Source organism: Hypanus sabinus, unplaced genomic scaffold (assembly GCF_030144855.1).
Source record: "Hypanus sabinus isolate sHypSab1 unplaced genomic scaffold, sHypSab1.hap1 scaffold_1272, whole genome shotgun sequence".
Taxonomy (NCBI): Eukaryota; Metazoa; Chordata; class Chondrichthyes; order Myliobatiformes; family Dasyatidae; genus Hypanus; species Hypanus sabinus.
The window spans coordinates 1-117598 of record NW_026779338.1 but is presented as its reverse complement, the minus strand read 5'-3'; the positions used below and the strand labels follow the sequence as shown (position 1 = coordinate 117598).

General features: G+C 45.7%; 2 protein-coding genes across 2 annotated transcripts; both read left to right on the top strand.

The window, feature by feature from the left end:
* Positions 1-22640: 22640 nt before the first annotated feature.
* Positions 22641-32148, top strand: LOC132386723 (sialic acid-binding Ig-like lectin 8). The gene is made up of 3 exons (XM_059959073.1): positions 22641-22712; positions 25433-25801; positions 31014-32148. The coding sequence occupies exons 1-3, from the start codon at positions 22673-22675 to the stop codon at positions 31055-31057; spliced, it is 453 nt and encodes a 150-aa protein (XP_059815056.1). The 5' UTR covers positions 22641-22672; the 3' UTR covers positions 31058-32148.
* A 9468-nt stretch (positions 32149-41616) lies between these two features.
* On the top strand, positions 41617-108853 carry LOC132386722 (sialic acid-binding Ig-like lectin 12; the record flags this gene model as incomplete). Its single annotated transcript, XM_059959072.1, has 8 exons — positions 41617-41756; positions 45344-45425; positions 47855-48223; positions 62690-63031; positions 63645-63986; positions 103059-103415; positions 103749-104042; positions 108736-108853. Coding segments are annotated over exons 2-8 (1862 nt in total), but the record flags the coding sequence as incomplete, so codon positions are not given.
* Between the last annotated feature and the right edge of the window lie 8745 nt (positions 108854-117598).

Below are 117598 nucleotides of genomic sequence, written 5' to 3'. Positions count from 1 at the left end.
TAGGCACATGGAATCAGGGCCCAGTGTGTATAGGCACACGGGAATCAGGGCCCAGTGTGTTAATAGGGACACGGGAATCAGGGCCCAGTGTGTTATAGGCACATGGGAATCAGGGCCCAGTGTGTTATAGGCACACGGGAATCAGGGCCCAGTGTGTTATAGGGACACGGGAATCAGGGCCAGTGTGTTATAGGGACACGGGAATCAGGGCCCAGTGTGTTATCGGCACACGGGAATCAGGGCCCAGTGTGGTTATCGGCACAAGGGAATCAGGGCCCAGTCTGTTATAGGCACACGGGAATCAGGGCCCAGTGTGTTATCGGCACACGGGAATCAGGGCCCAGTGTGTTATAGGGACACGGGAATCAGGGCCCAGTGTGTTATAGGCACACGGGAATCAGGGCCCAGTGTGTTATAGGGACACGGGAATCAGGGCCAAGTGTTTTATAGACACATGGGAATCAGGGCCCAGTGTGTTATAGGCACACGGGAATCAGGGCCCAGTGTGTTATAGGGACACGGGAATCAAGGCCCAGTGTGTTATAGGCACACGGGAATCAGGGTCCAGTGTGTTATAGGGACACGGGAATCAGGGCCCAGTGTGTTATAGGGACACGGGAATCAAGGCCCAGTGTTGATTATAGGGACACGGGAATCAGGGCCCAGTGTGTTATAGGGCACGGGAATCAGGCCCAGTGTGTTATAGGGACAACGGGAATCAAGGCCCCAGTGTGTTATAGGGACACGGGAATCAGGGCCCAGTGTGTTATAGGCACACGGGAATCAGGGCCCAGTGTGTTATAGGCACACGGGAATCAGGGCCCAGTGTGTAATCGGCACACGGGAATCATGGCCCAGTGTGTTATAGGCACACGGGAATCAGGGCCCAGTGTGTTATAGGGACAACGGGAATCAGGGCCCAGTGTGTTATAGGCACACGGGAATCAGGGCCCAGTGTGTTATCGGCACACGGGAATCAGGGCCCAGTGTGTTATAGTCACACGGGAATCAGGGCCCAGTGTGTTAAAGGCACACGGGAATCAGGGCCCAGAATGTTATAGGCACACGGGAATCAGTGCCCAGTGTGTTATAGGGACACCGGGAATCAGGGCCCAGTGTGTTATCGGCACACGGGAATCAGGGCCCAGTGTGTTATCGGCACACGGGAATCAGGCCCAGTGTGTTATAGGCACACGGGAATCAGGGCCCAGTGTGTTATCGGCACACGGGAATCAGGGCCCAGTGTGTTATAGGCACACGGGAATCAGGGCCCAGTGTGTTATAGGCACATGGGAATCAGGGCCCAGTGTGTTATAGGCATACGGGAATCAGGGCCCAGTGTGTTATAGGGGACATGGGAATCAGGGCCCAGTGTGTTATAGGGACACGGGAATCAGGGCCCAGTCTGTTATATGGATCACGTGAGCAAGGACCATTTGTTATCGGGGCTCAGGAAACAGGGACCAGTGTGCTATAGGGAACACAACAATCAGGGTCCAGTCTGTTATAGGGACATGGAAATCAGGTCCAGCCTGTTATAGGCACATGGGAATCAGGGCCCAGCGTGTTGTTGGGACCACAGGAGTCAGGGCCCAGTGTGTTATAGGGAACACGGGAAACAGGGCCCAGTGTGTTATAGGGACACGGGAATCAGGGCCCAGTGTGTTATAGGGACACGGGAATCCGGGCCCAGTGTGTTATAGGGACACGGGAATCCGGGCCCAGTGTGTTATAGGCACACGGGAATCAGGGCCCAGTGTGTTATAAGGACACGGGAATCAGGTCCAGCCTGTTATAGGCACATGGGAATCAGGGCCCAGTGTGTTGTTGGGACCAGAAGAGTCAGGGCCCAGTGTGTTGTTGGGACCACAAGAGTCAGGGCCCAGTGTGTTGTTGGGACCACAAGAGTCAGGGCCCAGTGTGTTATAGGCACACGGGAATCAGGGTCCAGAGTATTATTTAAGATGGCGCCGGTAACTGGCGACTCTGCGTGTGCTCTGCCGAGCAAACTGCCCTCTACACTGTCCTATACCCCAGAAACCCTTCTAAACCTCCAATTTGCTACATCTGGCAAGATCAACAACACCCTGGCGAAGTTACTGACCCAGCTGGAGATCATGGACGCGCCAGAATTGCTTCAACTCCAGACCGTACCTGGACCGATCGTGGAGGCCTGGTCCGAGGTCCACCACGTTCCCGGAGACCCGCGGCCTGCTACCGTGTCGGAGCACCTGGACATGCGCTGCAAAAGCTCATTTCAGGGAGGTAGCACCCCCGCACCCCCCCGCCCCCGCAACCCCGTATCCGCCACCGTGTTCTCATGTCTTGAAAACTCCTGATTCCGTAAAGTGTGCTGCTGTTACACCCTTTACCATTACCAGACCTTCAGCAGGTTTTTGAAATTGACTGCAGGAACCTCTTCAAAAGCAATCAGTGGCATGTCTGTAAACACAGAACTGTGTTTCATCTTTTCAGACCTGATGGAAATAGAGGAAAGCCAGAAGACAAATCTGAAGTGGTGTTTGTGAGAGACCGGCTGAAGATGGAGGAACATTATTACAGCAACTGTGAACAGCCGGAACTGACCCAGGTAACAAATGTCTTCCCGAGTGATGTTTTATCCATATTATTCCTTGTTGGCAGAGCATGAGACTCTTGTGTTCAGATTAGGCAAGAGATTGTACCACACCCCCTCTCTCTCCCTTATGATTTCATTACCATCCCTTCACCTCCTGATGACAGCATAAAACCCTGCCAAGCCCTGGGACAGCTTTCCTGACGTTCAGTCACCATTGCAGGAAACACAGTGCCAGTTTGCACACAGCGGAGTCTGTGGTAAGCAGTCTGACAATGACCCAGGTCACCTGCTGAGAGAGCTGCCAGCTGAGGAATCAATTTTGGCCCAAAGACACGAGGATGATTCACCTCTCTTTTTCCCCAACAGAAGCGGGTGAGAATTTTTCTAGTCCTGGGGTGGGTGGGTTAGGGATTCAGTGTAATGACTTGCTAAGAGTTGGGAATAGCTTTGTGTAGCACCCACTTGGTACTGTTGATTGTACCCTTGATCAGTTGTGTTACACTCATAGAAACACTGAAAACCTACAGCATAATACAGGCCCTTCAGCCCACAAAGCTGTGCTAAAGCTGTGCTGAACCTGTCCTTACCTGAGACATTACCGAGGGTTAACCATAGCCCTCTATTTTTCTCAGCTCCATGTACCTGTTCAGGAGTCACTCAAAAGACCCTATCCTATCTGCCTCCACCACCATTGCCTGCAGCTCATTCCACACACTTACCATGCTCTGCATAAAAAACTTATCCCTGACATCTCCTCTGTACCTTCTTCCAAGCACCTTAAAATGGTGCCCTCTCGTGCAGCCATTTCAGCCCTGGAAAAAGCCTCTGACGATCACATAATCAATGCCTCTCATCATCTTACGCACATCTATCAGGTCACCTCTCATTCTCCGTCGCTCCAAGGAGAAAAGGCCGAGTTTACTCAACCTGTTCTCATAAGGCATGCTCCCCAATCCAGGCAACATCCTTGTAAATCTCCTCTTCACCCTTTCTTTGGTTCCCACATCCTTCCTGTAGTGAGGCAACCAGAACTGAGCACAGTACTCCAAGTGGGGTCAGACCAGGGTCCTGTGTAGCTGCAACATTACCTCTCAGCTCCTAAACTCAATCCCACGATTGATGAAGGCCAATGCACCGTATGCCTTCTTAACCACAGAGTCAAACTGTGCAGCAGCTTTGAGTGTCCTATGGACTCGGACTCCAAGATCCCACTGATCTACCAAGACTCTTACCATTAATGCTATATTCTGTCATCATATTTGACCTACCAAAATAAGCCACCTCACACTTACCTGGGTTGGACTCCATCTGCCACTTCTCATCCCATTTTTGAATCCTATCTATGTCCCACTGTAACCTCTGGCAGCTCTGTACACTAACCACGACACCTCCAACCTTTGTGTCATCAGCAAATTTACTAACCCATCCCTCCACTTCCTCATCCAGGTCATTTATAAAAATCACAAACAGTACGGGTCCCCGAACAAATCCCTGAGGCACTCCACTGGTGACCGACCTCCATGCAGAATATGATCCATCTACAACCACTCTTTGCCTTCTGTGGGCAAGCCAGTTCTGGATCCACAAAGCAATGTCCCCTTGGATCCCATGCCTCCTTACTTTCTCAATAAACCTTGCATGGGGTACCTTATCAAATGCCTTGCTGAAATCCATATACGCTACATCCACTGCTTTACCATCATCAGTGTGCTCAGTCACATCCTGAAAGAATTCAATCAGGCTCGTAAGGCACGACCTGCCTTTGCCAAAGCCATACTGACTACTCCTAATCATATTATGCCACTCAATCACAGGAGGCAATTCAGCCCATTGATTTTGTGGTTCCACTTCCAGCACCCGCAGCTTCAAAATCGAATTCTTCGTCAGATACACAAGTCTATGTCTGCACGTGTGCAATGCAAAATGTGCCTTCAGCAGCACCAGAGACACACTGCATCATTCACAAGCACACATCCCACTACTGTGTAAGTCCTGTGCCCAGTTTACTAATCAATGGCATCATTTGCAGCGCAGTGTTCTGTCAGGAACTCTTATATAATTGTGTCTGGTCGCCTGACCGGGGCTGCAAAGGAATTTTTATCTGGCCTATCCCTTGTTTTGGGCAGCCAGTTTTTTTACCTTTGCATAAACAGTTCACTAGCGCTAGCGGTAATAGAGACAGTTAGCGTGTTTTTCAAAGAAAAAGCGAGCCCATAAATAGAATAGTGACAACGTTGTTATAGGCCTAACAAGGTGGATCTAATGTGATGTGAGTTGTCAGTAGGCCACCAAATGATAACATTACAGTGGCACGGGCAATAAACCGAGAAATATCTGAGGCGTGTCAAAATGGAACGACAGTTATCGTTACTATGGAGGACTTTAACTTGCACACAGATTGGGTGATTCAAGTTGGTCAAGGCAGTCTTGAGGAGGACTTCATAGAATGGGTCCGTGATGGCTTTCTGGTACAGCGTGTTACTGAACCTGCAAGGGAACGTGTTATCTTAGATCCAGTCCTGTGCAATGAGACAAGTAAAATTAGCAACTTATAGTTAGGGATCCTCTTGGAAAGAGTGATCACAGTTTCTCATACATATGGAGGGTGCAATAGTTTGATCTAAAACCAGGGTGACTACAATGGGATGAGGGAGAAGTTGGACAGGGTAGACTGGGAGCACAAGCTGTAAGGTGGGAAGATTGAGAAACAGTGGAAGACTTTCAAAGAGAATTTTCAGAGTGCTCTACAGAAGTACATTCCAGTTAAAAGCAAGGACAGTATGGTGGGGAAAGCCAGCCTTGGATAACTAAGGAAATAAAGGAAGGCATCAAACTAAAAGCTCATCTCTACAAAGTTGCCAAGAGTAGTGGGAAACTGGAAGATTGGGAAAACTTTATAAAGCAACGAAGAACCACAAAGCAAGCAATAAAGAAAGGGAGGATAGATTATGGAAATAAACGAGAAGGGGGAATTGATATGAGATGGATGCAATGGGAGCTGGGGACCTGGATACTATAGTTATCACTAAAGCGGTAGTGCTGAGCAATCTTGTGGGCATAAAGATAGACAAGTCCCTTGGCCCTGATGGAATGAATCCCAGGGCACTGAAGGAAGTAGGGCCTTTGACAAGGTCCTGCATGGGAGGTTAGTTAGGAAGATTCAGTCACTAGGTATACATGGTGAGGTAGTAAACTGGATTAGACATTGGCTCAATGGGAGACGTCAGAGAGTGGTAGTGGAGGATTGTTTCTCTGAGTGGAGGCCTGTGACTAGCGGTGTGCCACAGGGATCAGTGCTGGGTCCATTGTTATTTGTCATCTATATCAATGATCTGGATGATAATGTTGCAAATTGGATGAGCAGATTTGCTGATGATACAAAGATTGGAGGTGTAGTGGACAGTGAGGAAGGTTTTCAAAGCTTGCAGAGGGATTTGGTCCAGCTGGAGGAATGAGGTGAAAAATAGCAGATAGAGTTTAATGCGGACAAGTGTGAGGTATTGCACTTCGGAAGGTCAAACCAAGGTAGAACATACAAGGTAAATGGTAGGACACTGAAAAGTGCAGTAGAACAGAGGGATCTGGGAGTACAGATACATAATTCCCTAAAAATGGCGTCACAAGTAGATAGGATTGTAAAGAGAGCTTTTGGTACATTGGCCTTTATAAATCAAAGTATTGAGTATAAGAGTTGGAATGCAATGGTGAGGTGGTATAAAACATTGGTGAGACTGAATTTGGAGTATTGTGTGCAGTTTTGGTCACCTAATTACAGGAAGGATATTAATAAGGTTGAAAGAGTGCAGAGAAGGTTTACAAGGACGTTGCCCGGACTTGAGAAACTGAGTTACAGAGAAAGGTTGAATAGGTTAAGAATTTATTCCCTGGAGCGTAGAAGAATGAGGGGTGATTTGATAGAGGTGTATAAAATTATGATGGGTGTAGATAGAGTTTCAATGAGGCAGGGAAGTTATGGTAGGGCACAGGAACAGTGGTGTACAAAGGCTGTAGTAAATCTAGCCAAGAAGAAAAGAAAAGCTTACGAAAGCTTCCGAGACCTATGTAATGTTAGAGATCTGGAAGATTATAAGTCAAACAGGAAGGAGCTTAAGAAGGAAATTAGGAGGACCAGAAGGGGCCATGAGATGGCCTTGGAGGGCAGGATTAAGGAAAACCCCAAAGCATTCTACAAATATGTGAAAAGCAAGAGGATAAGATGTGAAAGAATAGGACCTATCAAGTGTGACAGTGGGAAAGTGTGTATGGAACTGGAGGAAATAGCAGAGGTATTTAAATAATACTTTAGTATTCATTATGGAAAAGGTTGGTGATTGTAGTGATGACTTGCAGCAGACTGAAAAGCCTGAGAATATGGATATTAAGAAAGAGGATGTGCTGGAGCTTTTGGAAAGCATCAAGTTGGATAAGTCGCCGAGACCGGATGAGATGTACCCCAGTCTACTGTGGGAGGTGAGGGAGGAGATTGCTGAGCCTCTGGCGATGATCTTTGCATCTTCAATGGGGACGGGAGAGGTTCCAGAGGATTGGTGAGTTGCGGATGTTGTTCCTTTCTTCAAGTAAGGGAGTAGAGATAGCCCAGGAAATTATAGAAAAGTGAGTCTTACTTCAGTGGTTGTTAAGTTGATGGAAAAGATCCTGAGAGGCAGGATTCATGAATATTTGGAGAGGAATAATATGATTAGGAATAGTCAGCATGGCTTTGTCAAAGGCAGGTCATGCCTTACCAGCCTAATTGAATTATTTGAGGATGTGACTAAACACACTGATGAAGGAAGAGTAGTAGATGTAGTGTATATAGATTTCAGAAAGGCATTTGATAAGGTATCCCATGCAAGGCTTATTGAGAAAGTAAGGAGGCATGGGATCCAAGGGGACATTGCTTTGTGGATCCAGAACTGGCTTGACCACAGAAGGGAAAGAGTGGTTGTCGACGGGTCATATTCTGCATGGAGGCCGGTGGCCAGAGGAGTGCCTCAGGGATCTGTTCTGGGACCCTTACTCTTCGTGATTTTTATAAATGACCTGGGTAAGGAAGTGGAGGGATGGGTTAGTAAGTTTGCTGATGACACAAAGGTTGGAGGTGTTGTGGATAGTGTGGAGGGCTGTCAGAGGTTACAGTGGGACATTGATAGGATGCAAAAATGGGCAGAGAAGTGGCAGATGGAGTTCAACCCAGATAAGTGTGAAGTGGCTCATTTTAATAGGTCAAATATGATGGCAGAATATAGTATTAATGGTAAGACTCTTGGTAGTGTGGAGGATCAGAGGGATCTTGGGGTTTGAGTCCATAGGACTCTCAAAGCAGCTGTGCAGGTTAACTTTGTGGTTTAGAAGGCATACGGTGTATTGGCCTTCAAATGTGGAATTGAATTTAGTAGCCGAGAGGTAATGTTGCAGCTATATAGGACTCTGGTCAGACCCCACTTGGAGTACTGTGCTCAGTTCAGGTCACCTCACTGCAGGAAGGACATGGAAAGAATAAAAAGGATGCAGAGGAGATTTACAAGGATGTCACCTGGATTGGGGAGCATGCCTCATGAAAACAGGTTGAGTGAACTCGGCCTTTCCTCCTTGGAGCATTGGAGGATATGAGGTGACCTGATAGAGATGAGAGGCATAGATCGTGTGGATAGTCAGAGGCTTTATCCCAGGGCTGAAATGGCTGCCACAAGAGGGCACAGGTTTAAGGTGCTTGGGAGTAGGTACACAGGAGATGTCAGGGATAAGTTTTTTATGTAGAGAGTGGTGAGTGCGTGGAATGGGCTGCCGGCAACGGTGGTGGTGGCGGATACGATAGGGGGTCTTTGAAGAGACTTTTGGATTGGCGAATGGAGCTTCGAAAAATAGAGTTCTATGTGTAACCCTAGTAATTTCTAAGGTAGGGACATGTTCAGCCAACTTTGTGGGCCAAAGAGCGCGTATTGTGCTGTAGGTTTTCTGTGTTTCTATGTTTCTATAAACGATATAAGATTGCAGCATGCTGCTGTGCAGAAGGACTTGGTGTGAAGGCTTGTACATGAATCACAAAATGTTGGTTTACAGGTGCAGCAGGCTATCAAGAAAGCAAATGGAATGTGGGCTTTCACTGCTGGAGGGATTGAATTTAAGAGCTGGGAGGTTGTGCTGGAACTGGTGAGGCCGCACTTGGAGAACTGTGTGCAGTTCTGGTCTCATAGACTGGCTTTGGAGGTGGTGCGGAGGAGATTCACCAGGTTGATTCCAGAGATGAGGGGTTCGACTATAAGGAGAGATTGAGTCACCTGGGACTGTACTCACTGGAATTCAGAAGAATAAGAGGAGAACTTATATAAAACATATCAAATTATGAGAGGGGTAGATCAGATGCAGGTTGGAGAACTGTTTATACTGGTAGATGAGACTAGAACTCGGGGGCATAGCCTCAAGATATGGAGGAGTAAATTTAGGATGGAGGTGAGGAAGATCTGCTTTTCCCAGAGTGGTGACTCTATGGAATTCTCTGCCCAAGGAAGCGTTGCAGGCTACCTTAGTAACTATATTTAAGACAAGGTTGGACAGAGTTTTGCGTTGTAGGGCTTTAAGGGTTGTGGGGAAAAGGCAAGTAGGTGGGGATGAGTCCATGGTCAGATCAGCCGTGATCTTATTGAATGGCAGAGCAGGCTCGATGTGCCAGGTGGCCAATTTCTGCTCCTATTTCTTATGTTCTGATGTTATGTTGACTCAAAGCACCCAAGCCCTAGTCTTGCTAATTGTTACCCAACTCCTCTCTTCTGTTCCAGGGGAAGGCACAGAAAGATCCAGAATACAAACTGAACTGGAATGAGAATGAAGATCACAATGTGTATGAAAATTTCCACTGTGATGTGGATTCCATATATGCGAACATGTAATTGTATCAAGAACAGGAAATGCACTGGAGAGGACCAATTGAAATCCCACTTCTCCTTCTAAGAATCCACAAGAATTCATCTTTAAAAAATACTCCCAATCACACTGGAAAAGATGTTTTGGAGCAATGATATAATGGACATCATTCTTACTGCTTTTAATTCTTTCCTTCCTTTTCAGCCAAAAACATCGACTGTTAATTTCTTTCTATAAATGCTGCTTGACCTGCTGAGTTCCTCCAACATTTTGTGTGTGTTGTTCTTTAATTCCACAAGAACTGCTTCAGGACAGTCCCTCTCCAGTGGGACAATCATTAATGTTCATCTATGTTCAATCCCTGGTGTGGGAGGGGCTTGAGTTAATTTCATTTTGTAATTCCAGTATGTGAACGTTTAAGATTATGGGCTCCATTGTCCAGACATCAGGGCTGGGGAGTAGATAAGTAGATGGTGGTTGGGGGATGACTGTGAAGGGATGGGGGAGAAGACAATTAGACCTGGACAAGTTAACATAATTTCCTCACTGTTTGAAAGTCATGTGGTAATCTGCTTGTCTTCATGCAATACTCTAATTTTATTTTGTCATTTATAATAAGAAAAATATGAAGTGGGAAACAAGGGAACGAGGTGGGTTTTTGGAGTTTCTTTACGGACTGTGCTGAAGTGCTGGAGATGGATCTGACAGCGTTACTGTTCAATGATGGGAGCCATTACAGAAACGTTCACATACTGTAGGCATTTTCTTTTGTACATATGGATGGAGGACTCTGGGGTATTGAGGTCAAGCTTATTGCACTAATCCATGTGTGCACAGATACAGTGAAAAACTCGCTTGCTGTAGTATCACAGGCAAATCGCATAATGGACAGTGCCTATAAAAAGTATTCACCACCTCCCCCCGGATGTTTTCATGTTTTATTGTGTCACAGTATTGAATCATAGTGGACTTAATTTGGCTTTTATTGACACTGAACAACAGAAAAGGACTCTTTCATGTCAAAGTGAAAACGAACTTTACAAAGTGATCTACATTAATTTCAAATACAAAACTCATAATAATTGATTGCGTAAGTATTCACTCCCTTCAAGTCAGTATTTAGTAGATGCACCTTAGACAGCAATTACAGTCTTGAGCCTGTGTGGATAGGTCTCCACCAGCTTTGCACATCTGGGCACTGCAATTTTTGCCTATTCTTCTATACAAAACTCCTCAAGCTCTCTCAGATTGCATGGGGATCATGAGTGAACAGACCTTTTCAAGTCTAGGGAGAAATTTTCATTTGGTTGAGGTCTGGACTCTGATTTGCCCACTCCAGGCCATGAACTTGTCTTTAAGCCATTCCTGTCTAGCTTTGCCTTTATGCTTGGGGTCATTCTCTTGCCGGAAAGCAAATCTTCTCCCAAGTCACAGTTCTCTTGCAGACTGCATCAGGTTTTCCTCCAGGATTTCCCTGTATTTTGCTGCATTTATTTTATCCTCTGTCTTCACAAGCCTTCCGGGGCCTGCTGCAGTGAAACATCCTCACAGCACGATGCAGACACCACCATGCGTCATGGTAGGGATGGTTTGTTTTTGATGATGTGCAGTGTTTGGGTTAAACCAAACCGAGCATTTAGTCTGACGGCCAAAAATACTCAATACTGGTTCCAGCCGACTTCAGTCTTCCATGTGCCTTCCTTGGCCAACGTCTCATGTGAACTTTTTTCAACAGTGGCTTTCGCTTTGCCACTCTCCCATACAGCTGGGACTGGTGAAGCAGCTGGGCAGCTGTTGTTGTATGTGCACTCTCTCCCATCTCAGCCACTGATGCTTGTAACTCCTCCAGAGTTGGCATAGGTCTCTTGGTGGCCTCTCTCACTCGCCCACTTCTCGCACGGTCACTCAGTTTTTGAGGATGTCCTGCTCTGGGCAGATTTACAGCTGAGCCATATTCTTCCCATTTGTTGATTATTGAATACACTGTACTTCAGGGGATATTCAGTGACTTGGACATTTTCCCGTATCCATCTCCTGACTTGAGCTTTTCAATAAACTTTCAGTGGAGTTGCTTGGAGTGTTTTTGTCTTCATATAAGCCTATCCACGTCAACTCTACCTATCTATCTATCACCCTCATAATTTTAAATACCTCTATCAAGTGCCCCCTCAGCCTTCTACGCTCCAAAGAATAAAGGCCTAACTTGTTCAACCTACCCCTGTAACCTGGGTGCGGAAACTCAGGTAACATTCTAGTAAATCTTCTCTGCACTCTCTCTATTTTGTTGATATTTTTCCTATGATTCAGTGACCAGAACTGTACACAATTCTCCAGTTTCTGCCTTACCAATGCCTTGTACAACTTTAACATTACATCCCAACTCCTATACTCAATGTTCTGATTTATAAAGGCCAGCATACCAAAAGCTTTCTTCACCACCCTATCTACATGAGATTCCACTTTCAGAGAACTATTCCTAGATCACTCTGTTCTACTGTGTTCTTCAATGCCCTACCATTTACCATGTACGTCCTATTTGGATTATTTTTATTATTATTTCATGCTGTAGTTTTACTAGGATACCGACTCACTAGCAATTGGACATTCCAGATACAAGTGTATTTTTACTACAATCAGTTGAAACACCGTGACTGCACATGGGTCTCCAAACACACATCTCCATTTAACTAAATATGACAACTTGGCTGCACCAGTGATGGTTTAATGTGTCTCTGACAGTCTGACACACTCAATACTCTCCCTCTGAGAGTCTGACACTCTCAGTACTGTCCCTCTGAGAGTCTGACACTTTCTCTGTACTGCACTTCTGACAGTCTGACACTCTCTCAATACTGTCCCTCTGACAGTCTGACACTCTCTCAGAACTGTCCCACTGACAGTCTGACACTCTCTCAATACTGTCCCACTGACAGTCTGACACTCTCTCAATACTGTCCCTCTGACAGTCTGACACTCTCTTCGTACTGTCCTTCTGACAGTCTGACACGTTCTCAGAACTGTCCCACTGACAGTCTGACACTCTCTCAATACTGTCCCACTGACAGTCCGACACTCTCTTAGTACTGTCCCTCTGAGCACCAACATCATTTGTGTCGTTATTTACACGTCCCTTTTTCCTGTGTAGCTATTGTCGGTCAAATAATGAGTTGAATATTTGGTAACAGTTTTTAAAAACCACAATGGGGAAATAAAAGAAGGAAGTAGCACTTACAGTATATAGCCTTGTGCTTGAATTGGGATAACCATCTGGCAGAAGATTCTATCAATAGCCTAAAAGTAATGTCCACACAATTTCTCTCACTTTGTCAGCAAAATAGTTCACCCACTTCCAGAAATGACATAATTTCTGCTCAAGTGGTGGGAGTGATTTAGTATGGTGAAGATTTTGAGTAGATTGAAGTGACGGCTGGTGATAAGCTGCTGAGGATGTGATGACAGCATGAGGATAGACTGTCATTTTCCCCATGTTTCTATCCTGTGAAAAAGCACTGGACGCTTGGCTGGACATAATTTGTACAGATACTGGTTCAGGGATGAGTTGAACTAAAACCACGTATCAAGTATAGTTTAGTGTCTCTGATTATTAAATTACTAAATAAGAGTGAAGAGACTATTTACCAGGATGCTGCCTGAACCAGAGAGCATGTCTTGTGAGGAAAGGCTGAGGGAGCTTGGGCTTCTCTCTTTGGAATGAAGGAGGATGAGAGGTGACGTGAAAGAGGTGTCTAAAATGTTCAGTGGCATAGATAGAGTGGCCATCGTTTTCCCAGGGCAAAAAGTGACTAATTCAAGGGAACATCATTTTAAGGTGATTGGAGGAAAGTATCGGGATGAGTTGTGGGTGCATAGGGATGCACAGCCTGGAATCGTGGTAGAGGAGATACATTAGGGACATTTCAGAGACTCTTAGACATGCATATGAATGAAATAAAACATGAGAAGGAATGGTTAGATTGATCTTAGAGTAGTTAGAAGGTCAGCATAGCTGAAGAGCCCTAACTGTGGCTACTTTTATTTTTTTCCAAGCTGAGACATAACATTACTTGAGAAAACTATTCAATTAATGTAGGGGAAGATATATCTTTCCATTTTAATAAAAATAGCCCTTCTTGCCAACAATGTAACAAATGCAATTACATGTTGATCTGAAGATGAAATACCCGGAATATGATGCAGAACTATTCCAAATAGGACAGTTAGTCTATTAGGTTGTAAATTAATTTTCAAAGCTTTAGAGATTGTAGAAAATAAAGATTTCCAAGACAGTTTTAATGAAGAACATGACCAGAACATATGTGACAAAGTAGCGACTTCAGTTTTACACCTATCACAGTAATTATCTACACTAGGAAATATTTTTGATAGTCTCTCCTTTGTTAAATAATAACGATGGACAATTTTTGAATTAAACAGTGATTGGCACATATAGAAGAAGAACTTAACGTTTTTCAAAATTCGAACCCAATCTTCATTCACATAGGTCATATTAAGTTCTCTCTCCCAATCTTGTTTAATCTTTAGTGATAGGTTCTCTTTTTGTAACAAAAATAAATTATAAATTCTGCTAATGGAACCTTTCACTAAGTGATTCAATTTCAAAATGGAATCCAACAAATCAGATTCTTGTAAATATGGAAACTTAGGTAAATATTTTTGTAAAAAATTTCTAACTTGAAAATATTGCAAACAATGTGTATGAGCGAGAGAGTATTTGTTAATTAAATCTTCAAAAGTCATCAATTGACCATCACAGAATAAATCTGTAAAAAAACAGATCCCTTTATTTTTCTATAGGAGAAAAATGGGGTTGATTACTGAAAATTTAAGTGAAAAGTTTTGATATAAAAAATGAGACAACTTAAATTGTTTAAAATTTTAAAAATTACGAAACTGAATCTAATCCATAAAGATTGTTTAATAACCGGGTAAAATTTTAAATTTGGAATATTAGAGAGATGTAAATGTAGTAGAGCTCCTAATATTGAAGTTTAATGAAATTATTTAACAGCTTTTAATTCCAAATTCTCCCAAACTGGTTTTTGGCTCTTATTAAGCCAGTATAGCCAAAAACATAAGTGTCTACTATTCACAGCCCAATAATACAGTCTTAAATTAGGAAGTGTAAGTCCACCATCTTTTTTGGGTTTTTGTAAATGGTCCTTGTTAATTCTTAGTCTATTATTGTTCCAAATAAAGGAAGAAATAAGAGAGTCAATTTGATCAAAAACATTTTTAGCTGAAAAGATAGGTATATTTTGGAATATATATAAAAATCTAGGTAGAATCATCATTTTAACACCATGGATACGACCTATTAAAGAAAGAGTAAGTGGATCCCATCTAGAAAATAGCAATTTCATGGAGTCTACTAGAGGAACTATATTAACTTTATAAAGATCTTTATATTTTTTAGTAATTATAATACCTAAATACCTAAATGTATTAACAATTCTGAAAGGAATATCATTATATATATTAACAGGAGCATTTAATGGAAACAATTCACTTTTATTCAAATTAAGTTTATATCCTGAAAAATTTTCAAAATCTTTAAGTGTTTCCAAAAGATTAGGAATTGGTTCCTCAAGATTCAAAATAAAAATCAAACGATCATCTGCATAAAGAGAAATCTTATGTATGGTTCCATTTTTAGAAATACCATGAATGTTTTTGGCCTCCCATAATGTTATAGCTAAAGGTTCCAATACCAGATTAAGTAATAAAGGGCTTAATGGACATCGCTGTCTAGTACCATGAGAAAGTGAAAAGAAAGAAGGCCCGTAATTGTTAGTAATGACCGTGGGAATAAGGTTCTTATAGATCATTTGAATCCATCTATTAAAATTATTACCAAAACCAAATTTTTCTAATACTTTGAACAAGTATGGCCACTTAACTCTATCGAATGCCTTTTCTGCAACAAGAGAGATAAATTAGATCTGCGGTTATCTGAGGTTGCTTAGATAATGGTGAGTAAATATCATTCATCAATCTCTGAACATTAGAGAAAGAGTAATGGCCTTTAGTAAAGCCCGATTGGTCCAGAGATGATTTTAATTAACTACATTTTCAAGTGGTTAGCCGTTATTTTAGAAAGAATTTTTGCATCCACATTTAATAGTAAAATAGATCTATATGATGAGCATTCAACGGGGTCTTTATCTTTTTAAGAATTAAGGAAATAGATGCTTCATAAAAAGAAGAAGGTAAATTACCCTTCTCAGAGGATTCATGAAATATTTCCAAAAGATACGGAGCAAGTAATCTTTCAAATTTTTTGAAAAATCCTACCGAATAACCATTAGGTCCTGGAGCATTACCGGATTGCATTGATGAAATAGTTTTCTGAATGTCATGCTCAGTAATTAGAGCATCAAGCCTCTGTTGATCTTCGTCAGAAATTTGTGGAAATTTAATCTTATGTAAAAATGCTTCCATTTAGGAGGAATCGGCAGGAAATTGAGATCTATAAAGGCCAGAATAAAAATCTTGAAAAGTGTTATTAATATCCTCATAGTTACTTACTATATCTCCATTGTTTGTATGGATCTTTAAAATTTGTCTTTTAGCTCTGACTGCTCTTCGTTGGAAAGCTAAGAGCTTATTATTTTTATCCCCAGAAATATAAAATTGACTTTTCAATTTAAGTAAATATCCTTCAATAGGATATGGTAGTAATGAGTTATACTGTGATTGTAGTTCTACTCTTCTTTTAAATGAAACAACATTTGGAGAGATTGCATTAATGTTATCTAATTCTTTAATTTGTTTAGTGTTACGTACCCGTGACACGTGACAGTGGTACCCTTGTCATGTGACAGGGGTTGAAGCTATACCGGACTTGAGGTAATGGTCTTGTGATGGTGGAGTGACGTCATTTTCCTGCCAGTAGAGGTCATGTGACAGGTTTTTTTTACAGGGTATAAAAGGAGGACCCCTCCCTGTGAGGAGGGGCAGTTCGTGGCTGGATTTGCCATGTTGACTTCATGCCAGTGCGTGATTTAACGTTATGATGCAGTTTAGTTGAAAGATGAAGTTTTATCGAATGTCTAAAGTTTAAAAGGTCATTGCTGTCAGTTTCTTTATAATACTGCTAGTTGAGCATCATTGGAGAGTGAAGATCGGAGTTCGGGAGTTAAAAGATCGAGGAGAATCGATTTCGACGGAGCAACAGGTTCGACCTTGTTTGACCCTTATTCGGAAGGAATTTGGTGACTGTACTCGTGTTAATCCCTGTGAATAGCAGAAAGGTTTGAGTACAGTGTTGTAAAGGAAAGGTCAGTGTCTTTAAGCCGCTTCATTCTTCATCTTCCTAAATTCTTCGTGGGAAAAGTGTGGTTCGACGGGGAACTGCAACAACACAATGTGAAAGAGAATTTAAATCATCTTAGACGCTCTGTCCTTTAAATGGGCTGTGAGCATTTTGAACTTTTGCAGCACTACTTTGAATACTCTGTTTTTGCAACATCGCTTTAAGAACTGCTTAAGCTTCATTGCTTTAAGAGCTACAAACCTCTGTCTAACTGGATTTAAATGACAGTCCTGGGGAATATTTCGTAAGTAGAGCAGAAATGCTTTCATTCCGACCAGGAATGGAGAAAATGAGGTGCTCGAGAAATGTGAAAAGAATGTAAAAAGAATCTTAAGAAAGAAATTAGAAAAGCTAAAAGAAGATACAAGGTTGCTTTGGCAAGTAAGGTGAAAATAAATCCAAAGAGTTTCTACAGTAAAATAATAGTAAAATTAATAGCAAAAGGATAGTGAGGGATAAAATTGGGACCTTAGAGAATCAAAGTGGACAGCGATGTTTGGAGCTGAAAGAGATGGGGGAGATTTTGAACAATTTCTTTTCTTCTGTATTCACTAAGGAGAAGGATATTGAATTGTGTAAGGTAAGGGAAACAAGAAAGGATGTCATGGAAACTATGACGATTAAAGAGGAGGAAGTACTGGCACTTTTATGGAATATAAAAGTGGATAAATCTCTGGATCCTGAAAGGATATTCTCTTGGACCTTGAGGGAGGTTAGTGTAGAAATAGCAGGGGCTCTGACAGAAATATTTCAAATGCCATTAGAAACAGGGATGGTGTTGGAGGATTGGCATATTGCTCATGTGGTTCCATTGTTTAAAAAGGGTTCTAAGAATAAACCTAGCAATTATAGGCCTGTCAGTTTGAAGTCAGTGGTGGGTAAATTAATGGAACGTATTCTTAGAGATGGTATATATAATTATCTGGATAGACAGGGTCTGATTAGGATCAGTCAACATGGATTTGTGCGTGGAAGGTCATGTTTGACAAATCATATTGAATTATTTGAAGAGGTTACGAGGAAAGTTGACGAGGGTAAAGTAGTGGATGTTGTCTATATGGACTTCAGTAAGGCCTTTGACAAGGTTCCACACAGAACGTTACTTAGGAAGGTTCAATTGTTAGGTGTTAATATTGAAATAGTAAAATGGCTGGCTGGGAGATGCCAGAGAGTAGTGGTGGATAACTGTTTGTCTGGTTGGAGGCTGGTGACTAGTGGTGTGCCTCAGGGATCTGTACTAGGTCCAATGTTATTTGTCATATACATTAATGATCTGGATGATGGGGTGGTAAATTGGATTAGTAAGTATGCAGACGATACTAAGATAGTTTGGTGGTATGGATAATGAAGTAGGTTTTCAAAGATTGCAGAGAGATTTAGGCCAATTAGAAGAGTGGGCTGAAAGATGGCAGACAGAGTTTAATGCTGATAAGTGTGAGGTGCTACATTTTGGTAGGAATAATCCAAATAGGACATTCATGGTAAATGGTCAGCCATTGAAGAATGCAGTGGAACAGAGTGATCTAGGAATATTGGTGTATAGTTCCCTGAAGGTGGAATCTCATGTGGATAGAGTTGTGAAGAAAGCTTTTGGTATGTTGGCCTTTATAAATCAGAGCATTGAGTATAGGAGTTGAGATGTAATGTTAAAATTGTACAAGGCATTGGTGAGGCCAAATTTTGGATTATTGTGTACAGTTCTGGTTACAGAATTAAAGGAAAGATGTCAACAAAATAGAGAGAGTACAGAGAAGATTTAGCAGAATGTTACCTGGGTTTCAGCACCTAAGTTACAGAGAAAGGTTGAACAAGTTAGGTCTTTATTCTTTGGAGCATAGAAGGTTGAGGGGGGACTTTATAGAGGTATTTAAAATTATGAGGGGAATAGATAGAGTAAACGTTGTTAGGCTTTTGAGAGTTAAAGGGGCAAGTTGAGTTGAGAGTTGGGGGCAAAAGTTTAGGGATAACATGAGGGGGTATTTCTTTACTCAGAGAGTGGTAGCTGTGTGGAACGAGCTTTCAGTTGAAGTTGTAGTGGCAGGTTCGATATTGTCATTTAAAGTAAAACTGGATAGGTATATGGACAGGAAAGGAAGCAGGGCTAGCGATATGGAGGGAATAATGTGCTGCAGTGAGAGGGACAGACCTGTGGAGTAGTTGTACAAATAGGAGAACAGTCGTGATTTGCTTTATTGCATTTACTATTATTATTACTGATAATAGCAATAATTATTTTTCTCTCCTTTTATTTGCAGTTTGTTGCTTTCTTTCTGCACGTTGGTTGTTTGTCCATCGTGTTGTGTGTAGGTTTCCATTGATTCGATTGTGTTTCTTGTATTTACGGTGATTGCCAGCAAGAAAACAAATCTCAACGATGTGTATAGTGACATATGTATACTTCCCCTGATAATAAATTTACTTTGAACTTTCAATCTGCCTTGAGCGTTGGCAGAGAGACATTACTGAGGGGCAATTGCACTGTCAGCAAGACAGAGGTAAGGGAGAAACTACAGAGGGCTGTGCTTTAGGAAGGACCGTGCTGAGGAAGCTCTCCACTGTCCAGCAGGCCATCTTTGAATGAATATTGAACCAAGGGCTTAACTGCCGTCCCTGAGAGAGGTGAAACATCCAGGGGAATCACAGGCAAAGAGCAGTGAGGAGTTCCATCCGATAACCCAGTTTTCTTCACATCTCTTGCAGAATTGCTGCTCTGGAACACTATCTCACTTCTGTTTATGGCAACACGAGTGAATCTGCAGATGCCGGAAATAAATAAACACACAAAGTGCTGGCAGAACTCAGCAGGCCAAACAGCATCTATGGGAGGAGGTAGTGACGATGTTTCTGCTGAGTTCTGCCAGCATTTTGTGTTTTTATCTGTTTATGGGAACTTCTGTGCAACATTAAGATCATAAGACACAAGAGCAGAACTAAGCCATTTGGCCTATTGAGTCTTCTCAGTCATTTGATCATGGCTGGTTTATTTTCCTTCTTAACCCCAGTCTCCTGCCTTTCCCCCATAACTTTTGCTGCCCTGGTTAATCATGTACCTCTCAGCCTCTGCTTTAAACCACGTAAGCTTCAGTTACCGTGGTGACTGCACTTCACTGGCTGCAGAGAGTTTTGGGGTGTCCAGAAAGTGACGTGAAAGATGTCTTATGAATGAAATGTGTTCTTGAGCACTGGAACATTGCCTGGACAAGTAAGGATAGCCGGGACTGGAAGGAACAATGGTCAGTATGAGTGGCCCAGGTGTCGCTGAGCCGAGACATCGATGAGCACGTTGCAGGGGAAGCAGGTATACCGATGTCAGTGTATGAGAAGCTGAGCTTGGGTGAAGTAGGATTCTAAACAACAGAAACGTGGTGGGATATATTGTTGAGCCTGGGAAGTTTGAATCGCAGAGCACAGAGACACGAATAGTGTGCATGGTCGGGTTGTTGGGTTGTGAGATGAAGCAGTGAGATCAATCTGCAGTAGCCACTTAGGCAGCGAGTTATCCAATATTTCAGGTCCTAATGTGAGCTGCAAAGCTTTGTCCAGCGAGTTCTTTATCAGTATCGCGGCTTAGCTATACAACGCCCAGCATCAGGATGTTGGGGAGGTGAGATGCAGCAGCTGCACTTGTGTGAAATTTGCACAGGAAGTCAGACAGCTTATAGATCAGGGTTTGGTGTCCACTACTGATGGGCATTTCATCAGCCAATTCTCTCGGCTCATCGCACGTGGAATCCTCATCCCTACCTTTCCATTCACGAGGATTCCTAATTCCCAAGGCTGGGCTCTCATCAGCACCTCATTGTAAGCTCGTCTGTGTGTGAGAGAGAGAGGGAAAGAGTGTGGTTCTGCTGACACTATTCAGTCTCAGCACCTGTAAACTCTAGCCACGGGTGAGGTCCCAGACGAATGGCGAGTGGCGATTGTTGTACCTCTATTTAAGACCATAGATACAGGAGCAGAATCAGGTCATTGGGCCCGTCCAGTCTGCTGCACCACTTCATCTTCGCTGACCCAATCCTCCGCTCGGCCCCAATGTCCTGCCTTCTCCCCGTATCCCTTCATGCCCCGGCCAATCAAGAATTTATCAGCCTCTGCCTTAGATATACATGAAGACTTGGTCTCCACAGCTGCCTGTGGCAAAGAATTCCACGGATTCACCACCATCTGGCTGAAGAAATTCCTCCTCATCTCCGTTCTAAAAGGACACGCCTCTAGCCTGAGGCTGTGTCCTCTGGTCTTAGACTCCCACCATAGGAACACCATCTCCACATCCACTCTATCAAGGCATTTCATCTTTTGATAGGGGTCAATGAGGTCACCCCTCATTCTTCTGAAATCAAGTGAATAAAGGCCCAGAGTCAACAAATGCTCTTCACATAACCATATAGACATATAACAATTACAGCATTGAAACAGGCCATCTCGGCCCTTCTAGTCCGTGCTGAACGCTTACTCTCACCTAGTCCCACTGACCCGCACTCAGCCCATAACCCTCCATTCCTTTCCTGTCCATATACCTATCCAATTTTACTTTAAATGACAGTATCAAACCTGCCATTCAATCCTGGAATCATTTTCATGAACTTTCTTTGAACCCTCTCCAGTTTCAGCATGACCTTTCTAAGATAATTGGCCCAAAACTGCTCTCAATACTCCAAGTGAGGACTCACCAGTGCTTTATAAAGTTTCAGCTTTACATCCTTGCTTTTACATTCTAGTCTTGAAATGAAAGCTAGCAATGCATTTGCCTTCCTCACCGCAGTCTCAACCTGCAAATTAACCCTTAGGGAACCATGTACATGGCTGATCATTCACTATCAATACCCAGTCCCTGCCTTGTCCCCATATCCCTTGATTCCCCTATCCATCAGATATCTATCTAGCTCCTTCTTGAAAGCATCCAGGGAATTGGTCTCCACCATCTTCCGAGGCAGTGCATTCCACACCTCCACATCTCTCTGGGAGAAGAAGCTCTTCCTCAACTCTGTTTTAAATAACTGACCTCTTATTCTCAATCCATACCCTTCTGTAAACCTCTACTTCTTCGAAACTACCTGCCCCTCTGCCTATCTTCATATTGTCTGAAAACTTTGCAACAAAACCATCAATTTCACCATCCAAATCATAGACATATAATGTAAAAAGCATCGGTCCCACACAGACCCCTGTAGAGCACCACTAGTCACCGGCAGCTTGTCAGGGATTAAGGCAACCAATGAGTCTCGTGTCAGCGTGGGGAAATTAATGGAGAAAGTTCTAAAGGATAGGATATACAGTATGAGCGTTTGGAAACCCACAACCTAATGAGGGAGAACAGGGAGAGAGAGAGTAATGAGGAGAGAGGCTTTGTGCAAGGCAGGACAGTGTCTTACCAACTTCCAATAAGTACATTTAATGTCAGATAAAAATATACAATATGCATCCTGAAATCCTTTTTCTTCACAAACATCCACAGAAACAGAGAAGTGCCCCAAAGAATGAATGACAGTTCAATGTTAGAACCCCAAAGTTCCCCCCAGCCCTGGCTTCTCACGCATCAGCAGCAGCAAAGCAAAGACCCCCCTTCCCCAATGAGCATGATCCTCCATGGTTTTGCTGAAAGTGTCAACATAAATTGTGCAGGTAGTCTGCTGCCTTTCAAACAGATAGTAGTGAGTGACAAAGAACAGTGTGAATATCGCTGGATTTCTCAAGAGTTGGCAGAATGCTTCTCTCCTTCTCAACCTCACAGCAGAGAATCACCCTTCACACAGTTGATTAAAGTGAACCACAAAGATTTTGTCCTCAAGTAGTTTTAACCCCTGCCAAAGCCGCCAGGCAGGAGAAGGGCTCTCATTAACTCTGTTCTCTTTCAGACCCTGAGAGCAGGAAACGGACAGAATATCTGGGATTGCACGATGATCGGAAAGCGGTATTTCCTCCTCTCAGTTCTGCAAGGTACCAGCAACAGCAGCTCAGCTGATCAACTGCCAATGAGTTGGGGTGGCAACTAATTTTGATAGAGATTACTGCTCCCTTAAAGCTCCTTTAGTACTCCAAAATTGCAGACATTCTGATTAGTACTCCTTTAAAGCTCCTTTAGTACTCCCACATTGCAGACATTCTGATTAGTACTCCTTTGATGATCCTTTAGTACTCCCACATTGCAGACATTCTGATTAGTACTCCTTTAATGCTCCTTTAGTACTCCCACATTGCAGAAATTCTGATTAGAGCTCCCTTAAAGCTCCTTTAGTACTCCCACATTGCAGACTTTCTCATTAGTACTCCTTTAATGCTCCTTTAGTACTCCCACATTGTGGACATTCTGATTAGTGCTCCTTTAAAGCTCCTTTAGTACTCCCACATTGCAGACTTTCTCATTAGTACTCCTTTAATGCTCCTTTAGTACTCCCACATTGTGGACATTCTGATTAGTGCTCCTTTAATGCTCCTTTAGTACTCCCACATTGTGGACATTCTGATTAGTGCTCCTTTAATGCTCCTTTAGTACTCCCACATTGCAGAAATTCTGATTAGTGCTCCTTTAATGCTCCTTTAGTACTCCCACATTGCAGACATTCTGATTAGTGCTCCTTTAATGCTCCATTAGTACTCCCACATTGTGGACATTCTGATTAGTGCTCCTTTAATGCTCCTTTAGTACTCCCACACTGCAGACATTCTGATTAGTGCTCCTTTAATGCTCCTTTAGTACTCCCACATTGCAGAAATTCTGATTAGTGCTCCTTTAATGCTCCTTTAGTACTCCCACATTGCAGAAATTCTGATTAGTGCTCCTTTAATGCTCCTTTAGTACTCCCACATTGTGGACATTCTGATTAGTGCTCCTTTAATGCTCCTTTAGTACTCCCACATTGCAGACATTCTGATTAGTGCTCCCTTAATGCTCCTTAAGATACTCCCACCTTGCGGAAGTTCTGGTTAGTGCTCCTTTACAGACACACAGACAGACATACTTTATTGATCCAGAGGGAAATTGGGTTTTGTTCAAGCTGCACCAACCAAGAATAGTGAAGAAATATAGCAATATAAAACCATAAATTATAAAATAATAATTAGTTAGTCATGCTAAGTGGAAATAAATCCAGGACCAGCCTATTGGCTCAGGGTGTCTGACACTCCAAGGGAGGGGTTGTAAAGTTTGATGGCTACAGGTAGGAATGACTTCCTATGACGCTCAGTTTTACATCTCGGTGGAATGAGTCTCTGGCTGAAAGTACTCCTGTGCCTAACCAGTGCATTATGGAGTGGATGGGAGTCATTGTCCAAGATGGCATGCAACTTGGACAGCATCCTCTTTTCAGACACCACCGTCAGAGAGTCCAGTTCCACCCACACAACATCACAGGCCTTATGAATAAGTTTGTTGATTCTGTTGCTGTCTGCTACCCTCAACATGCTGCCCCAATACACCTTGGGAGCACCTTAATGCTCCTCTAGTACTCCCACATTGTGGACCTTCTCATTAGTGCCCCTTTAATGCTCCTTTAGTACTCCCACATTGCGGACATTCTGATTAGTCCTCCTTTGATGATCTTTTAGTACTCCCACATAGCAGACATTCTGATTAGTGCTCCTTTGATGATCTTTTAGTACTCACACATTGTAGGCATTCTGATTAGTGCTCCCTTAAAGCTCCATTAGTACTCCCATTTTGAAGACATTCTGATTAGTGCTACCTTAAAGCTCCTTTAGTACTCCCACATTGTGGACATTTTGATTAGTGCTCCCTTAAAGCTCCATTAGTACTCCCACTTTGTAGACATTCTGATTAGTGCTCCCTTAAAGCTCCTTTAGTACTCCCACATTGTGGACATTTTGATTAGTGCTCCCTTAAAGCTCCATTAGTACTCCCATTTTGAAGACATTCTGATTAGTGCTCCCTTAAAGCTTCTTTAGTACTCCCACATTGTGGACATTTTGATTAGTGCTCCCTTAAAGCTCCATTAGTACTCCCACTTTGTAGACATTCTGATTAGTGTTCCCTTAAAGCTCCTTTAGTACTTCCACATTGCGGACGTTCTGATTAGTGCCCCATTAAACCACTTTAAGATGCTCCCACATTACGGACGTTCTGCTTAGTGTTCCTTTAATGCTCCTTCAATACTCCCACATTGCAGACATACTGATTGTACAGAAATCCAATGGTACTTGGACCTACAGTTGTCCAGTGGACAGCTGTTAAGATGCAGTGCAGAATAGTCCCTCCTAGCCCTTTGAGCCATGCCACCCAGCAATCCCACAATTTAATCTTGTCTAATCAAGGGACAATTTACAATGATCTATGAACCAGTATGTCTTTGGACAGTGGGAGGACGTGGTCACGGGGCGAATGTATAAACTTCTTACAGGCAGCAGCATGAATTGAACCCGGCTGGCTTGTACTGTAAAGCATCTTGTTGACCAATACACTATCGTGCTGCCTTATGTCGGGTCTCCAGATTTGCAGTGCTGATAGTAGAGTGTTGCTGGCATTGTCCTTGTGTCTGCGTAACACTTCTTCAGTATAACCACCATGACTGGCCAGCTCTCCATCATTACAGCATAGTGCTCACCAAGAACTCTGCGGTACACGCCAACAGCAATGTAACTGTCAACACTGAGGATCTCCTTCAATACTGTCTTGTTGCTTAATATTCATACTCTCTCCTCAGCTGTCGTGTCAGAGGAATGGACAGCCAACATTCAACAAGAAGTTAGAGTGCGGAAGGGCCTGTGTGCACACATTCAGTGTCGCTACAGCTATCCATCACGTCTGGCAAATGATCAACGGGTAGGAATCTGGTTTAACTCAAATTACCTGTCTTCACAGTCACAGATAGCCTTTCACTCCACGGATAGCAATCATGTAATGCCAAGATATCACCATCGGACCCAGCTCTCTGGAAGCCTGAACGACAATGACTGTTCCCTGAATATAAACAATGTTACACAGGAAGATGAAGGTCCTTATCACTTCAGAATTGAATTTAAAGGTTCGGATTGCTATAGCTACTCCACCATAACACAACTACGTGTTGTAGGTAAGTGTTTTCTCTAATTATATAATGATAGACACTCAGCAGTCAGCGAGAAATAGCCAAACTCTGCTGCTTTCCCAGTAACACAATTCACAAATCAATAATACAGAATGAGATTATCTGTGAATTTGCTGTGTCTCCATCAGTGTTAACACAATCTCCAAATTCACTGTCTATGCTATCAGGTTATCTCCTCCACTTTTCTCTATTATAAACTAAGTTATGAAAGGACAACATTTTTACACACCCTTTATTTCCTCAGAATGTCTGAGCCAGCGTCCCAGTGTGGGCTCCATGAATGCCGGTATGGGAACAGGCAGCTTCCCAGTGTGGGCTCCATTAATACCGGTATGGGAACAGGCAGCTTCCCAGTGTGGGTTCCATTAATACCGGTATGGGAACACGCAGATTCCCAGTGAGGGCTCCATTAATACCGGTATGGGAACAAGCAGCTTCCGAGTGTGGGCTCCATTAATACAGGTATGGGAACAGGCAGCTTCCCAGTGTGGACTCCATTAATACCGGTATGGGAACAGGCATCTTCCCAGTGTCGGCTCCATTAATACCGGTATGGCAACAGGCAGCTTCCCAGTGTGGGCTCCATTAATACCGGTGTGGGAACAGGCAGCTTCCCAGTGTGGGTTCCATTAATACCTGTATGGGAACAGGCAGCTTCCCAGTGTGGGTTCCATTAATACCGGTATGGGGACAGACAGCTTCCCAGTGTGGGCTCCATTAATACCGGAATGGGAACAGGCAGTTTCCCAGTGTGGGCTCCATTAATGCCGGTGTGGGAACAGGCAGCTTCCCAGTGTGGACTCCATTAATACCGGTATGGGAACAGGCAGCTTCCCAGTGTGGGCTCCATTAATACCGGTATGGGAACAGGCAGCTTCCCAGTGTGGGCTCCATTAATACCGGTATGGGAACAGGCAGCTTCCCAGTGTGGGCTCCATTAACACCGGTATGGGAACAGGCAGCTTCCCAGAGCGGGCTCCATTAATACCGGTATGGCAACAGGCAGCTTCCCAGTGTGGGCTCCATTAATACCGGTATGGGAACAGGCAGCTTCCCAGAGTGGGCTCCATTAATACCGGTATGGGAACAGGCAGCTTCCCAGTGTGGACTCCATTAATACCGGTATGGGAACAGGCAGCTTCCCAGTGTGGGCTCCATTAATACCGGTATGGGAACAGGCAGTTTCCCAGTGTGGGCTCCATTAATACCGGTATGGGAACAGGCAGCTTCCCAGAGTGGGCTCCATTAATACCGGTATGGGAACAGGCAGCTTCCCAGTGTGGGCTCCATTAATACCGGTATGGCAACAGGCAGCTTCCCAGTGTGGGCTCCATTAATACCGGTATGGGAACAGGCAGCTTCCCAGTGTGGGCTCCATTAATACCGGTATGGGAACAGGCAGCTTCCCAGAGTGGGCTCCATTAATACCGGTATGGGAACAGGCAGCTTCCCAGTGTGGGTTCCATTAATGCCGGTATGGGATCAGGCAGCTTCCCAGTGTGGGTTCCATTAATGCCGGTATGGGATCTTGCAGCTTCCCAGTGTGGGCTCCATTAATACCGGTATGGGAACAGGCAGCTACCCAGTGTGGACTCCATTAATACCGGTATGGGAACAGGCAGCTTCCCAGTGTGGGTTCCATTAATACCAGTATGGGAACAGGCAGCTTCCCAGTGTGGGCTCCATTAATACCGGTATTGGAACAGGCAGCTTCCCAGTGTGGGCTCCATTAATACCGGTATGGGAACAGACAGCTTCCCAGTGTGGGCTCGATTAATACCGGTATGGGATCAGGCAGCTTCCGAGTGTGGGTTCCATTAATACCGGAATGGGAACAGGCAGCTTCCCAGTGTGGGCTCCATTAATACCGGTATGGGAACAGGCAGCTTCCCAGTGTGGGTTCCATTAATGCCGGTATTGGAAGAGGCAGCTTCCCAGTGTGGGTTCCATTAATACCGGTATTGGAACAGGCAGCTTCCCAGTGTGGGTTCCATTAATACCGGTATGGGAACAGGCAGCTTCCCAGTGTGGGTTCCATTAATACCGGTATAGGAACAGGCAGCTTCCCAGTGTGGACTCCATTAATACCGGTATGGGAACAGGCAGCTTCCCAGTGTGGACTCCATTTATACCGGTATGGGAACAAGCAGATTCCCAGTGTGGACTCCATTAATACCGGTATTGGAACAGGCAGCTTCCCAGTGTGGGCTCCATTAATACCGGTATGGGAACAGGCAGCTTCCCAGTGTGGGTTCCATTTATACCGGTATGGGAACAGGCTGCTTCCCAGTGTGGGTTCCATTAATACCGGTATGGAAACAGGCAGCTTCCCAGTGTGGGCTCCATTAATACCGGTATGGAAACAGGCAGCTTCCCAGTGTGGGTTCCAGTAATACCGGTATGGGAACAGGCTGCTTCCCAGTGTGGGTTCCAGTAATACCGGTATGGAAACAGGCAGCTTCCCAGTGTGGGTTCCAGTAATACCAGTATGGGAACAGGCAGCTTCCCAGTGTGGGAAGACCCCTACTCTTTGTGATTTTTATAAATGACCTGGATAAGTAAGTGGAGGGAAGGGTTAGTAAGTTTGCTGATGACACAAAGGTTGGAGGTGTTGTGGATAGTGTGGAGGGCTGTCAGAGATTACAGCAGGACATTGATTGAATGCAAAACTGGGCAGAGAAGTGGCAGATGGAGTTCAACCCAGAAGTGTGAAGTGGTTCATTTTAGTAGGTCAAATATGATGGCAGAATATAGTATAAATGGTAAGACTCTTGGTAGTGTGGAGGATGAAAGGTATCTTGGGGTTTGAGTCCATAGGACTCTCAAAGCAGCTGTGCAGGTTAACTTTGTGGTTTAGAAGGCATACGGTGTATAGGCCATCATCAAACGTGGAATTAAATTTAGGAGCCGAGAGGTAATATTGCAGCTATATAGGACCCTGGTCAGACCCCACTTGGAGTACTGTGCTCAGTTCAGGTCACCTCACTGCAGGAAGGACGTTGAAAGAATAAAAAGGATGCAGAGGAGATTTACAAGGATGTCACCTGGATTGGGGAGCATGCCTCATGAAAACAGGTTGAGTGAACTCGGCCTTTCCTCCTTGGAGCATTGGAGGATATGAGGTGACCTGATAGAGGTGAGAGGCATAGATCGTGTGGATAGTCAGAGGCTTTATCCCAGGGCTGAAATGGCTGCCACAAGAGGGCACAGGTTTAAGGTGCTTGGGAGTAGGTACAGAGGCTATGTCAGGGATAAGTTTTTTACGTAGAGAGTGGTGAGTACGTGGAATGGGCTGCCGGCAACGGTGGTGGAGGCAGATACGATAGGGGGTCTTTGAAGAATGTTTTGGATTGGCGAATGGAGCTTTGAAAAATAGAGTGCTTGGCAGCGGTGTTAGCTGTGAGGAGGATGCTAAGAGGATGCAGGGTGACTTGGATAGGTTAGGTGAGTGGGCAAATTGATGGCCAATGCAATTTAATGTGGATAAATATGAGGTTATCCACTTAGGTTGCAAGAACAGGAAAACAGATTATTATCTGAACGGTGGCCTATTAGGAAAAGAGGAGGAGCAACGAGACCTGGGTGTCATTGTACACCAGTCATTGAAGGTGGGCATGCAGGTACAGCAGGCGGTGAAAAAGGCAAATGGTATGTTGGCATTCATAGCAAAAGGATTTGAGTACAGGAGCAGGGAGGTTCTACTGCAGTTGTACAAGACCTTGGTGAGGCTGCACCCAGAGGATTGTGTGCAGTTTTGGTCCCCTAATCTGAGGAAAGACATTTTTGCCATAGTGAGAGTATAAAGAAGGTTCACCAGATTGATTCCTGGGATGGCAGGACTTTCATATGAAGAAAGACTGGATCGACTAGGCTTATACTCACTGGAATATATAAGACTAAAGGGAGATCTTATTGAAACAAATAAAATTCTAAAGGGATTGGACAGGCTAGATGCAGGATGATTGTTTCCGATGTTGGGAAAGTCCAGAACGAGGGGTCACTGTTTAAGGATAATGGGGAAGCTTTTTGGATGGAGAAGAGGAAAAACTTCTTCACACAGAGAGTGGTGAATCTGTGGAATTCTCTGCCACAGGAAACAGTTGAGGCCGCTTCATTGGCTATATTTAAGAGGGAGTTAGATACGGCCCTTGTGGCTAAAGGGATCAGGGGGTATGGAGAGAAAGCAGGTACAGGGTTCTGAGTTGGATGATCAGCCATGATCATACTGAATAGCGGTGCAGGCTCAAAGGGCCAAATGGCCTACTCCTGCACTTATTTTCTATGTTTCTATGTTTCAATGTGTAACTCTAGTAATTTCTAAGGTAGGGACATGTTTGGCACAACTTTGTGGGCCAAAGAGCACATATTGTGCTGTAGGTTTTCTGTGTTTCTATGTTTCTATAAACGATATAAGATTGCAGCATGCTGCTGTGCAGAAGGACTTGCTGTGAAGGCTTGTACACGAATCACAAAATGTTGGTTTACAGGTGCAGCAGGCTATCAAGAAAGCAAATGGAATGTGGGTTTTCACTGCTGGAGGGATTGAATTTAAGAGCTGGGAGGTTGTGCTGGAACTGGTGAGGCCGCACCTGGAGAACTGTGTGCAGTTCTGGTCTCTTAGACTGGCTTTGGAGGTGGTGCGGAGGAGATTCACCAGGTTGATTCCAGAGATGAGGGGTTCGACTCTAAGGAGAGATTGAGTCACCTGGGACTGTACTCACTGGAATTCAGAAGAATAAGAGGAGAACTTATATAAAACATATCAAATTATGAGAGGGATAGATCAGTTGGAGAACTGTTTATACTGGTAGATGAGACTAGAACTCGGGGGCATAGCCTCAAGATATGGAGGAGTAAATTTAGGATGGAGGTGAGGAAGATCTGCTTTTCCCAGAGTGGTGACTCTATGGAATTCTCTGCCCAAGGAAGCGTTGCAGGCTACCTTAGTAACTATATTTAAGACAAGGTTGGACAGAGTTTTGCGTTGTAGGGGATTTAAGGGTTGTGGGGAAAAGGCAAGTAGGTGGGGATGAGTCCATGGTCAGATCAGCCGTGATCTTATTGAATGGCAGAGCAGGCTCGATGTGCCAGGTGGCCAATTTCTGCTCCTATTTCTTATGTTCTGATGTTATGTTGACTCAAAGCACCCAAGCCCTAGTCTTGCTAATTGTTACCCAACTCCTCTCTTCTGTTCCAGGGGAAGGCACAGAAAGATCCAGAATACAAACTGAACTGGAATGAGAATGAAGATCACAATGTGTATGAAAATTTCCACTGTGATGTGGATTCCATATATGCGAACATGTAATTGTATCAAGAACAGGAAATGCACTGGAGAGGACCAATTGAAATCCCACTTCTCCTTCTAAGAATCCACAAGAATTCATCTTTAAAAAATACTCCCAATCACACTGGAAAAGATGTTTTGGAGCAATGATATAATGGACATCATTCTTACTGCTTTTAATTCTTTCCTTCCTTTTCAGCCAAAAACATCGACTGTTAATTTCTTTCTATAAATGCTGCTTGACCTGCTGAGTTCCTCCAACATTTTGTGTGTGTTGTTCTTTAATTCCACAAGAACTGCTTCAGGACAGTCCCTCTCCAGTGGGACAATCATTAATGTTCATCTATGTTCAATCCCTGGTGTGGGAGGGGCTTGAGTTAATTTCATTTTGTAATTCCAGTATGTGAACGTTTAAGATTATGGGCTCCATTGTCCAGACATCAGGGCTGGGGAGTAGATAAGTAGATGGTGGTTGGGGGATGACTGTGAAGGGATGGGGGAGAAGACAATTAGACCTGGACAAGTTAACATAATTTCCTCACTGTTTGAAAGTCATGTGGTAATCTGCTTGTCTTCATGCAATACTCTAATTTTATTTTGTCATTTATAATAAGAAAAATATGAAGTGGGAAACAAGGGAACGAGGTGGGTTTTTGGAGTTTCTTTACGGACTGTGCTGAAGTGCTGGAGATGGATCTGACAGCGTTACTGTTCAATGATGGGAGCCATTACAGAAACGTTCACATACTGTAGGCATTTTCTTTTGTACATATGGATGGAGGACTCTGGGGTATTGAGGTCAAGCTTATTGCACTAATCCATGTGTGCACAGATACAGTGAAAAACTCGCTTGCTGTAGTATCACAGGCAAATCGCATAATGGACAGTGCCTATAAAAAGTATTCACCACCTCCCCCCGGATGTTTTCATGTTTTATTGTGTCACAGTATTGAATCATAGTGGACTTAATTTGGCTTTTATTGACACTGAACAACAGAAAAGGACTCTTTCATGTCAAAGTGAAAACGAACTTTACAAAGTGATCTACATTAATTTCAAATACAAAACTCATAATAATTGATTGCGTAAGTATTCACTCCCTTCAAGTCAGTATTTAGTAGATGCACCTTAGACAGCAATTACAGTCTTGAGCCTGTGTGGATAGGTCTCCACCAGCTTTGCACATCTGGGCACTGCAATTTTTGCCTATTCTTCTATACAAAACTCCTCAAGCTCTCTCAGATTGCATGGGGATCATGAGTGAACAGACCTTTTCAAGTCTAGGGAGAAATTTTCATTTGGTTGAGGTCTGGACTCTGATTTGCCCACTCCAGGCCATGAACTTGTCTTTAAGCCATTCCTGTCTAGCTTTGCCTTTATGCTTGGGGTCATTCTCTTGCCGGAAAGCAAATCTTCTCCCAAGTCACAGTTCTCTTGCAGACTGCATCAGGTTTTCCTCCAGGATTTCCCTGTATTTTGCTGCATTTATTTTATCCTCTGTCTTCACAAGCCTTCCGGGGCCTGCTGCAGTGAAACATCCTCACAGCACGATGCAGACACCACCATGCGTCATGGTAGGGATGGTTTGTTTTTGATGATGTGCAGTGTTTGGGTTAAACCAAACCGAGCATTTAGTCTGACGGCCAAAAATACTCAATACTGGTTCCAGCCGACTTCAGTCTTCCATGTGCCTTCCTTGGCCAACGTCTCATGTGAACTTTTTTCAACAGTGGCTTTCGCTTTGCCACTCTCCCATACAGCTGGGACTGGTGAAGCAGCTGGGCAGCTGTTGTTGTATGTGCACTCTCTCCCATCTCAGCCACTGATGCTTGTAACTCCTCCAGAGTTGGCATAGGTCTCTTGGTGGCCTCTCTCACTCGCCCACTTCTCGCACGGTCACTCAGTTTTTGAGGATGTCCTGCTCTGGGCAGATTTACAGCTGAGCCATATTCTTCCCATTTGTTGATTATTGAATACACTGTACTTCAGGGGATATTCAGTGACTTGGACATTTTCCCGTATCCATCTCCTGACTTGAGCTTTTCAATAAACTTTCAGTGGAGTTGCTTGGAGTGTTTTTGTCTTCATATAAGCCTATCCACGTCAACTCTACCTATCTATCTATCACCCTCATAATTTTAAATACCTCTATCAAGTGCCCCCTCAGCCTTCTACGCTCCAAAGAATAAAGGCCTAACTTGTTCAACCTACCCCTGTAACCTGGGTGCGGAAACTCAGGTAACATTCTAGTAAATCTTCTCTGCACTCTCTCTATTTTGTTGATATTTTTCCTATGATTCAGTGACCAGAACTGTACACAATTCTCCAGTTTCTGCCTTACCAATGCCTTGTACAACTTTAACATTACATCCCAACTCCTATACTCAATGTTCTGATTTATAAAGGCCAGCATACCAAAAGCTTTCTTCACCACCCTATCTACATGAGATTCCACTTTCAGAGAACTATTCCTAGATCACTCTGTTCTACTGTGTTCTTCAATGCCCTACCATTTACCATGTACGTCCTATTTGGATTATTTTTATTATTATTTCATGCTGTAGTTTTACTAGGATACCGACTCACTAGCAATTGGACATTCCAGATACAAGTGTATTTTTACTACAATCAGTTGAAACACCGTGACTGCACATGGGTCTCCAAACACACATCTCCATTTAACTAAATATGACAACTTGGCTGCACCAGTGATGGTTTAATGTGTCTCTGACAGTCTGACACACTCAATACTCTCCCTCTGAGAGTCTGACACTCTCAGTACTGTCCCTCTGAGAGTCTGACACTTTCTCTGTACTGCACTTCTGACAGTCTGACACTCTCTCAATACTGTCCCTCTGACAGTCTGACACTCTCTCAGAACTGTCCCACTGACAGTCTGACACTCTCTCAATACTGTCCCACTGACAGTCTGACACTCTCTCAATACTGTCCCTCTGACAGTCTGACACTCTCTTCGTACTGTCCTTCTGACAGTCTGACACGTTCTCAGAACTGTCCCACTGACAGTCTGACACTCTCTCAATACTGTCCCACTGACAGTCCGACACTCTCTTAGTACTGTCCCTCTGAGCACCAACATCATTTGTGTCGTTATTTACACGTCCCTTTTTCCTGTGTAGCTATTGTTGGTCAAATAATGAGTTGAATATTTGGTAACAGTTTTTAAAAACCACAATGGGGAAATAAAAGAAGGAAGTAGCACTTACAGTATATAGCCTTGTGCTTGAATTGGGATAACCATCTGGCAGAAGATTCTATCAATAGCCTAAAAGTAATGTCCACACAATTTCTCTCACTTTGTCAGCAAAATAGTTCACCCACTTCCAGAAATGACATAATTTCTGCTCAAGTGGTGGGAGTGATTTAGTATGGTGAAGATTTTGAGTAGATTGAAGTGACGGCTGGTGATAAGCTGCTGAGGATGTGATGACAGCATGAGGATAGACTGTCATTTTCCCCATGTTTCTATCCTGTGAAAAAGCACTGGACGCTTGGCTGGACATAATTTGTACAGATACTGGTTCAGGGATGAGTTGAACTAAAACCACGTATCAAGTATAGTTTAGTGTCTCTGATTATTAAATTACTAAATAAGAGTGAAGAGACTATTTACCAGGATGCTGCCTGAACCAGAGAGCATGTCTTGTGAGGAAAGGCTGAGGGAGCTTGGGCTTCTCTCTTTGGAATGAAGGAGGATGAGAGGTGACGTGAAAGAGGTGTCTAAAATGTTCAGTGGCATAGATAGAGTGGCCATCGTTTTCCCAGGGCAAAAAGTGACTAATTCAAGGGAACATCATTTTAAGGTGATTGGAGGAAAGTATCGGGATGAGTTGTGGGTGCATAGGGATGCACAGCCTGGAATCGTGGTAGAGGAGATACATTAGGGACATTTCAGAGACTCTTAGACATGCATATGAATGAAATAAAACATGAGAAGGAATGGTTAGATTGATCTTAGAGTAGTTAGAAGGTCAGCATAGCTGAAGAGCCCTAACTGTGGCTACTTTTATTTTTTTCCAAGCTGAGACATAACATTACTTGAGAAAACTATTCAATTAATGTAGGGGAAGATATATCTTTCCATTTTAATAAAAATAGCCCTTCTTGCCAACAATGTAACAAATGCAATTACATGTTGATCTGAAGATGAAATACCCGGAATATGATGCAGAACTATTCCAAATAGGACAGTTAGTCTATTAGGTTGTAAATTAATTTTCAAAGCTTTAGAGATTGTAGAAAATAAAGATTTCCAAGACAGTTTTAATGAAGAACATGACCAGAACATATGTGACAAAGTAGCGACTTCAGTTTTACACCTATCACAGTAATTATCTACACTAGGAAATATTTTTGATAGTCTCTCCTTTGTTAAATAATAACGATGGACAATTTTTGAATTAAACAGTGATTGGCACATATAGAAGAAGAACTTAACGTTTTTCAAAATTCGAACCCAATCTTCATTCACATAGGTCATATTAAGTTCTCTCTCCCAATCTTGTTTAATCTTTAGTGATAGGTTCTCTTTTTGTAACAAAAATAAATTATAAATTCTGCTAATGGAACCTTTCACTAAGTGATTCAATTTCAAAATGGAATCCAACAAATCAGATTCTTGTAAATATGGAAACTTAGGTAAATATTTTTGTAAAAAATTTCTAACTTGAAAATATTGCAAACAATGTGTATGAGCGAGAGAGTATTTGTTAATTAAATCTTCAAAAGTCATCAATTGACCATCACAGAATAAATCTGTAAAAAAACAGATCCCTTTATTTTTCTATAGGAGAAAAATGGGGTTGATTACTGAAAATTTAAGTGAAAAGTTTTGATATAAAAAATGAGACAACTTAAATTGTTTAAAATTTTAAAAATTACGAAACTGAATCTAATCCATAAAGATTGTTTAATAACCGGGTAAAATTTTAAATTTGGAATATTAGAGAGATGTAAATGTAGTAGAGCTCCTAATATTGAAGTTTAATGAAATTATTTAACAGCTTTTAATTCCAAATTCTCCCAAACTGGTTTTTGGCTCTTATTAAGCCAGTATAGCCAAAAACATAAGTGTCTACTATTCACAGCCCAATAATACAGTCTTAAATTAGGAAGTGTAAGTCCACCATCTTTTTTGGGTTTTTGTAAATGGTCCTTGTTAATTCTTAGTCTATTATTGTTCCAAATAAAGGAAGAAATAAGAGAGTCAATTTGATCAAAAACATTTTTAGCTGAAAAGATAGGTATATTTTGGAATATATATAAAAATCTAGGTAGAATCATCATTTTAACACCATGGATACGACCTATTAAAGAAAGAGTAAGTGGATCCCATCTAGAAAATAGCAATTTCATGGAGTCTACTAGAGGAACTATATTAACTTTATAAAGATCTTTATATTTTTTAGTAATTATAATACCTAAATACCTAAATGTATTAACAATTCTGAAAGGAATATCATTATATATATTAACAGGAGCATTTAATGGAAACAATTCACTTTTATTCAAATTAAGTTTATATCCTGAAAAATTTCCAAAATCTTTAAGTGTTTCCAAAAGATTAGGAATTGGTTCCTCAAGATTCAAAATAAAAATCAAACGATCATCTGCATAAAGAGAAATCTTATGTATGGTTCCATTTTTAGAAATACCATGAATGTTTTTGGCCTCCCATAATGTTATAGCTAAAGGTTCCAATACCAGATTAAGTAATAAAGGGCTTAATGGACATCGCTGTCTAGTACCATGAGAAAGTGAAAAGAAAGAAGGCAAGTAATTGTTAGTAATGACCGTGGGAATAAGGTTCTTATAGATCATTTGATTCCATCTATTAAAATTATTACCAAAACCAAATTTTTCTAATACTTTGAACAAGTATGGCCACTTAACTCTATCGAATGCCTTTTCTGCAACGAGAGATAAATTAGATCTGCAGTTATCTGAGATTGCTTAGATAATGGTGAATAAATATCATTCATCAATCTCTGAACATTAGAGAAAGAGTAATGGCCTTTAGTAAAGCCCGATTGGTCCATAGAGATGATTTTAATTAACTACATTTTCAAGTGGTTAGCCATTATTTTAGAAAGAATTTTTGCATCCACATTTAATAGTAAAATAGATCTATATGATGAGCATTCAACAGGGTCTTTATCTTTTTAAGAATTAAGGAAATAGATGCTTCATAAAAAGAAGAAGGTAAATTACCCTTCTCAGAGGATTCATGAAATATTTCCAAAAGATACGGAGCAAGTAATCTTTCAAATTTTTTGCAAAATCCTACCAAATAACCATCAAGTCCTGGAGCATTACCGGATTGCATTGATGAAATAGTTTTCTGAATGTCATGCTCAGTAATTAGAGCATCAAGCCTCTGTTGATCTTCGTCAGAAATTTGTGGAAATTTAATCTTATGTAAAAATGCTTCCATTTTGGAGGAATCAGCAGGAAATTGAGATCGAAAAAGATCAGAGTAAAAATCTTGAAAGGTGTCATTAATATCCTCATAGTTACTTATTATATCTCCATTGTTTGTATGGATCTTTAAAATTTGTCTTTTAGCTCTGACTGCTCTTTGTTGGAAAGCTAAGAGCTTATTATTTTTATCCCCAGAAATATAAAATTGACTTTTCAATTTAAGTAAATATCCTTCAATAGGATATGATAGTAATGAGTTATACTGTGATTGTAGTTCTACTCTTCTTTTAAATGAAACAACATTTGGAGAGATTGCATTAATGTTATCTAATTCTTTAATTTGTTTAGTGTTACGTACCCGTGACACGTGACAGTGGTACCCTTGTCATGTGACAGGGGTTGAAGCTATACCGGACTTGAGGTAATGGTCATGTGATGGTGGAGTGACGTCATTTTCCTGCCAGTAGAGGTCATGTGACAGGTTTTTTTTTACAGGGTATAAAAGGAGGACCCCTCCCTGTGAGGAGGGGCAGTTCGTGGCTGGATTTGCCATGTTGACTTCATGCCACTGCGTGATTTAATGTTATGATGCAGTTTAGTTGAAAGATGAAGTTTTATCGAATGCCTAAAGTTTAAAAGGTCATTGCTGGCAGTTTCTTTATAATACTGCTAGTTGAGCATCATTGGAGAGTGAAGATCGGAGTTCGGGAGTTAAAAGATCGAGGAGAATCGATTTCGACAGAGCAACAGGTTCGACCTTGTTTGATCCTTATTTGGAAGGAATTTGGTGACTGTACTCGTGTTAATCCCTGTGAATAGCAGAAAGGTTTGAGTACAGTGTTGTAAAGGAAAGGTCAGTGTCTTTAAGCCGCTTCATTCTTCATCTTTCTAAATTCTTCGTGGGAAAAGTGTGGTTCGACGGGGAACTGCAACAACACGATGTGAAAGAGAATTTAAATCATCTTAGAAACTCTGCCCTTTAAATGGGCTGTGAGCATTTTGAACTTTTGCAGTACTACTTTGAATACTCTGTGTTTGCAACATCGCTTTAAGAACTGCTTAAGCTTCATTGCTTTAAGAACCGTTTAAGCTGCCGCACAGCAGCTGATTTCCGATTACGTGAGTGGTTTGTTTATTTTTGGGGGGTTTGTTTTCAGTGGTTAATAAACAAGTTATTTGTTATAGAAACCCCTGCCTAACTCATATATTTATTGTTGCTTGAATCCGTAACATTAGAAATTTTATCTAATTCCATTCTTGTTTGTTTCTTCAATTTAGCTATATATGATATAATTTGACCACGTCGGTAAGCTTTTAATGTATCCCAAATTACTAACTTTGAGATGTTTCCTATATTATTAAAAAGAAAAATCTCTTTTACCTGAGTTTCAATAAACTCAATAAATTCTGCACCTTTGTAATAAGTGTTCTGGAAAATGCCAAAATGGTCTGGTAAAAACAACATCTTTCAATTCAGATATTAAATTTAAAGGAGCATGATCAGAAATAGCAATCGCATCATACTCATATTTCTGAACATTAAATAAAAGTTGAGGGTCAACTATAAAATAGTCAATTCTTGAATATTTATTATGAACATGTGAGAAAAAAGAATATTCTCTATCACTAGGATGCATATGCCTCCAGAACTCTATTAAACCATAATCGATTAAAAAGGGATGAGTAAGTGATACAGAATGGTTAGGAAGTTGATGTTTGAGCTCTTGAGCAAAAAGTATATCAGGCTGGAATTGATTTATGACTTTAAATGTTTTCTTATGCTTAAAAGGATGATTCCAACCGCGAACATTCCAAGCTAAAACATTTAACTGTTTAGATATCATCATGAAACTTTGTATCTAAAAAAAGTAGTTTGACACACGTCCGGATAAAGTGATCAAAAATGGCGGAAATGAACAGCAATTAAAATCATTAGCCTATGCTCCGGGATTCCATAATGTAGATAAAAAAAAGAAAAAAAAACACCCAACCTACAAAGCCCAGAAACAAGTCGATGTCAATCGAAGCAAGCCCCAACAAAAGCATAGACGCGAATCCAACTCCGCCTAGCTATGTAATAAAAAATAATAATAAAATAGACATCTCTATCTCCCTCTACAGAATATAAATCTCATTACAGTACACATATCAGTATAATTAAATTGGAAGGATAGTGTTTTTCTTGTAAAGCCAAATGACCTTCAATTTGAAAGAAACCTTATTGGATAAGGGAAGGAAAACACATCCAAAACAATTCTTGAAATATTTGCACAAAAGAAAAACAATTGCCATATTTAAATTGTCCAATCTCTCTTTAAAACACAAGGAAATCCAAATAATTACTTTGAAAGATCTTCAATAAAGCATACGGAATAAAAGAAAATGATTGATACATTTAAATACTGCAAAAAAAAGTTCCAGATGGTTCAAACTTAATGACAGCCTATCAACAGTTCTCACACTATATCTTCTAAGGTTAAAACACTCCAAACCAGTCTTTATCAAAAATAAAAATACATTTTAAAATAAGGTTTCTGTGACCATCAAATCTTACAATTTTATTAGTCTTTACACCGCGAGACAATCAAACCATTATAAGTCATTCAATCTCCAAACTTCAGATTCACCATCGGACTCATCAGACAAAGAGTTAATAAAACGCAATGCTTCAGCTGGATCACGGAAAATACCAATTAAGAATTTTTAATAATGATCCTTAATTTTGCTGGATACTGTAATAATGGAAAAAGCTTCCTTTGATAAGTCAGTTTCATAGAGGAGCAAAAGCAACGTGTTGTTTAACAATTTCACGTGGAAAATCTTCATAAAAATGGACTTCTGAGCCTTGAAATGAAAATATTCTTTGTTTTCTTGAAAGCTTAATAATGCGATCCTTGTCTCTAAAATGGAGCAAACACAAGACGTAGGAGCAGAATTAGGCCATCGAGTTTGCTCTGCCATTCAATCATGGTTGATCCTTTTTCCCCTCCTCCTCCACCCCAGTTTCCAGCCTTCTCCCCATAACCTTTGATGCCACGTCCAATCAAGAGCCTGTCAATCTCTGCCTTAAATACACCCAACGACCTGGCCTCCACAACTGCCTGTGGCAACAGATTCCACAAATGCACGACCCTCTGGCTGAAGAAATTTCTCTGTTTTAAATGGATCCCCCTCTATTCTGAGGCTGTGCCCTCTTGTCCCAGATTCTCCCACCTTGGGAAACATCCTTTCCACATCTACTCTGTTTAGGCCTTACAACATTCGAAAGGTCTCAATGCGATCCCCGCTCATTCTTCTGCCCTTGGAGATGTTTCAAAATTTTGAGAATTCTCTGATTTATGTAATTCATATTAGCCTCTTTCAGTTCTATATTTTTTGTGTTTTTGCCCATTCTTTCTTGTTGTGATTGGCAGGCTGGTGCTGTGGGGTTTAATTTTCTGGCTGCTGTTTCTCCATCTGAGTGATGTTAGTTTTTGTGCGAGGGAGGGGTTGGGGCTTTGTGAGGTCTTGTTTCTTTTTCTTTTTGTTTGGGGAGGGATTGAATAGATGTCTTTCTTTGAATTGTTATCGGTTTCTGTATTTTATTGCAGTCTGGAGAAGACAAATCTTAGAGATACTTTGATAACAAATTGAACCTTTGGTTTATGAGGCTGTCTGTGATACCCATGTCAGCACTGAGAACACAGCCTGGAGAAAGTGCTTGGGTCTGGGTCTAGCATTTAAAGCTGTGGACCTCTGCTGTCTGGTAGGACACAAAAATACAGCAAGATCAAGCCAGGAGGGTGTCATCAGGCCCCTCAGACCTGCCCCACCATCCAATGGCTGATCTGTGCTGGTATTGCTTCCTCTGCTGTATGACTTATGAGATCTGATTGGCTCTGTTATTATAATATGAAACAGTTAATCCACACCTTTTTGTAAGAACAAAACTGCACAGCTTTTCACCAATGTGCAACCAATACTATAAATAAGGACAAATAAACTACACAGCTGAAACCACCATTTCCACCCTGCCCCTCTCCCGGATTGACAGTGTTTCTCTGCACCCTCAGCTCAGCACTTAATTCCATCTAACTCGCTGCAGTCACAAAAGAAAGCCGGTAGCCCGAGATCCCGTTCATTACAGCACTTCATTAGTGACAAGCAGGTTCTGAAGCAGAGCTACAAACCTCTGTCTAACTGGATTTAAACGGCAGTCCTGGGGAATATTTCGTAAGTAGAGCAGAAATGCTTTCATTCCGACCAGGAATGGAGAAAATGAGGTGCTCGAGAAATGTGAAAAGAACGTAAAAAGAATCTTAAGAAAGAAATTAGAAAAGCTAAAAGAAGATATGAGGTTGCTTTGGCAAGTAAGGTGAAAATAAATCCAAAGGGTTTCTACAGTAAAATAATAGTAAAATTAATAGCAAAAGGATAGTGAGGGATAAAATTGGGACCTTAGAGAATCAAAGTGGACAGCGATGTGTGGAGCTGAAAGAGATGGGGGAGATTTTGAACAATTTCTTTTCTTCAGTATTCACTAAGGAGAAGGATATTGAATTGTGTAAGGTAAGGGAAACAAGTAGGGATGTCATGGAAACTATGACGATTAAAAAGGAGGAAGTACTGGCACTTTTAAGGAATATAAAAGTGGATAAATCTCTGGATCCTGAAGAGCAGTGAGGAGTTCCATCCGATAACCCAGTTTTCTTCACATCTCTTGCAGAATTGCTGCTCTGGAACACTATCTCATTTCTGTTTATGGGAACACGAGTGAATCTGCAGATGCCGGAAATAAATAAACACACAAAGTGCTGGCAGAACTCAGCAGGCCAAACAGCATCTATGGGAGGAGGTAGTGACGATGTTTCTGCTGAGTTCTGCCAGCATTTTGTGTTTTTATCTGTTTATGGGAACTTCTGTGCAACATTAAGATCATAAGACACAAGAGCAGAACTAAGCCATTTGGCTTATTGAGTCTCCTCAGTCATTTGATCATGGCTGGTTTATTTTCCTTCTTAACCCCAATCTCCTGCCTTTCCCCCATAACTTTTGGTGCCCTGGTTAATCAAGTACCTCTCAGCCTCTGCTTTAAACCACGTAAGCTTCAGTTACCGTGGTGACTGCACTTCACTGGCTGCAGAGAGTTTTGGGGTGTCCAGAAAGTGACGTGAAAGATGTCTTATGAATGAAATGTGTTCTTGAGCACTGGAACATTGCCTGGACAAGTAAGGATAGCCGGGACTGGAAGGAACAATGGTAAGTATGAGTGGCCCAGGTGTCGCTGAGCCGAGACATCGATGAGCACGTTGCAGGGGGAGCAGGTATACCGATGTCAGTGTATGAGAAGCTGAGCTTGGGTGAAGTAGGATTCTAAACAACAGAAACGTGGTGGGATATATTGTTGAGCCTGGGAAGTTTGAATCGCAGAGCACAGAGACACGAATAGTGTGCATGGTCGGGTTGTTGGGTTGTGAGATGAAGCAGTGAGATCAATCTGCAGTAGCCACTTAGGCAGCGAGTTATCCAATATTTCAGGTCCTAATGTGAGCTGCAAAGCTTTGTCCAGCGAGTTCTTTATCAGTATCGCGGTTTAGCTATACAACGCCCAGCATCAGGATGTTGGGGAGGTGAGATGCAGCAGCTGCACTTGTGTGAAATTTGCACAGGAAGTCAGACAGCTTATAGATCAGGGTTTGGTGTCCACTACTGATGGGCATTTCATCAGCCAATTCTCTCGGCTCATCGGCACGTGGAATCCTCATCCCTACCTTTCCATTCACGAGGATTCCTAATTCCCAAGGCTGGGCTCTCATCAGCACCTCATTGTAAGCTCGTCTGTGTGTGAGAGAGAGAGGGAAACAGTGTGGTTCTGCTGACACCATTCAGTCTCAGCACCTGTAAACTCTAGCCACGGGTGAGGTCCCAGACGAATGGCGAGTGGCGATTGTTGTACCTCTATTTAAGACCATAGATACAGGAGCAGAATCAGGTCATTGGGCCCGTCCAGTCTGCTGCACCACTTCATCTTCGCTGACCCAATCCTCCGCTCGGTCCCAATGTCCTGCCTTCTCCCCATATCCCTTCATGCCCCAGCCAATCAAGAATTTATCAGCCTCTGCCTTAGATATACATGAAGACTTGGTCTCCACAGCTGCCTGTGGCAAAGAATTCCACGGATTCACCACCATCTGGCTGAAGAAATTCCTCCTCATCTCCGTTCTAAAAGGACACGCCTCTAGCCTGAGGCTGTGTCCTCTGGTCTTAGACTCCCCCACCATAGGAACACCATCTCCACATCCACTCTATCAAGGCATTTCATCTTTTGATAGGGGTCAATGAGGTCACCCCTCATTCTTCTGAAATCAAGTGAATAAAGGCCCAGAGTCAGCAAATGCTCTTCACATAACCATATAGACATATAACAATTACAGCATGGAAACAGGCCATCTCGGCCCTTCTAGTCGGTGCTGAACGCTTACTCTCACCTAGTCCCACTGACCTGCACTCAGCCCATAACCCTCCATTCCTTTCCTGTCCATATACCTATCCAATTTTACTTTAAATGACAGTATCAAACCTGCCATTCAATCCTGGAAACATTTTCATGAACTTTCTTTGAACCCTCTCCAGTTTCAGCATGACCTTTCTAAGATAATTGGCCCAAAACTGCTCTCAATACTCCAAGTGAGGACTCACCAGTGCTTTATAAAGTTTCAGCTTTACATCCTTGCTTTTACATTCTAGTCTTGAAATGAAAGCTAGCAATGCATTTGCCTTCCTCACCGCAGTCTCAACCTGCAAATTAACCCTTAGGGAACCGTGTACAAGGGCTCCAAAGTGTCGTTATGTCTCAATTCTTTGTATTTTCTCTCTATTTAGAAAATAGTCATCCCTTTTATTTCTTCTACCAAGGTGCATGACCATACACTTCCTGTCACTGTTCCATCTGCCACTTCTATTCCCATTCTCCAAATCTGTCTAAGTCCTTCTGTAACCCCTCTACTTCTTCGAAACTACCAGCCCCTCTGCCTATCTTCATATTGTCTGAAAACTTTGCAACAAAACCATCAATTTCACCATCCAAATCATAGACATATAATGTAAAAAGCATCGGTCCCACACAGACCCCTCTAGAACACCACTAGTCACCGGCAGCTAGTCAGGGATTAAGGCAACCAATGAGTCTCGTGTCAGCGTGGGGAAATTACTGGAGAAAATTCTAAAGGATAGGATATACAGTTTGAGCATTTGGAAACCCACAACCTAAAGAGGGAGAACAGGGAGAGAGAGAGTAATGAGGAGAGAGGCTTTGTGCAAGGCAGGACAGTGTCTTACCAACTTCCAATAAGTACATTTAATGTCAGAGAAATATATACAATATACATCCTGAAATCCTTTTTCTTCATAAACATCCACAGAAACAGAGAAGAGCCCCAAAGAATGAATGACAGTTCAATGTTAGAACCCCAAAGTTCCCCCCAGCCCTGGCTTCTCACGCATAAGCAGCAGCAAAGCAAAGACCCCCTTCCCCAATGAGCATGATCCTCCATGGTTTTGCTGAAAGTGTCAACATAAATTGTGCAGATTGTCTGCTGCCTTTCAAACAGATAGTAGTGAGTGACAAAGAACGGAGTGAATATAGCTGGATTTCTCAAGAGTTGGCAGAATGCTTCTCTCCTTCTCAACCTCACAGCAGAGAATCACCCTTCACACAGTTGATTAAAGTGAACCACAAAGATTTTGTCCTCAAGTAGTTTTAACCTCTGCCAAAGCCGCCAGGCAGGAGAAGGGGGCTCATTAACTCTGTTCTATTTCAGACTCTGAGAGCAGGAAACGGACGGAATATCTGGGATTGCACGATGATCGGAAAGTGGTATTTCCTCCTCTCAGTTCTGCAAGGTACCAGCAACAGCAGCTCAGCTGAACAACTGTCAATAAGTTGGGGTGGAAGCTAATTTTGATCCAGATTAGTGCTCCTTTAAAGCTCCTTTAGTACTCCCACATTGCAGACATTCTGATTAGTGCTCCTTTAATGCTCCTTTAGTACTCCCACATTGCAGACATTCTGATTAGTGCTCCTTTGATGATCCTTTAGTACTCCCACATTGCAGACATTCTGATTAGTGCTCCTTTAATGCTCCTTTAGTACTCCCACATTGCGGACATTCTGATTAGTACTCCCTTAAAGCTCCTTTAGTACTCCCACATTGCAGACATTCTGATTAGTGTTCCCTTAAAGCTCCTTTAGTACTCCCACATTGCGGACATTCTGATTAGTGTTCCCTTAAAGCTCCTTTAGTACTCCCACATTGCGGACATTCTGATTAGTGCTCCTTTGATGATCCTTTAATACTCCCACATTGCGGACATACTGATCAGTGCTACTTTAATGCTCCTTTAGTACTCCCACATTGCGGACATTCTGATTAGTGCTCCTTTGATGATCCTTTAATACTCCCACATTGCGGACATACTGATCAGTGCTACTTTAATGCTCCTTTAGTACTCCCACATTGCGGACATTCTGATTAGTGCTCCTTTGATGATCCTTTAATACTCCCACATTGCGGACATACTGATCAGTGCTACTTTAATGCTCCTTTAGTACTCCCACATTGCGGACATTCTGATTAGTACTCCCTTAAAGCTCCTTTAGTACTCCCACATTGCAGACATTCTGATTAGTGTTCCCTTAAAGCTCCTTTAGTACTCCCACATTGCGGACATTCTGATTAGTGTTCCCTTAAAGCTCCTTTAGTACTCCCACATTGCGGACATTCTGATTAGTGCTCCTTTGATGATCCTTTAATACTCCCACATTGCGGACATACTGATCAGTGCTACTTTAATGCTCCTTTAGTAATCCCACATTGTGGACATTCTGATTAGTGTTCCCTTAAAGCTCCTTTAGTACTCCCACATTGCGGACATTCTGATTAGTGCTCCTTTAATGCTCCTTTAGTACTCCCACATTGCGGACATTCTGATTAGTGCTCCTTTGATGATCCTTTAGTACTCCAACATTGCAGACATTCTGATTAGTACTCCTTTAAAGCTCCTTTAGTACTCCCACATTGCGGACATTCTGATTAGTGCTCCTTTAATGCTCCTTTAGTACTCCCACATTGCGGACATTCTGATTAGTGCTCCTTTGATGATCCTTTAGTACTCCAACATTGCAGACATTCTGATTAGTACTCCTTTAAAGCTCCTTTAGTACTCCCACATTGCGGACATTCTGATTAGTGCTCCTTTGATGATCCTTTAGTACTCCCACATTGCGGACATTCTGATTAGTGCTCCTTTAATGCTCCTTTAGTACTCCCACATTGCGGACATTCTGATTAGTGCTCCTTTAATGCTCCTTTAGTACTCCCACATTGCGGACATTCTGATTAGTGCTCCTTTGATGATCCTTTAGTACTCCCACATTGCGGACATTCTGATTAGTGCTCCTTTAATGCTCCTTTAGTACTCCCACATTGCGGACATTCTGATTAGTGCTCCTTTAATGCTCCTTTAGTACTCCCACATTGCGGACATTCTGATTAGTGCTCCTTTGATGATCCTTTAGTACTCCCACATTGCGGACATTCTGATTAGTGCTCCTTTAATGCTCCTTTAGTACTCCCACATTGCGGACATTCTGATTAGTGCTCCTTTGATGATCCTTTAGTACTCCAACATTGCAGACATTCTGATAAGTACTCCTTTAAAGCTCCTTTAGTACTCCCGCATTGTGGACATTCTGGTTAGTGCTCCTTTAATGCTCCTTCAGTACTCCCACATTGCGGACATACTGATTGTACAGAAATCCAATGGTACTTGGACCTACAGTTGTCCAGTGGACAGCTGTTAAGATGCAGTGCAGAATAGTCCCTCCTGGCCCTTTGAGCCATGCCACCCAGCAATCCCACAATTTAATCTTGTCTAATCAAGGGACAATTTACAATGATCTATGAACCAGTATGTCTTTGGACAGTGGGAGGACATGGTCACGGGGCGAATGTATAAACTTCTTACAGGCAGCAGCATGAATTGAACCCGGCTGGCTTGTACTGCAAAGCATCTTGTTGTCCAATACACTACCGTGCAGCCTTATGTCGGGTCTCCAGATTTGCAGTGCTGATAGTAGAGTGTTGCTGGCATTGTCCTTGTGTCTGCGTAACACTCCTTCAGTATAACCACCATGACTGGCCAGCTCTCCATCATTACTGCATAGAGCTCACCAAGAACTCTGCGGTGCACGCCAACAGCAATGTAACTGTCAACACTGAGGATCTCCTTCAATACTGTCTTGTTGCTTAATATTCATACTCTCTCCTCAGCTGTCGTGTCAGAGGAATGGACAGCCAACATTCAACAAGAAGTTACAGTGCGGAAGGGCCTGTGTGCACACATTCAGTGTCGCTACAGCTATCCGTCACGTCTGGCAAATGACCAACGGGTGGGAATCTGGTTTAACTCAAATGACCTGTCTTCACAGTCACAGATAGCCTTTCACTCCACGGATAGCAATCGTGTAACGCCAAGATATCACCATCGGACCCAGCTCTCTGGAAACCTGAACGACAATGACTGTTCCCTGAATATAAACAATGTTACACAGGAAGATGAAGGTCTTTATCACTTCAGAATTGAATTTAAAGGTTCGGATTGCTATAGCTACTCCACCATAACACAAATACGTGTTGTAGGTAAGTGTTTTCTCTAATTATATAATGATAGACACTCAGCAGTCAGCGAGAAATAGCCAAACTCTGCTGTTTTCCCAGTAACACAATTCTCAAATCAATAATGCAGAATGGGATTATCTGTGACGTTGCTGTGTCTCCATCAGTGTTAACACAATCTCCAAACTCACTGTCTATGCTATCATGTTATCTCCTCCACTTTTCTCTATTATAAACTAAGTTATGAATGGACAATATTTTTACAGCACCCTTAATTTCCTCAGGACATCCGAGCGAGCTTCCCAGTGTGGTTTCCATTAATACCAGTATAAGAACAGGCAGCTTCCCAGTGTGGGCTCCATTAATACCGGTATGGGAACAGGCAGCTTCCCAGTGTGGGCTCCATTAATGACGGTATGTGAACAGGCAGCTTCCCAGTGTGGGCTCCATTAATACCGGTTTGGGAACAGGCAGCTTCCCAGTGTGGGCTCCATTAATGCCGGTATGGGAACAGGCAGCTTCCCAGTGTGGGCTCCATTAATACCCATATGGGAACAGGCAGCTTCCCAGTGTGGGCTCCATTAATGCCGGTATGGGAGCAGCAAGCAAAATAGTGAAGAACTGCAGAGGGTCAAGCAGCACATGTGGCAGGAAAGAAATTTTTAACATTTCTTCTCAAAAGCCTGCAATATTCTGTGCACTTCACAGCTCAATTTCCTGTCTATCACCAAACATAGCAACCCATCTTGCAATCATCATTTTAAAGGCTGAAATAAAAGATAAGTCCCAGCACATCACACATTACCATCTAGACAAAATGACCTGTTCATGCTAATACAGTCACTGGGCACTAACCACAGAAACTGTCCATTTCCTTCACCATGTGCCTAGTCACACCAATCTGCTCTGTAATACAGCTGTCTGTTCTCTCAACAATTAACTTATCCAATCCTCCCTTATATGTTGCAATTCAGACCCCATACACCACTTCCATCAACATCTCGTTCCACACTCACTCCACCCTCTGAGTGACAATGTTCTTCTTCAGATTCCTCTTAAATATTTCACATTTCACCCTGAAGCTATGGCCTCTAGTTGCAGTCTCACCCAACCAGAAAGCACCCGATCTACATCCCTCATTACATTGTGTACGTCCATATGATCTCCCCTCATTCTCCTGCATTCCACGGAATAAAGTTCAGGAGGTCCACAAGTCCTGTCGATTTTCTCTGCATTAGTTCAAACTTATTGATAGATTTTCTATATTGTTTTATTGGTTGGCTTGTTTTACACAAAACAACATTAAGTTTGTTGGTTTATATTACATTATATTATATATTATATTACATAATTGGATCTTCCCAGCCTCTTCATTAAAGGCCCACGAAGAGCAGTGCGAGCTGCCTTAATGACTATTGTCCAGTAGGTGATGAAATGCTTTGAGAGTTTGGTTATGGTGGAATCAGCTCTGCCTCAGCCAGGACAGAGACTCTCTGCAATTTACCCATCACCACAGCAGGTCTATGGCAGGAATGATCTCAGAGTCTCTTCACATGGTCTTCGCTCTCCTGGACAATGCATACACCTCTGTCGCAATGCTTTTATGTTGGCAATAGCTTAGTGTTTAACGCCGCAATTCACACAGTTCTGATCGATAAGCTACAGAACCTGGGCTTCTCTCCCTTTCTCTGCAATTGGATTCTCGGCCACAATTTGTGCGGATTTCTAATAATACCTCCTCCTCACTGGCCCACCCCAAGTGGTGTGTGTTTATCCCACTGCTCTTCCCTCTCTACACTCATGACAGTGTGGTTCAAATGCCATTGATAAATTTGCTGATGATGCTACCATTGTTCCTGGAATCTCAGATGGAGACAGGAGTGAAGTATGTTAGCTAGTTGAGTGGTGTCATAGCAACAACCTTGCACACTCAATGTCAGTGAGATGAAAGAGCTGATTATGAAGGGTAAGAGGAGGGAACATGAACCAATCCTCAGGAAGGATCAGAGTGGAGAGAGAGAGAGAGCAACTTCAGGTTCCTGGGTTGCATGATCTCGGAGGATCTAACCTGGTCCCAATGTATGGATGCAGCTATGAAGAAAGCAAGACAGTGGCTATATTTCATTAGGAGTTGAAGAGATTTGGTTTGTCACCTAAACCACTCAATTTCTCTGGATATACCATGGGAAGCATTCTGACAGGCCTCATCACTGTCTGGTTGGGGGTGGGGTTCTACTGTACAGGACCGAGAGGACCTACAGGAAGTTGTAATATTAGTCAGCTCCATCTTGGGTACTAGCCTCCGTAATCCAAGATGTCTTCAAGGAGTGGTGCCTCAGAAAGGTGGCATCCATTATGAAGGACCCATCACCCGAGGCATGCCCTCTTATTGTTACTGTCAGGAAGGAGGTACAGAAGCCTGAAGGCACACACACAGTGATACAGGAACAGCTTCTTCCCCTCTGCCATCCAATTCCTAAAGGGACATTGAGCCCAAGAATATACATACATAAATAAATAAATAAATAAATAGGTAAATATGTGTGTATGTGTTTGTATATATACACACACACACACACACGCACACACGCACACACACATGCACACACACACACACGCACATACACGCACACACACACACACGCACACACGCACACACACACGCACGCACGCACACACGCACGCACGCACACACACACACACACACACACACACACACACACACACACACACACACACACACACACACATGCGCGCACACACACACTTATTATGTTATGTATTTCATAGTAATGCTGCTACTAAGTTAACAAATTTCATGACTCATGCCGGTGACATAAGCCTGATTCTGATTGTTAAATTGCTTCTCCTTTGCCAACGAAGATCATAATGAATGAGAATATCTGCCTCCGGTGTTTCCAAGCTTCCTGCAGTTTCTCAATGTCACAGTCACAGTTCAAACACTGCCTAAACCTGAAAGCACGTACACCGACCGGTCTGCAGCTGTTGTCAGACTCCGGAATGATAAGATGGACTGTTGACCTCAGTTCGCTTTGTTTTGATCCTGCAGTTACGGTTATTTACTAGCACTGCACTTTCTCTGTAACGGTTGCTCTTTATTCTGCATTGTTATATTTTTGTCTTGTTCACCCTCTGAGCACTGTGTAATGATTTTCTCTGAATATACAAGCTTTTCACATGTGACAATAATAAACCAACACTATGTACGTTCAACTGCAGGGCCTTTAGCCTTGTGTAACTCTGTCATTTCCTGCCACAATCTGTTCAGCCTTTTCCATGTAAGTACATTTGTTTTGTGACACCTGCGCGAGTGCCAACAGCTGTCCGTCGTTTTAAGTTTTTCTAGTCTGTAACTACACAAACGCGCACTTTTATGGTGAGATTTGACACCAAACATGTCGCTTGTTTTCAGTTGATGTGTCCTGCGCATGCGCAGGAGGAGGAGATTCACCGAAATCTCCGTTTCAGTGTGGATAGAGGTATTTTCAAAAATGCATAGTGTGGACGCCTATCGTTTTTACGCGAAACCGGTGTTTTCAAACATATCCGGTCTAGTGTGTTTGTAGCCTCAGCTTTGTCTGTTGAAGGTGCTCAGGCTAAATGTGAGAGGGAAACTCAGGAATCTCCCTAGCTCCAGGGCAATAGGACCGTACAATTCTGTGAAGATTCAAGGTTCACACACAAAATGCTGGTGGAACACAGCAGGCCAGGCAGCATCTATAGGGAGAAGCACTGTCAAAGGGTCTTGGCCCGAAACGTCAACAGTGCTTCTCCCTATAGATACTGCCTGGACTGCTGCGTTCCACCAGCATTTTGTGTGTGAACCTTGAATTTCCAGCATCTGCAGATTTCCTCGTGTTTGTTTTTAAAATTCAAGGTTGACAAGTCTGTCAGTTCTGATGCATCTCATCCTTGGGGTTTAACAGCAGAAAGCTGTCATTTTGGTTTTAATTTTCCACAGTTCATTGACTTTGGGACAGGTTGCAAAGGTTTTTTTTTCAAACAAGAAGAAAGACAGTGGGAGGCTACGCATTAGGGAAAGTAGTGGAAGCTATTGTTGAAGATATTACCGACAGAGCATTGACTGGATAACAATGTAAATGGGATTTTTACTGTTTGACAAGATAGAATGGCAAGAGTACACAGGGATAGGTAATGGAAACAAAGATATGGGTGCAAATCTTTCAAAAGACTCCAAAGAAGGAAATTAACCTCTGAACAGGAGGCCACAAAGCATAAAGATACAGGCAAAGTGTGGTGAATAGTGTAAACCTTGGGAAACAAAATAGACACCAGCACAGCACAAAAACAAGCCCTTGCCCCACCAAGTCCATGCTAAACTATGATTCTGCCTATTCCCATTGGCCTGCACTTGGCCCATCACCCTCCATACCAGTCCCATTCATGGACATCCATACTTCTCTTAAATGTTCACATCCACTACTTCTGCTGGTAGCTCATTCCTCGGACTGAAGAAATATGCCCTCTTCCTCTTAGGTGTTTCACCTTTCACCTTTAACATACGATATCTACTTCTAGTCTCACCCACAGTCAGTGAAGAAAGCCCTCCATTTAACCTCTCTATAACCCTCATAATTTATACTTCCGCAAATTTCCCCTCATCCTCTTACATTCCACGGAATCAAGTCCTACCCTATTCAGCCTTTCACTACAACTCAGGTCCTCAGGTCCTGGCAACATAAGACACAGGAGCAGAATTATCTGGCCCATTGAGTCTGCTCCTCCATTTAATCATGGCCAATCCTTTGTTCCCCTCCTCAACCGCATTCTGCAGCCTGCTCCCTGTAACTTTTGATGCTGTTTCCAATAAGAACCTATCAATCTCTGCCTTAAATACACCCAACAACTTGGCTTCCACAGCTGCCTGTGGGAACAAATTCCACATATTCACAACCCTTTGGCTCAAGTCTGTTTTAAATGGATGCCCCTCTATCCTGAGGCTGTGCCCTCTTGTCCTAGACTCCCCCATCATGGGAAACATCCTTTCCGCATCTACTCTGTCTAGGTCTTTCAACATTCAAAAGGTTTCAATCAGATCCCCCCTCATTCTTCTAAATTCCAGCAAGCACGGACTCAAAGCCATGAAACGTTCTTCATATGATAACACTTTCATTCCTGGAATCATCCTTATGAACCGCCTCTGAACCCTCTCCAATGCCAACACATCTTTTCTGAGATGAGGAAACAAGAACTGTTCACAATACTCAAACTGAAGCTTCACCAGTGCCTGATAAAGCCTCAGCATCACATACTTGCTCTTGAATTCAAGACCTCTTCAAATGAATGCCAACTTGGCATTTGCCTTCCTCACCATTGACTTAACCTGCAAGTTAGGTGTTCTGCACAAGCTCTCCCAAATCCCTTTGCATCTCAGATTTTTGGATTTTCTGCCTGTCTAAAAAATAGCCTGCACATTTAATTTTAATTCCGAAGTGCATGACCATGCATCTTCCAACACTGTATTTCTTTTGTCACTTTCTTGCCCATTCTCCTAATCTGTCTAAGTCCTTCTGCAACCCATCTGTTTCCTCAACATTGCTCCTCCACCGATCCTTGTAACATCTGGAAATGCAGCAACAAAGCCACCCGTCCCCAGAACCTACCCATTGCTGTACAGCAGAAAAAGAAGCCGTCCCTGCCCAACACCACTCGTCACTGGCAGCCAACCTTTCATTCCCACTCGCTGCCTCCTACCAATCAGCCAGTTCTGTAACCGTGTCAGTAACTTTCCTGTCATACCATGGGCTCACATAAGAGCAGGAGAGTAGGACAACTTGAGCCCATCTGGCACGTCAAGCCTGATCTACCATTCAATAAGATCATGGCTGATCTGACCATGGACTCATCTCCACCTACCTGCCTTCTACCCATAACCTTTAAATATATGCAAAAATCAATTCAACGCTGTCTTAAATGCATCTACTGAGGTAGCCTCCACTGCTTCATTGTGCAGAAAATTACACAGAGTCTCCACTCTTTGGGAAAAGCAAATCCTCATCATCTCTGTCCTAAATTTACTCTCCCGAATCTTGAGGCTATGTCCCCTAGTTCTAGTCTCATCTACCAGTGAAAAAAACTTTCCTGCCTCTGTCTTATCTATCCCTTTATAATTTTAAATGCTTCTATAAGATCTCGTCTTTCATCTGAATTCTGGCAAGTACAGACCCAGGTGACTCAGTCTCTCCTCATAGTCTAACCCCCTCATCTGTGCAATCAATCTGGTGAACTACCTCTGCACTGCCTCCAAAGCTTGTATATCCTTCCTCAACTAAGGAGACCAGAACTGCACGCAGTACTCCAGACACAGCCTCACCAGTACCCTGTACAGTGGCAGCATAATCTCCCTGCCCCACAAGCACTCCCAAGTCCCTCATCTCATTTACCAACATCGACACATAGAAACATCGAAAACCTCCAGCACAAATGCTGTGCCGGACATGTACGTACTTTAGAAATTACCTAGGTTTACCCATAGCCCTCAGTTTTTTAAGGTCCATGTACCTATCCAGGAGTCTCTTAAAAGACCCTATTGTTTCTGCCTCCACCACCGTTGCCAGCAGCCATTTCCATGCACTCACCACCTTCTGTATACAAACACTTACTCCTGACTTCTCCTCTGTACCTACTTCCAAGCACCTTAAAACTGTGTCCTCTCATGCTAGCCATTTCAGCCCTGGGAAAAAGCCTCTGACTATCCACACGATCAATGCCTCTCATCATTTTATACTCCTCTATCCGGTTACCTCTCATCTTCCATCGCTCCAAGGAGAAAAGGCCGAGTTCACTCAACCTATTCTCATAAGGCATGCTCCCCAATCCAGGCAGGATCCTTGTAAATCTCCTCTCCACCCTTCCTATGGCTTCCACATCCTTCCTGTAGTGAGGTGACCAGAACTGAGCACAGTTCTCCAAGTGGGGTCTGACCAGGGTTCCCAGTAGCTGCAACATTACCTCTCGGCTCCTAAACTCAATTCCACATTTAATGAAGGCCAATACACTGTATGCCTGCTTAACCACAGAGTCAACCTATGCAACTGCTTTGAGTGTCCTATGGACTCGGACCCCAAGATGCTTCTGATTCTCCATTGCTGAAGTCTTACCATTAATGCTATATTCTGCGATCATATTTGACCTACCAAAATGAACCACCTCACACTTATCTGGGTTGAACTCCATCTGTTACTTTTCAACCCAGTTTTGCATCCTATCAGAGTCCCACTGTCACCTCTGTCAGCCCTCCACACTATCTACAACACCCCCAACCTTTCTGACATTAGCAAATTGACTAACCCATCCCTTCACTTCCTCATCCAACCATTTATTAAAATCACGAAGAGTAAGGGTCCCAGAACAGATCCCTGAGGTACTCCACTGGTGACCGACCTCCATGCAGACTATGACCCGTCGACAACCACTCTTTGCCTTCAGCGGGCAAGCCAGTTCTGGATCCACAAAGCAATGTTCCCTTGGATCCCATGCTATGCCTCCTTACTTTCTCAATTAGCCTTGCATGGGGTACCTTATCAAATGCCTTGCTGAAATCCATATACACCACATCTACGGCTCTTCCTTCATCAATGTGTTTAGTCACGTCCTCAGAAAATTCAATCAGGCTCGTAAGGCACAGCCTGCCTTTGACAAAGCCATGCTGACTATTCATAATCATATTATGCCTCTCCAAATGTTCATGAATTCTGCCTCTCAGGATCTTCTCCATCAACTTACCAACCACTGAAGTAAGATTCACTGGTCTATAATTTCCTGGACTATCTCTACTCCCTTTCTTGAATAAGGGAATGATATCTGCAACCCTCCAATCCTGCAGAATCCCATTGACTAATCATTGCCAGAGGCTCAGCAATCTCCTCCCTCACTTCCCACAGTAGCCTGGGGTACATCTTGTCCAGTCCCAGTGACTTATCCAACTTGATGTTTTCCAAAAGCTCCAGCACGTCCTCTTTCTTTCAAGCACTTTAATCTGCTAACCTACAATCACCAAGATCCTTTTCCGTAGTGAATACTGAAGCAAAGTATTCATCAAGTACCTCTGCCATTTCCTCCGGTTCCATACACACTTTCCCGCTGTCACACTTGATTGATCCTATTATCTCATGTCTTATTCTCTTGCTCTTCACATACTTGTAGAATGCCTTGTACTCCATCTTCCAGACATTTGCTCCCTCACTTAACCTATCTATAGGTGTCTGTAGACTCTCCATGTCCTCTGCACAATTTGCTTTCCCATTCAATTTCGTGTCATCAGCAAACTTAGATACATTACACTCGGTCCCTCTTGCAGATCGTGAACAGTTGTGGGCCAGCACTGACCACTGTAGCACACCACTCACCACTGATTGCCAAACAGGGTAACACCCAACTCTCTGCTTTTTATTGGTTAACCAATCCTCTGTCCATGCTAATACATCACCCCGACTCTCTGCACCTTTAGCTTATAGATCGGTCATTTATGTGGCCCTTCGTCAAAAGCCTTTTTGAAATCCAAGTAAATGACACAAAAGGCAAACACGAGGAAATCTGCAGATGCTGGAAATTCAAGCAACACACACAAATTGATGGTGGAACGCAGCAGGCCAGGCAGCAACTATTGTGAATTGATAGGATATGATAGGATTTTCCCCTCCTCCTCCTACATTCAAATCTCTTACTATCTTTCCTTTCAGTTAATCCTGACGAAGGGTCTCGGCCCAAAACGTCGACCTTGTCCAGCTTTAGGCCCACAAGTTTTCTCAACACAACCTCTTTAGTGATAGCTACTGTATCAAGGTCCTCAGCTCCCATCACTTCCATAACATCTCTCTTTGATGTGTCCTCCACCGTGAAGACTGACACAAAAGTCATTCAAAGCCTCAGCCATTTCCTCATTACCCAATATCAATTCCCCCTTCTCATCCCCCAAGGCCCTACATTCACTTTACCCACCCTTTTTCCACTTTATATAATTATAAAAACTTTTACTAATCGCTTTTATGTTTTATGCTAGTTTATTTTCATTACCTTCTCTTTCTTTATTGCTCAGTTGGTGGTACTTTGTTGCTTTTTAAAGTTTTCGCAGTCTTCCAGTTTCTCACTACTGTTGGCAACTTTGTACACACCAGCTTTTAGTTTGATGCCTTCCTTTATTTTGTTACTTACCCAAGGCTGGCTCTCCCCACCATACTGTCCTTGCTTATAACTGGAATGTACTTCTGTTGAGCACCAAGAAAAATCTGTTTGAAAGCCTTCCACTGTTCCTGAACCATTCCACCATACAGACTGTGTTCCTAATCTACCCTGTCCAATTCCTCCCTCAACCTCCCTTGTTTAGGCATAATACACTGCTTTTAGATCAACCTATTGCACCCTCCATATGTATGAGAAACTGTGATCACTCTTTCCAAGAGGATCCCTAACTATAAGTTGCTAATTTTACTTGTCTCATTGCACAGGACTGGATCTAAGATAACACGTTCCCTTGCAGGTTCAGTAACACGCTGTACCAGAAAGCCATCACGGACCCATTCTATGAAGTCCTCCTCAAGACTGCCTCGACCAACTTGATTCACCCAATCTGTGTGCAAGTTAAAGTCCTCCACAATAACTGCTGTTCCATTCTTAAATGCCTCAGATATTTCTCGGTTTATTGCCCGTCCCACTGTAATGTTATCATTTGGTGGCCTACTGACAACTCACATCAGTGATTTTTTTTCTCCCATACTATTCCTAAACTCAACCCAGATGGATTCAATATTTTGCTCCTTAGACCTCATGATACCTCTGTCGCCCTGATCTCATCCTTAATTAAAAGAGTGCTTCCCCACCTCCCTTACCTTCCTACCTATCCTTCCGTATTACCTGACATCCTTGGATATTTAACTCCCAGTCCTCTCCACCTCTTTGTACTTCATGCCACAAGTTCACTGACCTTGTTGTGAAAACGACGGGCATTCAGATGAAGTGCCCTTACACTCTTTGTGCTTTTAAAACCTTGTAACCTTTGTCTGCACTTTTCTACACTTTATCTACACTTTCCTGTTTTACTTTATCCATACTTCTCCAATCTGTTGAAACCACCCCTCTCTTATTTAGTTTAAAGCCCTACCCACAGTCCTAGTTATGCAACTTGCCAGGATCCAGGTCCCATCATGGTTCAAGTGGAGCCTGTCCCATTGGAACAGTTCCCTCCTTCCCCAATATTGGTGCCATTTCTCCATGAATTCAAACCCACTTCTCCCACACCAATCCTTCAGCCACACATTTAACTCTCTAAACTTCTTGACCCTGCGTCAATTTGCATGATTCAGGTAGTAATCCAGAGATTCCCACCTCTTTGATTCTGCTTGTTCACTTAGTCCCTAGTGTTTCAAATTCCCTCAGCAGAACCTATTTCCTCACTCTCCCTATGTCATTGATATCCACGTGGAACACGACAACTGGAACTTTCCTCTCCAGGTCAGATTAGATGCTCTGAACCCAGGCACCAGGGAGGCAACACAGCCTACACAACGGACACACTATCTCTGCAACAGAGTGTCTATTCCCCTGACTCTACTATCCCCAATTACAACTATATTCCTCTTCTCTCCCCCCTCTTGAATGGGTCTCTGAAACACGGTGCCACAGTTAGGTTGCGCATCCTTCCTGCAGCCCCCACTCTCATCCCCATAGGGAGTAAGAATGGTGCCAGGACTTGGACTGGGACCTGACTTGGACTTGGATCTCAGAGCCCAGACTCGGACTTGACTTGACTGGACTGGGAAACAGAGCCTGGTCTCGGACGGGACATGAAGCCTCGACTGGACTGGAACTCGGAGCCCTGACTGGACTGGGACTCGGAGGCTGGACTGGACTGGGACTCGGAGGCTGGACTGGACTGGGACTCGGAGGCCGGATTGAACTGGAACTCGGAGGCCGGACTGGACTGGGACTCGGAGCCCGGACTGGACTGGAACTCGGAGGCCGGATTGAACTGGAACTCGGAGGCCGGACTGGACTGGAACTCGGAGCCCGGACTGGACTGGAAATCGGAGGCCGGACTGGACTGGAACTCGGAGGCCGGACTGGACTGGAACTCGGAGGCCGGACTGGTCTGGGACTCGGAGGCTGGACTGGACTGGGACTTGGAGGCCGGATTGAACTGGAACTCGGAGGCCGGACTGGACTGGAACTCGGAGCCCGGACTGGACTGGAAATCGGAGGCCGGACTGGACTGGAACTCGGAGGCCGGACTGGACTGGAACTCGGAGGCCGGACTGGTCTGGAACTTGGAGGCCGGACTGGACTTGAACTTGGAGGCCGGATTGGACTGGAACTCGGAGGCCGGACTGGACTTGAACTTGGAGGCCGGATTGGACTGGAACTCAGAGGCCGGACTGGACTGGAACTCAGAGCCCGGACTGGACTTGAACTCGGAGGCCGGACTGGACTTGAACTCAGAGGCTGGACTGGACTGGAACTCAGAGGCTGGACTGGACTGGAACTCAGAGGCCGGACTGGACTGGAACTCGGAGGCCGGACTGGACTGGAACTCGGAGCCCGGACTGGACTGGAACTCGGAGCCCGGACTGGACTTGAACTCGGAGGCCGGACTGGACTGGGACTCGGAGTCCTGACCGGACTGGACTTGAACTCGGAGGCCGGACTGGACTTGAACTCAGAGCCCGGACTGGACTGGAACTCGGAGGCCGGACTGGACTTGAACTCAGAGCCCGGACTGGACTGAGACTCGGAGCCCGGACTGGACTGGAACAGAGCCCGGACTGGACTGGGACTCGGAGCCCGGACTGGACTGGACTGAAAAAGGGGATCCAGGTAACTCTCCCCCTCCCTGATGTGCTGCAGTGTTTGAATCTTAGATCCCAGGTCATCAACTTTGAGCCCAAGTTCCTCGAGCAGACAACACTTGCTGCAGATGTGGTCACCAGAAAACGCAATGGGGTCCACCAGCTCCCACATCATGCAGCTACAGTGCATCACCTGATCCTGCATCTTCCTTACTATATTGATCAGTTGTCGTTTGATGACACTTTTATTCAACCACTGCAAAAGCTTTACCAGCTATTCACCTGTGCCTCTCCACTGAAGCCTCCAGCCAAAGCTGGTAAACTCTGCTCTCTCTGCCGGTAAACTGCACTGCGAAGCAACTCTTAGTCCCGCCTTGTTGAGCCTGCAATAACTTGGCCGTTATTTTAGTTATCAGTTTTTTGGTCTTTGAAAAACATTGCAAGCACATCTATTGCTGCTAACGCTAACAAACTAGTTTTGCAAAGGCAAGAAAAAATGGTTGCCCAAAACAAGGGGAAGGCCAGAATAAAGTTCCAACGTGCAATGCGACCAAACACATGTTATAAATGCGGGCTCATTTGAAATTTAAAATTGAACAAATGGACAAACCAACCAAACCTCTCTCTCACAATCACTCTCACACTCATTCTCACACTCACTCTCACACACTCACACTCACTCTCACACTCACTCTCACACATTCTCACACACTCTCATTCTCATTCTCACACTCACTCTCACACACTCTCACACATTCTCACACTCACAATCAATCTCACACTCATTCTCACACTCACACTCACTCTCACACTCATTCTCACACTCACTCTCACACATTCTCACACATTCTCACACACTCTCACACATTCTCACACTCACTCTCACACATTCTCACACACTCACACTCACTCTCACACTCACTCTCACACATTCTCACACACTCTCATTCTCATTCTCACACTGACTCTCACACCCATTCTCACACTCACTCTCACACTCATTCTCACACTCACTCTCACACATTCTCACACATTCTCACACACTCACACTCACTCTCACACTCACTCTCACACATTCTCACACACTCTCATTCTCATTCTCACACTGACTCTCACACCCATTCTCACACTCACTCTCACACTCATTCTCACACTCACTCTCACACATTCTCACACTCATTCTCACACTCACTCTCACACATTCTCACACACTCTCATTCTCATTCTCACACTCACACACTCACACATTCTCACACTCACTCTCACACTCATTCTCACACTCACTCTCACACTCTCCCAAACAGCATACAGTCAGACTGGAGGCTGACTCAACCCCACTAGGTGAAGTACCGGGAATCAGAGGATAACTAATGTTGTTCATATTTGCAAATTTTCACTCTACCCTTTCAACCTTATTGATACAGTTCCTATAGGTCGGCGACCAGAACTGCACACAGTGCTCCAAGTTATGAATTACCAATTTGTTACATAACAACAACATAACATTCCAACTCTCTATTGATTGATACAAAGGCCAAAATGTCAAAAGCCCTCTTTACAATCCTATCAGCCTGTGATGCCACTTTCAAGGAATTATACACCTGTATTCCCAGGTCCCTCTGTTCTACTGCACTCTTCAGGACCTGACTATGGAAGTCCCCCCTTGGTGTCCTTCACTCTTGCCTGCATTAAATTCCATTTGCCATTTTTCGGCGAGTACAGATCATGCTGTAAGCTTTGCTAGCCTTTCTCACTGTCAACTATGCTCCATTATTGGTTTCATCCGTAACTTTGCTGATCCAGTTACCACTCAGATCATTGATATAGATGACAAATGATGATGGAAACAGCGTTGATCCCTGTGCCACACTATTAGTTGCAGCCCTTCAGTCAAAAAGGCAATCAGCTACCACCCCACTCACTGGCTTCTCCCACAAAGTCTACGTCCAATGTAATTCACCGCCCAATCCTGAATGCCAAGCGACTGAACCTTCTTGACCAGTCTCCCATGTGGAACCTTGTCAAAAGCCTTGCTGAAGTCCATGGAGACAACATCCACCACCTTACCTTCATCAACATTCCTGGTACCTTCCTCAAAATACACTGAGATATTACTTAGACATGACTCACCACGTGCAAAGCCATTTTGACGATCCTCAATTTGTCCCTGTCTATACAAATACTGACATATCCAGTCCCTTAGAACAGCTGCCACTAACTTACCCATGTCAGGCTCACTGGCCTACAATTTCCTGGCTGATCCTTACAGCCTTTTTTAAACAACAGAAAAACATTAGCTATCCTCCAATCCTCTGGCATTTTCACCCGTGGCTAAGGATGTTTTAATATCTCTGCTCGGGCCCCTACAATTGCTGCACCAGCTTCACATAAAGTCTGGTCAGGTCATGGAGACTTTTCCACCCATTCTTCAGAGTGGTATTTGCTCAGTACTGCCCCTTCAGCTCCGTCCCTCCCATAATGCAGTGCTTCCTTGGTGCTGTCTGCTTTCATCTGCTGAACCTCCACAGCAACCCCTTCCACACTGTGCCAGCCCTCAGTTCTGGCAACCCAGAATATGGCATCAGGGGTTGGAGACCTGAGCACATGGATGAAGGATCGGTGGATCGACAGGCCATCCAATACCTAACATCAGTTATTTCCCTCTCAGGGTCAGGGCAAAGCGAAGTCAATACTCCGACAGTTGTGACGGCACAGAAGGGGCTCTGTGCCTTAATTCCATGCCGATACAAATCGGGCAAGACCCGAGATGGAATCTGGCTGAAAGATGAGTGCTCGAACAAAACAGTCATCTTCAACTCCAGTGATCCCAATCGTAAGTCACCAGGGTTTCACCATCGGATCCAGCTGTCTGGAGATCTGAAGAATGGTGACTGTTCCCTAATTATTGACAACGTCACAGAGAAGGATGAAGGCACTTATTACTTTAAAACTGAACTCGGAAAAGGGGAGCAGTTTGTCCACCACTCCATAACGCAACTCCGCATTACTGGTGAGTGCCTTATATAATTAATTAGTTGTTGATCAGCTGTCAGTGGAGAGCTTTACCAATTCTGCTGGTACTTTTTACAGCTTAGTAAATGCAGTTTTGGACAATCAGTGACTTGGCAATGTCTTCCATGTCCTTTCTGGTTTACAGTGATGGGCCACCAGTTACAGCTGCCCAACAAGGGGCCAGAGCGCTTCGTCGAGGTAGTGAAGCAGGCTTCTCAATGTTGCCCATTGAAAGTCCTCAGAGGGGAAGTACGATCGAAGTGGAAGGGAAACAGAAACACGGGAATATTACTTGGGGTTCCTAGTTTCCAGTAGACGGCATGGTGCATGGTGATTGGAGTTGTACCTCAAAACTCCAATACCCCAGTGGGCAACAACCTCTATGGACGCTGTCCCTTTGACAGCTTGGGATTCTAGATTAATTGGTTGGCTGTGATAAATTGCCCCAGTGTGTAGGTGATTTGGATCTGGACGAAGACCCCGGTTCCAGTGCAGGGGATGTCAGCCTGGGATATGTGATCAGCATCTGGAGTGGACACCCACTGGTTTGAATATGGAGATGGGTGGGGTTATCAGGCAGTGTTAAATGTTCCTACTTTTTTCATCTGTAGCATCAAACATGTGGAGAGTTAACATGAAAGCAAGTGTCACAGTGCAGAGGGGAATGTGCGCTTGGATTCCCTGTCACTACTCTTACCCATCGTGTCTGGCAAATGAAACACGGGATGGAATCTGGGTTAAAGGAGGGAATCAGATCCACTCCACGGATCACAATAAAGTGTCACCGAAGTTCAAACATCGGACGCGGCTGGATGGAGACCTGGAAGACGGCAACTGTTCCCTGGTTATAAACAAAATTACACAGGAAGATGAAGGTCCTTACACTTTCAGCATTAAATTTAAAAACCAGAATCAATATAGTTATCGCTCCATAACACAGCTGCATGTTACTGGTAAGTAAATTGTAATATTACAGCAGTAACAAAATATGCTTGGTATTCAGTATAAAAATGTCAACCAGGACATTATCCGCAGATGGTGATTGGCCTGCAATGTTCTTCCAACAAAGATCTAAGCATCTGCAGTTCCTTGTTTAGTCCTGAACTCTGTGGGTTTCCAATTCATACAGGTCACAGCTTAGTATAATGCAGTGTAAGAACGTTAGTAACCTGGCATAAACATGTGGCTCTGCTGGAAATCCCGAGCAACACTCAGCAAGTCAAGTAGCATCTGTCGACGGGAATAAACAGTCAGTGTTTTGGCCTGAGAGCCTTCATCAGCACTGGAAAGGAAGGGTCACATCTGAAATATGGACAGGTTAATCCTCTGCAGAGATGCTACCTGACATGCTGAGCTTCTCCAGCATTCTGTGTGAGTTGCTCAGCTACTTGGTAATGCCTTCCAGTTCCCTATCTGATAAATTCCCTCTGTCCATCAATATTCTCAACTCCATATTTCTCTCTAATGGTGCTGTCTCATCATTAAACAAACAGCAGGAATTGCTTTTCTATAACACCTGTCATATCCTCAGAGTCCCTGCAATTCGCCCCACCCCACCTTGAAGGGGGAGCAGCCAGACAGTAGAGAGCAAGACATGCTTGCCCAAGGTCAAAAGGCTCTTTAAAAAGCTTCATTGAAGGATGAATTGTCTCCATGCTGCTATGAACAGGAGTAAACCACCAGATGGGAGATACTGAGATACATCAGACTGTCAGAGGGGAGATACTGAGATACATCTCACTGTCAGAGGGGAGATACTGAGATACATCACACTGTCAGAGGGGAGATACTGAGATACATCACACTGTCAGAGGGGAGATACTGAGATACATCACACTGTCAGAGGGGAGATACTGAGATACATCACACTGTCAGAGGGTAGATACTGAGATACATCACACTGTCAGAGGGGAGATACTGAGATGCATCACACTGTCAGAGGGGAGATACTGAGATACATCACAGTGTCAGAGGGGAGATACTGAGATGCATCACACTGTCAGAGGGGAGATACTGAGATACATCACACTGTCAGAGGGGAGATACTGAGATACATCACACTGTCAGAGGGGAGATACTGAGATACATCACACTGTCAGAGGGGAGATACTGAGATGCATCACACTGTCAGAGGGGAGATACTGAGATACATCACACTGTCACAGGGTGGATAGAGAGATACATCACACTGTCAGAGGGGAGATAGAGAGAGACATCACACTGTCAGAGGGGAGTTACTGAGATACATCACACTGTCAGAGGGGAGATACTGAGATACATCATACTGTCAGAGGGGAGATACTGAGATACATCACACTGTCAGAGGGGAGATAGAGAGAGACATCACACTGTCAGAGGGGAGATACTGAGATACATCACACTGTCAGAGGGGAGATACTGAGATACATCACACTGACAGAGGGGAGATAGAGAGAGACATCACACTGTCAGAGGGGAGATACTGAGATACATCAGACTGCCAGAGGGGAGATAGAGAGAGACATCACACTGTCAGAGGGGAGATACTGAGATACATCACACTGTCAGAGGGGAGATACTGAGATACATCACACTGTCAGAGGGGAGATAGAGAGAGACATCACACTGTCAGAGGGGAGATACTGAGATACATCACACTGTCAGAGGGGAGATACTGAGATACATCACACTGACAGAGGGGAGATAGAGAGAGACATCACACTGTCAGAGGGGAGATACTGAGATACATCAGACTGTCAGAGGGGAGATAGAGAGAGACATCACACTGTCAGAGGGGAGTTACTGAGATACATCACACTGTCAGAGGGGAGATACTGAGATACATCACACTGACAGAGGGGAGATAGAGAGAGACATCACACTGTCAGAGGGGAGATAGAGAGAGACATCACACTGTCAGACGGGAGTTACTGAGATACATCACACTGTCAGAGGGGAGATACTGAGATACATCACACTGTCAGAGGGGAGATACTGAGATACATCACACTGTCAGAGGGTAGATACTGAGATACATCACACTGTCAGAGGGGAGATACTGAGATACATCACACTGTCAGAGGGGAGATACTGAGATACATCACAGTGTCAGTGGGGAGATACTGAGATGCATCACACTGTCAGAGGGGAGATACTGAGATACATCACACTGTCAGAGGGGAGATACTGAGATACATCACACTGTCAGAGGGGAGATACTGAGATACATCACACTGTCAGAGGGGAGATACTGAGATGCATCACACTGTCAGAGGGGAGATACTGAGATACATCACACTGTCACAGGGTGGATAGAGAGATACATCACACTGTCAGAGGGGAGATACTGAGATACATCACACTGTCAGAGGGGAGATACTGAGATACATCACACTGTCAGAGGGGAGATACTGAGATACATCACACTGTCAGAGGGGAGATACTGAGATACATCACACTGTCAGAGGGGAGATACTGAGATACATCACACTGTCAGAGGGGAGATACTGAGATACGTCACACTGTCAGAGGGGAGATACTGAGATACATCACACTGTCAGAGGGGAGATACTGAGATACATCACACTGTCAGAGGGGAGATACTGAGATACATCACACTGTCAGAGGGGAGATACTGAGATACATCAAACTGTCAGAGGGGAGATACTGAGATACATCACACTGTCAGAGGGGAGATAGAGAGAGACATCACACTGTCAGAGGGGAGTTACTGAGATACATCACACTGTCAGAGGGGAGATACTGAGATACATCATACTGTCAGAGGGGAGATACTGAGATACATCACACTGTCAGAGGGGAGATAGAGAGAGACATCACACTGTCAGAGGGGAGATACTGAGATACATCACACTGTCAGAGGGGAGATACTGAGATACATCACACTGACAGAGGGGAGATAGAGAGAGACATCACACTGTCAGAGGGGAGATACTGAGATACATCAGACTGTCAGAGGGGAGATAGAGAGAGACATCACACTGTCAGAGGGGAGTTACTGAGATACATCACACTGTCAGAGGGGAGATACTGAGATACATCACACTGTCAGAGGGGAGATACTGAGATACATCACACTGTCAGAGGGGAGATACTGAGATACATCACACTGACAGAGGGGAGATACTGAGAGACATCACACTGTCAGAGGGGAGATACTGAGATACATCACACTGTCAGAGGGGAGATACTGAGATACAACACACTGTCAGAGTGGAGATACTGAGATACATCACACTGTCAGAGGGGAGATACTGAGATACATCACACTGTCAGAGGGGAGATAGAGAGAGACATCACACTGTCAGAGGGGAGTTACTGAGATACATCACACTGTCAGAGGGGAGATACTGAGATACATCATACTGTCAGAGGGGAGATACTGAGATACATCACACTGTCAGAGGGGAGATAGAGAGAGACATCACACTGTCAGAGGGGAGATACTGAGATACATCACACTGTCAGAGGGGAGATACTGAGATACATCACACTGACAGAGGGGAGATAGAGAGAGACATCACACTGTCAGAGGGGAGATACTGAGATACATCAGACTGTCAGAGGGGAGATAGAGAGAGACATCACACTTTCAGAGGGGAGATACTGAGATACATCACACTGTCAGAGGGGAGATACTGAGATACATCACACTGTCAGAGGGGAGATAGAGAGAGACATCACACTGTCAGAGGGGAGATACTGAGAAACATCACACTGTCAGAGGGGAGATACTGAGATACATCACACTGACAGAGGGGAGATAGAGAGAGACATCACACTGTCAGAGGGGAGATACTGAGATACATCAGACTGTCAGAGGGGAGATAGAGAGAGACATCACACTGTCAGAGGGGAGTTACTGAGATACATCACACTGTCAGAGGGGAGATACTGAGATACATCACACTGACAGAGGGGAGATAGAGAGAGACATCACACTGTCAGAGGGGAGATACTGAGATACATCAGACTGTCAGAGGGGAGATAGAGAGAGACATCACACTGTCAGAGGGGAGTTACTGAGATACATCACACTGTCAGAGGGGAGATACTGAGATACATCACACTGTCAGAGGGGAGATACTGAGATACATCACACTGTCAGAGGGGAGATACTGAGATACATCACACTGTCAGAGGGGAGATACTGAGATACATCACACTGACAGAGGGGAGATACTGAGATACATCACACTGTCAGAGGGTAGATAGAGAGATACATCACACTGTCAGAGGGGAGATACTGACAGACATCACACTGTCAGAGGGGAGATACTGAGATACATCACACTGTCAGAGGGGAGATAGAGAGATACATCACACTGTCAGAGGGGAGATAGAGAGATACATCACACTGTCAGAGGGGAGATACTGAGAGACATCACACTGTCAGAGGGGAGATACTGAGATACATCACACTGACAGAGGGGAGATACTGAGAGACATCACACTGTCAGAGGGGAGATACTGAGATACATCACACTGACAGAGGGGAGATACTGAGATACATCACACTGTCAGAGGGTAGATACTGAGATACATCACACTGTCAGAGGGGAGATACTGAGATACATCACACTGTCAGAGGGGAGATACTGAGATACATCACACTGACAGAGGGGAGATACTGAGATACATCACACTGTCAGAGGGGAGATACTGAGAGACATCACACTGTCAGAGGGGAGATACTGAGATACATCACACTGTCAGAGGGGAGATACTGAGAGACATCACACTGTCAGAGGGGAGATACTGAGATACATCACACTGACAGAGGGGAGATACTGAGATAGATCACACTGTCAGAGGGTAGATACTGAGATACATCACACTGTCAGAGGGGAGATACTGAGATACATCACACTGTCAGAGGGGAGATACTGAGAGACATCACACAGTCAGAGGGGAGATACTGAGATACATCACACTGTCAGAGGGGAGATACTGAGATACATCACACTGTCAGAGGGGAGATACTGAGATACATCACACTGTCAGAGGGGAGATACTGAGATACATCACACTGACAGAGGGGAGATACTGAGATACATCACACTGTCAGAGGGGAGATACTGAGAGACATCACACTGTCAGAGGGGAGATAGAGAGATACATCACACTGTCAGAGGGGAGATAGAGAGATACATCACACTGTCAGAGGGGAGATACTGAGAGACATCACACTGTCAGAGGGGAGATACTGAGATACATCACACTGACAGAGGGGAGATACTGAGATAGATCACACTGTCAGAGGGTAGATACTGAGATACATCACACTGACAGAGGGGAGATACTGGCATACATCACACTGTCAGAGGGGAGATACTGAGATACATCAAACTGTCAGAGGGGAGATACTGAGATACATCACACTGTCAGAGGGGAGATAGAGAGAGACATCACACTGTCAGAGGGGAGTTACTGAGATACATCACACTGTCAGAGGGGAGATACTGAGATACATCATACTGTCAGAGGGGAGATACTGAGATACATCACACTGTCAGAGGGGAGATAGAGAGAGACATCACACTGTCAGAGGGGAGATACTGAGATACATCACACTGTCAGAGGGGAGATACTGAGATACATCACACTGACAGAGGGGAGATAGAGAGAGACATCACACTGTCAGAGGGGAGATACTGAGATACATCAGACTGTCAGAGGGGAGATAGAGAGAGACATCACACTGTCAGAGGGGAGTTACTGAGATACATCACACTGTCAGAGGGGAGATACTGAGATACATCACACTGTCAGAGGGGAGATACTGAGATACATCACACTGTCAGAGGGGAGATACTGAGATACATCACACTGACAGAGGGGAGATACTGAGAGACATCACACTGTCAGAGGGGAGATACTGAGATACATCACACTGTCAGAGGGGAGATACTGAGATACAACACACTGTCAGAGTGGAGATACTGAGATACATCACACTGTCAGAGGGGAGATACTGAGATACATCACACTGTCAGAGGGGAGATAGAGAGAGACATCACACTGTCAGAGGGGAGTTACTGAGATACATCACACTGTCAGAGGGGAGATACTGAGATACATCATACTGTCAGAGGGGAGATACTGAGATACATCACACTGTCAGAGGGGAGATAGAGAGAGACATCACACTGTCAGAGGGGAGATACTGAGATACATCACACTGTCAGAGGGGAGATACTGAGATACATCACACTGACAGAGGGGAGATAGAGAGAGACATCACACTGTCAGAGGGGAGATACTGAGATACATCAGACTGTCAGAGGGGAGATAGAGAGAGACATCACACTTTCAGAGGGGAGATACTGAGATACATCACACTGTCAGAGGGGAGATACTGAGATACATCACACTGTCAGAGGGGAGATAGAGAGAGACATCACACTGTCAGAGGGGAGATACTGAGAAACATCACACTGTCAGAGGGGAGATACTGAGATACATCACACTGACAGAGGGGAGATAGAGAGAGACATCACACTGTCAGAGGGGAGATACTGAGATACATCAGACTGTCAGAGGGGAGATAGAGAGAGACATCACACTGTCAGAGGGGAGTTACTGAGATACATCACACTGTCAGAGGGGAGATACTGAGATACATCACACTGACAGAGGGGAGATAGAGAGAGACATCACACTGTCAGAGGGGAGATACTGAGATACATCAGACTGTCAGAGGGGAGATAGAGAGAGACATCACACTGTCAGAGGGGAGTTACTGAGATACATCACACTGTCAGAGGGGAGATACTGAGATACATCACACTGTCAGAGGGGAGATACTGAGATACATCACACTGTCAGAGGGGAGATACTGAGATACATCACACTGTCAGAGGGGAGATACTGAGATACATCACACTGACAGAGGGGAGATACTGAGATACATCACACTGTCAGAGGGTAGATAGAGAGATACATCACACTGTCAGAGGGGAGATACTGACAGACATCACACTGTCAGAGGGGAGATACTGAGATACATCACACTGTCAGAGGGGAGATAGAGAGATACATCACACTGTCAGAGGGGAGATAGAGAGATACATCACACTGTCAGAGGGGAGATACTGAGAGACATCACACTGTCAGAGGGGAGATACTGAGATACATCACACTGACAGAGGGGAGATACTGAGAGACATCACACTGTCAGAGGGGAGATACTGAGATACATCACACTGACAGAGGGGAGATACTGAGATACATCACACTGTCAGAGGGTAGATACTGAGATACATCACACTGTCAGAGGGGAGATACTGAGATACATCACACTGTCAGAGGGGAGATACTGAGATACATCACACTGACAGAGGGGAGATACTGAGATACATCACACTGTCAGAGGGGAGATACTGAGAGACATCACACTGTCAGAGGGGAGATACTGAGATACATCACACTGTCAGAGGGGAGATACTGAGAGACATCACACTGTCAGAGGGGAGATACTGAGATACATCACACTGACAGAGGGGAGATACTGAGATAGATCACACTGTCAGAGGGTAGATACTGAGATACATCACACTGTCAGAGGGGAGATACTGAGATACATCACACTGTCAGAGGGGAGATACTGAGAGACATCACACAGTCAGAGGGGAGATACTGAGATACATCACACTGTCAGAGGGGAGATACTGAGATACATCACACTGTCAGAGGGGAGATACTGAGATACATCACACTGTCAGAGGGGAGATACTGAGATACATCACACTGACAGAGGGGAGATACTGAGATACATCACACTGTCAGAGGGGAGATACTGAGAGACATCACACTGTCAGAGGGGAGATAGAGAGATACATCACACTGTCAGAGGGGAGATAGAGAGATACATCATACTGTCAGAGGGGAGATACTGAGAGACATCACACTGTCAGAGGGGAGATACTGAGATACATCACACTGACAGAGGGGAGATACTGAGATAGATCACACTGTCAGAGGGTAGATACTGAGATACATCACACTGACAGAGGGGAGATACTGGCATACATCACACTGTCAGAGGGGAGATACTGAGAGACATCACACAGTCAGAGGGAAGATACTGAGATACATCACACTGTCAGAGGGGAGATACTGAGATACATCACACTGACAGAGGGGAGATACGGAGATACATCACACTGTCAGAGGGAGATACTGAGATACATCACACTGTCAGAGGGGAGATACTGAGATACATCACACTGTCAGAGGGGAGATACTGAGATACATCAGACTGTCAGAGGGGTGATACTGAGATACATCACACTGTCAGAGGGGAGATACTGAGATACATCACACTGTCAGAGGGTAGATACTGAGATACATCATACTGTCAGAGGGTAGATACTGAGATACATCACACTGTCAGAGGGTAGATACTGAGATACATCACACTGTCAGAGGGGAGATACTGAGAGACATCACACTGTCAGAGGGGAGATACTGAGATACATCACACTGTCAGAGGGGAGATACTGAGATACATCACACTGTCAGAGGGGAGATACTGAGATACATCACACTGTCAGAGGGGAGATAGAGAGATACATTACACTGTCAGAGGGGAGATAGAGAGATACATCACACTGTCAGAGGGGAGATACTGAGATACATCACACTGTCAGAGGGGAGATAGAGAGATACATCACACTGTCAGAGGGGAGATACTGAGAGACATCACAATGTCAGAGGGGAGATACTGAGATACATCACACTGTCAGAGGGGAGATACTGAGAGACATCACACTGTCAGAGGGGAGATACTGAGATACATCACACTGTCAGAGGGTAGATAGAGAGATACATCACACTGTCAGAGGGGAGATACTGAGATACATCACACTGTCAGAGGGGAGATACTGAGATACATCACACTGTCAGAGGGGAGATACTGAGAGACATCACACTGTCAGAGGGGAGATACTGAGATACATCACACTGTCTGAGGGGAGATACTGAGATACATCACACTGTCAGAGGGGAGATACTGAGATACATCACACTGTCAGAGGGGAGATACTGAGATACATCACACTGTCAGAGGGGAGATACTGAGAGACATCACACTGTCAGAGGGGAGATACTGAGAGACATCACACTGTCAGAGGGGAGATACTGAGAGACATCACACAGTCAGAGGGAAGATACTGAGATACATCACACTGTCAGAGGGGAGATACTGAGATACATCACACTGTCAGAGGGGAGATACTGAGATACATCACACTGACAGAGGGGAGATACTGAGATACATCACACTGTCAGAGGGGAGATACTGAGAGACATCACACTGTCAGAGGGGAGATACTGAGATACATCACACTGTCAGAGGGTAGATACTGAGATACATCACACTGTCAGAGGGTAGATACTGAGATACATCACACTGTCAGAGGGTAGATACTGAGATACATCACACTGTCAGAGGGGAGATACTGAGAGACATCACACTGTCAGAGGGGAGATACTGAGATACATCACACTGTCAGAGGGGAGATACTGAGATACATCACACTGTCAGAGGGGAGATACTGAGATACATCACACTGTCAGAGGGTAGATAGAGAGATACATCACACTGTCAGAGGGGAGATACTGAGATACATCACACTGTCAGAGGGGAGATACTGAGATACATCACACTGTCAGAGGGGAGATAGAGAGATACATTACACTGTCAGAGGGGAGATAGAGAGATACATCACACTGTCAGAGGGGAGATACTGAGATACATCACACTGTCAGAGGGGAGATAGAGAGATACATCACACTGTCAGAGGGGAGATACTGAGAGACATCACACTGTCAGAGGGGAGATACTGAGATACATCACCCTTTCAGAGGGGAGATACTGAGAGACATCACACTGTCAGAGGGGAGATACTGAGATACATCACACTGTCAGAGGGTAGATAGAGAGATACATCACACTGTCAGAGGGGAGATACTGAGATACATCACACTGTCAGAGGGGAGATACTGAGATACATCACACTGTCAGAGGGGAGATACTGAGAGACATCACACTGTCAGAGGGGAGATACTGAGATACATCACACTGTCTGAGGGGAGATACTGAGATACATCACACTGTCAGAGGGGAGATACTGAGATACATCACACTGTCAGAGGGGAGATACTGAGATACATCACACTGTCAGAGGGGAGATACTGAGAGACATCACACTGTCAGAGGGGAGATACTCAGATACATCACACTGTCAGAGGGTAGATAGAGAGATACATCACACTGTCAGAGGGGAGATACTGAGATACATCACACTGTCAGAGGGTAGATACTGAGATACATCACACTGTCAGAGGGGAGATACTGCGAGACATCACACTGTCAGAGGGGAGATACAGAGATACATCACACTGTCAGAGGGGAGATACTGAGATACATCACACTGTCAGAGGGGAGATACTGAGATACATCACACTGTCAGAGGGGAGATACTGAGATACATCACACTGTCAGAGGGGAGATACTGAGATACATCACACTGTCAGAGGGGAGATAGAGAGATACATCACTGTCAGAGGGGAGATAATGAGATACATCACACTGTCAGAGGGGAGATACTGAGATACATCACACTGTCAGAGGGGAGATACTGAGATACATCACACTGTCAGAGGGGAGATACTGAGATACAACACACTGTCAGAGGGGAGATACTGAGATACATCACACTGTCAGAGGGGAGATACTGAGATACATCACGCTGTCAGAGGGGAGATACTGAGATACATCACACTGTCAGAGGGGAGATACTGAGATACATCACACTGTCAGAGGGGAGATACTGAGATACATCACACTGTCAGAGGGGAGATAGAGAGATCGATCACTGTCAGAGGGGAGATACTGAGAGACATCACACTGTCAGAGGGGAGAGACTGAGATACGTCACACTGTCAGAGGGGAGATACTGAGATACATCACACTGACAGAGGGGAGATACTGAGATACATCACACTGTCAGAGGGGAGATACTGAGATACATCACACAGTCAGAGGGGAGATACTGAGATACATCACACTGACAGAGGGGAGATACTGAGATACATCACACTGTCAGAGGGGAGATACTGAGATAAATCGAACTGTCAGAGGGGAGATACTGAGATACATCACACTGTCAGAGGGGAGTTACTGAGATACATCACACTGTCAGAGGGGAGATACCGAGATACATCACACTGTCAGAGGGGAGATACTGAGATACATCACACTGTCAGAGGGGAGATACTGAGATACATCACACTGTCAGAGGGGAGATACTGAGAGACATCACACTGTCAGAGGGGAGATACTGAGATACATCACACTGTCAGAGGGGAGATACTGAGATACATCACACTGTCAGAGGGGAGTTACTGAGATACATCACACTGTCAGAGGGTAGATAGAGAGATACATCACACTGTCAGAGGGTAGATACTGAGATACATCACACTGTCAGAGGGGAGTTACTGAGATACATCACACTGTCAGAGGGGAGATACTGAGATACATCAGACTGTCAGAGGGGAGATACTGAGATACATCACACTGTCAGGGGAAGATACAGAGATACATCACACTGTCAGATGGGAGATACTGAGATAAATCAGACTGTCAGAGGGGAGATACTGAGATAAATCGAACTGTCAGAGGGGAGATACTGAGATACATCGCACTGTCAGAGGGGAGATACTGAGATACATCACACTGTCAGAGGGTAGATACTGAGATACATCACACTGTCAGAGGGGAGATACTGAGATACATCACACTGACAGAGGGGAGATACTGAGATACATCACACAGTCAGAGGGGAGATACTGAGATACATCACACTGTCAGAGGGGAGATACTGACATACATCACACTGACAGAGGGTAGATACTGAGATACATCACACAGTCAGAGGGGAGATACTGAGATACATCACACTGTCAGAGGGGAGATACTGAGATACATCACACTGACAGAGGGTAGATACTGAGATACATCACACAGTCAGAGGGGAGATACTGAGAGACATCACACTGTCAGAGGGGAGATACTGAGATACATCACACTGTCAGAGGGGAGATACTGAGATACATCACACTGTCAGAGGGGAGATACTGAGATAAATCAGACTGTCAGAGGGGAGATACTGAGATAAATCGAACTGTCAGAGGGGAGATACTGAGATACATCACACTGTCAGAGGGGAGTTACTGAGATACATCACACTGTCAGAGGGGAGATACTGAGATACATCACACTGTCAGAGGGGAGATACTGAGATACATCACACTGTCAGAGGGAGATACCGAGATACATCACACTGTCAGAGGGGAGTTACTGAGAGACATCAGACTGTCAGAGGGGTGATACTGAGAGACATCACACTGTCAGAGGGGAGATACTGAGATACATCACACTGTCAGAGGGGAGATACTGAGATACATCACACTGTCAGAGGGGAGTTACTGAGATACATCACACTGACAGAGGGTAGATAGAGAGATACATCACACTGTCAGAGGGGAGATACTGAGAGACATCACACTGTCAGAGGGGAGATACTGAGATACATCACACTGTCAGAGGGGAGATACTGAGATACATCACACTGTCAGAGGGGAGTTACTGAGATACATCACACTGACAGAGGGTAGATAGAGAGATACACCACACTGTCAGAGGGGAGATACTGAGAGACATCACACTGTCAGAGGGGAGATACTGAGATACATCACACTGTCAGAGGGGAGATACTGAGATACATCAAACTGTCAGAGGGGAGATACTGAGATACATCAGACTGTCAGAGGGGAGATACTGAGATACATCAGACTGTCAGAGGGGTGATACTGAGAGACATCACACTGTCAGAGGGGAGATACTGAGATACATCACACTATCAGAGGGGAGATACTGAGATACATCACACTGTCAGAGGGGAGATACTGAGATACATCACACTGTCAGAGGGGAGATACTGAGATACATCAAACTGTCAGAGGGGAGATACTGAGATACATCACACTGTCAGAGGGGAGATACTGAGATACATCACACTGTCAGAGGGGAGATACTGAGAGACATCACACTGTCAGAGGGGAGATACTGAGATACATCACACTGTCAGAGGGGAGATAGAGAGAGACATCACACTGTCAGAGGGGAGATACTGAGATACATCACACTGTCAGAGGGGAGATAGAGAGAGACATCACACTGTCAGAGGGGAGATACTGAGATACATCACACTGTCAGAGGGGAGATACTGAGATACATCACACTGTCAGAGGGTAGATAGAGAGATACATCACACTGTCAGAGGGGAGATACTGAGATACCTCACACTGTCAGAGGGGAGATACTGAGATATATCACACTGTCAGAGGGAGATACTGAGAGACATCACACTGTCATAGGGGAGATACTGAGATACCTCACACTGTCAGAGGGGAGATACTGAGATACATCACTCTGTCAGACGGGAGATACTGAGACACATCACATTGTCAGAGCAGAGATACTGAGATACATCACACTGACAGAGGGGAGATACTGAGATACATCACACTGTCAGAGGGGAGATACTGAGATACATCACACTGTCAGAGGGGAGATACTGAGATACATCACACAGTCAGAGGGGAGATACTGAGATACATCACACTGTCAGAGGGGAGATACTGAGATACATCACACTGTCAGAGGGGAGATACTGTGATACATCACACTGTCAGAGGGGAGATACTGAGATACATCACACTGACAGAGGGTAGATACTGAGATACATCACACAGTCAGAGGGGAGATACTGAGAGACATCACACTGTCAGAGGGGAGATACTGAGATACATCACACTGTCAGAGGGGAGATACTGAGATACATCACACTGTCAGAGGGGAGATACTGAGATAAATCAGACTGTCAGAGGGGAGATACTGAGATAAATCCAACTGTCAGAGGGGAGATACTGAGATACATCACACTGTCAGAGGGGAGTTACTGAGATACATCACACTGTCAGAGGGGAGATACTGAGATACATCACACTGTCAGAGGGGAGATACTGAGATACATCACACTGTCAGAGGGAGATACCGAGATACATCACACTGTCAGAGGGGAGTTACTGAGAGACATCAGACTGTCAGAGGGGTGATACTGAGAGACATCACACTGTCAGAGGGGAGATACTGAGATACATCACACTGTCAGAGGGGAGATACTGAGATACATCACACTGTCAGAGGGGAGTTACTGAGATACATCACACTGACAGAGGGTAGATAGAGAGATACATCACACTGTCAGAGGGGAGATACTGAGAGACATCACACTGTCAGAGGGGAGATACTGAGATACATCACACTGTCAGAGGGGAGATACTGAGATACATCACACTGTCAGAGGGGAGTTACTGAGATACATCACACTGACAGAGGGTAGATAGAGAGATACATCACACTGTCAGAGGGGAGATACTGAGAGACATCACACTGTCAGAGGGGAGATACTGAGATACATCACACTGTCAGAGGGGAGATACTGAGATACATCAAACTGTCAGAGGGGAGATACTGAGATACATCACACTGTCAGAGGGGAGATACTGAGATACATCAGACTGTCAGAGGGGTGATACTGAGAGACATCACACTGTCAGAGGGGAGATACTGAGATACATCACACTGTCAGAGGGGAGATACTGAGATACATCACACTGTCAGAGGGGAGTTACTGAGATACATCACACTGTCAGAGGGGAGATACTGAGAGACATCACACTGTCAGAGGGGAGATACTGAGATACATCACACTGTCAGAGGGGAGATACTGAGATACATCACACTGTCAGAGGGGAGATAGAGAGAGACATCACACTGTCAGAGGGGAGATACTGAGATACATCACACTGTCAGAGGGGAGATAGAGAGAGACATCACACTGTCAGAGGGGAGATACTGAGATACATCACACTGTCAGAGGGGTGATACTGAGAGACATCACACTGTCAGAGGGGAGATACTGAGATACATCACACTGTCAGAGGGGAGATACTGAGATACATCACACTGTCAGAGGGTAGATAGAGAGATACATCACACTGTCAGAGGGGAGATACTGAGATACCTCACACTGTCAGAGGGGAGATACTGAGATATATCACACTGTCAGAGGGAGATACTGAGAGACATCACACTGTCATAGGGGAGATACTGAGATACCTCACACTGTCAGAGGGGAGATACTGAGATACATCACACTGTCAGAGGGTAGATAGAGAGATACATCACACTGTCAGAGGGGAGATACTGAGATACCTCACACTGTCAGAGGGGAGATACTGAGATATATCACACTGTCAGAGGGAGATACTGAGAGACATCACACTGTCATAGGGGAGATACTGAGATACCTCACACTGTCAGAGGGGAGATACTGAGATACATCACTCTGTCAGACGGGAGATACTGAGACACATCACATTGTCAGAGCAGAGATACTGAGATACATCACACTGACAGAGGGGAGATACTGAGATACATCACACTGTCAGAGGGGTGATACTGAGATACATCACACTGTCAGAGGGGAGATACTGAGATACATCACACAGTCAGAGTGGAGATACTGAGATACATCACACTGTCAGAGGGGAGATACTGAGATACATCACACTGTCAGAGGGGAGATACTGAGATACATCACACAGTCAGAGGGGAGATACTGAGATACATCACACTGACAGAGGGGAGATACTGAGATACATCACACTGTCAGAGGGGAGATACTGAGATAAATCGAACTGTCAGAGGGGAGATACTGAGATACATCACACTGTCAGAGGGGAGTTACTGAGATACATCACACTGTCAGAGGGGAGATACCGAGATACATCACACTGTCAGAGGGGAGATACTGAGATACATCACACTGTCAGAGGGGAGATACTGAGATACATCACACTGTCAGAGGGGAGATACTGAGAGACATCACACTGCCGGAGGGGAGATACAGAGTTACATCAGACTGTCAGAGGGGTGATACTGAGAGACATCACACTGTCAGAGGGGAGATACTGAGATACATCACACTGTCAGAGGGGAGATACTGAGATACATCACACTGTCAGAGGGTAGATAGAGAGATACATCACACTGTCAGAGGGTAGATACTGAGATACATCACACTGTCAGAGGGGAGTTACTGAGATACATCACACTGTCAGAGGGGAGATACTGAGATACATCAGACTGTCAGAGGGGAGATACTGAGATACATCACACTGTCAGAGGGTAGATACTGAGATACATCACACTGTCAGATGGGAGATACTGAGAGACATCACACTGTCAGGGGAAGATACAGAGATACATCACACTGTCAGATGGGAGATACTGAGATAAATCAGACTGTCAGAGGGGAGATACTGAGATAAATCGAACTGTCAGAGGGGAGATACTGAGATACATCACACTGTCAGAGGGTAGATACTGAGATACATCACACTGTCAGAGGGGAGATACTGAGATACATCACACTGTCAGAGGGGAGATACTGAGATACATCACACTGTCAGAGGGGAGATACTGAGATACATCACACTGTCAGAGAGGAGATACTGAGATACATCACACTGCCGGAGGGGAGATACTGAGATACATCAGACTGTCAGAGGGGTGATACTGAGATACATCACACTGTCAGAGGGGAGATACTGAGATACATCACACTGTCAGAGGGGAGATACTGAGATACATCACACAGTCAGAGGGGAGATACTGAGATACATCACACTGTCAGAGGGGAGATACTGAGATACATCACACTGTCAGAGGGGAGATACTGAGATACATCACACTGTCAGAGGGGAGATACTGAGATACATCACACAGTCAGAGGGGAGATACTGATTTACATCACACTGTCAGAGGGTAGATAGAGAGATACATCACACTGTCAGAGGGGAGATACTGAGATACATCACACTGTCAGAGGGGAGATACTGAGAGACATCACACTGACAGAGGGTAGATACTGAGATACATCACACAGTCAGAGGGGAGATACTGAGAGACATCACACTGTCAGAGGGGAGATACTGAGATACATCACACTGTCAGAGGGGAGATACTGAGATAAATCAGACTGTCAGAGGGGAGATACGGAGATAAATCGAACTGTCAGAGGGGCGATACTGAGATACATCACACTGTCAGAGGGGAGTTACTGAGATACATCACACTGTCAGAGGGGAGATACTGAGATACATCACACTGTCAGAGGGGAGATACTGAGATACATCACACTGTCAGAGGGTAGATAGAGAGATACATCACAATGTCAGAGGGGAGATACTGAGATACATCACGCTGTCAGAGGGGAGATACTGAGAGACATCACACTGTCAGAGGGGAGATACTGAGATACATCACACTGTCAGAGGGGAGATAGAGAGAGACATCACACTGTCAGAGGGGAGATACTGAGATACATCACACTGTCAGAGGGGAGATAGAGAGAGACATCACACTGTCAGAGGGGAGATACTGAGATACATCACACTGTCAGAGGGGTGATACTGAGAGACATCACACTGTCAGAGGGGAGATACTGAGATACATCACACTGTCAGAGGGGAGATACTGAGATACATCACACTCTCAGATGGGAGATACTGAGAGACATCACACTGTCAGAGGGGAGATACTGAGAGACATCACACTGTCAGAGGGCAGATACTGAGAGACATCACACTGTCAGAGGGGAGATACTTAGACACATCACACTGTCAGATGGGAGATACTGAGAGACATCACACTGTCAGAGGGGAGATACTGAGAGACATCACACTGTCAGAGGGGAGATACTGAGATACATCACACTGTCAGAGGGGAGATACTGAGATACATCACACTGTCAGAGGGCAGATACTGAGAGACATCACACTGTCAGAGGGGAGATACTGAGACACATCACACTGTCAGAGGGGAGATACTGAGATACATCACACTGTCAGAGGGGAGTTACTGAGATACATCACACTGTCAGAGGGGAGATACTGAGATACATCACACTGTCAGAGGGGAGATACTGAAATACATCACACTGTCAGAGGGAGATACCGAGATACATCACACTGTCAGAGGGGAGATACTGAGAGACATCACACTGCCGGAGGGGAGATACTGAGATACATCACACTGTCAGAGGGGAGTTACTGAGATACATCACACTGTCAGAGGGAGATACTGAGATACATCACACTGTCAGAGGGGAGATACTGAGATACATCACACTGTCAGAGGGTAGATAGAGAGATACATTACACTGACAGAGCGGAGATACTGAGATACGTCACACTGTCAGAGGGGTGATACTGAGAGACATCACACTGTCAGAGGGGAGATACTGAGATACATCACACTGTCAGAGGGGAGATACTGAGATACATCACACTGTCAGAGGGGAGATACTGAGATACATCACACTGTCAGAGGGGAGATACTGAGATACATCACACTGTCAGAGGGGAGTTACTGAGATACATCACACTGTCAGAGGGTAGATAGAGAGATACATCACACTGTCAGAGGGGAGATACTGAGAGACATCACACTGTCAGAGGGGAGATACTGAGATACATCACACTGTCAGAGGGGAGATACTGAGATACATCACACTGTCAGAGGGGAGATACTGAGAGACATCACACTGTCAGAGGGGAGATACTGAGATAAATCAGACTGTCAGAGGGGAGATACTGAGATAAATCGAACTGTCAGAGGGGAGATACTGAGATACATCACACTGTCAGAGGGGAGTTACTGAGATACATCACACTGTCAGAGGGGAGATACTGAGATACATCACACTGTCAGAGGGGAGATACTGAGATACATCACACTGTCAGAGGGAGATACCGAGATACATCACACTGTCAGAGGGGAGATACTGAGAGACATCACACTGCCGGAGGGGAGATACTGAGATACATCACACTGTCAGAGGGGAGTTACTGAGATACATCACACTGTCAGAGGGAGATACTGAGATACATCACACTGTCAGAGGGGAGATACTGAGATACATCACACTGTCAGAGGGTAGATAGAGAGATACATTACACTGACAGAGGGGAGATACTGAGATACATCACACTGTCAGAGGGGAGATACTGAGATACGTCACACTGTCAGAGGGGTGATACTGAGAGACATCACACTGTCAGAGGGGAGATAGAGAGATACATCACACTGTCAGAGGGGAGATACTGAGATACATCACACTGTCAGAGGGGAGATACTGAGATACATCACACTGTCAGAGGGGAGATACTGAGATACATCACACTGTCAGAGGGGAGTTACTGAGATACATCACACTGTCAGAGGGTAGATAGAGAGATACATCACACTGTCAGAGGAGAGATACTGAGAGACATCACACTGTCAGAGGGGAGATACTGAGATACATCACACTGTCAGAGGTGAGATACTGAGATACATCACACTGTCAGAGGTGAGATACTGAGATACATCACACTGTCAGAGGGGAGATACTGAGAGACATCACACTGTCAGAGGGCAGATACTGAGAGACATCACACTGTCAGAGGGGAGATACTGAGACACATCACACTGTCAGATGGGAGATACTGAGATACATCACACTGTCAGAGGGGAGATACTGAGATACATCACACTGTCAGAGGGGAGATACTGAGATACACCACACTGTCAGAGGGGAGATACTGAGAAACATCACACTGTCAGAGGGGAGATACTGAGATACATCACACTGTCAGAGGGGAGATACTGAGATACATCACACTGTCAGAGGGCAGATACTGAGAGACATCACACTGTCAGAGGGGAGATACTGAGACACATCACACTGTCAGATGGGAGATACTGAGATACATCACACTGTCAGAGGGGAGATACTGAGATACATCACACTGTCAGAGGGGAGATACTGAGAAACATCACACTGTCAGAGGGGAGATACTGAGATACATCACACTGTCAGAGGGGAGATACTGAGATACATCACACTGTCAGAGGGCAGATACTGAGAGACATCACACTGTCAGAGGGGAGATACTGAGACACATCACACTGTCAGATGGGAGATACTGAGAGACATCACACTGTCAGAGGGGAGATACTGAGATACATCACACTGTCAGATGGGAGATACTGAGAGACATCTCACTGTCAGAGGGGAGATACTGAGACACATCACACTGTCAGATGGGAGATACTGAGAGACATCACACTGTCAGAGGGGAGATACTGAGAGACATCACACTGTCAGAGGGGAGATACTGAGATACATCACACTGTCAGAGGGGAGATACTGAGATACATCACACTGTCAGAGGGGAGTTACTGAGATAAATCACACTGTCAGAGGGGAGATACTGAGATACATCACACTGTCAGAGGGGAGATACTGAGATACATCACACTGTCAGAGGGAGATACCGAGATACATCACACTGTCAGAGGGGAGTTACTGAGAGACATCACACTGCCGGAGGGGAGATACTGAGATACATCACACTGTCAGAGGGGTGATACTGAGAGACATCACACTGTCCGTGGGGAGATACTGAGAGACATCACACTGTCAGAGGGGAGATACTGAGAGACATCACACTGTCAGAGGGGAGATACTGAGATACATCACACTGTCAGAGGGGAGATACTGAGATACATCACACTGTCAGAGGGGAGATACTGAGATACATCACACTGTCAGAGGGGAGATACTGAGATACATCACACTGTCAGAGGGGAGATACTGAGAGACATCACACTGTCAGAGGGGAGATAGAGAGAGACATCACACTGTCAGAGGGGAGATACTGAGATACATCACACTGTCAGAGGGGAGATAGAGAGAGACATCACACTGTCAGAGGGGAGATACTGAGATACATCACACTGTCAGAGGGGTGATACTGAGAGACATCACACTGTCAGAGGGGAGATACTGAGATACATCACACTGTCAGAGGGGAGATACTGAGATACATCACACTGTCAGAGGGGAGATACTGAGAGACATCACACTGTCAGAGGGGAGATAGAGAGAGACATCACACTGTCAGAGGGGAGATACTGAGATACATCACACTGTCAGAGGGGAGATAGAGAGAGACATCACACTGTCAGAGGGGAGATACTGAGATACATCACACTGTCAGAGGGGTGATACTGAGAGACATCACACTGTCAGAGGGGAGATACTGAGATACATCACACTGTCAGAGGGGAGATACTGAGATACATCACACTGTCAGATGGGAGATACTGAGAGACATCACACTGTCAGAGGGGAGATACTGAGAGACATCACACTGTCAGAGGGCAGATACTGAGAGACATCACACTGTCAGAGGGGAGATACTGAGACACATCACACTGTCAGATGGGAGATACTGAGAGACATCACACTGTCAGAGGGGAGATACTGAGATACATCACACTGTCAGAGGGAAGATACTGAGATACATCACACTGTCAGAGGGCAGATACTGAGAGACATCACACTGTCAGAGGGGAGATACTGAGACACATCACACTGTCAGATGGGAGATACTGAGAGACAACACACTGTCAGAGGGGAGATACTGAGAGACATCACACTGTCAGATGGGAGATACTGAGAGACATCTCACTGTCAGAGGGGAGATACTGAGACACATCACACTGTCAGATGGGAGATACTGAGAGACATCACACTGTCAGAGGGGAGATACTGAGATACATCACACTGTCAGAGGGGAGATACTGAGATACATCACACTGTCAGAGGGAAGATACTGAGATACATCACACTGTCAGAGGGCAGATACTGAGAGACATCACACTGTCAGAGGGGAGATACTGAGACACATCACACTGTCAGATGGGAGATACTGAGAGACATCACACTGTCAGAGGGGAGATACTGAGAGACATCACACTGTCAGATGGGAGATACTGAGAGACATCTCACTGTCAGAGGGGAGATACGGAGACACATCACACTGTCAGATGGGAGATACTGAGAGACATCACACTGTCAGAGGGGAGATACTGAGATACATCACACTGTCAGAGGGGAGATACTGAGATACATCACACTGTCAGAGGGAAGATACTGAGATACATCACACTGTCAGAGGGCAGATACTGAGAGACATCACACTGTCAGAGGGGAGATACTGAGACACATCACACTGTCAGAGGGGAGATACTGAGAGACATCACACTGTCAGAGGGGAGATACTGAGAAACATCACACTGTCAGAGTGGAGATACTGAGATACATCACACTGTCAGATGGGAGATACTGAGAGACATCACACTGTCAGAGGGGAGATACTGCGAGACATCACACTGTCAGAGGGGAGATACTGAGATACATCACACTGTCAGAGGGCAGATACTGAGAGACATCACACTGTCAGATGGGAGATAGTGAGAGACATCACACTGTCAGAGGGGAGATACTGAGAGACATCACACTGTCAGAGGGGAGATACTGAGATACATCACACTGTCAGAGGGGAGATACTGAGATACATCACACAGTCAGAGGGGAGATACTGAGAGACATCACACTGTCAGATGGGAGATACTGAGAGACATCTCACTGTCAGAGGGGAGATACTGAGACACATCACACTGTCAGATGGGAGATACTGAGAGACATCATACTGTCAGAGGGGAGATACTGAGATACATCACACTGTCAGAGGGGAGATACTGAGATACATCACACTGTCAGAGGGAAGATACTGAGATACATCACACTGTCAGAGGGCAGATACTGAGAGACATCACACTGTCAGAGGGGAGATACTGAGACACATCACACTGTCAGATGGGAGATACTGAGAGACATCACACTGTCAGAGGGGAGATACTGAGACACATCACACTGTCAGATGGGAGATACTGAGAGACATCACACTGTCAGAGGGGAGATACTGAGATACATCACACTGTCAGAGGGGAGATACTGAGATACATCACACTGTCAGAGGGCAGATACTGAGAGACATCACACTGTCAGAGGGGAGATACTGAGATACATCACACTGTCAGAGGGCAGATACTGAGAGACATCACACTGTCAGAGGGGAGATACTGAGACACATCACACTGTCAGATGGGAGATACTGAGAGACATCACACTGTCAGAGGGGAGATACTGAGAGACATCACACTGTCAGATGGGAGATACTGAGAGACATCTCACTGTCAGAGGGGAGATACTGAGACACATCACACTGTCAGATGGGAGATACTGAGAGACATCACACTGTCAGAGGGGAGATACTGAGAGACATCACACTGTCAGAGGGGAGATACTGAGATACATCACACTGTCAGAGGGGAGATACTGAGATACATCACACTGTCAGAGGGGAGTTACTGAGATAAATCACACTGTCAGAGGGGAGACTGAGATACATCACACTGTCAGAGGGGAGATACTGAGATACATCACACTGTCAGAGGGAGATACCGAGATACATCACACTGTCAGAGGGGAGTTACTGAGAGACATCACACTGCCGGAGGGGAGATACTGAGATACATCACACTGTCAGAGGGGTGATACTGAGAGACATCACACTGTCCGAGGGGAGATACTGAGAGACATCACACTGTCAGAGGGGAGATACTGAGAGACATCACACTGTCAGAGGGGAGATACTGAGATACATCACACTGTCAGAGGGGAGATACTGAGATACATCACACTGTCAGAGGGGAGATACTGAGATACATCACACTGTCAGAGGGGAGATACTGAGATACATCACACTGTCAGGGGGGAGATACTGAGAGACATCACACTGTCAGAGGGGAGATAGAGAGAGACATCACACTGTCAGAGGGGAGATACTGAGATACATCACACTGTCAGAGGGGAGATAGAGAGAGACATCACACTGTCAGAGGGGAGATACTGAGATACATCACACTGTCAGAGGGGTGATACTGAGAGACATCACACTGTCAGAGGGGAGATACTGAGATACATCACACTGTCAGAGGGGAGATACTGAGATACATCACACTGTCAGATGGGAGATACTGAGAGACATCACACTGTCAGAGGGGAGATACTGAGAGACATCACACTGTCAGAGGGCAGATACTGAGAGACATCACACTGTCAGAGGGGAGATACTGAGACACATCACACTGTCAGATGGGAGATACTGAGAGACATCACACTGTCAGAGGGGAGATACTGAGATACATCACACTGTCAGAGGGAAGATACTGAGATACATCACACTGTCAGAGGGCAGATACTGAGAGACATCACACTGTCAGAGGGGAGATACTGAGACACATCACACTGTCAGATGGGAGATACTGAGAGACATCACACTGTCAGAGGGGAGATACTGAGAGACATCACACTGTCAGATGGGAGATACTGAGAGACATCTCACTGTCAGAGGGGAGATACTGAGACACATCACACTGTCAGATGGGAGATACTGAGAGACATCACACTGTCAGAGGGGAGATACTGAGATACATCACACTGTCAGAGGGGAGATACTGAGATACATCACACTGTCAGAGGGAAGATACTGAGATACATCACACTGTCAGAGGGCAGATACTGAGAGACATCGCACTGTCAGAGGGGAGATACTGAGACACATCAGACTGTCAGATGGGAGATACTGAGAGACATCACACTGTCAGAGGGGAGATACTGAGAGACATCACACTGTCAGATGGGAGATACTGAGAGACATCTCACTGTCAGAGGGGAGATACTGAGACACATCACACTGTCAGATGGGAGATACTGAGAGACATCACACTGTCAGAGGGGAGATACTGAGATACATCACACTGTCAGAGGGGAGATACTGAGATACATCACACTGTCAGAGGGAAGATACTGAGATACATCACACTGTCAGAGGGCAGATACTGAGAGACATCACACTGTCAGAGGGGAGATACTGAGACACATCACACTGTCAGATGGGAGATACTGAGAGACATCACACTGTCAGAGGGGAGATACTGAGAAACATCACACTGTCAGAGGGGAGATACTGAGATACATCACACTGTCAGATGGGAGATACTGAGAGACATCACACTGTCAGAGGGGAGATACTGCGAGACATCACACTGTCAGAGGGGAGATACTGAGATACATCACACTGTCAGAGGGCAGATACTGAGAGACATCACACTGTCAGATGGGAGATAGTGAGAGACATCACACTGTCAGAGGGGAGATACTGAGAGACATCACACTGTCAGAGGGGAGATACTGAGATACATCACACTGTCAGAGGGGAGATACTGAGATACATCACACAGTCAGAGGGGAGATACTGAGAGACATCACACTGTCAGATGGGAGATACTGAGATACATCTCACTGTCAGAGGGGAGATACTGAGATACATCACACTGTCAGAGGGGAGATACTGAGAAACATCACACTGTCAGAGGGGAGATACTGAGATACATCACACTGTCAGAGGGGAGATACTGAGATACATCGCACTGTCAGAGGGCAGATACTGAGAGACATCACACTGTCAGAGGGGAGATACTGAGACACATCACACTGTCAGATGGGAGATACTGAGAGACATCACACTGTCAGAGGGGAGATACTGAGAGACATCACACTGTCAGATGGGAGATACTGAGAGACATCTCACTGTCAGAGGGGAGATACTGAGACACATCACACTGTCAGATGGGAGATACTGAGAGACATCACACTGTCAGAGGGGAGATACTGAGAGACATCACACTGTCAGAGGGGAGATACTGAGATACATCACACTGTCAGAGGGGAGATACTGAGATACATCACACTGTCAGAGGGGAGTTACTGAGATAAATCACACTGTCAGAGGGGAGACTGAGATACATCACACTGTCAGAGGGGAGATACTGAGATACATCACACTGTCAGAGGGAGATACCGAGATACATCACACTGTCAGAGGGGAGTTACTGAGAGACATCACACTGCCGGAGGGGAGATACTGAGATACATCACACTGTCAGAGGGGTGATACTGAGAGACATCACACTGTCCGAGGGGAGATACTGAGAGACATCACACTGTCAGAGGGGAGATACTGAGACACATCACACTGTCAGATGGGAGATACTGAGAGACATCACACTGTCAGAGGGGAGATACTGAGAGACATCACACTGTCAGATGGGAGATACTGAGAGACATCTCACTGTCAGAGGGGAGATACTGAGACACATCACACTGTCAGATGGGAGATACTGAGAGACATCACACTGTCAGAGGGGAGATACTGAGAGACATCACACTGTCAGAGGGGAGATACTGAGATACATCACACTGTCAGAGGGGAGATACTGAGATACATCACACTGTCAGAGGGGAGTTACTGAGATAAATCACACTGTCAGAGGGGAGACTGAGATACATCACACTGTCAGAGGGGAGATACTGAGATACATCACACTGTCAGAGGGAGATACCGAGATACATCACACTGTCAGAGGGGAGTTACTGAGAGACATCACACTGCCGGAGGGGAGATACTGAGATACATCACACTGTCAGAGGGGTGATACTGAGAGACATCACACTGTCCGAGGGGAGATACTGAGAGACATCACACTGTCAGAGGGGAGATACTGAGAGACATCACACTGTCAGAGGGGAGATACTGAGATACATCACACTGTCAGAGGGGAGATACTGAGATACATCACACTGTCAGAGGGGAGATACTGAGATACATCACACTGTCAGAGGGGAGATACTGAGATACATCACACTGTCAGAGGGGAGATACTGAGAGACATCACACTGTCAGAGGGGATATAGAGAGAGACATCACACTGTCAGAGGGGAGATACTGAGATACATCACACTGTCAGAGGGGAGATAGAGAGAGACATCACACTGTCAGAGGGGAGATACTGAGATACATCACACTGTCAGAGGGGTGATACTGAGAGACATCACACTGTCAGAGGGGAGATACTGAGATACATCACACTGTCAGAGGGGAGATACTGAGATACATCACACTGTCAGATGGGAGATACTGAGAGACATCACACTGTCAGAGGGGAGATACTGAGAGACATCACACTGTCAGAGGGCAGATACTGAGAGACATCACACTGTCAGAGGGGAGATACTGAGACACATCACACTGTCAGATAGGAGATACTGAGAGACATCACACTGTCAGAGGGGAGATACTGAGATACATCACACTGTCAGAGGGAAGATACTGAGATACATCACACTGTCAGAGGGGAGATACTGAGAGACATCACACTGTCAGAGGGGAGATACTGAGACACATCACACTGTCAGATGGGAGATACTGAGAGACATCACACTGTCAGAGGGGAGATACTGAGAGACATCACACTGTCAGATGGGAGATACTGAGAGACATCTCACTGTCAGAGGGGAGATACTGAGACACATCACACTGTCAGATGGGAGATACTGAGAGACATCACACTGTCAGAGGGGAGATACTGAGATACATCACACTGTCAGAGGGGAGATACTGAGATACATCACACTGTCAGAGGGAAGATACTGAGATACATCACACTGTCAGAGGGCAGATACTGAGAGACATCACACTGTCAGAGGGGAGATACTGAGACACATCACACTGTCAGATGGGAGATACTGAGAGACATCACACTGTCAGAGGGGAGATACTGAGAGACATCACACTGTCAGATGGGAGATACTGAGAGACATCTCACTGTCAGAGGGGAGATACTGAGACACATCACACTGTCAGATGGGAGATACTGAGAGACATCACACTGTCAGAGGGGAGATACTGAGATACATCACACTGTCAGAGGGGAGATACTGAGATACATCACACTGTCAGAGGGAAGATACTGAGATACATCACACTGTCAGAGGGCAGATACTGAGAGACATCACACTGTCAGAGGGGAGATACTGAGACACATCACACTGTCAGATGGGAGATACTGAGAGACATCACACTGTCAGAGGGGAGATACTGAGAAACATCACACTGTCAGAGGGGAGATACTGAGATACATCACACTGTCAGATGGGAGATACTGAGAGACATCACACTGTCAGAGGGGAGATACTGCGAGACATCACACTGTCAGAGGGGAGATACTGAGATACATCACACTGTCAGAGGGCAGATACTGAGAGACATCACACTGTCAGATGGGAGATAGTGAGAGACATCACACTGTCAGAGGGGAGATACTGAGAGACATCACACTGTCAGAGGGGAGATACTGAGATACATCACACTGTCAGAGGGGAGATACTGAGATACATCACACAGTCAGAGGGGAGATACTGAGAGACATCACACTGTCAGATGGGAGATACTGAGAGACATCTCACTGTCAGAGGGGAGATACTGAGACACATCACACTGTCAGAGGGGAGATACCGAGATACATCACACTGTCAGAGGGGAGATACTGAGATACATCACACTGTCAGAGGACAGATACTGAGAGACATCACACTGTCAGAGGGGAGATACTGAGACACATCACACTGTCAGATGGGAGATACTGAGAGACATCACACTGTCAGAGGGGAGATACTGAGAGACATCACACTGTCTGAGGGGAGATACTGAGATACATCACACTGTCAGATGGGAGATACTGAGAGACATCACACTGTCAGAGGGGAGATACTGCGAGATATCACACTGTCAGAGGGGAGATACTGAGATACATCACACTGTCAGAGGGCAGATACTGAGAGACATCACACTGTCAGATGGGAGATAGTGAGAGACATCACACTGTCAGAGGGGAGATACTGAGAGACATCACACTGTCAGAGGGGAGATACTGAGATACATCACACTGTCAGAGGGGAGATACTGAGATACATCACACAGTCAGAGGGGAGATACTGAGAGACATCACACTGTCAGAGGGGAGATACTGAGACACATCACACTGTCAGATGGGAGATACTGAGAGACATCACACTGTCAGAGGGGAGATACTGAGAGAGATCACACTGTCAGAGGGGAGATACTGAGATACATCACACTGTCAGAGGGCAGATACTGAGAGACATCACACTGTCAGAGGGGAGATACTGAGACACATCACACTGTCAGATGGGAGATACTGAGAGACATCACACTGTCAGAGGGGAGATACTGAGAGACATCACACTGTCAGATGGGAGATACTGAGAGACATCTCACTGTCAGAGGGGAGATACTGAGATACATCACACTGTCAGAGGGCAGATACTGAGAGACATCACACTGTCAGAGGGGAGATACTGAGACACATCACACTGTCAGATGGGAGATACTGAGAGACATCACACTGTCAGAGGGGAGATACTGAGAGACATCACACTGTCAGATGGGAGATACTGAGAGACATCTCACTGTCAGAGGGGAGATACTGAGACACATCACACTGTCAGATGGGAGATACTGAGAGACATCACACTGTCAGAGGGGAGATACTGAGATACATCACACTGTCAGAGGGGAGATACTGAGATACATCACACTGTCAGAGGGCAGATACTGAGAGACATCACACTGTCAGAGGGGAGATACTGAGACACATCACACTGTCAGATGGGAGATACTGAGAGACATCACACTGTCAGAGGGGAGATACTGAGAGACATCACACTGTCAGAGGGGAGATACTGAGATACATCACACTGTCAGATGGGAGATACTGAGAGACATCACACTGTCAGAGGGGAGATACTGCGAGACATCACACTGTCAGAGGGGAGATACTGAGATACATCACACTGTCAGAGGGCAGATACTGAGAGACATCACACTGTCAGATGGGAGATAGTGAGAGACATCACACTGTCAGAGGGGAGATACTGAGATACATCACACTGTCAGAGGGGAGATACTGAGATACATCACACTGTCAGAGGGCAGATACTGAGAGACATCACACTGTCAGAGGGGAGATACTGAGACACATCACACTGTCAGATGGGAGATACTGAGAGACATCACACTGTCAGAGGGGAGATACTGAGAGACATCACACTGTCAGAGGGGAGATACTGAGATACATCACACTGTCAGATGGGAGATACTGAGAGACATCACACTGTCAGAGGGGAGATACTGCGAGACATCACACTGTCAGAGGGGAGATACTGAGATACATCACACTGTCAGAGGGCAGATACTGAGAGACATCACACTGTCAGATGGGAGATAGTGAGAGACATCACACTGTCAGAGGGGAGATACTGAGAGACATCACACTGTCAGAGGGGAGATACTGAGATACATCACACTGTCAGAGGGGAGATACTGAGATACATCACACAGTCAGAGGGGAGATACTGAGAGACATCACACTGTCAGAGGGGAGATACTGAGACACATCACACTGTCAGATGGGAGATACTGAGAGACATCACACTGTCAGAGGGGAGATACTGAGAGACATCACACTGTCAGAGGGGAGATACTGAGATACATCACACTGTCAGAGGGGAGATACTGAGATACATCACACAGTTAGAGGGGAGATACTGAGATACATCACACTGTCAGAGGGGAGATACTGAGATACATCACACTGTCAGAGGGGAGATACTGAGAGACATCACACTGTCAGAGGGGAGATACTGAGACACATCACACTGTCAGAGGGGAGTTACTGAGACACATCACACTGTCAGAGGGGAGATACTGAGAGACATCACACTGTCAGAGGGGAGATACTGAGACACATCACACTGTCAGAGGGGAGATACTGAGAGACATCACACTGTCAGAGGGGAGATACTGAGACACATCACACTGTCAGAGGGGAGTTACTGATATACATCACACTGTCAGAGGGGAGATACTGAGATACATCAGACGGTCAGAGGGGAGATACTGAGATACATCACACTGTCAGAGGGGAGATACTGAGATACATCACACTGTCAGAGGGTAGATACTGAGATACATCACACTGTCAGAGGGGAGTTACGGAGATACATCACACTGTCAGAGGGTAGATACTGAGATACATCACACTGTCAGAGGGGAGATACTGAGAGACATCACACTGTCAGAGGGGAGATACTGAGATACATCACACTGTCAGAGGGTAGATACTGAGATACATCACACTGTCAGAGGGGAGATACTGAGATACATCACACTGTCAGAGGGGAGATACTGAGATACATCAGACTGTCAGAGGGTAGATAGAGAGATACATTACACTGTCAGAGGGGAGATACTGAGATACATCAGACTGTCAGAGGGTAGATAGAGAGATACATTACACTGTCAGAGGGGAGATACTGAGAGTCATCACACTATCAGAGGGGAGATACTGAGATACATCACACTGTCAGAGGGGAGTTACTGAGATACATCACACTGTCAGAGGGGAGATACTGAGATACATCAGACTGTCAGAGGGGAGATACTGAGACACATCACACTGTCAGAGGGGAGATACTGAGATACATCAGACTGTCAGAGGGGAGATACTGAGATACATCACACTGTCAGAGGGTAGATACTGAGATACATCACACTGTCAGAGGGTAGATACTGAGATACATCACACTGTCAGAGGGGAGTTACTGAGATACATCACACTGTCAGAGGGTAGATAGAGAGATACATCACACTGTCAGAGGGTAGATAGAGAGATACATCACACTGTCAGAGGGGAGTTACTGAGATACATCACACTGTCAGAGGGTAGATACTGAGAGACATCACACTGTCAGAGGGGAGATACTGAGATACATCACACTGTCAGAGGGGAGATAGAGAGAGACATCACACTGTCAGAGGGGAGATACTGAGATACATCACACTGTCAGAGGGGTGATACTGGGAGACATCACACTTTCAGAGGGGAGATACTGAGATACATCACACTGTCAGAGGGGAGATACTGAGATACATCACACTGTCAGATGGGAGATACTGAGAGACATCACACTGTCAGAGGGGAGATACTGAGAGACATCACACTGTCAGAGGGCAGATACTGAGAGACATCACACTGTCAGAGGGGAGATACTGAGACACATCACACTGTCAGATGGGAGATACTGAGAGACATCACACTGTCAGAGGGGAGATACTGAGATACATCACACTGTCAGAGGGAAGATACTGAGATACATCACACTGTCAGAGGGCAGATACTGAGAGACATCACACTGTCAGAGGGGAGATACTGAGACACATCACACTGTCAGATGGGAGATACTGAGAGACATCACACTGTCAGAGGGGAGATACTGAGAGACATCACACTGTCAGATGGGAGATACTGAGAGACATCTCACTGTCAGAGGGGAGATACTGAGACACATCACACTGTCAGATGGGAGATACTGAGAGACATCACACTGTCAGAGGGGAGATACTGAGATACATCACACTGTCAGAGGGGAGATACTGAGATACATCACACTGTCAGAGGGAAGATACTGAGATACATCACACTGTCAGAGGGCAGATACTGAGACACATCACACTGTCAGAGGGGAGATACTGAGATACATCAGACTGTCAGAGGGGAGATACTGAGATACATCACACTGTCAGAGGGTAGATACTGAGATACATCACACTGTCAGAGGGTAGATACTGAGATACATCACACTGTCAGAGGGGAGTTACTGAGATACATCACACTGTCAGAGGGTAGATAGAGAGATACATCACACTGTCAGAGGGTAGATAGAGAGATACATCACACTGTCAGAGGGGAGTTACTGAGATACATCACACTGTCAGAGGGTAGATAGAGAGATACATCACACTGTCAGAGGGTAGATAGAGAGATACATCACACTGTCAGAGGGTAGATAGAGAGATACATCACACTGTCAGAGGGGAGTTACTGAGATACATCACACTGTCAGAGGGGAGATACTGAGAGACATCACACTGTCAGAGGGGAGATACTGAGATACATCACACTGTCAGAGGGTAGACACTGAGAGACATCACACTGTCAGAGGGGAGATACTGTGATACATCACACTGTCAGAGGGGAGATAGAGAGAGACATCACACTGTCAGAGGGGAGATACTGAGATACATCACACTGTCAGAGGGGTGATACTGAGAGACATCACACTGTCAGAGGGGAGATACTGAGATACATCACACTGTCAGAGGGGAGATACTGAGATACATCACACTGTCAGATGGGAGATACTGAGAGACATCACACTGTCAGAGGGGAGATACTGAGAGACATCACACTGTCAGAGGGCAGATACTGAGAGACATCACACTGTCAGAGGGGAGATACTGAGATACATCACACTGTCAGATGGGAGATACTGAGAGACATCTCACTGTCAGAGGGGAGATACTGAGACACATCACACTGTCAGATGGGAGATACTGAGAGACATCACACTGTCAGAGGGGAGATACTGAGATACATCACACTGTCAGTGGGGAGATACTGAGATACATCACACTGTCAGAGGGAAGATACTGAGATACATCACACTGTCAGAGGGCAGATACTGAGAGACATCACACTGTCAGAGGGGAGATACTGAGACACATCACACTGTCAGATGGGAGATACTGAGAGACATCACACTGTCAGAGGGGAGATACTGAGAGACATCACACTGTCAGATGGGAGATACTGAGAGACATCTCACTGTCAGAGGGGAGATACTGAGACACATCACACTGTCAGATGGGAGATACTGAGTGACATCACACTGTCAGAGGGGAGATACTGAGATACATCACACTGTCAGAGGGGAGATACTGAGATACATCACACTGTCAGAGGGAAGATACTGAGATACATCACACTGTCAGAGGGCAGATACTGAGAGACATCACACTGTCAGAGGGGAGATACTGAGACACATCACACTGTCAGATGGGAGATACTGAGAGACATCACACTGTCAGAGGGGAGATACTGAGAGACATCACACTGTCAGATGGGAGATACTGAGAGACATCTCACTGTCAGAGGGGAGATACTGAGACACATTACACTGTCAGATGGGAGATACTGAGAGACATCACACTGTCAGAGGGGAGATACTGAGATACATCACACTGTCAGAGGGGAGATACTGAGATACATCACACTGTCAGAGGGCAGATACTGAGAGACATCACACTGTCAGAGGGGAGATACTGAGACACATCTCACTGTCAGATGGGAGATACTGAGAGACATCACACTGTCAGAGGGGAGATACTGAGAGACATCACACTGTCAGAGGGGAGATACTGAGATACATCACACTGTCAGATGGGAGATACTGAGAGACATCACACTGTCAGAGGGGAGATACTGCGAGACATCACACTGTCAGAGGGGAGATACTGAGATACATCACACTGTCAGAGGGCAGATACTGAGAGACATCACACTGTCAGATGGGAGATAGTGAGAGACATCACACAGTCAGAGGGGAGATACTGAGAGACATCACACTGTCAGAGGGGAGATACTGAGACACATCACACTGTCAGATGGGAGATACTGAGAGACATCTCACTGTCAGAGGGGAGATACTGAGACACATCACACTGTCAGATGGGAGGTACTGAGAGACATCACACTGTCAGAGGGGAGATACTGAGATACATCACACTGTCAGAGGGGAGATACTGAGATACATCACACTGTCAGAGGGAAGATACTGAGATACATCACACTGTCAGAGGGCAGATACTGAGAGACATCACACTGTCAGAGGGGAGATACTGAGACACATCACACTGTCAGATGGGAGATACTGAGAGACATCACACTGTCAGAGGGGAGATACTGAGAGACATCACACTGTCAGATGGGAGATACTGAGAGACATCTCACTGTCAGAGGGGAGATACTGAGACACATCACACTGTCAGATGGGAGATACTGAGAGACATCACACTGTCAGAGGGGAGATACTGAGATACATCACACTGTCAGAGGGGAGATACTGAGATACATCACACTGTCAGAGGGATGATACTGAGATACATCACACTGTCAGAGGGCTGATACTGCGAGACATCACACTGTCAGAGGGGAGATACTGAGACACATCACACTGTCAGATGGGAGATACTGAGAGACATCACACTGTCAGAGGGGAGATACTGAGAGACATCACACTGTCAGATGGGAGATACTGAGAGACATCTCACTGTCAGAGGGGAGATACTGAGACACATCACACTGTCAGATGGGAGATACTGAGAGACATCACACTGTCAGAGGGGAGATACTGAGATACATCACACTGTCAGAGGGGAGATACTGAGATACATCACACTGTCAGAGGGCAGATACTGAGAGACATCACACTGTCAGAGGGGAGATACTGAGACACATCACACTGTCAGATGGGAGATACTGAGAGACATCACACTGTCAGAGGGGAGATACTGAGAGACATCACACTGTCAGAGGGGAGATACTGAGATACATCACACTGTCAGATGGGAGATACTGAGAGACATCACACTGTCAGAGGGGAGATACTGCGAGACATCACACTGTCAGAGCGGAGATACTGAGATACATCACACTGTCAGAGGGCAGATACTGAGAGACATCACACTGTCAGATGTGAGATAGTGAGAGACATCACACTGTCAGAGGGGAGATACTGAGAGACATCACACTGTCAGAGGGGAGATACTGAGATACATCACACTGTCAGAGGGGAGATACTGAGATACATCACACAGTCAGAGGGGAGATACTGAGAGACATCACACTGTCAGAGGGGAGATACTGAGACACATCACACTGTCAGATGGGAGATACTGAGAGACATCACACTGTCGGAGGGGAGATACTGAGAGACATCGCACTGTCAGAGGGGAGATACTGAGATACATCACACTGTCAGAGGGGAGATACTGAGAGACATTACACTGTCAGAGGGGAGATACTCAGATACATCACACTGTCAGAGGGCAGATACTGAGAGACATCACACTGTCAGAGGGGAGATACTGAGAGACATCACACTGTCAGAGGGGAGATACTGAGATACATCACACAGTCAGAGGGGAGATACTGAGATACATCACACTGTCAGATGGGAGATACTGAGAGACATCACACTGTCAGAGGGGAGATACTGAGAGACATCACACTGTCAGAGGGGAGATACTGAGAGACATCACACTGTCAGAGGGGAGATACTGAGAGACATCACACTGTCAGATGGGAGATACTGAGAGACATCTCATTGTCAGAGGGGAGATACTGAGACACATCACTGTCAGATGGGAGATACTGAGAGACATCACACTGTCAGAGGGGAGATACTGAGATACATCACACTGTCAGAGGGGAGATACTGAGATACATCACACTGTCAGAGGGAAGATACTGAGATACATCACACTGTCAGAGGGCAGATACTGAGAGACATCACACTGTCAGAGGGGAGATACTGAGACACATCACACTGTCAGATGGGAGATACTGAGAGACATCACACTGTCAGAGGGGAGATACTGAGAGACATCACACTGTCAGATGGGAGATACTGAGAGACATCTCACTGTCAGAGGGGAGATACTGAGACACATCACACTGTCAGATGGGAGATACTGAGAGACATCACACTGTCAGAGGGGAGATACTGAGATACATCACACTGTCAGAGGGGAGATACTGAGATACATCACACTGTCAGAGGGAAGATACTGAGATACATCACACTGTCAGAGGGCAGATACTGAGAGACATCACACTGTCAGAGGGGAGATACTGAGACACATCACACTGTCAGATGGGAGATACTGAGAGACATCACACTGTCAGAGGGGAGATACTGAGAGACATCACACTGTCAGATGGGAGATACTGAGAGACATCTCACTGTCAGAGGGGAGATACTGAGACACATCACACTGTCAGATGGGAGATACTGAGAGACATCACACTGTCAGAGGGGAGATACTGAGATACATCACACTGTCAGAGGGGAGATACTGAGATACATCACACTGTCAGAGGGAAGATACTGAGATACATCACACTGTCAGAGGGCAGATACTGAGAGACATCACACTGTCAGAGGGGAGATACTGAGACACATCACACTGTCAGATGGGAGATACTGAGAGACATCACACTGTCAGAGGGGAGATACTGAGAGACATCACACTGTCAGATGGGAGATACTGAGAGACATCTCACTGTCAGAGGGGAGATACTGAGACACATCACACTGTCAGATGGGAGATACTGAGAGACATCACACTGTCAGAGGGGAGATACTGAGATACATCACACTGTCAGAGGGGAGATACTGAGATACATCACACTGTCAGAGGGCAGATACTGAGAGACATCACACTGTCAGAGGGGAGATACTGAGACACATCACACTGTCAGATGGGAGATACTGAGAGACATCACACTGTCAGAGGGGAGATACTGAGAGACATCACACTGTCAGAGGGGAGATACTGAGATACATCACACTGTCAGATGGGAGATACTGAGAGACATCACACTGTCAGAGGGGAGATACTGCGAGACATCACACTGTCAGAGGGGAGATACTGAGATACATCACACTGTCAGAGGGCAGATACTGAGAGACATCACACTGTCAGATGGGAGATAGTGAGAGACATCACACTGTCAGAGGGGAGATACTGAGAGACATCACACTGTCAGAGGGGAGATACTGAGATACATCACACTGTCAGAGGGGAGATACTGAGATACATCACACAGTCAGAGGGGAGATACTGAGAGACATCACACTGTCAGAGGGGAGATACTGAGACACATCACACTGTCAGATGGGAGATACTGAGAGACATCACACTGTCAGAGGGGAGATACTGAGAGACATCACACTGTCAGAGGGGAGATACTGAGATACATCACACTGTCAGATGGGAGATACTGAGAGACATCACACTGTCAGAGGGGAGATACTGAGAGACATTACACTGTCAGAGGGGAGATACTGAGATACATCACACTGTCAGAGGGCAGATACTGAGAGACATCACACTGTCAGAGGGGAGATACTGAGAGACATCACACTGTCAGAGGGGAGATACTGAGATACATCACACAGTCAGAGGGGAGATACTGAGATACATCACACTGTCAGATGGGAGATACTGAGAGACATCACACTGTCAGAGGGGAGATACTGAGAGACATCACACTGTCAGAGGGGAGATACTGAGATACATCACACTGTCAGAGGGGAGATACTGAGATACATCACACAGTTAGAGGGGAGATACTGAGATACATCACACTGTCAGAGGGGAGATACTGAGATACATCACACTGTCAGAGGGGAGATACTGAGAGACATCACACTGTCAGAGGGGAGATACTGAGACACATCACACTGTCAGAGGGGAGTTACTGAGACACATCACACTGTCAGAGGGGAGATACTGAGAGACATCACACTGTCAGAGGGGAGATACTGAGACACATCACACTGTCAGAGGGGAGATACTGAGAGACATCACACTGTCAGAGGGGAGATACTGAGACACATCACACTGTCAGAGGGGAGTTACTGATATACATCACACTGTCAGAGGGGAGATACTGAGATACATCAGACTGTCAGAGGGGAGATACTGAGATACATCACACTGTCAGAGGGGAGATACTGAGATACATCACACTGTCAGAGGGTAGATACTGAGATACATCACACTGTCAGAGGGGAGTTACGGAGATACATCACACTGTCAGAGGGTAGATACTGAGATACATCACACTGTCAGAGGGTAGATACTGAGATACATCACACTGTCAGAGGGTAGACAGAGAGATACATCACACTGACAGAGGGGAGATACTGAGATACAACACACTGTCAGAGGGGAGATACTGAATGTATCCACAGTGGGGACCTGAGGCTGGTGCTGAGGGTGTGGCTGATCAGTGGTGAAAGATGTTCCTGTTCTCCTCTGTGCAGTGTCGGGAGAGCGGAGAGCTAACACTCCACCAGATGTGACCGTGCAGAGGGGTTTGTGTGCCCGGATTCCGTGCCACTACAGTTCTCTTTTGCACGAGGACAATGAAACCTGGGTTGGGATCTGGATGAAAGATGAGTGTCGGTCTCAAACTGTCACTGCCCACTCCAAGGATCACGGTCAGGTATTCCCGATGTTTCAACATCGCACCCGGCTCTCCGGAAAACTGAAAGATGGCGACTGTTCCCTGGTTATAGACAACATCGTGCAGGAAGATGAAGGATATTATTACTTCAAAATTGCATCTGAAAATGTGGATCGACACAGCTATCTGCCCCCAACTCAGCTCCATGTCGCTGGTGAGTGCCTGGTATAATTTTCCATCAAATTGGGATATATGATAAACCGCTGTAACATCAATCACACCTTCGTACAGATAGTTACAAACCTATTTTAAATGGTCATTGAAGGGTTAACGAGCATGGTGTCCATTCTGCTGTGGACAGTGATTAGGGCAGAATCCTGCCAGTCACAAACCCGTGTTACCGACCTGCTCACCCAGCAGTATCAAAGGTGCTGAGTGTGAAGGTGCTTTGAGCAGAGGGAGAGAATCTGTCAGGCTTGTTCCTCCAAACCAGCAGTCATTTCTTACTCGTTACATTTATCTAAAAGGATCCCTTTCTCTGTGTTAGATTTCACAGATAAGCCCTCGATATTCCCTGCTGAAATGGTTGCAGGAAAACCAGTGAACATAAGGTGCACCTTCAACATCTCGTGTAGTGGATCGACACCGAGCTTCACCTGGATCACGCCCTCGAATGTATTGGCATTAAACTCGAGCAGTGTAACTGAACGGGCTGGCACTCTGACATATACATCTGTTCTGACCTTCACCCCAGCGCTCAAACTCCACGGGCAAAATCTCACCTGCAGATTCAAATACACATCTGTTTCATCGGAGCAGACAGTCACATTAACCGTGCGGTGTAAGTATGGACAGCATTCGGTGACATCTTAACATAATGCAGCAATTCCTCTGCATTGTCTCTCCATTAGTGTAGTTATTGCTCCCCCAGAAACACAGTCCCCTATCAGTACTGCCCCATCAAACCATTCCGAGTTTACTAATCCTCTGCACACACTGTTCAGACACTGTCCCAGGGCAGATTCTCAGCTTTGCAAAGCTGCATCGATTCCAGCAGGTCCAGCTCTCCCTCCTCGGAGAGTGAAATACTCCCTCACCGTGATCCATCAAAGCATGCAGCGCTCCCTCAGTACTACACTGCAGAACTCTATTGTTGCTGCTGCTGTCACTGTGTAGTACTGCCTCACTGTTACAGTGTTGTACTCTATTGTTTCTGATACTCTCACTGTGCAGCGCTCCCTCACTGTTACAGTGTTGTACTCTATTGTTACTGATACTCTCACTGTGCAGCGCTCCCTCACTGTTACAGTGTTGTACTCTATTGTTACTGATACTCTCACTGTGCAGCGCTCCCTCACTGTTACAGTGTTGTACTCTATTGTTACTGATACTCTCACTGGACAGCGCTCCCTCACTGTTACTGTGTTGTACTCTATTGTTGCTGATACTCTCACTGGACAGCGCTCCCTCACTGTTACAGTGTTGTACTCTATTGTTTCTGATACTCTCACTGGACAGCGCTCCCTCACTGTTACAGTGTTGTTCTCTATTGTTTCTGATACTCTCACTGGACAGCGCTCCCTCACTCTTACAGTGTTGTTCTCTATTGTTTCTGATACTCTCACTGTGCAGCGCTCCCTCACTGTTACAGTGTTGTTCTCTATTGTTTCTGATACTCTCACTGGACAGCGCTCCCTCACTGTTACAGTGTTGTTCTCTATTGTTTCTGATACTCTCACTGGACAGCGCTCCCTCACTGTTACAGTGTTGTACTCTATTGTTGCTGATACTCTCACTGGACAGCGCTCCCTCACTGTTACAGTGTTGTACTCTATTGCTGCTGATACTCTCACTGTTACAGTGTTGTTCTCTATTGTTACTGATACTCTCACTGGACAGCGCTCCCTCACTGTTACAGTGTTGTTCTCTATTGTTTCTGATACTCTCACTGGACAGCGCTCCCTCACTGTTACAGTGTTGTACTCTATTGTTGCTGATACTCTCACTGGACAGCGCTCCCTCACTGTTACAGTGTTGTACTCTGTTGTTGCTGATACTCTCACTGGACAGCGCTCCCTCACTGTTACAGTGTTGTACTCTATTGTTGCTGATACTCTCACTGTGCAGTGCTCCCTCACTGTTACAGTGTTGTACTCTATTGTTGCTGATACTCTCACTGGACAGCGCTCCCTCACTGTTACAGTGTTGTACTCTATTGTTACTGATACTCTCACTGGACAGCGCTCCCTCACTGTTACAGTGTTGTACTCTGTTGTTACTGATACTCTCACTGGACAGCGCTCCATCTGTACCTCTATTCGTACCACTTTTCATCTTACTTGCCAAAGCAACCTCATATCTTATTTTAACTTTTCTAATTTCTTTCTAAAGATTCTTTTTACATTTTACATCGAGCATCTCATTTACTCCATGCTGCCTATATTTGTCGTAGATCTCTCTCTTTTTCTGAACCAGGTTTCCAATATCCCTTGAAAACCATGGCTCTCTCAAACTTTTAACCTTTCCTTTCAACCTAACAGGAACATGAAGATTCTGTACCCTCAAAATTTCACCTTTAAATGACCTTCATTTCTCTATTACATCCTTCCCATAAAACAAATTGTCCCAATCCACTCCTTCTAAATCCTTTCGCATCTCCTCAAAGTTAGCCTTTCTCCAATCAAAAATCTGAACCCTTAGTCCAGTCCTACCCTTCTCTGTATTTATATTGAAACTAATGGCATTGTGATCACTGGACCCGAAGTGCTCCCCAACACATACCTCTGTCACCTGACCTATCGCATTCCCTAACAGGAGATCCAACACTGCCCCTTCTCTAGTTGGTACTGCAAAAGACAATCCTGCACACATTTTACAAACTCTAAACCATCCAGCCCTTTTACAGAATGGAAAAAATTACAATCTCCCACAATCACAACCTTCTGCTGACTACAGATATCTGCTTTCTCCTTAGAAATTTGCTCCTCCAATTCTCACTCCCCATTAGTTGGTCTATAATATACCCCTATATGTGTTACTACGCCTTTCCCATTCCTCAATTCCACCCAAATTTCCTTCCTAGATGAGCCCTCTAATCTATCCTGCCAGAGCACCGCTGTAATATTTTCTCTGACAAGCAACGCAACACCTCCCCCTCTTGTCCCTCCGATTCTATCACACCTGAAGCAATGAAGTCCAGGAATAGTAGGTTGCCAATCACACCCCTCCTGCAACCATGTTTCACTAATAGCTACAACACCATATTTCCAGGTATCAATCCATGCTCTAAGCTCATCCACCTTTCTTACAATGCTCCTAGCAATAAAATAAATGCATTTAAGAAATTCGTCACCTCTTCCTCTCTGTTTATCCGTAACGCTGCAAACAACATTACTGTCTTCTTTTTCTTCCTTCTCCCATACATCTGTTCCTACACTCTGCTTCCCTTTCTCCTTGTATCTTGTTTAAATCCACTGGAGCCTCTCTAGCAAACCTACCTGCAAGAGTATTTGTCCCCCCCCTTCCCAGTTCAGATGTAAACTGAATTATGGGAAAGATGTTAACAAAATAGAGACAGAACAGAGAAGATTTACTAGAATGTTACCTGGGTTTCAGCTTCTAAGTTACAGGGAAAGTTTGAACAAGTTAGGTCTTTATTCTTTGGAGTGCAGAATGTTGAGGGGGGACTTGATAGAGGTATTTCAAATTATGAGGGGGATAGATAGAGTTGGAGTGGATAGGTTTCTTCCATAGAGAGTAGGAGAGATTCAAACAAGGCAACATGATTTGAGAGTTAGGCGGCAAAAGTTTAGGGGTAACACAAGAGGGTATTTCTTTACTCAGAGAGTGGTAGCTGTGTGGAATGAGCTTTCAGTAGAAGTGGTAGAGGCAGGTTCGGTATTGTCATTTAAAGTAAAATTGGATAGGTATATGGACAGGAAAGGAATGGAGGGATATGAGCTGAGTGCGGGTCGATGGGACTAGGTGAGAATAAGCGTTCGACACAGACTAGAAGGGCTGAGATGGCCTGTTTCTGTGCAGTAATTGAAATATGGTTTTATACTACCTGTTGTACTCTACAGGCACTGCCGATCTCACTGTGCAGAGCTGCCCCAGTGCTACAGTGTTGTACCCCACTGGTACCACAGCTCTCACTGTGCAGAGCTGCCCCTGTACTACAGTGCTGTACCCCACTGGTACTGCAGCTCTCACTGTGCAGAGCTGCTCTCACTGTGTAGAACTGCCCCAGTGCTACAGTGCTGTACCCTACTGGTACTGATACTCTCACTGTGCAGAGCTGCCCCAGTTCTACAATGCTGTACCCTACTGGTACTGCTGCTCTCAGTGTGCAGAACTGCCCCAGTGCTACAGTACTGTAGCCCACTGGTACTGCCACTCTCACTGTGTAGAGCTGCCCCAGTGCTACAGTGCTGTACCCCACTGGTACTGATATTCTCACTGTGCAGAGCTGCCCCAGTGCTACAGTGCTGTACCCCACTGGTACTGATATTCTCACTGTGCAGAGCTGCCCCAGTGCTACAGTGCTGTACCCCACTGGTACTGATATTCTCACTGTGCAGAGCTGCCCCAGTGCTACAGTGCTGTACCCCACTGGTACTGATACTCTCACTGTGTAGAACTGCCCCAGTGCTACAGTGCTGTACCCTACTGGTACTGATACTCTCACTGTGCAGAGCTGCCCCAGTTCTACAATGCTGTACCCCACTGGTACTGCTGCTCTCACTGTGCAGAACTGCCCCAGTGCTACAGTACTGTACCCCACTGGTACTGCCACTCTCACTGTGTAGAGCTGCCCCAGTGCTACAGTGCTGTACCCCACTGGTACTGATATTCTCACTGTGCAGAGCTGCCCCAGTGCTACAGTGCTGTACCCCACTGGTACTGATACTCTCACTGTGTAGAACTGCCCCAGTTCTACAGTGCTGTACCCTACTGGTACTGCTGCTCTCACTGTGCAGAGCTGCCCCAGTGCTACAGTGCTGTACCCCACTGGTACTGCCACTCTCACTGTGCAGAACTGCCCCAGTGCTACAGTACTGTACCCCACTGGTACTGATACTCTCACTGTGTAGAGCTGCCCCAGTGCTACAGTACTGTACCCCACTGGTACTGATACTCTCACTGTGTAGAGCTGCCCCAGTGCTACAGTGCTGTACCCCACTGGTACTGATACTCTCACTGTGTAGAACTGCCCCAGTGCTACAGTGCTGTACCCTACTGGTACTGATACTCTCACTGTGCAGAGCTGCCCCAGTTCTACAGTGCTGTACCCCACTGGTACTGATACTCTCACTGTGCAGAACTGCCCCAGTGCTACAGTGCTGTACCCCACTGGTACTGCAGCTCTCACTGTGTAGAACTGCCCCAGTGCTGCCGCCTTACATCATGCAGTCGTCTCTGCACCGCTCGTCCCACTGCAGCACTTCCTTGGCACTGGCCGTCACATAGTTGAGAATTCCCTCACATTGAGCCCACAAGGGAATTGCCATAAGTAATTGTTCTCTCATTCTTAGCTCCTCCAACAGTGGAAACACTGGTTGTCTCACTGGCCGCGGCAGGAGTAGTTGTATCCCTGTTCATCTTGGTGACGCTGACTTGGTTCGTTCTTCAGTCCCGACGTAAAACTAACAGGTGAGTGTTAGTTCGGAAGACAGTAAATATCCCCATTTACCAGATCTCCAGTACCAAGACCCTCTTTTCTCCTCAATCCCAGCTTCTGAGCAATCACCTGAATATTACTGTTCTGCCATTGGAGGCAATGCCTTCAGTCTAGGTCTAGAGATCTGGAATTCCTCTTCTGATAGCCTCTCACCATCTGCACACAGCACTACTCCACCCATTACTAAACATCCCCCTGGAGCATATAATTGATCCCACCTGAGATACCCTTCAATATCTGTTAAATACTCTGACATTCAACACACCTCACACTCCTACAGCATGGCACTATAGTCCCCAGGCTCCCTCACAAAGAGTGCGAACGAAGCTCCTATGATCCTTATAACACACTGGGTCATTGTACCCATGTTCAATATAACACACTGGGGCCAACGGCTCTTGATCCTTATAAAGCACTGGGACATTGTACCCATGTTCAATATAACACACTGGGGCCAACGGCTCTTGATCCTTATAAAGCACTGGGACATTGTACCCATGTTCAATATAACACACTGGGTCCTAGTATCTTGATGCAATGAAAGACTGGCCACATTACCTTGATCCTGAGAACACACTGGTCCAATTACTTCCAGCCCGATAACACATTGGGCCACATTACCTTAATCCCTATAAAACACGGCCCCATTACCTTCATCCCAATAACACAGTCGACCCCATTGCCTTGATTTCAGAAACACACTGGACCCATAACCTTGCTACCGATAACATGTAGGCCCTATTATCTTGATCTTGATACCACAAAATTCCCCATTACCTCGATCCCAATAACGCACTGGGCCCCATTACCTTGATCCCAATAACACTAAGGACCCCATTACCTTGATCCTAATAACACAATGGGCCCCATTACTCTGATCCCAATAAAAACCAGGCCCCATTACATTGATTCCGATATCACACTGGGCCCTATTACCTTGATCACGAAAGCACACTGGCCCAACGACCTTCATCCCTATAACACACTGGGGCTCATTACAATGGTACCGACAACACACTGGGCCCCATACCTTGATCTTGGTAACAAACTGGACCCCATTACCTTGATCCTGATAACACACTGGGCCCCATTACCTTAATCCTGATAACACACTGGACCCCATTACCTTGATCCTGATAACACACTGGACCCCATTACCTTGATCCCTATCACACACTGGTCCCATTTCTTTAATCACAATGGTACACTGGGCCCCATTACCTTGATCCCTCTGGTACACTGGGCCCCATTACCTTGATCCCTATGGTACACTGGGCCCCATTACCTTGATCCCTATGGTACACTGGGCCCCATTACCTTGATCCCTATGGTACAGTGGGCCCCATTACCTTGATCCCTATGGTACACTGGGCCACATTACCTTGATCCCTATGGTACACTGGGCCCCATTACCTTGATCCCTATGGTACACTGGGCCCCATTACCTTGATCCCTATGGTACACTGGGCCCCATTACCTTGATCCCTATGGTACACTGGGCCCCATTACCTTGATCCCTATGGTACACTGGGCCCCATTACCTTGATCCCTATGGTACACTGGGCCCCATTACATTGATCACTATGGTACACTGGGCACTATTAACTTGAACCCTTTTGCACACTGGGCCACATTACCTTGATCCCGATAACACACTGGGCCCTGATTCCCGTGTCCCTATAACACTCTGGGCCCTGATTCCCGTGTGCGTATAACACACTGGACCCTGATTCCCGTGTGCCTATTACACACTGGGCCCTGATTCCCATGTGCCTATAACACACTGGGCCCTGATTCCCGTCTCCCAATAACACACTGGGCCCTGATTCCCATGTGCCTATAACACACTGGACCCTGATTCCCATGTGCCTATAACACACTGGGCCCTAATTCCTGTCTCCCTATAACACACTGGACCCTGATTCCCGTGTCCCTATAACACACTGGGCCCTGATTCCCGTGTCCCTATAACACACTGGACCCTGATTCCCGTGTCCCTATAACACACTGGGCCCTGATTCCTGTCTCCCTATAACACACTGGGCCCTGATTCCTGTCTCCCTATAACACTCTGGGCCCTGATTCCTGTGTGCCGATAACACACTGGACCCTGATTCCCATGTGCCTATAACACACTGGGCCCTAATTCCTGTCTCCCTATAACACACTGGACCCTGATTCCCGTGTCCCTATAACACACTGGGCCCTGATTCCCGTGTCCCTATAACACACTGGGCCCTGATCCCCGTGCCCCTATAACACACTGGGCCCTGATTCCCGTGCCCCTATAACACACTGGACCCTGATTCCCGTGTCCCTATAACACACTGGGCCCTGATTCCTGTCTCCCTATAACACACTGGGCCCTGATTCCCGTGTCCCTATAACACTCTGGGCCCTGATTCCCGTGTCCCTATAACACACTGGACCCTGATTCCCGTGTCCCTATAACACACTGGGCCCTGATTCCCGTGTCCCTATAACACACTGGGCCCTGATTCCCGTGTCCCTATAACACACTGGGCCCTGATTCCCGTGTCCCTATAACACACTGGGCCCTGATTCCCGTGTGCCTATAACACACTGGGCCCTGATTCCCGTGTCCCTATAACACACTGGGCCCTGACTCCCGTGTCCCTATAACACACTGGGCCCTGATTCCCGTGTCCCTATAACACACTGGGCCCTGATTCCCGTGGGCCTATAACACACTGGGCCCTGATTCCCGTGGGCCTATAACACACTGGGCCCTGATTCCCGTCTCCCTATAACACACTGGACCCTGATTCCCGTGTCCCTATAACACACTGGACCCTGATTCCCGTGTCCCTATAACACACTGGGCCCTGACTCCCGTGTCCCTATAACACACTGGGCCCTGTATCCAGCGTTCCCTATAACACACTGGGCCCTGATTCCCGTGTCCCTATAACACACTGGACCCTGATTCCCGTGTCCCTATAACACACTGGGCCCTGATTCCCGTGTCCCTATAACACACTGGGCCCTGTATCCAGCGTTCCCTATAACACACTGGGCCCTGATTCCCGTGTCCCTATAACACACTGGGCCCTGATTCCTGTGTCCCTATAACACACTGGGCCCTGATTCCCGTGTCCCTATAACACACTGGGCCCTGATTCCCGTGTCCCTATAACACACTGGGCCCTGATTCCCGTGTCCCTATAACACACTGGGCCCTGATTCCCGTGGGCCTATAACACACTGGGCCCTGATTCCCGTCTCCCTATAACACACTGGGCCCTGATTCCCGTGTCCCTATAACACACTGGGCCCTGATACCCGTGTGCCTATAACACACTGGGCCCTGATTCCTGTCTCCCTATAACACTCTGGGCCCTGATTCCCGTGTGCGTATAACACACTGGACCCTGATTCCCGTGTGCCTATTACACACTGGGCCCTGATTCCCATGTGCCTATAACACACTGGGCCCTGATTCCCGTCTCCCAATAACACACTGGGCCCTGATTCCCATGTGCCTTTAACACACTGGACCCTGATTCCCATGTGCCTATAACACACTGGGCCCTAATTCCTGTCTCCCTATAACACACTGGACCCTGATTCCCGTGTCCCTATAACACACTGGGCCCTGATTCCCGTGTCCCTATAACACACTGGACCCTGATTCCCGTGTCCCTACAACACACTGGGCCCTGATTCCTGTCTCCCTATAACACACTGGGCCCTGATTCCTGTCTCCCTATAACACTCTGGGCCCTGATTCCCGTGTGCCGATAACACACTGGACCCTGATTACCGTGTCCCTATAACACACAGGGCCCTGATTCCCGTGTCCCTATAACACACTGGGCCCTGATTCCCGTGCCCCTATAACACACTGGACCCTGATTCCCGTGTCCCTATAACACACTGGGCCCTGATTCCTGTCTCCCTATAACACACTGGGCCCTGATTCCCGTGTCCCTATAACACTCTGGGCCCTGATTCCCGTGTGCCGATAACACACTGGGCCCTGATTCCCGTGTCCCTATAACACACTGGGCCCTGTATCCAGCGTTCCCTATAACAGACATCCCACCTCTCCCGGAACTTCCGGGAGCCTTCTGCATATTGATCGCGGCTCCCTGATACCCGCAACTTCTATACAGTATCCTGGAAATCGATTTTTTGAGAGGGAGAGGTTGAGGGAGTTGGAGAGGGAGAGGGTGAAGGAGTTGGAGAGGGAGAGGGTGAGCGAGTTGGAGAGGAAGAGGGTAAGGGAGTTGGAGAGGGAGTGAAGGAATTGCAGAGGGAGAGGGTGATGGAGTTGGAGAGGGAGAGGGTGAGGGAGTTGGAGAGGGAGAGGGTGATGGAGATGGAGAGGGAGATTGTAAGGGAGTTGGAGAGGAAAAGGGTGAGGGAGTTGGAGGAGAGGGTGAGGGAGTTGGAGACGGAGAGGGAGAGGGTAAGGGAGTTGGAGAGGGAGAGGGTGAGGGAGTTGGAGAAGGAGAGGGTGAGTGAATTGGAGAGGAAGAGGGTGAGGGAGTTGGAGCGGGAGAGGGTGGAGTTGGAGAAGGAGAGGGTGAGGGAGTTGGAGAGGAAGAGGGTGGAGTTGGAGAAGGAGAGGGTGAGGGAGTTGGAGAGGAAGAGGTTGATGGAGGGAGAGGGAGAGTGTGAGGGAGTTGGAGAGGGAGAGGGTGAGGGAGTTGGAGAGGAAGAAGGTGAGTGAACTGGAGAAGGAGAGGGTGATGGAGTTGGAGAGGAAGAGGGTGATGGAGTTGGAGAAGGAGAAGGTGAGGGAGTTGGAGAGGAAGAGGTTGATGGAGTTGGAGAGGGAGAGGGTGAGGGAGTTGGAGAGGAAGAGGGTGAGTGAGCTGGAGAAGGAGAGGCTGAGGGAGTTGGAGAAGGAGAGGGTGAGGGAGTTGGAGAGGGAGAGGGTAAGGGAGTTGGAGACGGAGAGGGTGAGGGAGTTGGAGATGGAGAGGGAGTTGGAGAGGGAGAGGGTGAAGGAGTTGGAGATGGAGAGGGTGAGGGAGTTGGAGAGGAAGAGGTTGATGGAGTTGGAGAGGCAGAGGGTGAGGGAGTTGGAGAGGAAGAGAGTGAGGGAGTTGGAGACGGAGAGGGTGAGGGAGTTGAAAAAGGAGATGGTGATGGAGTTGGAGAGGGAGAGGTTGAGGGAGTTGGAGAAGGAGAGGGTGTGGGAGTTGGAGAGGAAGAGGGTGAGGGAGTTGGATTGGGAGAGGGTGAGGGAGTTGGAGAGGTAGAGGGTGACGAGTTGGTGAGAGGGTGAGGGAGTTGGAGAGGGAGAGGGTGAGGGAGTTGAAAAAGGAGACGGTGAGTGAGTTGGAGAAGGAGTGGGTGAGGGAGTTGGAGAGGGAGAGGGTGAGGGAGTTGAAAAAGGAGACGGTGAGTTGGAGAAGGAGAGGGTGAGGGAGTTGGAGAGGGAGAGGGTGAGGGAGTTGAAAAAGGAGACGGTGAGTGAGTTGGAGAAGGAGAGGGTGAGGGAGTTGGTGAGGGAGAGGGTGAGGGAGTTGGAGAGGAAGAGGGTGATGGAGTTGGAGAGGAAGAGGGTGAGGGAGTTGGAGATGGAGAGGGTGAGGGAGTTGGAGAGGAAGAGGGTGATGGAGTTGAAGAGGGAGAGGGTGAGGGAGTTGAAAAAGGAGACGGTGATGGAGTCGGAGATGGAGAGGTTGAGGGAGTTGGAGAGGGAGAGTGTGATGGAGTTGGAGAAGGAGAGGGTGTGGGAATTGGAGAGGAAGTGGGTGAGGGAGTTGGAGAAGGAGAGGGTGATGGGGTTGGAGAAGGAGAGGGTGAAGTTGGAGAGGAAGAGGGTGAGGGAATTGGATTGGGAGAGGGTGAGGGAGTTGGAGAGGTAGAGGGTGACGAGTTGGTGAGAGGGTGAGGGAGTTGGAGAGGGAGAGGGTGAGGGAGTTGAAAAAGGAGACGGTGAGTGAGTTGGAGAAGGAGAGGGTGAGGGAGTTGGAGAGGGAGAGGGTGAGGGAGTTGGAGAGGGAGAGGGTGAGGGAGTTGGAGATGGAAAGGGTGAGGGAGTTGGAGAGGAAGAGGGTGATGGAGTTGGAGAGGAAGAGGGTGAGGGAGTTGAAAAAGGAGACGGTGATGGAGTTGGAGTGGGAGAGGTTGAGGGAGTTGGAGAGGGAGAGGGTGAGGGAGTTGGAGAGGAAGAGGGTGATGGAGTTGGAGAGGAAGAGGGTGAGGGAGTTGGAGATGGAGAGGGTGAGGGAGTTGAAAAAGGAGACGGTGATGGAGTCGGAGAGGGAGAGGTTGAGGGAGTTGGAGAGGGAGAGGGTGAGGGAGTTGGATTGGGAGAGGGTGAGGGAGTGGGAGAGGTAGAGGGTGACGAGTTGGTGAGAGGGTGAGGGAGTTGGAGAGGGAGAGGGTGAGGGAGTTGAAAAAGGAGACGGTGAGTGAGTTGGAGAAGGAGTGGGTGAGGGAGTTGGAGAGGGAGAGGGTGAGGGAGTTGAAAAAGGAGACGGTGAGTTGGAGAAGGAGAGGGTGAGGGAGTTGGAGAGGGAGAGGGTGAGGGAGTTGGAGAGGAAGAGGGTGATGGAGTTGGAGAGGAAGAGGGTGAGGGAGTTGGAGATGGAGAGGGTGAGGGAGTTGGAGAGGAAGAGGGTGATGGAGTTGAAGAGGGAGAGGGTGAGGGAGTTGAAAAAGGAGACGGTGAGTGAGTTGGAGAAGGAGAGGGTGAGGGAGTTGGAGAGGGAGAGGGTGAGGGAGTTGGAGAGGGAGAGGGTGAGGGAGTTGGAGATGGAAAGGGTGAGGGAGTTGGAGAGGAAGAGGGTGATGGAGTTGGAGAGGAAGAGGGTGAGGGAGTTGAAAAAGTAGACGGTGATGGAGTTGGAGAGGGAGAGGTTGAGGGAGTTGGAGAGGGAGAGGGTGAGGGAGTTGGAGAGGAAGAGGGTGATGGAGTTGGAGAGGAAGAGGGTGAGGGAGTTGGAGATGGAGAGGGTGAGGGAGTTGAAAAAGGAGACGGTGATGGAGTCGGAGAGGGAGAGGTTGAGGGAGTTGGAGAGGGAGAGGGTGAGGGAGTTGGAGAGGAAGAGGGTGATGGAGTTGGAGAAGGAGAGGGTGATGGGGTTGGAGAAGGAGAGGGTGAGGGAGTTGGAGAGGAAGAGGGTGATGGAGTTGAAGAGGGAGAGGGTGAGGGAGTTGAAAAAGGAGACGGTGATGGAGTCGGAGAGGGAGAGGTTGAGGGAGTTGGAGAGGGAGAGTGTGATGGAGTTGGAGAGGAAGAGGGTGGAGTTGGAGAAGGAGAGGGTGAGGGAGTTGGAGAGGAAGAGGTTGATGGAGGGAGAGGGAGAGTGTGAGGGAGTTGGAGAGGGAGAGGGTGAGGGAGTTGGAGAGGAAGAAGGTGAGTGAACTGGAGAAGGAGAGGGTGATGGAGTTGGAGAGGAAGAGGGTGATGGAGTTGGAGAAGGAGAAGGTGAGGGAGTTGGAGAGGAAGAGGTTGATGGAGTTGGAGAGGGAGAGGGTGAGGGAGTTGGAGAGGAAGAGGGTGAGTGAGCTGGAGAAGGAGAGGCTGAGGGAGTTGGAGAAGGAGAGGGTGAGGGAGTTGGAGAGGGAGAGGGTAAGGGAGTTGGAGACGGAGAGGGTGAGGAGTTGGAGATGGAGAGGGAGTTGGAGAGGGAGAGGGTGAAGGAGTTGGAGATGGAGAGGGTGAGGGAGTTGGAGAGGAAGAGGTTGATGGAGTTGGAGAGGCAGAGGGTGAGGGAGTTGGAGAGGAAGAGAGTGAGGGAGTTGGAGACGGAGAGGGTGAGGGAGTTGAAAAAGGAGATGGTGATGGAGTTGGAGAGGGAGAGGTTGAGGGAGTTGAGAAGGAGAGGGTGTGGGAGTTGGAGAGGAAGAGGGTGAGGGAGTTGGATTGGGAGAGGGTGAGGGAGTTGGAGAGGTAGAGGGTGACGAGTTGGTGAGAGGGTGAGGGAGTTGGAGAGGGAGAGGGTGAGGGAGTTGAAAAAGGAGACGGTGAGTGAGTTGGAGAAGGAGTGGGTGAGGGAGTTGGAGAGGGAGAGGGTGAGGGAGTTGAAAAGGAGACGGTGAGTTGGAGAAGGAGAGGGTGAGGGAGTTGGAGAGGGAGAGGGTGAGGGAGTTGAAAAGGAGACGGTGAGTGAGTTGGAGAAGGAGAGGGTGAGGGGAGTTGGTGAGGGAGAGGGTGAGGGAGTTGGAGAGGAAGAGGGTGATGGAGTTGGAGAGGAAGAGGGTGAGGGAGTTGGAGATGGAGAGGGTGAGGGAGTTGGAGAGGAAGAGGGTGATGGAGTTGAAGAGGGGAGAGGGTGAGGGAGTGAAAAGGAGACGGTGATGGAGTCGGAGAGGGAGAGGTGAGGGAGTTGGAGAGGGAGAGTGTGATGGAGTTGGAGAAGGAGAGGGTGTGGAATGGAGAGGAAGTGGCGTGAGGGAGTTGGAGAAGGAGAGGGTGATGGGGTTGGAGAAGGAGAGGGTGAAGTTGGAGAGGAAGAGGGTGAGGGAATTGGATTGGGAGAGGGTGAGGGAGTTGGAGAGGTGAGGGTGACGAGTTGGTGAGAGGGTGAGGGAGTTGGAGAGGGAGAGGGTGAGGGAGTTGAAAAAGGAGACGGTGAGTGAGTTGGAGAAGGAGAGGGTGAGGGAGTTGGAGAGGGAGAGGGTGAGGGAGTGGAGAGGGAGAGGGTGAGGGAGTGGAGATGGAAGGGTGAGGGAGTTGGAGAGGAAGAGGGTGATGGAGTTGGAGAGGAAGAGGGTGAGGGAGTTGAAAAAGT

What these genes read in the sequence shown, in the direction of transcription:
- LOC132386723 (XM_059959073.1), top strand. Translation starts at nt 22,673, where the DNA reads ATGATCGGAAAGCGGTATTTCCTCCTCTCAGTTCTGCAAG. An exon ending in CCTCCTCTCAGTTCTGCAAG is followed by an intron (nt 22,713 to 25,432) that starts GTACCAGCAACA and finishes CTCTCTCCTCAG; the next exon opens with CTGTCGTGTCAGAGGAATGG. An exon ending in AACACAACTACGTGTTGTAG is followed by an intron (nt 25,802 to 31,013) that starts GTAAGTGTTTTC and finishes CTTCTGTTCCAG; the next exon opens with GGGAAGGCACAGAAAGATCC.